A 144,179-nucleotide genomic window follows, 5' to 3' on the forward strand; every position below is an offset into this window, starting at 1 on the left:
TTACTTCAAACGCTACGTTGTTTATTGGCTGATTATTCTAGTGAATGGTTGGAAGCTTTCCCTGTAGCAGAGTTTGTTTATAATAATACTGAGCATTCAGCTCTACTTTGCTCACCATTCTATTTCTTGCAGGGGTATCATCCAAGAGCTATACCCATTTTGTTAGAAGATTCCCTGTTGCCTACAGTAACGGATAGACTAACGAGGTTAGGTGACATACAAGACAAAGCCAGGAAACATTTATTAAAGTACAAGGAAAGCATGAAAAGACAAGCAGACAAACACAGGTCTGAGGCCCCAATGTATAAAATTGGTGACAAGGTATGGCTCTCCACAAAGAACCTAAACATAGAGGGATCCCGAAAGCTGCAACCACGTTTCATTGGACCCTTCAGTATAACTGCCCTAGTAAACCCGGTAACAGTAAAATTAGATTTACCAAAAGAATATCCAGTACATACTACATTCCATGTGTCCTTGCTTAAGCCGTACAACTCAAAAACCCGACCTGAACCACCACCTCCACCCATACCAATTAAGGGAAATCTGGAATATGAAGTGAAAAGCATAAAAGACTCAAAAAGAATTAGTGGACGTCTGTTTTATTTAGTAGAATGGAAAGGATATGATGAATCTGAGAATTCATGGGAACCAGCATCATATTTACATGCCCCACAGCTGATTAGACGGTTTTATTTAAAAAATCCAGGAAAACCCCGTCCTGTAGGAGGGCCTTTGAGGGGGGCAACTGTTAGGGTTTGTACACAGCAAAGAGCATGTCCCCTCTCACTGCACTAGTGGGTTCTGTAATAGCTCCCTTTTAAACTTACTATTGAAAGCCTTTCTTGTTATCTCACCTTCCCCCCCCTAGGCTTCTGTGTATGTTGTTTAATATGCTGTTTTGTTTACACATTGGGCCTTGCTTTTACCAAGGCTTCTTTAAAATACTCCTCCCTAGGCCATGTGTTAATCCAACTCATTTGCATAATAACTGAAACTCTGCACACCTTTCAAGAACATGTGCAGCATGTGAGGACCACACCCAGCTCTTCAAACCACACCCAGCTCTGCACACCTTCCAAGAACATGTGCAGCATGTGAGGACCACACCCAGCCCTTCAAACCACACCCAGCCCTGTCTATAAAAGGCATCCCCCGAGCCTCACCCAGTGCTTGTGCTCGTCTACCTCCCGCTTACCTGAGAACAGATCCCTCGGCGCTGGCACTCCTGCTCTTTCATTGACTTCAATGGGCACAGCTTCTGGCTCTTCCTTCTTCCGGTTTCCGGTTCCTCCTTGCTTCAGCCTCTCTCCTATGAGTAACCTGCAAAAGAGAAAGAAGACAAGGTTAGACTGATCAGTATCTCTTGCCAGCAACAAGTAAGTGCAAAACCTTTTATTACCTGAAAGAACTTTGACAACAATTTCTGGATTCCTGTATAGACAATTTGAAACGAAATACCTTCCACGAACATTGTGATTCAAACTCTTTGTTACAAGACTATTTTGCAGAACTTTGTGAAGCAAACATTGTTTTTTCTCATGGAACTTTTAAGAATCGAACAGTGGAAACCATTAACAGCAAGGCAAACAGTAAATCAAGGACTTGCACAAATTACATGCTGTATTTTGATGTAAAAGTACAGTATTTGTTTTATAAAAGATTCTGGAAATATGGGAAAAGTGAGTCTGCTATTGGGAATTTAGGCTTTAGTTATATTATGATGTATGTTTGTTATTGGTAATTCTGATAACGGTATTTGTTTAATGTTTTAGAAGCTTTACAGTAATAGAAAACACATCCCATAGCAGTAACACATTCCAAACCTGGAAACTAGAGACCAGGATACAAGAGGTACTTTTAGAAGAGAATTTCTAATAAATAAAGGGATAGTCAGGAACCCATTTAGGAATAGGTTGCACTTATCTGTTCTTTGTTTATGTTTCATTAGGCACCAGTTTCTACAGAAGTCAGAAAGGGCCGCAGATTTGTGCAGCACTTCAACAGTGGAAACGCAAGAACGGTGTTGTCTCTTTTTTTTTATTTTATCCACTTCCCCCCTTCCCTTGAGCTTCTGTTCTTAGTGCACTGTTTTAAAAACTAGTGTGCTGGAACAAGCAGTTTCAGGGTGGGGTCGGATTGTCTTCAACCTCCATCAGAACTGAACAAGAACTCAGGTGAGCTGGGCTTTGACAATGTGCCAGTGGCGGGGGATGTTCAGGATGAGGCGTGCGGAGGCGTTCTGGAAGCGTTGCAGCCTCTTCTGGAGTTTGGCCGTGGTTCCTGCGTAGATGGCATTGCCGTAGTCCAGTTTGCTGCTTACGAGGTCTTGGGTGACTGTTCTTCTGGTTTCAGTGGGTATCCATTTGTAGATCTTTCGGAGCATGCAGAACGTGTTGAAGAAGGAGGAGTAGATGGTGTTGACTTGCTGGATCCTGGATAATGAGAAGTCAGTATCATCAGACCACTGGGTCCGGCAGATCGTCCAAAGGGGCTATTGCCACCCCTTTATTATTTCCGCCACCCACTTATTAATTGGCTAACAGAGGACCATCTCTTCCTGCTCCGTCAAGAAGTGCAGGTTCTCTTGGCCAATGAAGCCAAGAAGTAGGTTGTTGTATGTTATTTCCACAACTTTCTGGTGCCAAAGAAAGACAAGGGACTTCATCCTGTCCTAGTCCTGTGCCTTCTCAACCTCCTCTTGAAAAAGCAGACGTTCAAAATGCTCACACTCACCCAAGTTCTGTCTGCCCTGGACCTAGATGGTGGCGCTTTGGTTGCAGGACACATATTTCTACATTGCCTTCCTGTCTGCCTGCCCACACATGTTACCTGGAGTTCACGGTGGGCCAAGAGCACTTTGAGTTTGCCGTGCTCTCTTTTGGCCTTACCAGCCCCCTCAGGTGTTTGCAATAGTGATGGTGGTGATTGTAGCTCATCTGCAGAGGTCAGGTTCCAGTCTTTGTCTACCTCAACTATTGGCTGTTGAAGGCGGGCTCACTCAAGGCAGTCATCTCCCACCTTCAGACTAAAGTGAACCTCCTGCATTCGCTTGGGTTCTCTATCAACATGTTGAAGTCACATCTTCGTGGCTCCATGCTTCTGGCATGGAAAGTCACAAAAAGAAACTGATGTCAGTGTGCTGGGGTGGCATCTACATAGGCACTGTGTATATCACTTCTGGTGCCAAGGAACCAGATGACGCCACATGGAGCTGAACTACTCCTCCTACAGGGATGCAGGGGCACTGCTCATTAAAAAATTCCCAATCCAGTCCTTCGCCTCGGGAATATTCTAAGGTAAGGAACCTTCAAATAGATAGAGTCTTTACCAGATAAAGCGTTACCACAGTTAAGTAACTTGCTCATCAATTTTATTCCTGAGTCAACAGATGGAGGAGCTCCATGCTCATTCTGTATTTGTTTTACTCCCCAGAGTTATCACAGATGCACATGTAACATCCAAAATGCTCTGTTTTTGGGCAGTGTGGTTGAGCACTTAGGCATATCATAGAGTAGTGCTAAGCATGTAAGGCACATACTCATACAGTAAATGAGACACACACTCAATAAAGACATCTAACACCAATTAATGAAAAAATATATTTTTTATATAAATTTAGATACCAAGATCACCAGAATCAGGTGAGTACTTTTCGAGATAGGAATTTTTACAGTTTTTAAAAGTTGACAGTGCAGTTTTTGGACGTGGTGATGTTATCCTATGATGGAAAAAACATGTTCTGCATTTGGGCACTTCACAGCTGTAGGAAGCTGGCCTGGTGTGTGGTGGGTACCTAAGGTACTTACACCTTATACTAGGTCCAGGTATCCCCTATCAGTGTTGTGTAGGAAGTGTCTAGAAGCCAGGCTCTCCAGAGGTAGCTGTGAATGAGCAGCCAAGGCTTATCTAGGAGACATGTAAAGTTCATGCAATACCACTTGTAGTCACACAGTACTTACACACATGAAAGAAAACACACAGGCCCTCATTATGACATTGGTGGTAAATCCCGCTTACTGCTGCGGTGACAGCCACCAACATATTGCTGTGGAGATGAACATCCTTTCACCAAATTTTGACACACACACCGATCCGACAGAATACTGCCACATACACAAATCCGCCAGCCCAGAGGTTAGTGCTAAAGTGGCAGTACCAACACCCATACCATTACGCCAACAAAAGTACGCCCACCACATTATGACCCACGAATCACCACGGCGGATATTCAATGGTGGTAAACCATTGGCAGTAAACACCAGTGCGCTCAAAATGGACACCCATATACTAAACTACACAACATTGGCCAATACCAAAAATACACACCTGACACTCATACACACACTACACCCACCCACAGCACTATAAAACACCCACCCACATTACCCACAACCCTTTACGAATACAAATTATTGCCACCAGACTGACACCAAGACCACTGCGACACTAGACACATACACCCATACATTCCTCATGCACCCCACTTAACACACCCAACCACAGTACCCAACACCCACATACTTACTCACACCACACAACACCCATGTCCCCACAAAGGCACCCCCGCTTCACAGATGAGGAGTTGTGGATCATGGTGGAGGAAATAGTCAGGGTAGAGCCACAGCTGTTTGGAGCACAGGTACAGCAAATATCCATTGCCAGGAAGATGGAGCTATGGCAGAGAATCATGGACAGGGTGAACGCCATGGGACAGCATCCAAGAACAAGAGACGACATCAGGAAGAGGTGGAACGGCCTACAGTGGAAGGTACTTTCCGTGGCAGCAAGGCAGCAGCTCGCCATACAGAGGACTGGTGGTGGACCCCCCTTTCTCCCCCACAGCTCACAGCATGGGAGGAGCAAGTCTTGCCATTACTGCATCCTGAGGGGCTCACTGGAGTTGCCAGAGGACTGGACACTGGTGACTCAACATTTACTACATATCACCCCCCATACCTACATGCCATCTCACACCCTCAACCTCACTCCCATCATTCCACTCCATCCCACACACTGCACCTTCACATATGACGAACCCCAATGCCAAGCCCTGCATGCTATACCAATGCATGGACAGCCCTCCCAGCCCTGCATGGACACCCATCACAAAAGCATGCACATCATGGAGAACTAACAAGCACAACATATATCACCATTCACAAACAAAGGTGGTAGGGCAACAGCAACAATAGAGGGGAAGCTAGGAATGTACAATATGTCACAGACATGAAGCATAATACATCCCTTACATCCCCAGAGGAGCCCCAGCCAATCTCAGTGAGAAGGGGTGCCATGACAAACCAGTCGTCCAACAGAAGATGCCCCCAGTGATGACAGTAACTCTGGACTTCTGGATCTGGATGAACTACCTGGCCCATCAGGGACCACTGGAAAGTCGGTCACCCCAGCCCACTCCCAGTCAACCACAGAGCCTCCCCTTCAGTATCCAACACCACAGCACCCACCCAGCATTCCCACACCTCTGTCCCCAGGACACATCAATCAGTAGTGTGCCTACCTGTACAGGGTCCCCAGTCCACACCTCTCCCCCAAAACAATCAGGGACCTGGGGTCACTGGCAATGGGCACACCATTCAGGGGACAGAGGCACAGGGCAACAGGGACACTGGGAGGACCGCTGTGTGCCAGGGGGACAACAGGCCCAGGGAGCCGACTCTCCAGGAGGCACTCACCAAGATCCTAGGGCCCTACTAACAATCCCAGGACACGATGGGCCAGATCCTTCACAACATGCAGGAGAACAAGCGGCTGCAGGAGGAACACCATCAGGAGATCAGGGAGGACTTGCAGGCTCTCAACACCACAATGATCTCCATAGCAGGGGTGCTAGCAGACATGGCCAACATCATGAGAGAATCATGAGGGAATCGACAGCACACCAGCGGGCCCCTACCACTAGCCAGACTATTGACCAGCCCTCCACTTCTGCTGCATCTAGTGGGCAGGAGGCCTGCCACAGGACCCACAGGCCACCAGCACCCCTCCCCCTGCAGAAGGTGAACCACCCCATGAACATTCCCTGCGACCCAGACAGAAGCCAGAGACACTTGCCAAGACCAAGACCACCACCAGGAAATGAGACTCTCCTGATTGTCTCCCTTGTGTCCCACCCTGTCACCATGTCCTTTTTTAACTGCCTTTGCTCCCCTTCTGATGGCCTCTTGGACACTGGACCTGTGCAATAAACAGACTGGAACAATACCCTGGACTTTCCTCTACCATCACCACATTCCATTGCACTTTTCAGTCAATTATTTGCACTACAATAAACACCCTTGAACACAACTTGAGTGACACTGTTTTATGTGTTGAAAATGTGCATTTATTGGAACAGTCACATCTAGTGTAAATGATCTGAAGACTGTGATAGCATACACATAATGACTTGTAAATGTCTGCAGTAGACACATCAGGACACTGTTGTCATATCACCAAGGAACCTGGCCTTCAGGAGGCTAAAGGTCCTCTCAAATATTCTCCTGGTTCACCCATATGCATCATTATAACGGTTCTCAGCCCCTGTCCTGGCATTCCTCACAGGGGTCAGGAGCCACAATAGGTTTGGGTAGCCAGAGTCACCTGCAAGTATTGAGGGACAAACGTTAGCCTAACACAATGCTATGGGGATAACACTTTAAGACATACACTGACATACAGTGGATGGGGACTTTGGCTCACCTATTAGCCACACCCTGTGCCTCTGTAGTTGGGCCATCACATTTGAGATGCTTCTATTCCTCAGAACGAAGGCGTCATGCACTGTCCCAGGATACCTGGCATTAACGTGAGAGATGTACTGGTCCGCCAGGCACACCATTTGTACATTGAGTGAGTGGAAACTCTTCTGATTCCTAAACACCTGTTCATTCTAGCGGGGGGCAAATGCAATATGTGTACCATCAATTGTCCCAATAATATTGGGAATATGTACCATTGCATAGAATCCCAATTTCACAGTGGCCAAATCTTCCACCTGGGGGAAAGAAATGTAGCTGCACATATGTTTCACCAGGGCAGACAATAGCCTTAGCTGTGACATTCCTGCTGCCAAGCCCTCTGTCACATGGAAAGAACCAGTTGCCAGGAAATGGAGTACTGATAGAACCTGCACAATAGGGGGGAATCCCAGTGGGATGACAGATAGCTGAGAGCTCCAATTGGGCACACAGCTCTGTGATTGTGGCCTTGTCCAGTTTATAGGTGAGTATAATGTGCCTGTCCTCCAGTGTAGCCAAGTCCACAAGGGGTCTGTACACGGGGGGTTGTCTCCTCCTCCTATTCATCCACAGTGGTAGGTATCTAAGGGACATACGAGTGAGTAGGCTGTCACAAATTGTACAGTGGATTCACCACCTCAGTGTGCATACAACATTAATGTGATGGGACAGTGTCTGTGAAATTTCCAAAAATGGCGCAGTTATGGAAGATCTGTATGTAGTCCACAACCACAAAATGGCGACCGCCAGTCCTGTATCTAGGGACAGGTGGGAGTGAGGTAACTCCGCCGACTTTGGGCGTCGTGACGGAAGGCAGTCCTGCAACGCCGGGCAATTCCTCATTAGCTAATATGGGTCTCTATGGAGTACGGTGGCCAGTGGGGACCAGCGTGGGCAGTGACGGTGTACATCACTGCAGATGTGACTGCCATTTTCTGTCTATAACCTCAATTGATTCCTGACTTTCCACAGGACAACACCTAAACTGACCTGTGTCTGGAACCTACCATCGCCCGTGTGACATGGAGAAAGGGCCCCTGCCTTCACTTCAATGGAGTTGGAGCGCTTGGTGGATGGGGTCCTGCCCCAGTATGGACAGCTTTTTGGGCCTCCAGACCAACAGGTGAGTACACCTTAGCCACGTTGCATGTGGGAGAGCTGCATAGAGATGTGTGTGCAGGCATCGTGTCCTATGTGGGGTGGTATGTCTGGTGGTAGTGTACATGGTGTGCGCCGGGTGATGTGTGTGCCAATGGAGTTGGAAACAGGATTTGTGGGCCATATGTGTGACAGGCTGGATTGTATGTGTAATGCTGTCCTCCTGTCTGTATTCCCCCTGCAGGTCAGCGCCCATCAAAAGAAGGGATTGTGGCATGTCATCGCCAAGGACGTGTGGACCCTGGGGGTCTACAGCAGGCGGAGCACCCACTGCAGGAAACAGTGGGAGGACCTGAGACGCTGGGCATGGAAGACCACGGAGGCCATCTGGGGATGGCCTCCCAATGACGAAGGGATGCCTGTCAGAACCTGACCCCCCTGATGGCCCACATACTGGTGGTGGCCTCCCCAGAGTTGGATGGGCGCATTGAGGGCATCACAGCAGCCACAATGGGTGAGTACAATGGGCCTTACTACAATAATTGTTAGGTGGCATGGGATACGGGTGGTGGTTGTGAGTTAGTGGGTGCCCCTTAATGCCAGCCCAGACATTGCGGCGTGATCCAGCTCAAGGGTAATGGGTGTATGGCAAATGCAGGTAACCTAGTTCGTTTGCATTCCATGTCAGTCAGGGCTTTGTGGGTCCCAGGAGGTGTGCAGTTGGCAGTGTTGGTCCCTCATCTTGCTGTGGCATCTAGCCAATTCAATGCCAGTGCAATGCATAGTGTTCAATCCTGATCCCTGTGTGTGACGGTGCTGTGTATGCCAACTGTGGTCTTGGTGCTGGCATTGACCCAGTGCTCCCTTTCTCTCCCTCCACCCCTTTCTCCTTCTGTCATCCTGTCCATGTGTGCATTAGCATCATCTGGCGGAGGAGTAGGGGCACGGGCGACAGAGGGAGCTGCATCCCACAGGACCCAGGAGGCAGAGTCCACTGACGCCGAGGGAACCAGTGGGACAGAGGCCTAGGGGAGCACCACGGTGGAGACAGGAGGTGACAACACTGACTCAGATACCTCCTCTGATGGAAGCTTCCTGGTGGTGGTGGACACTTCTCTGACCACCCCAGCTGCAGGTACAGCTGCCACCGCCCTCCCAGTAGTCCCTCAGCAAGTTGCCTGTGCCCGCTCACCCAGGAGGGTGGACATCTCCTTCGCCCCAGGCACCTCAGTCCCTGCCCCAGTGAGCCCTGCTTCCCTGAGTGAGTAGGCTATTGACCTCCAGGGATCCATCTCTGTAGGGCAGTCAGCCATTGTGAATGCCATCCAGGGGCTGGCATCCCAGATGCATCAATGCAATGCATTCCTGGAGGGCGTTCACAGTGGATTGGCGGCCAAAAAGAGATCGATTCAGGCTCTGGCCTCCTCTCTGATGGCAGCTGTTGTCCCTGTTCCTACCATCCCCCCTCCAACTACCACTTCCCAGTCCCAGTCTCCTCAACCCCAACCCATCCCATGCACACATACAGATGAGCATGAACACAAGACATCACACAAGAGTGGCACAGTCAAACACAGGCACCACACTTCAGTCTACAAGCACTCACACATGCAACAGTCAGTTGCACACACATCCACATCCACTGCCTCCACTGTCTTCCCCTCCTCCACCTTCCTCACAGTCATGTCCATACTCACACCTGCATGCACTGCTTCAACAGCCAACACCAACATCACTACACCAAGCAGCACACACACCTCACTAGCAGACTGTAGGAAAGTACCATCTTGCCTGGCATGTTACCCCCATTCTTCACTGTACATATGTTGTTTTAGTGGTATGTGTCACTGGGACCCTGGTAACCCAGGGCCCCAGTGCTCATAAGTGTGCCTGAATGTGTTACCTGTGTAGTGACTAACTGTCTCACTGAGGCTCTGCTAATCAGAACCTCAGTGGTTATGCTCTCTTATTTCTTTCCAAATTGTCACTGACAGGCTAGTGACCATTTTTACCAATTTACATTGGCTTACTGGAACACCCTTATAATTCCCTAGTATATGGTACTGAGGTACCCAGGGTATTGGGGTTCCAGGAGATCCCTATGGGCTGCAGCATTTCTTTTGCCACCCATAGGGAGCTCTGACAATTCTTACACAGGCCTGCCACTGCAGCCTGAGTGAAATAACGTCCACGTTATTTCACAGCCATTTTACACTGCACTTAAGTAACTTATAAGTCACCTATATGTCTAACCTTTACCTGGTAAAGGTTAGGTGCAAAGTTACTTAGTGTGAGGGCACCCTGGCACTAGCCAAGGTGCCCCCACATTGTTCAGAGCCAATTCACTGAACTTTGTGAGTGCGGGGACACCATTACACGCGTGCACTACATATAGGTCACTACCTATATGTAGCTTCACCATGGTAACTCCGAATATGGCCATGTAACATGTCTATGATCATGGAATTGCCCCCTCTATGCCATCCTGGCATTGTTGGTACAATTCCATGATCCCAGTGGTCTGTAGCACAGACCCTGGTACTGCCAGACTGCCCTTCCTGGGGTTTCTCTGCAGCTGCTGCTGCTGCCAACCCCTCAGACAGGCAGCTGCCCTCCTGGGGTCCAGCCAGGCCTGGCCCAGGATGGCAGAACAAAGAACTTCCTCTGAGAGAGGGTGTGACACCCTCTCCCTTTGGAAAATGGTGTGAAGGCAGGGGAGGAGTAGCCTCCCCCAGCCTCTGGAAATGCTTTGTTGGGCACAGATGTGCCCAATTCTGCATAAGCCAGTCTACACCGGTTCAGGGACCCCTTAGCCCCTGCTCTGGCGCGAAACTGGACAAAGGAAAGGGGAGTGACCACTCCCCTGACCTGCACCTCCCCTGGGAGGTGTCCAGAGCTCCTCCAGTGTGCTCCAGACCTCTGCCATCTTGGAAACAGAGGTGCTGCTGGCACACTGGACTGCTCTGAGTGGCCAGTGCCACCAGGTGACGTCAGAGACTCCTTGTGATAGGCTCCTTCAGGTGTTAGTAGCCTTTCCTCTCTCCTAGGTAGCCAAACCCTCTTTTCTGGCTATTTAGGGTCTCTGTCTCTGGGGAAACTTTAGATAACGAATGCATGAGCTCAGCCGAGTTCCTCTGCATCTCCCTCTTCACCTTCTGATAAGGAATCGACCGCTGACCGCGCTGGAAGCCTGCAAACCTGCAACATAGTAGCAAAGACGACTACTGCAACTCTGTAACGCTGATCCTGCCGCCTTCTCGACTGTTTTCCTGCTTGTGCATGCTGTGGGGGTAGTCTGCCTCCTCTCTGCACCAGAAGCTCCGAAGAAATCTCCCGTGGGTCGACGGAATCTTCCCCCTGCAACCGCAGGCACCAAAAAGCTGCATTACCGGTCCCTTGGGTCTCCTCTCAGCACGACGAGCGAGGTCCCTCGAATCCAGCGACACCGTCCAAGTGACCCCCACAGTCCAGTGACTCTTCAGCCCAAGTTTGGTGGAGGTAAGTCCTTGCCTCACCTCGCTGGGCTGCATTGCTGGGAACCGCGACTTTGCAAGCTACTCCGGCCCCTGTGCACTTCCGGCGGAAATCCATCATGCACAGCCAAGCCTGGGTCCACGGCACTCTAACCTGCATTGCACGACTTTCTAAGTTGGTCTCCGGCGACGTGGGACTCCTTTGTGCAACTTCGGCGAGCACCGTTTCACGCATCCTCGTAGTGCCTGTTTCTGGCACTTCTCCGGGTGCTACCTGCTTCAGTGAGGGCTCTTTGTCTTGCTCGACGTCCCCTCTCTCTGCAGGTCCAATTTGCGACCTCCTGGTCCCTCCTGGGCCCCAGCAGCGTCCAAAAACGCCAAACGCACGATTTACGTGTAGCAAGGCTTGTTGGCGTCCATCCGGCGGGAAAACACTTTTGCACGACTCTCCAAGGCGTGGGGGATCCATCCTCCAAAGGGGAAGTCTCTAGCCCTTGTCGTTCCTGCAGTATTCACAGTTCTTCAGCCTAGTAAGAGCTTCTTTGCACCAACCGCTGGCATTTCTTGGGCATCTGCCCATCTCCGAGCTGCTTGTGACTTTTGGACTTGGTCCCCTTGTTCCACAGGTACCCTCAGTCAGGAATCCATCGTTGTTGCATTGCTGATTTGTGTTTTCCTTGCATTTTCCCTCTAACACGACTATTGTGTCCTTAGGGGAACTTTAGTGCACTTTGCACTCACTTTTCAGGGTCTTGGGGAGGGTTATTTTTCTAACTCTCACTATTTTCTAATAGTCCCAGCGATCCTCTACAAGGTCACATAGGTTTGGGGTCCATTCGTGGTTCGCATTCCACTTTTGGAGTATATGGTTTGTGTTGCCCCTATCCCTATGTTTCCCCATTGCATCCTATTGTAACTATACATTGTTTGCACTGTTTTCTAAGACTATACTGCATATTTTTGCTATTGTGTATATATATCTTGTGTATATTTCATATCCTCTCACTGAGGGTACACTCTAAGATACTTTGGCATATTGTCATAAAAATAAAGTACCTTTATTTTTAGTATAACTGTGTATTGTGTTTTCTTATGATATTGTGCATATGACACTAAGTGGTACTGTAGTAGCTTCACACGTCTCCTAGTTCAGCCTAAGCTGCTCTGCTAAGCTACCATTATCTATCAGCCTAAGCTGCTAGACACCCTATACACTAATAAGGGATAACTGGGCCTGGTGCAAGGTGCAAGTACCCCTTGGTACTCACTACAAGCCAGTCCAGCCTCCTACATTGGTTGTGCAGCGGTGGGATAAGTGCTTGAGACTACTTACCACTCTTGTCATTGTACTTTTCATAAGAGAAAAATATACAAAACAAGGTCAGTGTATATACACATAGCCAAAAAGTTTTGCATTTCCTCTTTTCACTCTTTTCTAAGTGCTGAAAAGTACTTCTAAACTTTCAAAAAGTTCTTAAAAGTTTAAAAAGTTTTTTTCTGTCTTTCCAAAAAGTTCTGAAAACTTTTTTCTCTTTTTCAATCACTTTAACTCTCTCTAAAAAATGTCTGGCACAGGAAAAAATGTTGAACTGTCCAAACTTGCATATGATCACCTTAGCTGGAAAGGAGCAAGGAGTCTCTGCATAGAGAGAGGTTTGAGTGTAGGGAAGAATCCTTCCTTAGAACTGTTAATTAATATGCTTAGAGTACAGGATAAGGCCATAAGTGCCCAATCTGTAGAAAAAGTAGCTAATGGTTCTCAATCTGATCCAGGGACTCCCCCAGGAAAAGGTTCAGGAAAGAAACTTCTCAGCCTGCCCATTACTAGACAGTCTAGCATAGTTGGTACAGAGGTTGAATCACACCATACTGAGGATGTGATCTCACATTATGCTGGTAGCCAAGCTGTTAGGGTGCCCTCTGTAAGGGACAGGTCTCCTTCTGTTCATTCCCATCATACCTCTGTATCTAGAAATGTCCCTCCCACCCACCCTGATGACAGATTGTTAGAAAGGGAGCTCAATAGATTGAGAGTGGAACAAACCAGACTGAAGCTCAAGAAGCAACAGCTGGATTTGGATAGACAATCTTTAGAAATAGAGAGGGAAAGACAGAAGTTGGGTTTAGATACCCATGGTGGCAGCAGCAGTATTCCCCATAGTCATCCTGCAAAAGAGCATGATTCCAGGAATCTGCACAAGATAGTTCCCCCTTATAAGGAGGGGGATGACATTAACAAGTGGTTTGCTGCACTTGAGAGGGCCTGTGCTGTACAGGATGTCCCTCAAAAGCAGTGGGCTGCTATCCTATGGCTATCATTTAGTGGAAAAGGTAGGGATAGGCTCCTTACAGTGAAAGAAAATGATGCCAATAATTTCCAAGTTCTTAAGAATGCACTCCTGGATGGTTATGGCTTAACCACTGAACAGTACAGGATAAAGTTCAGAGAGACCAAAAAGGAGTCTTCACAAGACTGGGTTGATTTCATTGACCAGGCAGTGAAGGCCTTGGAGGGGTGGTTACATGGCAGTAAAGTTACTGATTATGACAGCCTGTATAACTTAATCCTGAGAGAGCATATTCTTAATAATTGTGTGTCTGATTTGTTGCACCAGTACTTGGTGGACTCTGATCTGACCTCTCCCCAAGAATTGGGAAAGAAGGCAGACAAATGGGTCAGAACAAGAGTGAACAGAAAAGTTCATACAGGGGGTGACAAAGATGGCAACAAAAAGAAGGATGGTAAGTCTTCAGACAAGGGTGGGGACAAATCTAAAAATGAGTCTTCATCAGGCCCACAAAAACACTCTGGTGGGGGTGGTGGGCCCAAATCCTCCTTTAATCAGAACAAGGAAAAGAAACCATGGTGCTATTTATGTAAAATAAAAGGCCATTGGACAACAGATCCCAGTTGTCCAAAGAAAGGCACCACAGCTCCTACCACTACAACCCCTACTGCTACACCTAGTGTCCCTACTAATAGCAGTGGTGGTGGGAGCAAACCTACTAATAGCCAATCCAAGGGAGTAGCTGGGCTCACTTTTGGTAATTTAGTTGGGGTTGGTCTGATTAGGGAGACCACAGAGGCTACTTTAGTCTCTGAAGGGGCTATTGATTTAGCCACTTTGGTTGCTTGCCCCCATAACTTGGAGAAGTACAAGCAACTAACCCTAATAAATGGTGTTGAGGTCCAGGCCTACAGGGACACAGGTGCCAGTGTCACAATGGTGATTGAGAAACTGGTGCACCCTGAACAACACATACTTGGACACCAGTACCAAGTAACCGATGCTCACAACATAACACAAAGCCACCCCATGGCTGTTGTAAATCTCAACTGGGGGGGGGTAACTGGTCCAAAGAAAGTTGTGGTAGCTTCAGATTTACCTGTAGACTGTCTATTAGGGAATGATTTGGAGACATCAGCTTGGTCAGATGTGGAGTTGGAGGCCCATGCAGCAATGCTGGGCATCCCAGGGCATATTTTTGCTTTGGCAAGGGCTCAGGCCAAAAAGCAAAAAGGACAGGGAAGCTTGGATCCTGGAACAATGGACCAAGTGCTCCCTAAAGCTAGGGTTAGTAGAAGCAAACCACTTCCTACTATCCCTCCCTCTACAGTGGATTCAACTTCTGAGGAAGAAGAATTCCCTCCCTGTGCAGAACCTACACCAGAGGAGCTGGAAGCAGATACTGCTGAGCTTTTGGGTGAAGGGGGGCCTGCCAGAGAGGAGCTGAGTGTGGCACAGCAAACCTGTCCCACATTAGAGGGTCTCAGACAGCAAGCTGTCAAACAGGCTAATGGGGATGTCAGTGACTCTCACAGAGTTTACTGGGAGGACAACCTCTTGTACACTGAGCATAGGGATCCTAAACCTGGAGCTGCCAGGAGATTAGTGATTCCTCAGGAGTACAGAAAGTTCCTCCTAACACTGGCACATGACATTCCCTTAGCTGGGCACCTGGGTCAAATGAAAACTTGGGACAGATTGGTACCATTGTTTCATTGGCCTAGGATGTCTGAGGACACAAAAGAATTTTGTATGTCCTGTGAAACCTGTCAAGCCAGTGGCAAGACAGGTGGCACCCCAAAGGCACCCCTTATCCCACTGCCCGTGGTTGGGGTTCCCTTTGAAAGGGTAGGGGTTGACATAGTTGGCCCCCTTGACCCTCCTACTGCTTCAGGCAATAGGTTTATCTTGGTGGTAGTGGACCATGCCACAAGATATCCTGAAGCTATTCCTTTAAGGACCACTACAGCTCCTGCAGTGGCAAAGGCCCTCCTGGGAATATTTTCCAGGGTGGGCTTCCCAAAGGAAGTAGTATCAGACAGAGGAAGCAATTTCATGTCTGCATACTTAAAGGCCATGTGGAAGGAGTGTGGTGTAACTTACAAGTTCACAACACCCTATCATCCACAAACAAATGGACTGGTGGAGAGATTTAATAAAACTCTCAAAGGCATGATTATGGGACTCCCTGAAAAACTCCGCAGGAGATGGGATATCCTTCTACCATGCCTCCTTTTTGCCTACAGGGAGGTACCCCAGAAAGGAGTGGGCTTCAGCCCCTTTGAACTTCTTTTTGGACACCCTGTTAGGGGTCCACTCACACTTGTAAAGGAGGGTTGGGAACAACCTTTAAAAGCTCCTAAGCAGGATATTGTGGATTATGTACTTGGCCTCAGATCAAGGATGGCTGAGTACATGAAAAAGGCCAGTAAAAACCTTCAGGCCAGCCAAGAGCTCCAGAAGCAATGGCATGATCAGAAGGCTGTTTTGGTTCAGTACCAACCAGGGCAGAAAGTGTGGGTCTTGGAGCCTGTGGCCCCAAGAGCACTCCAAGATAAATGGAGTGGACCCCACACAATTGTTGAAAAGAAGGGTGAAGTCACCTACTTGGTTGACTTAGGCACTGCAAGGAGTCCCCTTAGGGTGCTCCATGTCAACCGCCTGAAACCCTACTATGACAGGGCTGATCTCACCCTGCTCATGGCAACAGATGAGGGACAGGAAGAAGACAGTGATCCTCTACCTGATCTCTTCTCTTCCACAGAACAAGATGCTCTTGTGGAAGGGGTAGTTTTGGCTGATTGTCTTACTGCTGAGCAGAAAGATAATTGCATAAATCTCCTAGGACAATTTTCAGAACTCTTCTCCATTGTGCCAGGCACCACTTCTTGGTGTGAGCACACTATAGATACTGGAGACAGTTTACCTGTCAAAAGTAAAATCTATAGGCAGCCTGACCATGTCAGGGACTGCATAAAGCAAGAAGTTCAGAAAATGTTGGAACTAGGAGTGGTTGAGCACTCTGACAGTCCATGGGCTTCTCCTGTGGTACTGGTACCAAAACCCAATTCTAAAGATGGAAAGAAGGAAATGAGGTTTTGTGTAGACTATAGAGGTCTCAACTTGGTAACCAAAACTGATGCTCACCCTATACCCAGGGCAGATGAGCTCATAGATACACTGGCATCTGCCAAGTATCTAAGCACTTTTGATTTGACTGCAGGGTATTGGCAGATCAAATTGTCAGAAGATGCTAAACCTAAGACTGCATTTTCGACCATTGGAGGACATTACCAGTTTACTGTAATGCCTTTTGGTTTGAAAAATGCACCTGCCACTTTTCAGAGGTTGGTGAACACAGTCCTGCAAGGGCTGGAAGCTTTCAGTGCAGCATATTTGGATGATATAGCTGTCTTTAGCTCCAGCTGGGATGATCACCTGGTCCACCTATGGAAAGTTTTGGAGGCTCTGCAAAAGGCAGGCCTCACTATCAAGGCTTCAAAGTGCCAGATAGGGCAGGGTAAGGTGGTTTATCTGGGACACCTTGTTGGTGGGGAACAGATTGCACCACTTCAGGGGAAAATCCAAACAATTATTGATTGGGTTCCCCCTACCACTCAGACTCAGGTGAGAGCCTTCCTAGGCCTCACTGGGTATTACAGGAGGTTCATTAAGAACTATGGCTCCATTGCAGCCCCTCTTAATGACCTCACATCCAAGAAAATGCCTAAAAAGGTATTATGGACAGCAAACTGTCAGAAAGCTTTTGAGGAGCTGAAGCAGGCCATGTGCTCTGCACCTGTCCTGAAAAGCCCTTGTTACTCTAAAAAATTCTATGTCCAAACTGATGCATCTGAATTAGGAGTAGGGGCAGTCCTATCACAACTTAATTCTGAGGGCCAGGATCAACCTGTTGCTTTTATTAGTAGGAGGTTGACCCCTAGAGAAAAGCGTTGGTCTGCCATTGAGAGGGAGGCCTTTGCTGTGGTCTGGGCTCTGAAGAAGTTGAGGCCATACCTGTTTGGCACTCACTTCATTGTTCAGACAGACCACAAACCTCTACTTTGGCTAAAACAAATGAAAGGTGAAAATCCTAAATTGTTGAGGTGGTCCATATCCCTACAGGGAATGGACTATACAGTGGAACATAGACCTGGGAGTAGCCACTCCAATGCAGATGGACTCTCCAGATATTTCCACTTAGACAATGAAGACTCATCAGGTCATGGCTAGTCTTATTGTCCTTCATTTAGGGGGGGGTTGTGTAGGAAAGTACCATCTTGCCTGGCATGTTACCCCCATTCTTCACTGTATATATGTTGTTTTAGTGGTATGTGTCACTGGGACCCTGGTAACCCAGGGCCCCAGTGCTCATAAGTGTGCCTGAATGTGTTACCTGTGTAGTGACTAACTGTCTCACTGAGGCTCTGCTAATCAGAACCTCAGTGGTTATGCTCTCTCATTTCTTTCCAAATTGTCACTGACAGGCTAGTGGCCATTTTTACCAATTTACATTGGCTTACTGGAACACCCTTATAATTCCCTAGTATATGGTACTGAGGTACCCAGGGTATTGGGGTTCCAGGAGACCCCTATGGGCTGCAGCATTTCTTTTGCCACCCATAGGGAGCTCTGACAATTCTTACACAGGCCTGCCACTGCAGCCTGAGTGAAATAACGTCCACGTTATTTCACAGCCATTTTACACTGCACTTAAGTAACTTATAAGTCACCTATATGTCTAACCTTTACCTGGTAAAGGTTAGGTGCAAAGTTACTTAGTGTGAGGGCACCCTGGCACTAGCCAAGGTGCCCCCACATTGTTCAGAGCCAATTCACTGAACTTTGTGAGTGCGGGGACACCATTACACGCGTGCACTACATATAGGTCACTACCTATATGTAGCTTCACCATGGTAACTCCGAATATGGCCATGTAACATGTCTATGATCATGGAATTGCCCCCTCTATGCCATCCTGGCATTGTTGGTACAATTCCATGATCCCAGTGGTCTGTAGCACAGACCCTGGTACTGCCAGACTGCCCTTCCTGGGGTTTCTCTGCAGCTGCTGCTGCTGCCAACCCCTCAGACAGGCAGCTGCCCTCCTGGGGTCCAGCCAGGCCTGGCCCAGGATGGCAGAACAAAGAACTTCCTCTGAGAGAGGGTGTGACACCCTCTCCCTTTGGAAAATGGTGTGAAGGCAGGGGAGGAGTTGCCTCCCCCAGCCTCTGGAAATGCTTTGTTGGGCACAGATGTGCCCAATTCTGCATAAGCCAGTCTACACCGGTTCAGGGACCCCTTAGCCCCTGCTCTGGCGCGAAACTGGACAAAGGAAAGGGGAGTGACCACTCCCCTGACCTGCACCTCCCCTGGGAGGTGTCCAGAGCTCCTCCAGTGTGCTCCAGACCTCTGCCATCTTGGAAACAGAGGTGCTGCTGGCACACTGGACTGCTCTGAGTGGCCAGTGCCACCAGGTGACGTCAGAGACTCCTTGTGATAGGCTCCTTCAGGTGTTAGTAGCCTTTCCTCTCTCCTAGGTAGCCAAACCCTCTTTTCTGGCTATTTAGGGTCTCTGTCTCTGGGGAAACTTTAGATAACGAATGCATGAGCTCAGCCGAGTTCCTCTGCATCTCCCTCTTCACCTTCTGATAAGGAATCGACCGCTGACCGCGCTGGAAGCCTGCAAACCTGCAACATAGTAGCAAAGACGACTACTGCAACTCTGTAACGCTGATCCTGCCGCCTTCTCGACTGTTTTCCTGCTTGTGCATGCTGTGGGGGTAGTCTGCCTCCTCTCTGCACCAGAAGCTCCGAAGAAATCTCCCGTGGGTCGACGGAATCTTCCCCCTGCAACCGCAGGCACCAAAAAGCTGCATTACCGGTCCCTTGGGTCTCCTCTCAGCACGACGAGCGAGGTCCCTCGAATCCAGCGACACCGTCCAAGTGACCCCCACAGTCCAGTGACTCTTGAGCCCAAGTTTGGTGGAGGTAAGTCCTTGCCTCACCTCGCTGGGCTGCATTGCTGGGAACCGCGACTTTGCAAGCTACTCCGGCCCCTGTGCACTTCCGGCGGAAATCCTTCGTGCACAGCCAAGCCTGGGTCCACGGCACTCTAACCTGCATTGCACGACTTTCTAAGTTGGTCTCCGGCGACGTGGGACTCCTTTGTGCAACTTCGGCGAGCACCGTTTCACGCATCCTCGTAGTGCCTGTTTCTGGCACTTCTCCGGGTGCTACCTGCTTCAGTGAGGGCTCTTTGTCTTGCTCGACGTCCCCTCTGTCTGCAGGTCCAATTTGCGACCTCCTGGTCCCTCCTGGGCCCCAGCAGCGTCCAAAAACGCCAAACGCACGATTTGCGTGTAGCAAGGCTTGTTGGCGTCCATCCGGCGGGAAAACACTTCTGCACGACTCTCCAAGGCGTGGGGGATCCATCCTCCAAAGGGGAAGTCTCTAGCCCTTGTCGTTCCTGCAGTATTCACAGTTCTTCAGCCTAGTAAGAGCTTCTTTGCACCAACCGCTGGCATTTCTTGGGCATCTGCCCATCTCCGAGCTGCTTGTGACTTTTGGACTTGGTCCCCTTGTTCCACAGGTACCCTCAGTCAGGAATCCATCGTTGTTGCATTGCTGATTTGTGTTTTCCTTGCATTTTCCCTCTAACACGACTATTGTGTCCTTAGGGGAACTTTAGTGCACTTTGCACTCACTTTTCAGGGTCTTGGGGAGGGTTATTTTTCTAACTCTCACTATTTTCTAATAGTCCCAGCGACCCTCTACAAGGTCACATAGGTTTGGGGTCCATTCGTGGTTCGCATTCCACTTTTGGAGTATATGGTTTGTGTTGCCCCTATCCCTATGTTTCCCCATTGCATCCTATTGTAACTATACATTGTTTGCACTGTTTTCTAATACTATACTGCATATTTTTGCTATTGTGTATATATATCTTGTGTATATTTCCTATCCTCTCACTGAGGGTACACTCTAAGATACTTTGGCATATTGTCATAAAAATAAAGTACCTTTATTTTTAGTATAACTGTGTATTGTGTTTTCTTATGATATTGTGCATATGACACTAAGTGGTACTGTAGTAGCTTCACACGTCTCCTAGTTCAGCCTAAGCTGCTCTGCTAAGCTACCATTATCTATCAGCCTAAGCTGCTAGACACCCTATACACTAATAAGGGATAACTGGGCCTGGTGCAAGGTGCAAGTACCCCTTGGTACTCACTACAAGCCAGTCCAGCCTCCTACACAGACACCTCCACAACATCCATCCACGCGTCCCCTGTGTCCTCTCCCACCCTGTCTGTCCCCCCTCATAAAGGACACAGACGCAGGCACTCAGACCCCCAGCAGCCATCCACCTCACATCAGCACACCGCCCATGCATCTGCACCCAAGTTCAGCAGACGTACTCCTCCAACAACCACTCCCTCAACCTCCACTCCCATCCTTCATCCCGCCTCACCTTCCCTAAGAAGCTTTTCCTTGCCCAACTTGACCTCTTCCATTCCCCTCACCCCCTCCTGCCCGTAAGAGCATGGTCCCAACGACCCAGCCCAGCACCTCAGCCAAACAGTCCACTGGGACAGTGGAGGCACCTCCTGGTCGTGGAGGCAAGGCAGTGAAGGTTCCCACTCCACCAACCAGTAAAGGGAAGAATCCCACTCCACCAGCCAGGAAAGGGAAGGATCCCACTCCACCAGCCAGGAAGGGGAAGAATCCCACTCAACCACCAATGTCAGAAGAGGTTCCCACTCAAACACCAATGTCAGAAAAGGTTCCCACTCAACCACCAACATCAGAAGAGGTTCCCATTCAACACCAATGTCAGAAGAGGTTCCCACTCAACCACCAATGTCAGAAAAGGTTCCCACTCAACCACCAATGAGAGGCGAGAGGCCCTCACCTCCAGCAGAGGCTGCCCAGGAGGCACCTCCCCCAGCAGAGACAATTCAGCCTTCACCTCCAGCAGAGCCTGCCCAAGGAAAAGAAAATGCAGGCCTCACCTGCAGCAGAGGCTGCCCAGGAGACACCACCTCCAGCATAGACAATGCAGCCCTTACCTCCAGCAAAGGGCATATAGGCCACTCTCCAGAGACTTTTGTACATTGAACCCTCTCCAGGAGCAGTGGACAAGTTCCCCACCTCAGAGACTGTGACCTTGCAATCCCGAGCATTGGGAAATGGGCATGGAGCCCCCTACGGAGGCAGTGGGCAAGTTCCCCACCTCAGAGACTGTGACCTTGCACTCCCCAGCATTGGGAAATGGGCATGGAGCCCCTTCCAGGAGCAGTGGGCAAGTTCCCAACCTCAGAGACTGTGATCTTGCACTTCCCAGCATTGGGAAATGGGCATGGAGCCCCCTCCAGGAGCAGTGGGCAAGTTCCCCACCCCAGACACTGTGACCTTGCACTCCCCAGCATTGGGAAATGGGCATGGAGCCCCCTCCTGGAGCAGTGAGTAAGTTCCCCACCTCAGAGACTGTGCCTTTGCCCTCCCCAGCATTGGGAAATGGGCATGGGAAAAGGCAGCCCCCACAGGAGACCCAGTGGAAGAGTACCCAAGAGTCGCAGAGGATCCCACACAGCACAACTGTAGAAGGGTCCCACGCCGCAGGAGAAGCACACAGAGGGCTGTGCGTCGCAGGGTAGAGTGCTGGTGGCTGAGGCTACACAGAGCCTGAAGATCCCTTGGAGTAGATGCCAACAAGTCTTGGTAGCTGCAGGAGACTCGGTGCATGGGCGTACTGTCCTGCGTGGGAAGGCAAGGGCTTACCTTCACCAAAGTTGAAAAGCTGGTAGAGAGGACCAAGGGGACACTCCAGACCACCACCTGTGATGCAGGATCCACACAGCCGGTCGTCGTTGCAGTTGGTGCCTGCGGATGCAGGGGAGTGACTCCTTCACTCCAAGGGAGATCCCAAGGGAGATTCCATCTTCCTTCTAGTGCTGGCTGAAAACTTGCCACCCTCAGAGGATGCACAGCCAGGGAAATGTTGCAGAAGCTGGAAGGAGCCATGGAAACAATGTTGCAAGCAGAGTTTTCATCGCGGATGCAGATTGTCGGTTCCTGGAGGGTCCAGTCGCAGTTCCAGTGGCCAGAAGTCAAAGTAGAGGTTGCAGAGGAGTCTACTGGAATCTTGCAAGACAAATCTGAGGACCCACCCAGGAGGAAGACCCTAAATAGCCCTGGAAGGGGGATTGGTCACCTAACCAGTGGACCAACTATTAGGAGGAGGCTCTTTCATCACCTGCCTGACCTGGCCACTCAGATGCTCCCACAGGCCTCTGCCCACCTTGGATTCAAGATGGCAGAATCAAGGGACCCTCTGGAGGAGCTCTAGACACCACTCCTGGGGTGGTAAAGAACAGTCTGTAGGCATGAATTAGGGGTCCAGTCTGACTAAGCCAATATGTGGGCTCAGGTCTCACAAGGCTGGGAGACATGGGGACACCCTTGGGTCTCTTCTCCTTGGTCCGGGGTGGATGGGTACAGAGGTCTCCTGGTCATTCATGGTTGAGGGGGGTCTGCAGAAACAGACTACAGATGGCATCTTGAAGTTCACAGTGGGTAAACTCTGTGGGCTTTGTGGAGGACCTGGGGGCCACGTTGACACCAATGGTCCACTTCAGCTCTGGCTAGGCACCTTCAGTGCAGTGGTGCTGTCTGCCATCAGGTTTCGGGTGGTCCCGGTCCTCATAGTTCTTTCTTGGGTTCTTTCAGTGGAGGAGCTCCTTTACTCCAAGCAAATTCTTCCTTGAGATTTGTAAAGCACTGGCAGCTCTCCCAGTTTCTTGGAGGCTGCAGCGGCAGGAGAGGTCAGTTGTGCCTTGAGGAGTGGGTGCAGTAGGCAGGCCCGCAGGGTTTTTGCCAAGTCATTCATGGTCCTTGGGTCATGGGTTCAGTAGGCTTCTTGTCCCCTCCTTCTTTTGTGTCCAGTAAAGATTTGTTTTCCTAGTATCAGGGGGTCCCCTAAATACTCAATTTAAGGGGCGTTAAGGGGAGTGAAGGGTAGTAGCCAATGGGTTACTTCCCTTGGGGATACTACACCCCTTAGATACCCACTTCCTGTGGGGGAGTGGGCATCACCCTGTCCAGGGATCCTAATTTCTACCACACAGGGGATGGTGGAATTTCCCAGGTGGTGTCCACTTACGGCTGACCACCCTAGTGGTGTGCCCAGCCTGGAAAAGTGGCATGCCTCATCCATAGCTAGTTTTCCCACATGTCCAGGTGCCAGGTAGGCCAGATCTGCATACCAAAGGCAGTGGACTTCTTTGAAGCTCCCTGCCTTGGAATGCAGGTCATTCTGTGGCCCAAATAGTCTTTTGTTTCTGACCTCCAGATAGTGAAGGCTCTCACCATAAGGGGCCAGATTCTTGTCTGTTGACGCCCGACTTGCCAGAACTGGTCAGTGAGCTCACCAGCAGTTGGTAGGTTCTATCCTCTGGGTGTATGTATTAATAAATCTGTCACTGGAATCAGTGAGGGTTTATTATTATGAGGTGTTTGATACCAAACGCCCCTATCTTCAGAGAAGCCATCATGTGGTGGGGGTACTCGTATTGACCAGTGTCCATCACACATATTTGAAATGGCTTCCCTGTTCACTTACTACATCTAAGACATCACAGGGGTATATCTGCTCTTGCAGGTATGCCCACACATAAAATATAATGCACCCTGCCTTAGGGCTGTAAGACCTGCTGTAGGGGTGACTTACAAATATTACAGGCAGTGTTTTAGGGGACGTGGCACACATAGTGTGCGCCTTGTCTTGTTTTCACTTTTTGGGAGCACCTTGTCACGCAGCCTGTAATGGCAGTCTGCATAAAGTTGATGCTGGGGGATACTGCAACCAGAACACAGCTTCCTACATCTACATTCAGGAAATGCTTGAAAACCTGGTTTTATGTACCTTAGTCTCTGCCGTGAAGGATGCCTCGATGAGCGTTGACTGTCAGCTGAGTTGTGGACAGTAGTGCTGGGATGCGTCTGGTAGCCATGCACTTTATAAATCCCAATAGAATAGAATAGAATACTAGCAATGATTATTACCCATCAAATACATTCCTCTTTGGGTGATGCCATACAAATTGGAACACACATAGTTAATATTCTATGTATATCTTTGAGTGTACTGTGAGGACAGACTGCTTCTAATTGATTGGTTTTGTGAGCAATCCAAAATGGAAACTCATCTTGCTTTGTGGGTGCTTTGCAGTATGTGCTTGTACAGCTGCAGGGCCACAACACCAGGCCCTATATTCTGTAGAACATACTGTTGAAGCTGCCTATAAATTATCACTAATTCTTTTATTAGATGTCTTAATTGTGAAGCATTCAGATTTCCTGCATCCTGCATGCAGAGTATAATCAGCCAACACTGGCCAGGTAGGTCCCAAATTCGCTAAGAGACCCATTCTGACATTAACCACTGGATGTGGTAAATGCACAGCAGCCACGTTTAGTGTTCTTGATATCCTATTGAGATTTCTAGGTTTTGATAAGGCTCATATTAAGAAGGTGTGGGATCAGTATGAAGGTGCCTAGTATTTGGATCTACAGAATCACTCCACCCATGAGCAAAATATTTCATACTGGTATACTTTTTCTGCATTTACGGCCAAAGTTACGTCAACCCTGCCTCAAGGAAACCTCTCCCTGTGAAGTGTTATGTTAATGGTGCTCTAAAGATTACCCTTGTCACAACAGGCTGGGCTGCCATTGTAAGATACATTCAGAATGAGATTCAAAAATAAAATCAACAGGGGAATACCTTTTAGTAGTTAAATACCTAACAAACCCTTCAGCCGAGAGACAGATGTTACAATGGGTATCTCCGCTATTGTAATTATTGGTAAAGTACTCCCAGGGATCTCAAATCTTCACCACATAAGGATTGCCATGATACTTTTCTGTAACACACAACCTTATTTTAGATCCTGTACACCCTCTGGCCAAGCACAGACTCAGAGCCAATTTAGCACCTTGGGATAGAGAACTTGGTGGTCTGTAAACCAAAAAATGCCTGTGCGTTACATGAGGATGGTGCATTATGGGCAATGATCAGTCCTGTGAGATTGTAAATTATTTGTTTGTTGGTGAGCTCTGAAACCTTTTCCACCATAGATGAACCCCAAAATCCACACTATATATTTTTAAGGCTTGAAGTTGTATCAACGTCCTAATCTAGTGCAGATAATGTGTAAAGAAGTAACTATTAAAACATTTGTTTATAGTGTTAATGAAAGCAATTAATAAACAACATATTAAAAAGAAATGCAACATTGTGGCTGTGTTTCAGATGTTCATTACATTGAATGATGAAACCAGTCTTTGTTAATCAACCCCTTTTTTCTGGCCCCTAGATACGCTATCTTAGCACCAAAAATGCCTGTCTGAATTTCTTGGAGCAGCCTCTTGTCTGCATACCTTAGTTGGAACAATAGGCCAGTTCTGTTTTTCAGGAAGGTTGCTGTTTGTCTTTGTCTTAGTTGTGACATCCCTGAGTGAGCTGATTAAGACAGTGATGGATCCAAGAAGCTGAAGGCCTTTGACAGGGATGTTTGCAGCTCAGTTCATGTGAACCATTCTATCACACCTTGTAGGAAGTTGGCTCTGTATATACTATCTCAAAGTAAGAGATAGTGTGCACAGAGTCCAAGGGTTCCCCTTAGAGGTAAAATAGTGGCAAAATTAGATACTTCTAATGCTCTATTTTGTGGTAGTGTGGTCGAACAGTAGGCTTATCAGAGGGTAGTCTTGTGCATTTTTTGTACACACACAGGCAATAAATGAGGAACACACATTCAAAGACTTAACTCCAGGCCTAGAGTTTTAATATAGAAAAATATATTTTCTTAATTTATTTTTAGAACCACAAGTTCAAGATTTGAAGTAAATACATAAAATGCAAGGTACTCCACACAGGTAAGTTAGGAACTTTGAATAAGAGCAATAGCATACACAGTTTTAGTAAAAATGGCAATAAGCTATTTTAAAAGTAGACACTGTGCAAAAATCGACAGTTCCTAGGTGAGGTAAGTAATGGTTAATTTGTCAGGTAAGTAAGACACTTACAAGTCTAAGTTCCTGGGCATAGGCAGCCCACTGTTGGGGGTTGAAGGCAACCCCAAAGTTACCACACCAGCAGCACAGTGCTGTTCAGGTGCAGAGGTCAAAGAGGAGCCAAAAACACATAGGCGCCTACAGTATGAAGAACACGGGTGCTCCGGTTCCAGTCTGCCAGCAGGTAAGTATCCGCATCCTCGGAGGGCAAACCAGGGGGGTTTTGTAGAGCACTTGGGGGGACACAAGTAGGCACAGAAAACACACCCTCAGCGGCACAGGGGCGGCTGGGTGCAGTGTGCAAAGCAGGCTTTGGGTTTTGTATTAGAATCAATGGAGGGACCAGGGGGTCACTCTAGCGGTGCAGGCAGGGCACAGGGGGGCTTCTCTGGCCAGCTACCGACTGGGCTAGGCAGAGGGTTGCCTGGTGGTCACTCCTGCACTGAGGTTCGGTTCCTTCTGGTCCTGGGGGCTGCGGGTGCAGTGCTTGGTCCAGGCGTCAGGTTCCTTGTTACAGGCAGTCGCGGTCAGGAGGCGCCTCTGGATTCTCTCTGCATGCGCCGCTGTAGGGGTCCAGGGGGGTCGTCTTGGGCTAGTCACGAGGTCACAGTCACCTGGGAGTCCTCCCTGTGGTGTTGGTTCTCTAGAGCTCGAGCCAGGGGGCGTCGAGTGCAGAGGGTGAAGTCTCACGCTTCCGGCAGGAAGAGTGAAGTCTTTGAAAGTTGCAAAGTTGTTGCTGTTGTTGTTAAGCAGAGCCGCTGCTCACTGGAGTTTCTTGGTCCTTTGGTTCAGGGCAGTCCTCTGAGGCTTCAGAGGTCACTAGTCCCTGTCGGATGCGTTGCAGGGCTTTCAGGTCAGCAGTCCTTCTTCTTGTTTCAGGTTGCAGGAATAGGATTTCCTGTGTTCTGGGGTGCCCCTAAATACTACATTTAGGCATGTGTTTAGGTCTTGGGGGCAGTTGCCAATGGCTACACCCTCTTTGTGCCTCCTCCCTGAGGGGAGAGGGGCACATCCCTAATCCTACTGGGGGAATCCTCCAAACTTAAGATGGAGGATTTCTAAAGGCAGGTGTCACCTCAGCTCATGACACCTTAGGGTCTGTCCTGACTGGTGGGTGACTCCTCCTTGTTTTTCTCATTATCTCCTCCTGCTTTGCCGCCAAAAGTGGGGGCAGTGGCCGGAGGGGCGGGCATCTCCTCTAGCTGGAATGCCCTGGGGCGCTGTAACAAAAGCGGTGAGCCTTTGAGACTCACCGCCAGGTGTTGCAGTTCCTGCAGGGGGAGGTGAGAAGCACCTCCACCCAGTACAGGCTTTGTTTCTGGCAATAGAGTGACAAAGGCTCTACCCATGTGGCCAGCAACTCGTCTGGTTGTGGCAGGCTGGCAGAAACTGGTCAGCGTAGCACTAGGAGCTCCAAGATGCCCTGTGGGTGCATCTTACAATAAATCCCACACTGGCATCAGTGTGCATTTATTGTGCTGAGAAGTTTGATACCAAACTTCCCAGATTTCAGTGTAGCCCTTATGGAACTGTGGTGTTCGTATTTGACAAACTCCCAGACCATATACTCTTTATGGCTACCCTGCACTTACAATGTCTAAGGTTTTGCTTAGACACTGTAGGGGTATAGTGCTCATGCACATATGCCCTCACCTGTGGTATAGTGCACCCTGCCTTAGGTCTGTAAGGCCTTCTAGAGGGATGACTTACCTATGCCACAGGCAGTGTGAGGTTGGCATGGCACTCTGAGGGGAGTGCCATGTTGACTTAGTCATTTTCTCCCCACCAGCATGCACAAGCTGTGAGGCAGTGTGCATGTGCTGAGTGAGGGATCCCCAGGGTGGCATAAGACATGCTGCAGCCCTTGGTGACCTTCCCTGGCATCAGGGCCCTTGGTACCAGGGGTACCATTTACAAGGGACTTATCTGAGTGCCAGGACTGTACCAATTGTGGAAGCAAAGGTACAATTTAGGGAAAGGACACTGGTGCTGGGGCCTGGTTAGCAGGGTCCCAGCACACTTTCAATCATAACTGGCATTAGGAAAAGGAAAAAAGTCAGGGGGTAACCATGCCAAGGTGGCATTTCCTTACACACCTTATAAATCACATGGATACATATATATATATATATATATATATATATATATATATATAAGTGATGTGCTATTAAAATAAAATAAAGCAAACACATGTTGTACACGTACAATCAATACTAAATGCAACACGTTTCTAAAAGGAAAATGTGCACTCTGTTACAAAAATATACAAATATATAAAATACAATGAGGGTACATAAACTATGAATGCAAAGATTATCTCATAAGTGCTTCTGGTTGAAGCACAGTTTATAAGAAAAGTGATGTGCTATTAAAATAAAATAAAGCAAACACATGTTGTACACGTACAATCAATACTAAATGCAACACGTTTCTAAAAGGAAAATGTGCACTCTGTTACAAAAATATACAAATATATAAAATACAATGAGGGTACATAAACTATGAATGCAAAGATTATCTCATAAGTGCTTCTGGTTGAAGCACAGTTTATAAGAAAAGTGTCTATCTTCAGCAGTCATCTGTTGAAGTAAGAACTGTACTCTTTCATGGCATTTAGGGCCTTTCTTCTGCTGGAGGTGATGTCCAGTCTTCTCCAGGTGAGCAGATGCAGAATGACTGGCACAGCAGTGGATTATGCTATAGGCCTCACACCTACATTTCATTGTTCTGCTGCCTCTGCACCAGTTTTAAAGTGGGACTGTACCAGTGTAATGAGTTGATGTCTTCAAACTTGTCTTCTGTGTGTGAGTGATCTCCTCCTGCAGATCGAGCAGCGACAAGGCGCAGTGCTATCTTTTTATGCGTTCATTTTGCAGCACGCATAGAGAAAAAAGCCTCCCAGGATTGTTTTAGTGCATGAAGGTGCCCCTTCCTACACAAACGCAATCCTGCCTATAACGCAGACTCCCTTGCACCATGGGGCAAGGGTGTATGCATTGGCACTAGGCTGCCAAAATGGCGCCAGGGCAATGGGAAGGGACAGGAATATGCTGTATGCCATAGATAGTACGCATTCCTGTCCATTATCTTTGAAGCAGGGCAGGGCAGCAAGGTGGCTTGCTGTGATACCGTGTGTCAAAAGCCCATAAATATGGGCTTAGGGGTCTCATTATAGACTATAAAGCACTTTTGAAAGGGCAGACTGGGCATCCAACATGTTTTTTGCGGAGTGTCTCCTCTGTCAAACTATAAATAAAGCCCATGTGTTCCGGATACCTCAGTGGATCCCCATCAGATGCTGCTGCTATGATACCCATACACCTTGTGCCCATGAGCAGATGTAAAGAACTGACAGAGTAAGACTTTATTTACATACTCATAAATATTCGGTATTAGTAAGACCTGTTATTTCCAGTGCTTAGGTATAGTGAGGAACTGAGCGATATATAAACACGTGGCACTATTATTTTATACACGTATTATTTTTGTAGTTTTATATAGAACGAACAGATTTGCCCATAATCACAGGATGTTGAGCCGAGGCCGTGACTTAAACCTGGTTCCTCAGCTCCAAGGTCGGCATTAATATTCTCAGTCATTTGTAAATCTCGCACTAGGCATACATACAGCATAGTGAACATTAAATATATTGCTGGTTGGGCAGATCAGGTGCGCAAGAAATACCCAGGCACAAAAAGGCCAGGAATGGTGAAGTAAGCAAAGAATGGAATGCTGCTCTTGGAATGTCACCAGTCAGGTACCAGGTGTTCGCGTCGTGCTCTCAGGGCTCATCGCGGAAGGAGGCCAGTATCGGGTAACAATGCAGGCATTCTATTAGCCACGGGCGTGCAGGCATGCACACCGAGGGCCTGCTCGGTAGAAGAGGCGAGGGGTCAGAGCCGGAGTGTCTGGGGGCCTTTATCACTTGGGTCATCGGTGTCCATACCACACTCGGACACTCGCCGTCTGGGCAGAGCCATAGTTTGCAGCGTGAAAACGGTCTGTCCTCAAGAGTACGAAACTAGCTGATCCTGTGTTTCTCCAGCCATGAAAATTCCTGAAATAACCCAAACACCTTCCGTGGGTTTCGGATGCTCAAACCCTTGCTGACAGCCTGCAGGGAGCACCAGTGACACAGGAGACGCAGCACCGGCGTTTCTCGGTGCACGGCAGGGGCCACGTGACGTTCCCTATGTGTTTGGATGGGAACTTGGGCGAAGTAAAAGGGCTCAGACCGCAGCGCTGATCACCAAAAAGTCAGAATGGGTCCAACAATAGGCCGTACTGTTTGATTAGTACAGGCGCTAATTCCGGAGTACATTTGTAGTACATGAATCAATTTACAGCATGTAGGGTCAGTAATATTGGTCAAGTCTGGAAACAACATCATTCCATCATCATTCCATTGCAGCTCATTGGTATCCTGCTGCTCATCTGCAGGTCTATGAATCTCCCTTAAACTTTGCCCACTGTCAGATCCCCGAGAACCCCTCTGCAGTAGGCCCTAAAGCTCCTGCTGTTTCACAGGGATTCTTTGTGTCCATTGGACAACAGGTCCTCACGTGGTCATGCTTATCCATGGGTCCAGCTCCTATTCACTCTCAATGAACAGGGTGCCCTGCTCATCCTAAGACAGTGAGGCTCTTGCCCATCACCAGTGGCACCATCCCACTATCCCTTAGGACTTTTCATTTCATTTACACTCTCAGGTCCCGTGAGCCTCCGGCAGAGACTCAAACCTCTGAGGCTTCTGCTCACATTGAGGTCCCCAGAGGCTGCTGTTCACTCTTAGGTGCCATTGGAATCCTGCTCACCCTCTGGTCTCCTCATATGCCTGTTCACCATTAGGTCCTGCATATCTTGCTCACTTTTATCCAGAGCCCAGCTCTTGCTCGGGTCAGTGAAGTCCATCTTCACCATGACATTTCCCTGAAGCTTCTGTTTTTAAGTCAGGTCCACTGGTGCTCCGCACACACTAAGGCTCTGAGATTCTTAGTCATCACCAGATCTCCAAAGTGCCCCCTCATCCCTGCGCCCTACAGTCTCCTTCTCACTCTTAGCAGTAACCCTGTTCGGTTTAGTCCTTCAAGGCTCCAGCTTACCCGAAATTCTACATGGCTTACTCAGTTCCTCGAAGCCCTGCTAACTCTCTGGGTCCCAAACCCCCCTATTTGTTTATTCTACATGGTCTCCAGATTTACCTTTGCTCACTTCCTAGGTCTTGGCTCTCACATGACCTCATTGAATGAGGATAACTTTTGATCATCCACAAATGCAGTAATGATTCACGTTCTTACACTTCCATTCCCTCCCGCGTTATAGGACCAGCAAGCTCCCTTCTGCATGGCAGACTTCTGTAGGATAGTTTCCAAAACAACGATCCAAGTCAGTGGCGCACTGACACTGGCTCTGACTTTCAGTGGCCATTTACCCACCCCAGACTTTCTTTCGCTCCATTACATAATGTGAAGCAAGTCTCTGGGTACATGGACTATGCTGCGCAGAAAAACACAGCATACAAGCAGGCATAGTTTACTTCAGACTTCAAGGCTTTCTTCCATCGGTAAAACTGGTGGCCAATACAGGTCGAATAAACTATTGAACTAGTCTACAAAATCACTGAGTGATGGAAGCGTTTATGTTCAAACGACTGGACTCTCGCAGGGCAAACTCAGCCTTTCATCCTTTCAAGACAGTTAAGTGGGTACCAATGTGCTGGATACTGAAAATAACCATCATTTTAAAGCCAAGAGGAATTTCAGTTCATGGTCTACTTTCTATAAAAAGTCACTGTTTTGTCATCTGCAGTAGGCCAGCAACCATAGCCGCAGCAACAGCAGGAAAGAAGTGAAGGTTTTGCTCCTTTGACCCCTGCTCTCCAGAAAAATGTGATTAGTACAACTGCGTTCCCAGCCATCCTTTCTTGAGTCCCCCTAAATTCTCTTCTAAATTATCCATTGAAATTGTACACTACACAGAAGGAGTTGAGTATGTGTGTTTCCTGTGTTTTCAACCTATATGGAGGGGTAAACTGGAGGATCGAGGGGGGTACTGTTAATCCCTGTAATTAAAGAGATAAAGAAAATAATGCGTGTGATTGAAGAGAAAGAGAGAAAAGATGGAAGCTAAACTCTTTGACACTGGCTGTGACTCTGTGTCACCCAGCTACTCTTCCCTCGTCTGTCCTTTTTCATTGTTCCTCAATAATTGGGAGCTTATACTTGAGGTGTAGCCTGCTGTGACAGCACACTGGACAAGGGGCCAAGGCGTGAGCTCGGAGGCCCCGGAGACAGGTGCAGGCCAGATCTGACCGCTCAAGGGCAGTGGCCATCGGTTTTGAATTTTGTAGTTTCTCAGGGTCAGCAGCCATTGGCAGCTCATTGTGATGTGTTTTTGTAATGGCGGATAGTGTATGCTCTGCTCCGTTTGTGTCATTTCTCGTTGCCTTTTTTCTCTGTTATTGCTTTTGGTTTGTGCCATCTCTCATGTGCATTGCCCTCTATTAGTGTTTTTTCTCATTGCCATTTTCCTTTTTCTTTTGAATTGCCCCTTGTGCCATTTGTGTTAGTCACTACCCTTTGTTTTTCCCGCTTTTTTCTTGTCCCCCTGTGCTTGTAACTTCTTCCCGATGTCCCCCTTCCAGCCCTCCCACTCGTGCTTCCTGCACCTGTCTCTCCACACGGACAAAAGTACACACACGTACACTCTCCCCTCGTCTCTGTTTTGAAGATGCATGGTGGTTATTTTATCAAATAAGGAGTTTTAAGTACCCCTAACAATCCCCATTCCTTTCCCTTTCCACTGCCCCTGAAGCCTCCCTCGTGCTGTGCTTCTCATATAGTTTATTTTACCATAATATGCCAGCATGATTTTTGTAAAATCTGAAGCTCACCCCCCCTAATCTTACTTAATCTTACTGACCAAGCTAAGCCCCTGCCTGACCACTGCAAGGGAGGTTTGATATGGTTCTCCCCACAATAAATGCTTGAAAAAAATGCTAATATGTTGTATTTTAGAACACATTTTTCATTACAGAACTTGTCCAATATTTGTATGGATGGATGGAGACAGGAGACAGAACTTCATGGCTCAATGAATAAAAAATGAATAGTAGAATTGTGAGGAGTCGTGGATGAATTAATTCAAGAGTGGATGAAAATGAATAAAGACTTTTAGCACCATGGAGCAAATTGTCTCAATGCACTGAACACCAGTGAATGATCTCGTTTTCACAGTAGTTCCTGCATTAAAACATCACCCTCCCCAAAACCTACTACCATCAATACGTATGAAAAATACACAGCATGAATTTGTGGAACACAGTGCGCTGATTTAGCACCTTAAAGAACCAAAACGCATTAAGCGTTGATCTAAAATGTGACCATAAGGGGGATAACCACACAATGGCTGAATTACACAGCATGGAACTATGAAACCTTGCACTAATCCAGGCGTCCACTGGACTCCAATGTGTGATCCTAGGCAATTCATTTTTCACAGTGTCTCCTGTACGTTCCTCATCACATCAGAACAGCATAAAATTCATCAGTTCCGCGTATGCCCTGCACAAAAGCAAAATACTATAATATTGCTTAATTTATAGTACTACAATCAACCATGTATAATGGGCCCAATACAGCTGACTTTCCTCTTGGTTTACTAATAGAATCATTGCCAGGGAAGTGGTAGAGGGAACATGAATGTTTTTAAGTTCATGAATAGAAGCTATATCATCTAATATTTGCGACTCCATGCAACAACAAAAATTTCATATACTAAACTGTAATGCGTTAGAAAGATCAAATTAAAAGGAAATGCACTATTTTGAATTTAAAGGAGTCTTTATCACTGTACTCTCTTTATCATATATGTAGGAAAGTATCCTCTTTTTGGCATGGTTACCCCCACTTTTTGCCTGATGTCAGTGTGTTTTGAATGTGTTCACTGGGATCCTGCTAACCAGGACCCCAGTGACTCTGCTCTCTTCCCCTAAATTTGGTTGCTGGACTGGACCCGCCACAAGCCGACAATCTGCAACTACAGCAACGATCCTGCTCTGCAACATTGTTTCTCCAGCTTCTTCCAGCAACTGCAACATTTCCCTGGCTGTGCATTCCCTGAGGGTGATGAGATTTCAGTCTGCACAAGGAGCAAGAAGGAGTCTCCCTTGGAGTGAGGGAGTCACTCCCCTGCATCCGCAGGCACCAACTGCAACAATGACCGGCTGCGTGGATATCCTCTCCCCCAGAGCTGTGTGGATCCTGCTTCATGGCTGGTGGTCTGGAGTGGTCCTCTTGGTCCTCTCTATCAGCTGTCTAACTTGGGAGACATTAAGCCCTTTCCTTTCCACGCAGGACAGTACCCCCATGCACCATGTCTCTTGCAGCTTGCAAGACTTGTTGGCATCTCCTCCAAGGGATCTTCAGGCTCCACGTAGCCCCGCCCCCCAACACTCTTTCCTGAGATGCACAGCCCTCTGCATGCTTCTCCAGCAATGTGGGACTCCTTTCTAGGTGCTGCATTGACCTCACAGCGGCTCCTGTGCTTGCTGCCTGTGGGTCGCCTGTGGGGGCTGTCTCCTCTTCCTGTGACTCCAAGGGCTAGTTGGCTGGCCTCCTGATCTGAAGCCTCATGGATACAAGAGCAACCTTGTACCAGTACCTGGACTCTGCCATCTGCGGATCTACCCTGCTAAGTGGTGCCACCCCAGTCCTGGATCCTTGGAAGTGGACTTCAATAGCCAGCCTCTGTGGATTCAGTCAAACTGATGCATCGTTTCTGCTGCACGTTGCAACCCAAGCAGAACCGACACATTGCCCCTGCAGTGTCGATTGGACCTGTTGCAAACACCCACATTGTATCGCAGCCTGTCAATGCCCCAACCAGGAAATGCATCCCTGGCACAAGCCCATGCATCTCTCAAAGACAGCCTCATCAACAATGACAGACTCCGCATTGCAGCCTCGCAGCTCTGCGGAACCGATGCATCACCATGACTGCGTGCTGCATCACAAGCCCCGTTAACAGGATCCTCGATGGTGATGCAGGCCCTCACATTGAAGCCTCGCTGTATCTTTTGAAACAATGCATGGCTTTGGCTTAATGATACATCTTCGACACAGATCCTCACAGTGCTCAACAAACCAGGATTTTAGGTACTTTGTTCAGCAGGCCTAACTGGGTCCCTGTAGCTGGTCTGCACTCCTCTAGGATTGACATGAACTTGTGTCTTTGTCTCAGTCTGGTATGACCAGATATCCACATTCAGGTGTCCACAGTTGGAGCTTTGTGCTTTTTACAGCTGCTTTCACTAAGATTATCTCTGATTCTTTTGATTGGATTTTTGTTGTTTTGGGCATGATTTATTTATTAAAATCAGTTCTATTTTTCTAACTTGGTGTGGTCTCCTTTTTGTGTGGTGTTTGCATTATATTACTGTTTGAAGTGTTGCACAAATACTTTGCACATTCACTCAAAGTTAAGCCTGAGTGCTTTGGGCCAAGCTACCAGAGGGTTGAGCACAGGGTTGGCTTGTGCCTCACCCTAACAAAGACTGTTGTAGATGCTTGACTAGGGCTCACACCACAATCAACCAACAACCCAATTCTCACACACAGTGTCGAAGAATCACTAAATTCACAACAAGGTATGCCACTAAGAAAACTGGGTAAAATAAGGATTGAAGACCAGTGGCCAAGGGAATGGAATCCTAGAAACGCTTGCACCACCAAAAATGTATAAGGGTCTTGGCTTGCCAATTACAGTTCTTTACTGATTGTTCATAAAACATTAGGTCTGAATAAAAAATTGACATCTTCTATTTAAACCACAATTGGCATTAGATCTCCCTTTTTCCATAAGTTAAAAATTTTGAAAATATTTTAACAATGATTCAACAGTGTAAGTGGTGTAAATGCCAGCTGATAACGCAATATTAGAAGCTGAATAGAAAAAGAAAGATCAGTTTTATAGATATTATCGACTAAGGCTGCATCTTCAAAAGATTATGCTGATTAGGAGGAGCCAGTAGCCAACAAAGAGACCAATTGAGTCACAGATGGGACCTTATTTTAGAATGCATCAAAATAATACACTTAGCCAAAAGCGAAGACAGGCTGGTCTTTCTCACGCTGTAGTTCCATTCCTTTTTCCAAAATGTTTCTAACTGCTACATAAACTAGTAAAGAATCAGAATTTCGTGAAAGAACTCTTGCAAAACAAATCCTCCTGATTATCCTGGTGGAAATGCGAGGTTATTTCTAATATGTACAAGGATACCTTTAATCTCTGTGAATTGCAGATACATGCCAATTAGGTTCTCTGCCTTTGTTTCGTTCTCATTACCATGCTCAGCGCACTCCGGAGCAGAATGTTCCTTCAATGCATAAGCCAAGGCTTCATCAATTACACTTTGCAACTCCCCAGTAAAGAAAGATATGGTGTCAGAAGTTGCCTCTTCTCAAGGCTCCTGAGTGTGTTTTTGTTTAGCAGCGCGCTTCCCCCTGTGCTCTATGCTGGGATCACTTAGGAACGCAGGATGCAGCGAGGATGCTGAATATATAAATCCCGAGCTTACAGTTCTCTCCCTCCTATCACAACAAAAATATATCTGCTATATATCGTGAATATGGTAGCGAGGCCTAACACCAATTATTGTATGCAACCACAAAATGCTGAATATGCCACCACTGCTAGTTACGGGCCACGAGGGAAGCTATCTGCCCTTTTTATTAATCCCGGTTCACGTCACCGGACATACCATTCTGTAACTAAATGACACGGGACATTAACAACACCTCCCTCCACTAGTGGGCGTCATGGGCTGGCCCATGACGAACATAACAGACATCCTGACCGGAACATGGTCACATCTGCTCTTCTCTTTTTTTTTTTTTTTTTTTTTTTTACATAAGAGGGTCAAGGCTTATTGTGAAATGCGCTGTAGTACTCCTAAAGCCGACAGAGGCAAATGTTTAGTCTTCCCTTTTCCCTTGTTATAGCTGAGCACAAGGTACGTACGAACTGTTAATGAAATAGCGCTAGAATATTAAAGCACTGCTGCACTTCTGTTCCCAGAAGTCAGCACCAGCATGGTGTCCAGTGTCGATAGAGCACAAAACGCAGGGGGCAGCGAAAAAATGATGCTTTAATTATAAACAATAACAATAACCTATTATTTTTTACCTTTACCTTACAATAAAGGCAATAAAGGTTCCGACCGCCAGGAACAGGATGGCGGTGAGGGGTGTCGTGGGGCCCCTGGGGGCCCCTGCAGTGCCCATGCCAATGGCATGGGCACTGCAAGGGCCCCCGTAAGAGGGCCCCACTTTGAATTCCAGTGTCTGCTTTGCAGACACTGGAATTCGCGACGGGTGCCACTGCACCCGTCGCACATCCTCCACTCCGCCGGCTCCATTCGGAGCCGGCTTCCTCGTGGGGAGGGGTTTCCCGCTGGGCTGGCGGGCGGCCTTCTGGCGGTCGCCCGCCAGCCCAGCGGGAAAGCCAGAATGGCCTCCGCGGTCTTTCGACCGCGGAGCGGCCATATGGCGGCTCCCTCCAGGCGGGCGGCTCCCGCCGCCCGCCGGGGTCAGAATGACCCCCTATCTCCGTTCCAGCAGTTTGATTCACTGCTCATTAAATGTAAAAGGGCGCCAACCTTTCCAACATTTAATTTAATTTAGTCTCTGACTATTTGGACTAACAAGGCCCGTCAGTCTTCATAGCAACCTTGCAAGCACTAGGGTCATGATTTGAATAGTGCAACAGGTGCAGTGGCACAGGGCCAAATGCTCAAACACCACACTGAACACCGATTAGTGATATATTTTGCTACTAAACAAGCAGTCAAAGTGCAGTTACATCGCAGGCACTATGGTCCTGATTTCAATGGTGCAGCAGGGGCAGTAGCACATGAGCCCAAAGATCTAGGAAGTAAGTAAATATTTTATTGGTTGATTACTTAAAATTATTACAATATAATCTAAAAATCATTTAAAATAACTACAATATTTTACAGTTACCACACAAATCACAGCTTTTCATGATTACAGCATAATAAAAGAACAAATCTGTCCTATTGTTGCTGATAATTTTTAAATGTCATGTCAAGTTAATGTTTCTACAACACTTGGAAAATATATACTGGATGACTGGTGTCATACAGAACAATCAAAAGTCACTCTAATTATGTGCTATTTTGAATAGGTATTAAAATCGAGTCTGACTCTATCTTTAGGCTGGATGCAGCAGGTTGTCAACCAAACACAAAAACTTCACTAACTGGCGCATTGCCAAGATTGACCTGTCAGACAGTCAAAAATTTACATCTTCCTGGCATGTTCTCACGTCTTCAGCTAAACATATGGTTTCAGCAAAGATCGTCACGCATGAAATAATTTCGGACAAGTACAAATTATGTGTAGCAGCGTTTCTCTTTTGTAGCCACATAGTCTGCAGCACATTGTTGTCAATTGCTGAGATCATCTTGGTAAACCATCCTTGGTAATGTACCTGCCTAGTCTCAGTCGTAAAAACGTATTCTTTATGTAAGTTAAGAAGTGAGCTCTCAATAGGGCTGAAGTTCAAGCTTTCATAACTGTTGACAACAGACCAACCACTCCTTTCGATTAGGAGGGCATTTTTATCCCTCTCAAATGATAACTGCTTCACTGATCGATTTATCAGGATTCTTAGACTTGCTTTGTTGGTACTCAGAGAAGTAAGCTCTCCAAGCAATCGTATACTGAGAATTAATAATTTTCTGCCAACACAGCTTAACTAATGTGTCTGATGGAGAAAGAAATAACATATAAAGACATTTTAAAAAGGCAATCTGTCTTACTAACTCGACAGGGGTCAAGGCACACGTGAAATAATGATATAAGATCAGTAGTCCATAAGTGCTACATTAACAAATCAATGATCGAATCTAAATAGATATGCAGGTTGGCAGAAATTCCAATTGAGTCCTTAGGGTGTAGAGTTCATCTTTTAATGGAACAGAAAAACAGCAAGAACATCCAACACGTGTTTTGTCATAGGAGAAAATGCTCCCCACGACTCCCTCAAGGCTCAATAAGGCATGGTGCAAAGTTCAAAGCAATAAGTGGCAAAGCAGTCTCTCGAGCGTTTAGAATCACTGAACAGGTCTTTTGGCTCTGTATGTAAAATCCGTAAAGAGTAATCACAGGTGGTGTATAATTAGACACCACCAGAGCTCGCTGTGAGAAAAAAACACACAAAATATTGTGTTACGGAGCCATAAGTCCAGAGCTGTGCGGGTGCTCATTTCTGCTGTCTATTATTAAGCTGTCTTACTAACGTTTGATTCTGTAGCCAAAACTCAGATTTCTGCGTGACCTATGTCCTTTGGCACTTTAAGAATCGATTTATAGGCCTTTATTTGTAGCTTATTCAACAATATAGCGTCTCGGCCGGAAAAAATGATGGCTGTATAAGCCAACACAGGTACCAGTTTTGCCACCATAACTTTAACCATACATACATAATTTGAGCATACTAACTTGCTTTTCAAGGTTCTTAAAGAATAGATATTGGTTGCATTTTTTACATGGCCTTTAAATGAAACTCTACTGTCAAAAATGACCCCCAGACATTTATATGATCTAAAATGCTCTATAGGTTCGCCACTAACAGCCCACGATTGAGATTTCACTTTTAAGTGGCCTATTGTGGTGATTTCTTTTTTTTATTTGTTCTATTTCTAACCAGTGACTGATACATAGTCATCAAATGATTTTATTATCTGCTGTAGTCCTGTTGGTGTATTGGTAAGTAGTACTGTATGTAGGAGGCTGGACTGGCTTGTAGTGAGTACCAAGGGATACTTGCACCTTGCACCAGGCCCAGTTATCCCTTATTAGTGTATAGGGTGTCTAGCAGCTTAGGCTGATAGATAATGGTAGCTTAGCAGAGCAGCTTAGGCTGAACTAGGAGACGTGTGAAGCTACTACAGTACCACTTAGTGTCATATGCACAATATCATAAGAAAACACAATACACAGTTATACTAAAAATAAAGGTACTTTATTTTTATGACAATATGTCAAAGTATCTTAGAGTGTACCCTCAGTGAGAGGATAGGAAATATACACAAGATATATATACACAATAGCAAAAATATGCAGTATAGTCTTAGAAAACAGTGCAAACAATGTATAGTTACAATAGGATGCAATGGGGAAACATAGGGATAGGGGCAACACAAACCATATACTCCAAAAGTGGAATGCGAACCACGAATGGACCCCAAACCTATGTGACCTTGTAGAGGGTCGCTGGGACTATTAGAAAATAGTGAGAGTTAGAAAAATAACCCTCCCCAAGACCCTGAAAAGTGAGTGCAAAGTGCACTAAAGTTCCCCTAAGGACAAAGTAGTCGTGTTAGAGGAATAATGCAGGAAAGACACAAACCAGCAATGCAACAACTGTGGATTTCCAATCTAGGGTACCTGTGGAACAAGGGGACCAAGTCCAAAAGTCACAAGCAAGTCGGAGATGGGCAGATGCCCAGGAAATGCCAGCTGCAGGTGCAAAGAAGCTTCGACTGGACAGAAGAAGCTGAGGTTTCTGCAGGAACGAAAAAGGCTAGAGACTTCCCCTTTGGTGGACGGATCCCTCTTGCCGTGGAGAGTCGTGCAGAAGTGTTTTCCTGCCAAAAGAACGCCAACAAGTCTTGCTAGCTGCAAATCGTGCAGTTAGCGTTTTCGGACGCTGCTGAGGCCCAGGAGGGACCAGGAGGTCGCAAATTGGACCAGCAGAGAGAGGGGACGTCGAGCAAGACAAGGAGCCCTCTCTGAAGCAGGTAGCACCCAGAGAAGTGCCAGAAACAGGCACTACGAGGATGCGTGAAACGGTGCTCGCCGAAGTTGCACAAAGGAGTCCCACGTCGCCTGAGACCAACTTAGAAAGTCGTGCAATGCAGGTTAGAGTGCCGTGGACCCAGGCTTGGCTGTGCACAAAGGATTTCCGCCGGAAGTGCACAGGGGCCGGAGTAGCTGCAAAGTCGCGGTTCCCAGCAATGCAGCCCAGCGAGGTGAGGCAAGGACTTACCTCCACCAAACTTGGACTGAAGAGTCACTGGACTGTGGGGGTCACTTGGACAGAGTCGCTGGATTCGAGGGACCTCGCTCGTCGTGCTGAGAGGAGACCCAAGGGACCGGTAATGCAGCTTTTTGGTGCCTGCGGTTGCAGGGGGAAGATTCCGTCGACCCACGGGAGATTTCTTCGGAGCTTCTGGTGCAGAGAGGAGGCAGACTACCCCCACAGCATGCACAAGCAGGAAAACAGTCGAGAAGGCGGCAGGATCAGCGTTACAGAGTTGCAGTAGTCGTCTTTGCTACTATGTTGCAGGTTTGCAGGCTTCCAGCGCGGTCAGCAGTCGATTCCTTATCAGAAGGTGAAGAGAGAGATGCAGAGGAACTCGGCTGAGCTCATGCATTCGTTATCTAAAGTTTCCCCAGAGACAGAGACCCTAAATAGCCAGAAAAGAGGATTTGGCTACCTAGGAGAGAGGATAGGCTACTAACACCTGAAGGAGCCTATCAGCAGGAGTCTCTGACGTCACCTGGTGGCACTGGCCACTCAGAGCAGTCCAGTGTGCCAGCAGCACCTCTGTTTCCAAGATGGCAGAGGTCTGGAGCACAGTGGAGGAGCTCTGGACACCTCCCAGGGGAGGTGCAGGTCAGGGGAGTGGTCACTCCCCTTTCCTTTGTCCAGTTTCGCGCCAGAGCAGGGCTAAGGGGTCCCCTGAACCGGTGTAGACTGGCTTATGCAGAATTGGGCACCTCTGTGCCCAACAAAGCATTTCCAGAGGCTGGGGGAGGCTACTCCCCCCCTGCCTTCACACCATTTTCCAAAGGGAGAGGGTGTCACACCCTCTCTCAGAGGAAGTTCTTTGTTCTGCCATCCTGGGCCAGGCCTGGCTGGACCCCAGGAGGGCAGCTGCCTGTCTGAGGGGTTGGCAGCAGCAGCAGCTGCAGTGAAACCCCAGGAAGGGCAGTTTGGCAGTACCAGGGTCTGTGCTACAGACCACTGGGATCATGGGATTGTGCCAACCATGTCAGGATGGCATAGAGGGGGCAATTCCATGATCATAGACATGTTACATGGCCATATTCGGAGTTACCATTGTGAAGCTACATATAGGTAGTGACCTATATGTAGTGCACGCGTGTAATGGTGTCCCCGCACTCACAAAGTTCAGGGAATTGGCTCTGAACAATGTGGGGGCACCTTGGCTAGTGCCAGGGTGCCCTCACACTAAGTAACTTTGCACCCTACCTTTACCAGGTAAATGTTAGACATATAGGTGACTTATAAGTTACTTAAGTGCAGTGTAAAATGGCTGTGAAATAACGTGGACGTTATTTCACTCAGGCTGCAGTGGCAGGCCTGTGTAAGAATTGTCAGAGCTCCCTATGGGTGGCAAAAGAAATGCTGCAGCCCATAGGGATCTCCTGGAACCCCAATACCCTGGGTACCTCAGTACCATATACTAGGGAATTATAAGGGTGTTCCAGTAAGCCAATGTAAATTGGTAAAAATGGTCACTAGCCTGTTAGTGACAATTTGGAAAGAAATGAGAGAGCATAACCACTGAGGTTCTGATTAGCAGAGCCTCAGTGAGACAGTTAGTCACTACACAGGTAACACATTCAGGCACACTTATGAGCACTGGGGCCCTGGGTTACCAGGGTCCCAGTGACACATACAACTAAAACAACATATATACAGTGAAAAATGGGGGTAACATGCCAGGCAAGATGGTACTTTCCTACAATGTATCATCAGCATAGTGTAAGTACTTAATGTTGTAGTCTGCAAAGCTGTTTCGGGAGATCAGCCATGAAGAGGTTGATCAAACATGGTGCAAGGACGAAGCCCTCCATCAGCCATGTGTGGTGTTACATTTCTGGGACAGACTACTGTGGTTCCCCTAGCTTCACCTGAACCCATGTATTGGTGTACAGCGAGATTATAAGGTCAAGAGGAGGATGAGGTACACCCCAAGCTGCATGTTTTGCCCATAACCGGTCTCTTGGAACAGTGTCAAATGCGGCCTTCAGGTCTACAAAGCAGATATATATTTTCTGTTTCTTTAGAATAGCTCTTTAGGCCATAAGAATGATGATCAGCAGGTTAGTGATTATCAAATATCCTTTTCTAACTTTTGTTTGATAAATAGGTATTATGTTATTAGAAGCAGCCCAATCTTCAATCTCCTCAAGAAGGTGAAATGCAAATATTTTTGCCTCAGCATCGGTCAAAGCAATAAGACGATGATTCACGGGACTGTCAACAGGACCATTCTTGTAGATGGGCTGAATTATACTCCCCTGCCAAGATTCTGGGATTCACTTAGTTATTAAAATCTCGTTAAGAGGGCATGGTCTGGCCGTGGAGAGAAATGGCCGCCTGAATCCGGAGCTCCGCGTGCCAGATTGTGCCAGGGGAAGACAGAGGGGCCGCCAACCACCAAGAGTGTTTCCCTCACCTCCCGCTACCCTCCCTGAATGGACGGCAGGAGTTCCCGGACCCGTTGGGCACCCACGAGGGGCGGGGGTGCTGACAGAGCACCACGGCCCTCAGCCACACGGGGAGCCGCAGCCTCAATTTCACCCTTGCTAGGAAGGAGAGTGATGTAGGAGGGCCCACTGGGGCAGATCACGCTCGGCCACGGACTAGTGGGCCAGACCTGCCCATACCCTCTGAGCTCCAAGGGGGCCTGCTCATACTCCCCCCAAGCTCCTAGGGGGCCCGCAGGAGACAGTGGCATGAGGTTGGGGTGGCGCGGACTGCCCACCTTCTCTACCACCCTGGGCAAGATCAAGGTTTTCGCCTGCGAACGGCCGCATTATACGACCCGCCGGAGGTTGGACTCAGCATGAAGAATCCCAATATCCACTAGTGGGGGCGGGCTTCTACAGCGCTCAACTTTTACCGCTTGGCCCCCCCCTTCTGCATAGCCCGCATAATCAACCTATATATCCCAGCCCGCCGCCTCTGGGGCCGCTGGGACAGGGAGAAGAGCCTTTCTCGGGAAGCTGATGGCAGAGCTTCCGTGGTGGTAACGAAGGGCTGGGTCAGGTCACGTAGATTCACTGGCCCTCTCCGCAGCAGCTATGGGTCCACGACCCCCTCTCCATAGTGGGGAATTCTTCTGGAGGTGAGGCCTGGCACCCGCATGAGGAGAGTACTGCCCGCCTGCACAAGCGGCTGGCAACTACTGCAGGACCATCTAGCCCCGATAAGACACGCTAAATACAGCACGCGACGGGGTCATATGCTATGGTTGGGCCCGATCAGGACAGGCTTTGGCGAGAGCTTTGGGGACGCCCAGGGGCCAACCCGTTTAATGGCACTACAGTGGGACACTTAGGCCCTCATTCCAACCCTGGCGGTCTCTGACCGCCAGGGCGGAGGGCAGCGGAAGCACCGCCAACAGGCTGGCGGTGCTTCCAGGGCTATTCTGACCGCGGCGGTAAAGCCGCGGTCAGAAAAGGGGAACCGGCGGTTTCCCGCCGGTTTTCCCCTGGCCCAGGGAATCCTCCATGGCGGCGCTGCTTGCAGCGCCACCATGGGGATTCCGACCCCCTTCCCGCCAGCCTGTTTCTGGCGGTTTTCACCGACAGAACCAGGATGGCGGGAACGGGTGTTGTGGGGCCCCTGGGGGCCCCTGCACTTCCCATGCCACTGGCATGGGCATGGGCAGGGCATGGGCATGGGCAGTGCAGGGGCCCCCTAACAGGGCCCCATACAGATCTTCACTGTCTGCTTTGCAGACAGTGAAAATCGAGACGGGTGCCACTGCACCCGTCGCACCCCTGCAACTCCGCCGGCTCCATTCGGAGCCGGCTTCCTCGTTGCAGGGGCTTTCCCGCTGGGCCGTCGGGCGATCTTCTGGCGATCGCCCGCCGGCCCAGCGGGAAAGTCAAAATGACCCCGCGGTCTTATGACCGCGGTGCGGTCTTTCGGCGGTTTCCGACCGGCAGGCGGTGCCCGCCGCCCGCCGAAGTCGGAATGAGGGCCTTAGTCTCATGCACCTCCTATACCCCACGAACAGGACAGGCTGTCTAAGCTGATTGCTGCTGGAATCACACACCCACCCAGCCCCCCAGGTGCACACAGAGGGGTCCTGGTAACGGATCTTTAGCACAGAGGAGATGCCTTCAGATCTCACGCTGTTGCATCGTCTCCTCGTTGACAAGGTGATACTCCGGAGTTCCTCAGAACCCTCCTTTCCAGTCGGCAATGCCCACCGGCAAATCATCAGGTAAACACTCCCGCCAACTGCTGTTTTCAGAAGCTATTGTGCAACCTAAGCCCATTGCGTCGCCGAAGATCCCCCCGCTCTGTGACCCCGACGGGCTGACCCTGGCTCGGCTGGTGCCACGGAGCACATACTCCAGGAAATCACTGCTGTGGGACGCCGCTTGGAAGCAATGGACTCGAAGATTTCAGACCTGTCCGCGGCTTCCACCTCCATAAGGGCTGACATAGCTTGCTTTCAAGTTAAGGTCACAGACTTGGACCATCACCTCACAACTGTTGAAGGCCAACTTGCAATGCTGCTGGAGCAGGACTCAGAGCTGCCGTTCCTCCGTGCAAAATCACAGACTTGGAAGATAGGAGTCGGAGGGACAACGTCCTTTTTTTTGGAATACCGGGGCATAAGGATGCTCAGATGTCAGGGCTTTTCTCAAAGACTTCCTACCTGAACTCACAGGCCTCGTCTTTTCCCCGCCGTTGGAGTTTCAAAGGGCCCACAGAATCGGTCCTCCGCATAAAGCTAACGCGAGAAAGCCACATCCCATCATCGCATGCTTTCTACGCCACGACCAGGCACGCCAAATCATACCTGCTGCCAGGACTCAGGGTCTGTATTCTCTAGAGGTTCATGAGATACGGGTGGCCACAGACTTCTCAAGAGAAACTAACGAGAAACGGAAAGTATTTTTGGCCCTCCGACTACAACTGAGGAACATGAACATCAAATTTGGCATCTTTGAGCCTGCTCGTATGTGGATCACACAGGATGGTAGATCCAGAGACTTCCTCGAACCTGCGAACCTCTGTTCCTTTTTGGAAGGCCTTCCCACCCAACCTATGGACCATGCTCCCGCTCACCTAAAGCCAGGCTCTCCTGACCTAGAAGACCCTCCCTCCAACTCTGATCCTAACAAACATGTTGCTTATGCTGCAATGCAGAAGAGCGGTAGGACCTATGATCGCTCACAGAAATCACAGGAAGGCCGAGAACACGCTCTCCAGGCTGTGATTGTTCTCACCCAGGATCAGGCAGAGACAAATCCCGCTCCCCCTTGAAACCAATGCCCCTTACAGATCGACCGCAATGAAGAACTTTTGAAGCAGTCAGGGTGTCTCACCTAGTAGCCCGGAGCGTGCACTCATCCACTTGATGGCTAAGTACCCTGTCCATCTCTTCCATATGTGCCTACTTTTGCCATAATTAGAGTTGATGACTCTGTTGTTGTTATTGTTGATATTGTTCTTACCTCTGTATACATGGCTGCCACAACAAATGATATTCTGGGCATACTCTGCCATTTTTTCGATACTGCCATTGTAATGGGCTCCATGGGTATTGCGTATATGGAGGAAGTTGGCTCTGTATATACTATCTCAAAGTAAGAGATAGCGTGCACAGAGTCCAAGGGTTCCCCTTAGAGGTAAGATAGTGTCAAAATTAGATAACTCTAATGCTCTATTTTGTGGTAGTTTGGTCGAGTGGTAGGCTTATCAGAGGGTAGTGTTAAGCATTTGTTGTACACACACAGGCAATAAATGAGGAACACACACTCAAAGACCTAACTACAGGCCAATAGTTTTATATAGAAAAATATATTTTCTTAATTTATTTTTAGAACCACAAGTTCAAGATTTGAAGTAAATACATAAAATACAAGGTACTCCACACAGGTAAGTTAGGAACTTTGAATTAGAGCAATAACATATACAGTTTTTGTTAAAATGGCAATAAGCTATTTTAAAAGCGGACACGTTGCAAATATCAACAGTTCCTGGGGGAGGTGAGTATTGGTTAGATTGTGAGGTAAGTTAGACACTTACAAGTCTCAGTTCCTGGGCATAGGCAGCCCACCATTGGGGGTTCAAGGCAACCCCAAAGTTACCACATCAGCAGCTCAGGGCCGGTCAGGTGCAGAGGTCACAGAGGTGCCCAAAACACATAGGCGCCTATGGCGAACAGGGGTGCTCTGGTTCCAATCTGCCAGCATGCAAGTACCCGCGTCCTCAGGGGGCAGACCAGGGGGGGTTTGTAGAGCACTGGGGGGGGACACAAGTAGACACACAAAACACACCCTCAGCGGCACAGGGGTGGCCGGGTGCAGTGTGCAAAGCAGGCGTCGGGTTTTGTATTGGTTTCAATGGAGGGACCCGGGGGTCACTCTAGCGGTGCAGGCAGGCACAGGAGGGGGGCTTTCGGGCCAGCCACCACCTGGGCTAGGCAGAGGGTCGCCTGGGGGGTCACTCCTGCACTGAGGTTCGGTTCCTTCTGGTCCTGGGGGCTGCGGGTGCACTGCTTGGTCCAGGCGTCGGGTCCCTTGTTGCAGGCAGTCGCAGTCAGGGGGAGCCTCTGGATTCTCTCTACAGGCGTCGCTGTGGGAGTCCAGGGGGGTCATCTCGGGCTACTCATGGGGTTGCAGTCGCCGGGGAGTCCTCCCTATGGTGTTGGTTCTCTGGATCTCGAGCCGGGGGCGGCGGGTGCAGGGTGTGAAGTCTTACGCTTCCAGTGGGAAGAGTGAGATCGTTAAAGGTTGTAGAAAAGTTGCAAGTTTGTTGCTGGTTATTGAGCAGAGCCGCTGCTCACAGGAGTTTCTTGGTCCTGGGGTTCAGGGCAGTCCTCTGAGGCATCACTGGTTGCAGGTTTTCTAGTCAGGAGACAGGCCGGTTGGGCTGAGACCAAAGCAGTTGCCGTCTTCCGTTGTCTCTGCAGGCTTGTAGGTCAGCAGTCCTTCTTTTTAGTTCAGGTTGCAGGAATCTTATTTCCTGGGTTCTTGGGTGCCCCTAAATACTACATTTAGGGGTGTGTTTAGGTCTGGGAGGGCAGTAGCCAATGGCTACAGTCCTGGAGGGTGGCTACACCCTCTTTGTGCCTCCTCCCTGAGGGAAGGGGGGCACATCCCTAATCCTATTGGGGGAATCCTCCAAAACTAAGATGGAGGTTTTCTAAAGGCAGGGGTCACCTCCGCTCATGGCACCTTAGGGGCTGTCCTGACTGTTGGGTGACTCTTCCTTGTTTTTCTAATTATCTCCTCCAGCCTTGCCGCCAAAAGTGGGGGCAGTGGCCGCAGGGGCGGGCATCTCCACTAGCTGGGATGCCCTGTGGCGCTGTAACAAAAGGGGTGAGCCTTTGAGGCTCACCGCCAGGTGTTACAGTTCCTGTAGGGGGAGGTGAGAAGCACCTCCACCCAGTACAGTCTCTGTTCCTGGCTACAGAGTGACAAAGGCACTCTCCCCATGTGGCAGGCAACTCGTATGGTTGTTGCAGGCTGGCAGAAACTGGTCAGCCCCACACTAGAAGTCGGGTTGGTATTCAGGGGGCATCTCTAAGATGCCCTCTGGGTGCATTTTACAATAAATTCCACACTGGCATCAGTGTGCATCTATTGTGCTGAGAAGTGTGATACCAAACTTCCCAGTTTTTAGCGTAGCCATTATGGTGCTGTGGAGTTCGTGTTTGACAGACTCCCAGACCATATACTCTAATGGCTACCCTGCACTTACAATGTCTAAGGTTTTGCTTAGACACTGTAAGGGCATAGTGCTCATGCACATATGTCCTCACCTGTGGTATAGTGCACCCTGCCTTAGGGTAAGGCCTGCTAGAGGGGTGACTTACCTATGAAACAGGCCGTGTGAGGTTGGCATGGAGTGCCATGTCGACTTAGTCATTTTCTCCCCACCAGCACACACAAGCTGTGAGGCAGTGTGCATGTGCTGAGTGAGGGGTCCCCTGGGTGGCATAAGACATGCTGCAGCCCTTAACCCCTTCTGTGCCGCGGACGTAGTGGTTACGTCCCGCGGCACAGTGCTGCTGTGCCGAGGACGTAACCACTACGTCCTCGGCACACAGCCCAGAGGGAGCGCTCTCGCTCCCTCTGTGTGCTTCCACCCCACCCCCCAAAGTCAGGGATGGAAGGGGAAGCCCTTCCCCTTCCACCCCCGACGCCCCCACCCCACCATAATGACGTCAGCGCGCGATCGCGCGCTGACTTCATTATGGGATCCTCGCCGCACAGGAAGCCATTTGCTTCCTGTGCGGCGACGAGTCAAGAGGTGAGTTCCTCTTCCCGGTGGGTGGGGGGTTGGGGCTAAAGAGGCACCGGGGAAAAGGAAAGGCTTTTCCTTTTCCCCGGTGTCTCTTTGAGCATTCCTGCTGCCCGATCGCATTGCGATCGGGCAGCAGGAATGCCCACTAGACACCAGGGATTTGTTTTTTTTTGTTGATCTTTCTGTTTCTGGCACGCGGGGAGCGGCCCCTTGGGCAAGGGTCGCTCCCCTTTAGGGGGCAATTACTTAGGCCATTTCTGCCCCCCTTGGGGGCAGATCTGGCTACTTTTTAGCCAGATCTGCCCCCAAGGGGGGCAGAAAACACTAGATCACCAGGGATTTATATTGTTATGTGTATTTACGTGTGGGGGGGTGCCCCCTTGGGCAAGGGGCACCCCTCCCAAGGGGGCAGAGAACTGTTGGCCTTTTCTGCCCCCCTTTGGGGGCAGATCGGCCTATTTTTGTTTAGGTCCATCTGCCCCCAAGGGGGGCAGAAGCCACTTAGGCACCAGGGATTGTTTGTGTAGTGGATGGGGAGGCGCCCCCTTGGGCAAGGGTCGCTCCCCTTTGGGGGGCATGTCTTTTAGGGCCATTTCTGCCCCCCTTGAGGGCAGATTGGCTACTTTTTAGGCACTTAGGCACTTTAGCCACTTAGGCACCAGGGATTGTGTGTGTAGTGGATGGGGGGGGCGCCCCCTTGGGCAAGGGTCGCTCCCCTTTGGGGGGGCATGTGTTTTAGGGCCATTTCTGCCCCCCTTGAGGGCAGATCAGCCTATTATTTTTAGGCTGATCTGCCCCAAGGGGGGCAGAAACCACTAGAACGGCAGGGATTTTTTTAATGTGTTTATTTTTGTGGGGGGGCGTCCCCTTGGGCACGGGGCGCCCCCCCAAGGGGGGCATTGACCTGTTGGCCATTTCTGCCCCCCCTGGGGGCAGATGGGCCTATTTTTGTAGGCCCACCTGCCCCCAAGGGGGTCTGAAGCCACTTAGACACCAGGGATAGTGTGTGTGTGTGTGTGTTAGTGGATGGGGAGGGGGGGCCTTGGGCAAGGGTCGCCCCCCACTTTGGGGGCACATGTACCCAGGCCATTTCTGCACCCCTTGGACACAGATCAGCCTATTATTTTTAGGCTGGTCTGCCCCCAAGGGGGGAAGAAACCACTAGAACGCCAGGGTTTTTTTTAAATGTGTTTATTTTTGTGGGGGGGCGTCCCCTTGGTCACGGGGCACCCCCCCAAGGGGGGCATTGACCTGTTGCCCATTTCTACACCCCCTGGGGGCAGATGGGCCTATTTTCTTAGGCCCACCTGCCCCCAAGGGGGGCAGAAGCCACTTAGACACCAGGGATAGTGTGTGTGTGTGTGTGTGTGTTAGTGGATGGGGGGGGCCTTGGGCAAGGGTCGCCCCCCACTTTGGGGGCACATGTACCCAGGCCATTTCTGCACCCCTTGGAGACAGATCAGCCTATTATTTTTAGGCTGGTCTGCCCCCAAGGGGGGCAGAAACTACTAGAACACCAGGGATTTTTTTTATTTGTTTATTTTTGTGGGGGGGTGTCCCCTTGGTCACGGGGCGCCCCCCCAAGGGGGGCATTGACCTGTTGCCCATTTCTACACCCCCTGGGGGCAGATGGGCCTATTTTCTTAGGCCCACCTGCCCCCAAGGGGGGCAGAAGCCACTTAGACACCAGGGATAGTGTGTGTGTGTTAGTGGATGGGGGGGGCCTTGGGCAAGGGTCGCCCCCCACTTTGGGGGCACATGTACCCAGGCCATTTCTGCACCCCTTGGAGACAGATCAGCCTATTATTTTTAGGCTGGTCTGCCCCAAAGGGGGGCAGAAACCACTAGGATGCCAGGGATTTATTTTATTTGTTTATTTTTGTGGGGGGGCGTCCCCTTGGTCACGGGGCGCCCCCCCCAAGGGGGGCATTGACCTGTTGCCCATTTCTACACCCCCTGGGGGCAGATGGGCCTATTTTGTTAGGCCCACCTGCCCCCAAGGGGGGTAGAAGCCACTTAGGCACCAGGGATAGTGTTGTGTGTGTTTTTTTTTTTTTTTTTAGGGCTGTCCCCTTTGGCAAGGGTCGCTCTCCATGGGGACACACTACTAAAGGTATTTTCTGGCTTCCTTGGGGTAGACAGGCCTATTTTATTAGTAGGCCCATCTGCCCCTATGGCAGAATCCACTTAGGCACCAATTTCTAAATGTTTGATGGTGGGGTGTTTGTCAACTGAAGAAGTCTTTGCATTTGTGATAAAAAATGTTTTCCTCCTTTTTGTTCTAGTTCAAAGCTTTTGCTTTATTTGCTGTGGCTCCTTGCGGTTTTGGCGGTGGTTGACCTGCAGTTTCCACAGTTGCATGTTTTAGGTAAGTAAAAACAATTTTCTCCAAAGGAGTATTGTTGCCATGCATGAATGACATGTTTGTAGGGGGTGTACTAAATGCAGGATTGTGTGTGAAATTGTCCTTAGGTTTGTGCACAATGATATTTGTTTTGTCTTATTTCTAATTTGCCTTTCTTTCTTTATTTTTAGTGGGATATCATTGGTGATTGCTGTGTAGTAGCTGGTGAATCAAGCTTTTTCAGGCAAGTGAGCGGTATCGTTTTTGAGTTTATAACTCTTACTAACAAAGCTACACTTTGTTACTTGTCTTACACAGTGCTGGTTGTTGGTGGTGAATTTGTCCAGTTAATTTTAGCAGGAGAGATCATGGCTAGCCGCAGGATGACCGCTCAGCAGGTGGTTGGTATGCTTTTTGAGTCACAGTCTGATCATGACTATGAGACGGACTCTGCATCTGAGGCAGAGGAGGAAGTCAGAGATTCTGGCAGTGATGTTTCTCTTGGAGGGGAATCTTCTGATGATGAAGCCACACTCAGTGCAGATGAAGGGCCTGTTTTAGAGGAGGACATTGATGTGCCAATAGTGCAGCAACCTGGGGCTGAAAGGTTTCCCGTTATAAGACCTGATGTCTGGGTTGCCCCAAACATGGAGCAGCCAGAGTTGCCTGCCTTTACTGGTCTCCCGGGGTGTAACGCCAATACAGAGAACTTTATGCCTATCAATTTCTTTGAGTTATTCATGGATGATGTGTTTTTGGAAGAGATTGTTGAGCAGACTAATTTGTATGCGGAGCAGCATTTGAGGGACAACGCTGCTAGACTTAGGCCACACTCTAGAGCTGCCCAGTGGATTCCCACAAATTTGGAGGAGTTAAAGTTTTTGGGTTTGACTTTTTTGATGGGGTTGATAAGGAAGCCGTCACTGGCTTCTTATTGGTCTACTAGTCCCTTGATGGCAACAGCTATATTTCCAGCGACCATGAGTCGTAATCGGTATTTGCTTCTTCTTAGGATGCTGCATTTTGTTGACAATGCTTTAGCCTTGCCACGAGATCACCCAGATTCTGACCGTCTTTTTAAGATTAGGCCTGTCCTTGATCATTTTGTAGATCGTTTTTCGGAGGTCTATGTTCCAGGCAAAGAGTTAAGTGTGGACGAGTCTTCGGTCCTCTTCAAGGGTCGTTTGGTTTTTAGGCAGTACATTCCTAGCAAAAGGGCACGATATGGAATTAAATTGTATATGCTGTCTGAAAGTAGGACAGGATATGTGTATAGTTTCCGTGTGTACAGTGGTAGGGATTCCAATATTGACACCCCTGGTTGTCCTCCCACTTTTGGAGTTACTGAGAAAATTGTGTGGGATCTTGGTAGACGACTGTTCAACAAAGGTCACCATTTGTATGTAGATAACTTCTACACTGGTGTGCAATTGTTCAAGGAATTGTTTAGAGTGGACACAGTTGCTTGTGGCACAATCCGTTCTAACCGGAAAGGCTATCCAAGGGAGCTTGTCTGTTAAAAACTTGAGAGAGGACAGTGCTGTGCCTTGCGGAACGAGGAGCTGCTAGCTTTGAAATTTTCAGACAAGAGGGATGTCTACATGCTAAGTACCATCCATGATGAGAGTACTTCCCCTGTGACTGTTTGGGGCCAGGTTGCTGAAGTGCGCAAACCTGTGTGCATTTTAGATTATAATAAGCACATGGGAGGTGTAGATAGAGTTGACCAGAGGTTGGAACCTTATACTGCTATTCGTAAGTCTTACGTTTGGTATAAGAAGTTAGCACTTCACCTCTTCCACTTAGCAACCTTCAATGCTTTTATTGTGTTTAGGGATAGGTCTCCAGAGTCAAAGATGACATTTGTGAAATTTCAGGAGTCAGTGATAGAGAGCCTTATTGTGGTGGAACAGGCCAGAGTTCCTAGAGGAGCAGTGGTGGAGGATGTGGCTAGATTGAAAGATCGCCACTTTGCTGAGCACATTCCTCCCACACCCAAAAAAGACTTTCCAGCTAAGAAATGTAGAGTGTGTTTTCAAAGAGGCATCCGGAGGGAGACTCGAATGTACTGCCCAGATTGTCCTTCAAAGCCTGGGCTGTGTGTCGGTGCTTGTTTTAAGAATTACCACACCCAGAAGAATTTCTGGGAACAACCATGAGTGTAAACTCATGTCTGTTTTGTATTTTCATGTGTTTAGTTTCATGGTTAGCATTTCTGTCATGTTCTTAGTTAGAGCTTTTGTGTTTGTAGTTTTGTAATTCTTTCTACTTAGTTAGGGGTTCCTCTGTTAAAAAAAAAAAAAAAAATGATGCCATTGTGGGTGGAGTGGGGCTTGGCTGAGAGTGTACATATTGACTTGCTGTTGGCTACTGCAACACACTGCCAGCCAAACACCAGTCCACACACTCCCATCAGCTGGTGTGATTGTTGTATCAGGCATGTGGGCGTATGTAAGTGATGGGCCCTTGAGTGGCGCTGTCTGTCGATGTGAGTGTTGTAATGTGCTGGGCCCGTGGCTGGCGGTGTGAATGGCCTTGTGTGTGTCATGTATGAAAGTTGTGTGAATAGACTGTAAAGCGGTTGGTGCCTTGTCGCGGCTTTACAGCTCACGAGCTGTGAGTCATTGGTTCAGTTTTTTGCCTTTCAGTTACTAACAGTGCATTTCATTTTTGTGAAAGCTCTTGTTAGTAAAATTTGATCCACTGAACCATCACTCACCCTCGTGCCAAATCCAACCAGTATGTGTGGTAAAAATTACAAAACCTGCTCCGCTGTAATCAGGCGTCGCAGCACACCTGTGACACGCTAGGTGCCTCAGGTGGGACCCCGATGATGAAGCATGCCACCAACTTGGTTGGTGGGTGAGGGGTCTTTTTCACATAACCTAACTGTGTTTCTTTTCAAACTTTTAGTGTTTGGCACATCACGGACGTATGTGGGCACATCAAAACGATATATTACAAAACGACCTGTGTTTAGGGGGGAGAGGGCACCTATGTTTTTGGTCCTGTGTGCGGCCTTCATCTAGGGAAACCTACCAAACCCAGACATTTTATAAAACTAGACACCCCAAGGAGTCCAGGGAGGTGTGGCTTGCGTGGATCCCCCAACATTTTCTTACCCAGACTCCTCTGTAAACCTCAAAATGTGCTTAAAAAAGCATATTTTCCTTATTTTTCTTCGTAGGATCACCACTCCAGCACAAAATTCCTACTCCCCAGTGTTCCCCTCAGCCTCCCAAGTAAAATGACACCTCACTTATGTGGGTCCCCAAAGCAGAGTCAGTCTAAAGATGTATAAAAGAATATGTCCTTATAAACTTGCTGTGCTATCCCCTCTATCTCTACAAGTTTTGGGCCTTATTCTGTTGCAGGCACCTGGCCCACCCACACAAGTGAGGTATCATTTTTATCGGGAGACTTGGGGGAACACTGGGTGGAAGGAAATTTGTGGCTCCACTCAGATTCCAGAACTTTCTGTCACCGAAATGTGTGGAAAATGTGTTTTTTTAGACAGAATTTGAGGTTTGCAAAGGATTCTGGGTAACAGAACCTGGTCCGAGCCACACAAGTCACCCCATCTTGGATTCCCCTAGGTCTCTAGTTTTCAGAAATGCACAGGTTTGGTAGGTTTCCCTAGGTGCCGGCTGAGCTAGAGGCCAAAATCTACAGGTAGGCACTGTTTTCAATGAAAAAATGTGATGTGTCCAGGTTGCGTTTTGGGGCATATCCTGTCACGGGCGCTAGGCCTACCCACACAAGTGAGGTATCATTTTTATTGGGAGACGTGGGGGAACGCTGGGTGGAAGGAAATTCGTGGCTCCTCTCAGATTCCAGAACTTTCTACCACAGAAATGTGAGGAACATGTGTTTTTTTAGCCAAATTTTGAGGTTTGCAAAGGATTCTGGGTAACAGAACCTGGTCCGAGCCACACAAGTCACCCCATCTTGGATTCCCCTAGGTCTCTAGTTTTCAGAAATGCACAGGTTTGGTAGGTTTCCCTAGGTGGCGGCTGAGCTACAGGCCAAAATCTACAGGTAGGCACTTTGCCAAAAATACGTCTGTTTTCCTTCACCAATTTGGCTGTGTCCACGTTGCGCTTTGGGGCATTTCCTGTCACGGGCGCTAGGCCTACCCACACAAGTGAGGTATCATTTTTATCGAGAGACGTGGGGGAACGCTGGGTGGAAGGAAATTCGTGGCTCCTCTCAGATTCCAGAACTTTCTGCCACAGAAATGTGAGGAACATGTGTTTTTTTAGCCAAATTTTGAGGTTTGCAAAGGATTCTGGGTAACAGAACCTGGTCCGAGCCACACAAGTCACCCCATCTTGGATTCCCCTAGGTCTCTAGTTTTCAGAAATGCACAGGTTTGGTAGGTTTCCCTAGGTGGCGGCTGAGCTACAAGCCAAAATCTACAGGTAGGCACTTTGCAAAAAAACACCTCTGTTTTCCTTCACAAATTTGGATGTGTCCACGTTGCGGTTTGGGGCATTTTCTGTCGCGGGCGCTAGGCCTACCCACACAAGTGAGGTATCATTTTTATCGGGAGACGTGGGGGAACGCTGGGTGGAAGGAAATTCGTGGCTCCTCTCAGATTCCAGAACTTTCTGCCACAGAAATGTGAGGAACATGTGTTTTTTTAGCCAAATTTTGAGGTTTGCAAAGGATTCTGGGTAACAGAACCTGGTCCGAGCCACACAAGTCACCCCATCTTGGATTCCCCTAGGTCTCTAGTTTTCATAAATGCACAGGTTTGGTAGGTTTCCCTAGGTGGCGGCTGAGCTACAAGCCAAAATCTACAGGTAGGCACTTTGCAAAAAACACCTCTGTTTTCCTTCACAAATTTGGATGTGTCCACGTTGCGGTTTGGGGCGTTTCCTGTCGCGGGCGCTAGGCCTACCCACACAAGTGAGGTATCATTTTTATCGGGAGACGTGGGGGAACGCTGGGTGGAAGGAAATTCATGGCTCCCCTCAGATTCCAGAACTTTCTGCCACAGAAATGTTAGGAACATGTGTTTTTTTAGCCAAATTTTGAGGTTTGCAAAGGATTCTGGGTAACAGAACCTGGTCCGAGCCACACAAGTCACCCCATCTTGGATTCCCCTAGGTCTCTAGTTTTCAGAAATGCACAGGTTTGGTAGGTTTCCCTAGGTGCCGGCTGAGCTAGAGGCCAAAATCTACAGGTAGGCACTGTTTTCAATGAAAAAATGTGATGTGTCCAGGTTGCGTTTTGGGGCATATCCTGTCACGGGCGCTAGGCCTACCCACACCAGTGAGGTATCATTTTTATTGGGAGACGTGGGGGAACGCTGGGTGGAATGAAATTCGTGGCTCCTCTCAGATTCCAGAACTTTCTACCACAGAAATGTGAGGAACATGTGTTTTCTTAGCCAAATATTGAGGTTTGCAAAGGATTCTGGGTAACAGAACCTGGTCCGAGCCACACAAGTCACCCCATCTTGGATTCCCCTAGGTCTCTAGTTTTCAGAAATGCACAGGTTTGGTAGGTTTCCCTAGGTGGCGGCTGAGCTACAGGCCAAAATCTACAGGTAGGCACTTTGCAAAAAACACCTCTGTTTTCCTTCACCAATTTGGCTGTGTCCACGTTGCGCTTTGGGGCATTTCCTGTCACGGGCGCTAGGCCTACCCACACAAGTGAGGTATCATTTTTATCGGGAGACGTGGGGGAACGCTGGGTGGAAGGAAATTCGTGGCTCCTCTCAGATTCCAGAACTTTCTGCCACAGAAATGTGAGGAACATGTGTTTTTTTAGCCAAATTTTGAGGTTTGCAAAGGATTCTGGGTAACAGAACCTGGTCCGAGCCACACAAGTCACCCCATCTTGGATTCCCCTAGGTCTCTAGTTTTCAGAAATGCACAGGTTTGGTAGGTTTCCCTAGGTAGCGGCTGAGCTACAAGCCAAAATCTACAGGTAGGCACTTTGCAAAAAAACACCTCTGTTTTCCTTCACAAATTTGGATGTGTCCACGTTGCGGTTTGGGGCATTTTCTGTCGCGGGCGCTAGGCCTACCCACACAAGTGAGGTATCATTTTTATCGGGAGACGTGGGGGAACGCTGGGTGGAAGGAAATTCGTGGCTCCTCTCAGATTCCAGAACTTTCTGCCACAGAAATGTGAGGAACATGTGTTTTTTTAGCCAAATTTTGAGGTTTGCAAAGGATTCTGGGTAACAGAACCTGGTCCGAGCCACACAAGTCACCCCATCTTGGATTCCCCTAGGTCTCTAGTTTTCATAAATGCACAGGTTTGGTAGGTTTCCCTAGGTGGCGGCTGAGCTACAAGCCAAAATCTACAGGTAGGCACTTTGCAAAAAACACCTCTGTTTTCCTTCACAAATTTGGATGTGTCCACGTTGCGGTTTGGGGCGTTTCCTGTCGCGGGCGCTAGGCCTACCCACACAAGTGAGGTATCATTTTTATCGGGAGACGTGGGGGAACGCTGGGTGGAAGGAAATTCATGGCTCCCCTCAGATTCCAGAACTTTCTGCCACAGAAATGTTAGGAACATGTGTTTTTTTAGCCAAATTTTGAGGTTTGCAAAGGATTCTGGGTAACAGAACCTGGTCCGAGCCACACAAGTCACCCCATCTTGGATTTCCCTAGGTCTCTAGTTTTCAGAAATGCACAGGTTTGGTAGGTTTCCCTAGGTGGCGGCTGAGCTACAGGCCAAAATCTATAGGTAGGCACTTTGCAAAAAACACCTCTGTTTTCCTTCACCAATTTGGCTGTGTCCACGTTGCGCTTTGGGGCATTTCCTGTCACGGGCGCTAGGCCTACCCACACAAGTGAGGTATCTTTTTTATCGGGAGACGTGGGGGAACGCTGGGTGGAAGGAAATTCGTGGCTCCTCTCAGATTCCAGAACTTTCTGCCACAGAAATGTGAGGAACATGTGTTTTTTTAGCCAAATTTTGAGGTTTGCAAAGGATTCTGGGTAACAGAACCTGGTCCGAGCCACACAAGTCACCCCATCTTGGATTCCCCTAGGTCTCTAGTTTTCAGAAATGCACAGGTTTGGTAGGTTTCCCTAGGTGGCGGCTGAGCTACAGGCCAAAATCTAAAGGTAGGCACTTTGCAAAAAAACACCTCTGTTTTCCTTCACAAATTTGGATGTGTCCACGTTGCGGTTTGGGGCATTTTCTGTCGCGGGTGCTAGGCCTACCCACACAAGTGAGGTATCATTTTTATCGGGAGACGTGGGGGAACGCTGGGTGGAAGGAAATTCGTGGCTCCTCTCAGATTCCAGAACTTTCTGCCACAGAAATGTGAGGAACATGTGTTTTTTTAGCCAAATTTTGAGGTTTGCAAAGGATTCTGGGTAACAGAACCTGGTCCGAGCCACACAAGTCACCCCATCTTGGATTCCCCTAGGTCTCTAGTTTTCAGAAATGCACAGGTTTGGTAGGTTTCCCTAGGTGGCGGCTGAGCTACAAGCCAAAATCTACAGGTAGGCACTTTGCAAAAAACACCTCTGTTTTCCTTCACAAATTTGGATGTGTCCACGTTGCGGTTTGGGGCGTTTCCTGTCGCGGGCGCTAGGCCTACCCACACAAGTGAGGTATCATTTTTATCGGGAGACGTGGGGGAACGCTGGGTGGAAGGAAATTCATGGCTCCCCTCAGATTCCAGAACTTTCTGCCACAGAAATGTTAGGAACATGTGTTTTTTTAGCCAAATTTTGAGGTTTGCAAAGGATTCTGGGTAACAGAACCTGGTCCGAGCCACACAAGTCACCCCATCTTGGATTCCCCTAGGTCTCTAGTTTTCAGAAATGCACAGGTTTGGTAGGTTTCCCTAGGTGGCGGCTGAGCTACAGGCCAAAATCTACAGGTAGGCACTTTGCAAAAAACACCTCTGTTTTCCTTCACCAATTTGGCTGTGTCCACGTTGCGCTTTGGGGCATTTCCTGTCACGGGCGCTAGGCCTACCCACACAAGTGAGGTATCATTTTTATCGGGAGACGTGGGGGAACGCTGGGTGGAAGGAAATTCGTGGCTCCTCTCAGATTCCAGAACTTTCTGCCACAGAAATGTGAGGAACATGTGTTTTTTTAGCCAAATTTTGAGGTTTGCAAAGGATTCTGGGTAACAGAACCTGGTCCGAGCCACACAAGTCACCCCATCTTGGATTCCCCTAGGTCTCTAGTTTTCAGAAATGCACAGGTTTGGTAGGTTTCCCTAGGTGGCGGCTGAGCTACAAGCCAAAATCTACAGGTAGGCACTTTGCAAAAAAACACCTCTGTTTTCCTTCACAAATTTGGATGTGTCCACGTTGCGGTTTGGGGCATTTTCTGTCGCGGGCGCTAGGCCTACCCACACAAGTGAGGTATCATTTTTATCGGGAGACGTGGGGGAACGCTGGGTGGAAGGAAATTCGTGGCTCCTCTCAGATTCCAGAACTTTCTGCCACAGAAATGTGAGGAACATGTGTTTTTTTAGCCAAATTTTGAGGTTTGCAAAGGATTCTGGGTAACAGAACCTAGTCCGAGCCACACAAGTCACCCCATCTTGGATTCCCCTAGGTCTCTAGTTTTCAGAAATGCACAGGTTTGGTAGGTTTCCCTAGGTGGCGGCTGAGCTACAGGCCAAAATCTACAGGTAGGCACTTTGCAAAAAACACCTCTGTTTTCCTTCACAAATTTGGATGTGTCCACGTTGTGGTTTGGGGCGTTTCCTGTCGCGGGCGCTAGGCCTACCCACACAAGTGAGGTATCATTTTTATCGGGAGACGTGGGGGAACGCTGGGTGGAAGGAAATTCATGGCTCCCCTCAGATTCCAGAACTTTCTGCCACAGAAATGTTAGGAACATGTGTTTTTTTAGCCAAATTTTGAGGTTTGCAAAGGATTCTGGGTAACAGAACCTGGTCCGAGCCACACAAGTCACCCCATCTTGGATTCCCCTAGGTCTCTAGTTTTCAGAAATGCACAGGTTTGGTAGGTTTCCCTAGGTGGCGGCTGAGCTACAGGCCAAAATCTACAGGTAGGCACTTTGCAAAAAACACCTCTGTTTTCCTTCACCAATTTGGCTGTGTCCACGTTGCGCTTTGGGGCATTTCCTGTCACGGGCGCTAGGCCTACCCACACAAGTGAGGTATCATTTTTATCGGGAGACGTGGGGGAACGCTGGGTGGAAGGAAATTCATGGCTCCTCTCAGATTCCAGAACTTTCTGCCACAGAAATGTGAGGAACATGTGTTTTTTTAGCCAAATTTTGAGGTTTGCAAAGGATTCTGGGTAACAGAACCTGGTCCGAGCCACACAAGTCACCCCATCTTGGATTCCCCTAGGTCTCTAGTTTTCAGAAATGCACAGGTTTGGTAGGTTTCCCTAGGTGGCGGCTGAGCTACAGGCCAAAATCTAAAGGTAGGCACTTTGCAAAAAACACCTCTGTTTTCCTTCACCAATTTGGCTGTGTCCACGTTGCGCTTTGGGGCATTTCCTGTCGCGGGCGCTAGGCCTACCCACACAAGTGAGGTATCATTTTTATCGGGAGACATGGGGGAACGCTGGGTGGAAGGAAATTCGTGGCTCCTCTCAGGCTCCAGAACTTTCTGCCACAGAAATGTGAGGAAAATGTGTTTTTTTAGCCAAATTTTGAGGTTTGCAAAGGATTCTGGGTAACAGAACCTGGTCCGAGCCACACAAGTCACCCCATCTTGGATTCCCCTAGGTCTCTAGTTTTCAGAAATGCACAGGTTTGGTAGGTTTCCCTAGGTGGCGGCTGAGCTACAAGCCAAAATCTACAGGTAGGCACTTTGCAAAAAAACACCTCTGTTTTCCTTCACAAATTTGGATGTGTCCACGTTGCGGTTTGGGGCGTTTTCTGTCGCGGGCGCTAGGCCTACCCACACAAGAGAGGTATCATTTTTATCGGGAGACGTGGGGGAACGCTGGGTGGAAGGAAATTCGTGGCTCCTCTCAGATTCCAGAACTTTCTGCCACACAAATGTGAGGAACATGTGTTTTTTTAGCCAAATTTTGAGGTTTGCAAAGGATTCTGGGTAACAGAACCTGGTCCGAGCCACACAAGTCACCCCATCTTGGATTCCCCTAGGTCTCTAGTTTTCATAAATGCACAGGTTTGGTAGGTTTCCCTAGGTGGCGGCTGAGCTACAAGCCAAAATCTACAGGTAGGCACTTTGCAAAAAACACCTCTGTTTTCCTTCACAAATTTGGATGTTTCCACGTTGCGGTTTGGGGCGTTTCCTGTCGCGGGAACTAGGCCTACCCACACATGTGAGGTATCATTTTTATCGTGAGACGTGGGGGAATGCTGGGTGGAAGGAAATTCGTGGCTCCTCTCAGATTCCAGAACTTTCTGCCACAGAAATGTGAGGAACATGTGTTTTTTTAGCCAAATGTTGAGGTTTGCAAAGGATTCTGGGTAACAGAACCTGGTCCGAGCCACACAAGTCACCCCATCATGGATTCCCCTAGGTCTCTAGTTTTCAGAAATGCACAGGTTTGGTAGGTTTCCCTAGGTGGCGGCTGAGCTACAGGCCAAAATCTACAGGTAGGCACTTTGCAAAAAACACCTCTGTTTTCCTTCACCAATTTGGCTGTGTCCACGTTGCGCTTTGGAGCATTTCCTGTCACGGGCGCTAGGCCTACCCACACAAGTGAGGTATCATTTTTATCGGGAGACATGGGGGAACGCTGGGTGGAAGGAAATTCGTGGCTCCTCTCAGATTCTAGAACTTTCTGCCACAGAAATGTGAGGAACGTGTTTTTTTAGCCAAATTTTGAGGTTTGCCAAGGATTCTGGGTAACAGAACCTGGTCCGAGCCACACAAGTCACCCCATCTTGGATTCCCCTAGGTCTCTAGTTTTCAGAAATGCACAGGTTTGGTAGGTTTACCTAGGTGGCGGCTGAGCTACAGGCCAAAATCTACAGGTAGGCACTTTGCTAAAAACAGGTCTGTTTTCTGTGATGTGTCCACGTTGCGCTTTGGGGCATTTCCTGTCGCGGGCGCTAGGCCTACCCACACAAGTCAGGTATCATTTGTATCGGGAGACTTGGGGGAACGCTGGGTGGAAGGAAATTTGTGGCTCCTCTCAGATTCCAGAACTTTCTGCCACAGAAATGTAAGGAACATGTGTTTTTTTAGCCAAATTTTGAGGTTTGCAAAGGATTCTGGATAACAGAACCTGGTCCGAGCCACACAAGTCACCCCATCTTGGATTCCCCTATGTCTCTAGTTTTCAGAAATGCACAGGTTTGGTAGGTTTCCCTAGGTGGCAGGTGAGCTACAGGCCAAAATCTACAGGTAGGCACTTTGCAAAAAACACCTCTGTTTTCCTTCACCAATTTGGCTGTGTCCACGTTGCGCTTTGGGGCATTTCCTGTCACGGGCGCTAGGCCTACCCACACAAGTGAGGTATCATTTTTATCGGAAGACATGGGGGAACGCTGGGTGGAAGGAAATTCGTGGCTCCTCTCAGATTCCAGAACTTTCTGCCACAGAAATGTGAGGAACATGTGTTTTTTTAGCCAAATTTTGAGGTTTGCAAAGGATTCTGGGTAACAGAACCTGGTCCGAGCCACACAAGTCACCCCATCTTGGATTCCCCTAGGTCTCTAGTTTTCAGAAATGCACAGGTTTGGTAGGTTTCCCTAGGTGGCGGCTGAGCTACAGGCCAAAATCTACAGGTAGGCACTTTGCAAAAAACACCTCTGTTTTCCTTCACCAATTTGGCTGTGTCCACGTTGCGCTTTGGGGCATTTCCTGTCACGTGCGCTAGGCCTACCCACACAAGTGAGGTATCATTTTTATCGGGAGACGTGGGGGAACGCTGGGTGGAAGGAAATTTGTGGCTCCTCTCAGATTCCAGAACTTTCTGCCACAGAAATGTGAGGAACATGTGTTTTTTTAGCCAAATTTTGAGGTTTGCAAAGGATTCTGGGTAACAGAACCTGGTCCGAGCCACACAAGTCACGCCATCTTGGATTCCCCTAGGTCTCTAGTTTTCAGAAAGGCACAGGTTTGGTAGGTTTCCCTAGGTGGCGGCTGAGCTACAGGCCAAAATCTACAGGTAGGCACTTTGCAAAAAACACCTCTGTTTTCCTTCACCAATTTGGCTGTGTCCACGTTGCGCTTTGGGGCATTTCCTGTCACGGGCGCTAGGCCTACCCACACAAGTGAGGTATCATTTTTATCGGGAGACGTGGGGGAACGCTGGGTGGAAGGAAATTCGTGGCTCCTCTCAGATTCCAGAACTTTCTGCCACAGAAATGTGAGGAACATGTGTTTTTTTAGCCAAATTTTGAGGTTTGCAAAGGATTCTGGGTAACAGAACCTGGTCCGAGCCACACAAGTCACCCCATCTTGGATTCCCCTAGGTCTCTAGTTTTCAGAAATGCACAGGTTTGGTAGGTTTCCCTAGGTGGCGGCTGAGCTACAGGCCAAAATCTAAAGGTAGGCACTTTGCAAAAAACACCTCTGTTTTCCTTCACCAATTTGGCTGTGTCCACGTTGCGCTTTGGGGCATTTCCTGTCTCGGGCGCTAGGCCTACCCACACAAGTGAGGTATCATTTTTATCGGGAGACATGGGGGAACGCTGGGTGGAAGAAATTCGTGGCTCCTCTCAGATTCCAGAACTTTCTGCCACAGAAATGTGAGGAAAATGTGTTTTTTTAGCCAAATTTTGAGGTTTGCAAAGGATTCTGGGTAACAGAACCTGGTCCGAGCCACACAAGTCACGCCATCTTGGATTCCCCTAGGTCTCTAGTTTTCAGAAATGCACAGGTTTGGTAGGTTTCCCTAGGTGGCGGCTGAGCTACAGGCCAAAATCTACAGGTAGGCACTTTGCAAAAAACACCTCTGTTTTCCTTCACAAATTTGGATGTGTCCACGTTGCGGTTTGGGGCGTTTTCTGTCGCGGGCGCTAGGCCTACCCACACAAGTGAGGTATCATTTTTATCGGGAGACGTGGGGGAACGCTGGGTGGAAGGAAATTCGTGGCTCCTCTCAGATTCCAGAACTTTCTGCCACAGAAATGTGAGGAACATGTGTTTTTTTAGCCAAATTTTGAGGTTTGCAAAGGATTCTGGGTAACAGAACCTGGTCCGAGCCACACAAGTCACCCCATCTTGGATTCCCCTAGGTCTCTAGTTTTCAGAAATGCACAGGTTTGGTAGGTTTCCCTAGGTGGCGGCTGAGCTACAGGCCAAAATCTAAAGGTAGGCACTTTGCAAAAAACACCTCTGTTTTCCTTCACCAATTTGGCTGTGTCCACGTTGCGCTTTGGGGCGTTTCCTGTCGCGGGCGCTAGGCCTACCCACACAAGTGAGGTATCATTTTTATCGGGAGACATGGGGGAACGCTGGGTGGAAGGAAATTTGTGGCTCCTCTCAGATTCCAGAACTTTCTGCCACAGAAATGTGAGGAAAATGTGTTTTTTTAGCCAAATTTTGAGGTTTGCAAAGGATTCTGGGTAACAGAACCTGGTCCGAGCCACACAAGTCACCCCATCTTGGATTCCCCTAGGTCTCTAGTTTTCAGAAATGCACAGGTTTGGTAGGTTTCCCTAGGTGGCGGCTGAGCTACAAGCCAAAATCTACAGGTAGGCACTTTGCAAAAAAACACCTCTGTTTTCCTTCACAAATTTGGATGTGTCCACGTTGCGGTTTGGGGCGTTTTCTGTCGCGGGCGCTAGGCCTACCCACACAAGTGAGGTATCATTTTTATCGGGAGACGTGGGGGAACGCTGGGTGGAAGGAAATTCGTGGCTCCTCTCAGATTCCAGAACTTTCTGCCACAGAAATGTGAGGAACATGTGTTTTTTTAGCCAAATTTTGAGGTTTGCAAAGGATTCTGGGTAACAGAACCTGGTCCGAGCCACACAAGTCACCCCATCTTGGATTCCCCTAGGTCTCTAGTTTTCAGAAATGCACAGGTTTGGTAGGTTTCCCTAGGTGGCGGCTGAGCTACAAGCCAAAATCTACAGGTAGGCACTTTGCAAAAAACACCTCTGTTTTCCTTCACAAATTTGGATGTTTCCACGTTGCGGTTTGGGGCGTTTCCTGTCGCGGGAACTAGGCCTACCCACACATGTGAGGTATCATTTTTATCGTGAGACGTGGGGGAATGCTGGGTGGAAGGAAATTCGTGGCTCCTCTCAGATTCCAGAACTTTCTGCCACAGAAATGTGAGGAACATGTGTTTTTTTAGCCAAATTTTGAGGTTTGCAAAGGATTCTGGGTAACAGAACCTGGTCCGAGCCACACAAGTCACCCCATCATGGATTCCCCTAGGTCTCTAGTTTTCAGAAATGCACAGGTTTGGTAGGTTTCCCTAGGTGGCGGCTGAGCTACAGGCCAAAATCTACAGGTAGGCACTTTGCAAAAAACACCTCTGTTTTCCTTCACCAATTTGGCTGTGTCCACGTTGCGCTTTGGAGCATTTCCTGTCACGGGCGCTAGGCCTACCCACACAAGTGAGGTATCATTTTTATCGGGAGACATGGGGGAACGCTGGGTGGAAGGAAATTCGTGGCTCCTCTCAGATTCTAGAACTTTCTGCCACAGAAATGTGAGGAACGTGTTTTTTTAGCCAAATTTTGAGGTTTGCAAAGGATTCTGGGTAACAGAACCTGGTCCGAGCCACACAAGTCACCCCATCTTGGATTCCCCTAGGTCTCTAGTTTTCAGAAATGCACAGGTTTGGTAGGTTTACCTAGGTGGCGGCTGAGCTACAGGCCAAAATCTACAGGTAGGCACTTTGCTAAAAACAGGTCTGTTTTCTGTGATGTGTCCACGTTGCGCTTTGGGGCATTTCCTGTCGCGGGCGCTAGGCCTACCCACACAAGTCAGGTATCATTTGTATAGGGAGACGTGGGGGAACGCTGGGTGGAAGGAAATTTGTGGCTCCTCTCAGATTCCAGAACTTTCTGCCACAGAAATGTAAGGAACATGTGTTTTTTTAGCCAAATTTTGAGGTTTGCAAAGGATTCTGGATAACAGAACCTGGTCCGAGCCACACAAGTCACCCCATCTTGGATTCCCCTATGTCTCTAGTTTTCAGAAATGCACAGGTTTGGTAGGTTTCCCTAGGTGGCGGCTGAGCTACAGGCCAAAATCTACAGGTAGGCACTTTGCAAAAAACACCTCTGTTTTCCTTCACCAATTTGGCTGTGTCCACGTTGCGCTTTGGGGCATTTCCTGTCACGGGCGCTAGGCCTACCCACACAAGTGAGGTATCATTTTTATCGGGAGACATGGGGGAACGCTGGGTGGAAGGAAATTCGTGGCTCCTCTCAGATTCCAGAACTTTCTGCCACAGAAATGTGAGGAACATGTGTTTTTTTAGCCAAATTTTGAGGTTTGCAAAGGATTCTGGGTAACAGAACCTGGTCCGAGCCACACAAGTCACCCCATCTTGGATTCCCCTAGGTCTCTAGTTTTCAGAAATGCACAGGTTTGGTAGGTTTCCCTAGGTGGCGGCTGAGCTACAGGCCAAAATCTACAGGTAGGCACTTTGCAAAAAACACCTCTGTTTTCCTTCACCAATTTGGCTGTGTCCACGTTGCGCTTTGGGGCATTTCCTGTCACGTGCGCTAGTCCTACCCACACAAGTGAGGTATCATTTTTATCGGGAGACGTGGGGGAACGCTGGGTGGAAGGAAATTTGTGGCTCCTCTCAGATTCCAGAACTTTCTGCCACAGAAATGTGAGGAACATGTGTTTTTTTAGCCAAATTTTGAGGTTTGCAAAGGATTCTGGGTAACAGAACCTGGTCCGAGCCACACAAGTCATGCCATCTTGGATTCCCCTAGGTCTCTAGTTTTCAGAAAGGCACAGGTTTGGTAGGTTTCCCTAGGTGGCGGCTGAGCTACAAGCCAAAATCTACAGGTAGGCACTTTGCAAAAAAACACCTCTGTTTTCCTTCACAAATTTGGATGTGTCCACGTTGCGGTTTGGGGCGTTTTCTGTCGCGGGCGCTAGGCCTACCCACACAAGTGAGGTATCATTTTTATCGGGAGACGTGGGGGAACGCTGGGTGGAAGGAAATTCGTGGCTCCTCTCAGATTCCAGAACTTTCTGCCACAGAAATGTGAGGAACATGTGTTTTTTTAGCCAAATTTTGAGGTTTGCAAAGGATTCTGGGTAACAGAACCTGGTCCGAGCCACACAAGTCACCCCATCTTGGATTCCCCTAGGTCTCTAGTTTTCAGAAATGCACAGGTTTGGTAGGTTTCCCTAGGTGGCGGCTGAGCTACAAGCCAAAATCTACAGGTAGGCACTTTGCAAAAAACACCTCTGTTTTCCTTCACAAATTTGGATGTGTCCACGTTGCGGTTTGGGGCGTTTCCTGTCGTGGGCGCTAGGCCTACCCACACAAGTGAGGTATAATTTTTATCGGGAGACGTGGGGGAACGCTGGGTGGAAGGAAATTCGTGGCTCCCCTCAGATTCCAGAACTTTCTGCCACAGAAATGTTAGGAACATGTGTTTTTTTAGCCAAATTTTGAGGTTTGCAAAGGATTCTGGGTAACAGAACCTGGTCCGAGCCACACAAGTCACCCCATCTTGGATTCCCTTAGGTCTCTAGTTTTCAGAAATGCACAGGTTTGGTAGGTTTCCCTAGGTGGCGGCTGAGCTACAGGCCAAAATCTACAGGTAGGCACTTTGCAAAAAACACCTCTGTTTTCCTTCACCAATTTGGCTGTGTCCACGTTGCGCTTTGGGGCATTTCCTGTCACGGGCGCTAGGCCTACCCACACAAGTGAGGTATCATTTTTATCGAGAGACGTGGGGGAACGCTGGGTGGAAGGAAATTCGTGGCTCCTCTCAGATTCCAGAACTTTCTGCCACAGAAATGTGAGGAACATGTGTTTTTTTAGCCAAATTTTGAGGTTTGCAAAGGATTCTGGGTAACAGAACCTGGTCCGAGCCACACAAGTCACCCCATCTTGGATTCCCCTAGGTCTCTAGTTTTCAGAAATGCACAGGTTTGGTAGGTTTCCCTAGGTGGCGGCTGAGCTACAGGCCAAAATCTACAGGTAGGCACTTTGCAAAAAACACCTCTGTTTTCCTTCACAAATTTGGATGTTTCCACGTTGCGCTTTGGGGCGTTTCCTGTCGCGGGCACTAGGCCTACCCACACATGTGAGGTATCATTTTTATCGTGAGACGTGGGGGAATGCTGGGTGGAAGGAAATTCGTGGCTGCTCTCAGATTCCAGAACTTTCTGCCACAGAAATGTGAGGAACATGTGTTTTTTCAGCCATATTTTGAGGTTTGCAAAGGATTCTGGGTAACAGAACCTGGTCCGAGCCACACAAGTCACCCCATCTTGGATTCCCCTAGGTCTCTAGTTTTCAGAAATGCACAGGTTTGGTAGGTTTCCCTAGGTGGCGGCTGAGCTTCAGGCCAAAATCTACAGGTAGGCACTTTGCAAAAAACACCTCTGTTTTCCTTCACCAATTTGGCTGTGTCCACGTTGCGCTTTGGGGCATTTCCTGTCACGGGCGCTAGGCCTACCCACACAAGTGAGGTATCATTTTTATCGGGAGACATGGGGGAACGCTGGGTGGAAGGAAATTCGTGGCTCCTCTCAGATTCCAGAACTTTCTGCCACAGAAATGTGAGGAACATGTGTTTTTTTAGCCAAATTTTGAGGTTTGCAAAGGATTCTGGGTAACAGAACCTGGTCCGAGCCACACAAGTCACCCCATCTTGGATTCCCCTAGGTCTCTAGTTTTCAGAAATGCACAGGTTTGGTAGGTTTCCCTAGGTGGCGGCTGAGCTACAGGCCAAAATCTACAGGTAGGCACTTTGCTAAAAACAGGTCTGTTTTCTGTGATGTGTCCACGTTGCGCTTTGGGGCATTTCCTGTCGCGGGCGCTAGGCCTACCCACACAAGTCAGGTATCATTTGTATCGGGAGACGTGGGGGAACGCTGGGTGGAAGGAAATTTGTGGCTCCTCTCAGATTCCAGAACTTTCTGCCACAGAAATGTAAGGAACATGTGTTTTTTTGCCAAATTTTGAGGTTTGCAAAGGATTCTGGATAACAGAACCTGGTCCGAGCCACACAAGTCACCCCATCTTGGATTCCCCTATGTCTCTAGTTTTCAGAAATGCACAGGTTTGGTAGGTTTCCCTAGGTGGCGGCTGAGCTACAGGCCAAAATCTACAGGTAGGCACTTTGCAAAAAACACCTCTGTTTTCCTTCACCAATTTGGCTGTGTCCACGTTGCGCTTTGGGGCATTTCCTGTCACGGGCGCTAGGCCTACCCACACAAGTGAGGTATCATTTTTATCGGGAGACATGGGGGAACGCTGGGTGGAAGGAAATTCGTGGCTCCTCTCAGATTCCAGAACTTTCTGCCACAGAAATGTGAGGAACATGTGTTTTTTTAGCCAAACTTTGAGGTTTGCAAAGGATTCTGGGTAACAGAACCTGGTCCGAGCCACACAAGTCACCCCATCTTGGATTCCCCTAGGTCTCTAGTTTTCAGAAATGCACAGGTTTGGTAGGTTTCCCTAGGTGGCGGCTGAGCTACAGGCCAAAATCTACAGGTAGGCACTTTGCTAAAAACAGGTCTGTTTTCTGTGATGTGTCCACGTTGCGCTTTGGGGCATTTCCTGTCGCGGGCGCTAGGCCTACCCACACAAGTCAGGTATCATTTGTATCGGGAGACGTGGGGGAACGCTGGGTGGAAGGAAATTTGTGGCTCCTCTCAGATTCCAGAACTTTCTGCCACAGAAATGTAAGGAACATGTGTTTTTTTGCCAAATTTTGAGGTTTGCAAAGGATTCTGGATAACAGAACCTGGTCCGAGCCACACAAGTCACCCCATCTTGGATTCCCCTATGTCTCTAGTTTTCAGAAATGCACAGGTTTGGTAGGTTTCCCTAGGTGGCGGCTGAGCTACAGGCCAAAATCTACAGGTAGGCACTTTGCAAAAAACACCTCTGTTTTCCTTCACCAATTTGGCTGTGTCCACGTTGCGCTTTGGGGCATTTCCTGTCACGGGCGCTAGGCCTACCCACACAAGTGAGGTATCATTTTTATCGGGAGACATGGGGGAACGCTGGGTGGAAGGAAATTCGTGGCTCCTCTCAGATTCCAGAACTTTCTGCCACAGAAATGTGTGGAACATGTGTTTTTTTAGCCAAATTTTGAGGTTTGCAAAGGATTCTGGGTAACAGAACCTGGTCCGAGCCACACAAGTCACCCCATCTTGGATTCCCCTAGGTCTCTAGTTTTCAGAAATGCACAGGTTTGGTAGGTTTCCCTAGGTGGCGGCTGAGCTACAAGCCAAAATCTACAGGTAGGCACTTTGCAAAAAAACACCTCTGTTTTCCTTCACAAATTTGGATGTGTCCACGTTGCGGTTTGGGGCATTTTCTGTCGCGGGCGCTAGGCCTACCCACACAAGTGAGGTATCATTTTTATCGGGAGACGTGGGGGAACGCTGGGTGGAAGGAAATTCGTGGCTCCTCTCAGATTCCAGAACTTTCTGCCACAGAAATGTGAGGAACATGTGTTTTTTTAGCCAAATTTTGAGGTTTGCAAAGGATTCTGGGTAACAGAACCTGGTCCGAGCCACACAAGTCACCCCATCTTGGATTCCCCTAGGTCTCTAGTTTTCATAAATGCACAGGTTTGGTAGGTTTCCCTAGGTGGCGGCTGAGCTACAAGCCAAAATCTACAGGTAGGCACTTTGCAAAAAACACCTCTGTTTTCCTTCACAAATTTGGATGTGTCCACGTTGCGGTTTGGGGCGTTTCCTGTCGCGGGCGCTAGGCCTACCCACACAAGTGAGGTATCATTTTTATCGGGAGACGTGGGGGAACGCTGGGTGGAAGGAAATTCATGGCTCCCCTCAGATTCCAGAACTTTCTGCCACAGAAATGTTAGGAACATGTGTTTTTTTAGCCAAATTTTGAGGTTTGCAAAGGATTCTGGGTAACAGAACCTGGTCCGAGCCACACAGGTCACCCCATCTTGGATTCCCCTAGGTCTCTAGTTTTCAGAAATGCACAGGTTTGGTAGGTTTCCCTAGGTGGCGGCTGAGCTACAAGCCAAAATCTACAGGTAGGCACTTTGCAAAAAAACACCTTTGTTTTCCTTCACAAATTTGGATGTGTCCACGTTGCGGTTTGGGGCATTTCCTGTCACGGGCGCTAGGCCTACCCACACAAGTGAGGTATCATTTATATCGGGAGACGTGGGGGAACGCTGGGTGGAAGGAAATTCGTGGCTCCTCTCAGATTCCAGAACTTTCTGCCACAGAAATGTGAGGAACATGTGTTTTTTTAGCCAAATTTTGAGGTTTGCAAAGGATTCTGGGTAACAGAACCTGGTCCGAGCCACACAAGTGACCCCATCTTGGATTCCCCGAGGTCTCTAGTTTTCAGAAATGCACAGGTTTGGTAGGTTTCCCTAGGTGGCGGCTGAGCTACAAGCCAAAATCTACAGGTAGGCACTTTGCAAAAAACACCTCTGTTTTCCTTCACAAATTTGGATGTGTCCACGTTGCGGTTTGGGGCGTTTCCTGTCGCGGGCGCTAGGCCTACCCACACAAGTGAGGTATCATTTTTATCGGGAGACGTGGGGGAACGCTGGGTGGAAGGAAATTCGTGGCTCCCCTCAGATTCCAGAACTTTCTGCCACAGAAATGTTAGGAACATGTGTTTTTTTAGCCAAATTTTGAGGTTTGCAAAGGATTCTGGGTAACAGAACCTGGTCCGAGCCACACAAGTCACCCCATCTTGGATTCCCTTAGGTCTCTAGTTTTCAGAAATGCACAGGTTTGGTAGGTTTCCCTAGGTGGCGGCTGAGCTACAGGCCAAAATCTACAGGTAGGCACTTTGCAAAAAACACCTCTGTTTTCCTTCACCAATTTGGCTGTGTCCACGTTGCGCTTTGGGGCATTTCCTGTCACGGGCGCTAGGCCTACCCACACAAGTGAGGTATCATTTTTATCGAGAGACGTGGGGGAACGCTGGGTGGAAGGAAATTCGTGGCTCCTCTCAGATTCCAGAACTTTCTGCCACAGAAATGTGAGGAACATGTGTTTTTTTAGCCAAATTTTGAGGTTTGCAAAGGATTCTGGGTAACAGAACCTGGTCCGAGCCACACAAGTCACCCCATCTTGGATTCCCCTAGGTCTCTAGTTTTCAGAAATGCACAGGTTTGGTAGGTTTCCCTAGGTGGCGGCTGAGCTACAGGCCAAAATCTACAGGTAGGCACTTTGCAAAAAACACCTCTGTTTTCCTTCACAAATTTGGATGTTTCCACGTTGCGCTTTGGGGCGTTTCCTGTCGCGGGCACTAGGCCTACCCACACATGTGAGGTATCATTTTTATCGTGAGACGTGGGGGAATGCTGGGTGGAAGGAAATTCGTGGCTGCTCTCAGATTCCAGAACTTTCTGCCACAGAAATGTGAGGAACATGTGTTTTTTCAGCCAAATTTTGAGGTTTGCAAAGGATTCTGGGTAACAGAACCTGGTCCGAGCCACACAAGTCACCCCATCTTGGATTCCCCTAGGTCTCTAGTTTTCAGAAATGCACAGGTTTGGTAGGTTTCCCTAGGTGGCGGCTGAGCTACAGGCCAAAATCTACAGGTAGGCACTTTGCAAAAAACACCTCTGTTTTCCTTCACCAATTTGGCTGTGTCCACGTTGCGCTTTGGGGCATTTCCTGTCACGGGCGCTAGGCCTACCCACACAAGTGAGGTATCATTTTTATCGGGAGACATGGGGGAACGCTGGGTGGAAGGAAATTCGTGGCTCCTCTCAGATTCCAGAACTTTCTGCCACAGAAATGTGAGGAACATGTGTTTTTTTAGCCAAATTTTGAGGTTTGCAAAGGATTCTGGGTAACAGAACCTGGTCCGAGCCACACAAGTCACCCCATCTTGGATTCCCCTAGGTCTCTAGTTTTCAGAAATGCACAGGTTTGGTAGGTTTCCCTAGGTGGCGGCTGAGCTACAGGCCAAAATCTACAGGTAGGCACTTTGCTAAAAACAGGTCTGTTTTCTGTGATGTGTCCACGTTGCGCTTTGGGGCATTTCCTGTCGCGGGCGCTAGGCCTACCCACACAAGTCAGGTATCATTTGTATCGGGAGACGTGGGGGAACGCTGGGTGGAAGGAAATTTGTGGCTCCTCTCAGATTCCAGAACTTTCTGCCACAGAAATGTAAGGAACATGTGTTTTTTAGCCAAATTTTGAGGTTTGCAAAGGATTCTGGATAACAGAACCTGGTCCGAGCCACACAAGTCACCCCATCTTGGATTCCCCTATGTCTCTAGTTTTCAGAAATGCACAGGTTTGGTAGGTTTCCCTAGGTGGCGGCTGAGCTACAGGCCAAAATCTACAGGTAGGCACTTTGCAAAAAACACCTCTGTTTTCCTTCACCAATTTGGCTGTGTCCACGTTGCGCTTTGGGGCATTTCCTGTCACGGGCGCTAGGCCTACCCACACAAGTGAGGTATCATTTTTATCGGGAGACATGGGGGAACGCTGGGTGGAAGGAAATTCGTGGCTCCTCTCAGATTCCAGAACTTTCTGCCACAGAAATGTGAGGACCATGTGTTTTTTTAGCCAAATTTTGAGGTTTGCAAAGGATTCTGGGTAACAGAACCTGGTCCGAGCCACACAAGTCACCCCATCTTGGATTCCCCTAGGTCTCTAGTTTTCAGAAATGCACAGGTTTGGTAGGTTTCCCTAGGTGGCGGCTGAGCTACAAGCCAAAATCTACAGGTAGGCACTTTGCAAAAAAACACCTCTGTTTTCCTTCACAAATTTGGATGTGTCCACGTTGCGGTTTGGGGCATTTTCTGTCGCGGGCGCTAGGCCTACCCACACAAGTGAGGTATCATTTTTATCGGGAGACGTGGGGGAACGCTGGGTGGAAGGAAATTCGTGGCTCCTCTCAGATTCCAGAACTTTCTGCCACAGAAATGTGAGGAACATGTGTTTTTTTAGCCAAATTTTGAGGTTTGCAAAGGATTCTGGGTAACAGAACCTGGTCCGAGCCACACAAGTCACCCCATCTTGGATTCCCCTAGGTCTCTAGTTTTCATAAATGCACAGGTTTGGTAGGTTTCCCTAGGTGGCGGCTGAGCTACAAGCCAAAATCTACAGGTAGGCACTTTGCAAAAAACACCTCTGTTTTCCTTCACAAATTTGGATGTGTCCACGTTGCGGTTTGGGGCGTTTCCTGTCGCGGGCGCTAGGCCTACCCACACAAGTGAGGTATCATTTTTATCGGGAGACGTGGGGGAACGCTGGGTGGAAGGAAATTCATGGCTCCCCTCAGATTCCAGAACTTTCTGCCACAGAAATGTTAGGAACATGTGTTTTTTTAGCCAAATTTTGAGGTTTGCAAAGGATTCTGGGTAACAGAACCTGGTCCGAGCCACACAGGTCACCCCATCTTGGATTCCCCTAGGTCTCTAGTTTTCAGAAATGCAGGTTTCCCTAGGTGGCGGCTGAGCTACAAGCCAAAATCTACAGGTAGGCACTTTGCAAAAAAACACCTTTGTTTTCCTTCACAAATTTGGATGTGTCCACGTTGCGGTTTGGGGCATTTCCTGTCACGGGCGCTAGGCCTACCCACACAAGTGAGGTATCATTTTTATCGGGAGACGTGGGGGAACGCTGGGTGGAAGGAAATTCGTGGCTCCTCTCAGATTCCAGAACTTTCTGCCACAGAAATGTGAGGAACATGTGTTTTTTTAGCCAAATTTTGAGGTTTGCAAAGGATTCTGGGTAACAGAACCTGGTCCGAGCCACACAAGTCACCCCATCTTGGATTCCCCGAGGTCTCTAGTTTTCAGAAATGCACAGGTTTGGTAGGTTTCCCTAGGTGGCGGCTGAGCTACAGGCCAAAATCTAAAGGTAGGCACTTTGCAAAAAACACCTCTGTTTTCCTTCACCAATTTGGCTGTGTCCACGTTGCGCTTTGGGGCATTTCCTGTCTCGGGCGCTAGGCCTACCCACACAAGTGAGGTATCATTTTTATCGGGAGACATGGGGGAACGCTGGGTGGAAGGAAATTCGTGGCTCCTCTCAGATTCCAGAACTTTCTGCCACAGAAATGTGAGGAAAATGTGTTTTTTTAGCCAAATTTTGAGGTTTGCAAAGGATTCGGGGTAACAGAACCTGGTCCGAGCCACACAAGTCACCCCATCTTGGATTCCCCTAGGTCTCTAGTTTTCAGAAATGCACAGGTTTGGTAGGTTTCCCTAGGTGGCGGCTGAGCTACAGGCCAAAATCTACAGGTAGGCACTTTGCAAAAAACACCTCTGTTTTCCTTCACAAATTTGGATGTGTCCACGTTGCGGTTTGGGGCGTTTTCTGTCGCGGGCGCTAGGCCTACCCACACAAGTGAGGTATCATTTTTATCGGGAGACGTGGGGGAACGCTGGGTGGAAGGAAATTCGTGGCTCCTCTCAGATTCCAGAACTTTCTGCCACAGAAATGTGAGGAACATGTGTTTTTTTAGCCAAATTTTGAGGTTTGCAAAGGATTCTGGGTAACAGAACCTGGTCCGAGCCACACAAGTCACCCCATCTTGGATTCCCCTAGGTCTCTAGTTTTCAGAAATGCACAGGTTTGGTAGGTTTCCCTAGGTGGCGGCTGAGCTACAGGCCAAAATCTAAAGGTAGGCACTTTGCAAAAAACACCTCTGTTTTCCTTCACCAATTTGGCTGTGTCCACGTTGCGCTTTGGGGCGTTTCCTGTCGCGGGCGCTAGGCCTACCCACACAAGTGAGGTATCATTTTTATCGGGAGACATGGGGGAACGCTGGGTGGAAGGAAATTCGTGGCTCCTCTCAGATTCCAGAACTTTCTGCCACAGAAATGTGAGGAAAATGTGTTTTTTTTTGCCAAATTTTGAGGTTTGCAAAGGATTCTGGGTAACAGAACCTGGTCCGAGCCACACAAGTCACCCCATCTTGGATTCCCCTAGGTCTCTAGTTTTCAGAAATGCACAGGTTTGGTAGGTTTCCCTAGGTGGCGGCTGAGCTACAAGCCAAAATCTATAGGTAGGCACTTTGCAAAAAAACACCTCTGTTTTCCTTCACAAATTTGGATGTGTCCACGTTGCGGTTTGGGGCGTTTTCTGTCGCGGGCGCTAGGCCTACCCACACAAGTGAGGTATCATTTTTATCGGGAGACGTGGGGGAACGCTGGGTGGAAGGAAATTCGTGGCTCCTCTCAGATTCCAGAACTTTCTGCCACAGAAATGTGAGGAACATGTGTTTTTTTAGCCAAATTTTGAGGTTTGCAAAGGATTCTGGGTAACAGAACCTGGTCCGAGCCACACAAGTCACCCCATCTTGGATTCCCCTAGGTCTCTAGTTTTCAGAAATGCACAGGTTTGGTAGGTTTCCCTAGGTGGCGGCTGAGCTACAAGCCAAAATCTACAGGTAGGCACTTTGCAAAAAACACCTCTGTTTTCCTTCACAAATTTGGATGTTTCCACGTTGCGGTTTGGGGCGTTTCCTGTCGCGGGCACTAGGCCTACCCACACATGTGAGGTATCATTTTTATCGTGAGACGTGGGGGAATGCTGGGTGGAAGGAAATTCGTGGCTCCTCTCAGATTCCAGAACTTTCTGCCACAGAAATGTGAGGAACATGTTTTTTTTAGCCAAATTTTGAGGTTTGCAAAGCATTCTGGGTAACAGAACCTGGTCCGAGCCACACAAGTCACCCCATCTTGGATTCCCCTAGGTCTCTAGTTTTCAGAAATGCACAGGTTTGGTAGGTTTCCCTAGGTGGCGGCTGAGCTACAGGCCAAAATCTACAGGTAGGCACTTTGCAAAAAACACCTCTGTTTTCCTTCACCAATTTGGCTGTGTCCACGTTGCGCTTTGGGGCATTTCCTGTCACGGGCGCTAGGCCTACCCACACAAGTGAGGTATCATTTTTATCGGGAGACATGGGGGAACGCTGGGTGGAAGGAAATTCGTGGCTCCTCTCAGATTCCAGAACTTTCTGCCACAGAAATGTGAGGAACATGTGTTTTTTTAGCCAAATTTTGAGGTTTGCAAAGGATTCTGGGTAACAGAACCTGGTCCGAGCCACACAAGTCACCCCATCTTGGATTCCCCTAGGTCTCTAGTTTTCAGAAATGCACAGGTTTGGTAGGTTTCCCTAGGTGGCGGCTGAGCTACAGGCCAAAATCTACAGGTAGGCACTTTGCTAAAAACAGGTCTGTTTTCTGTGATGTGTCCACGTTGCGCTTTGGGGCATTTCCTGTCGCGGGCGCTAGGCCTACCCACACAAGTCAGGTATCATTTGTATCGGGAGACGTGGGGGAACGCTGGGTGGAAGGAAATTTGTGGCTCCTCTCAGATTCCAGAACTTTCTGCCACAGAAATGTAAGGAACATGTGTTTTTTTAGCCAAATTTTGAGGTTTGCAAAGGATTCTGGATAACAGAACCTGGTCCGAGCCACACAAGTCACCCCATCTTGGATTCCCCTATGTCTCTAGTTTTCAGAAATGCACAGGTTTGGTAGGTTTCCCTAGGTGGCGGCTGAGCTACAGGCCAAAATCTACAGGTAGGCACTTTGCAAAAAACACCTCAGTTTTCCTTCACCAATTTGGCTGTGTCCACGTTGCGCTTTGGGGCATTTCCTGTCACGGGCGCTAGGCCTACCCACACAAGTGAGGTATCATTTTTATCGGGAGACATGGGGGAACGCTGGGTGGAAGAAAATTCGTGGCTCCTCTCAGATTCCAGAACTTTCTGCCACAGAAATGTGAGGAACATGTGTTTTTTTAGCCAAATTTTGAGGTTTGCAAAGGATTCTGGGTAACAGAACCTGGTCCGAGCCACACAAGTCACCCCATCTTGGATTCCCCTAGGTCTCTAGTTTTCAGAAATGCACAGGTTTGGTAGGTTTCCCTAGGTGGCGGCTGAGCTACAGGCCAAAATCTACAGGTAGGCACTTTGCAAAAAACACCTCTGTTTTCCTTCACCAATTTGGCTGTGTCCACGTTGCGCTTTGGGGCATTTCCTGTCACGTGCGCTAGGCCTACCCACACAAGTGAGGTATCATTTTTATCGGGAGACGTGGGGGAACGCTGGGTGGAAGGAAATTCGTGGCTCCTCTCAGATTCCAGAACTTTCTGCCACAGAAATGTGAGGAACATGTGTTTTTTTAGCCAAATTTTGAGGTTTGCAAAGGATTCTGGGTAACAGAACCTGGTCCGAGCCACACAAGTCACGCCATCTTGGATTCCCCTAGGTGTCACGACTCACGTGCTGCTTGCGCCTGGAATTTGCAGATCTGGTGGCGTGAATCTTCAATGTTCGGCTTTGGCCCAAAAAGGGGCGACTCTTTCTGGTAGCCACGGTGCTGTAGGCAATGGAGACACCAAGAACAGCCCGTGCCCTTCAGAAAGTAGCGCCAGAGGGAAAAAACCCCTTAAAAAGGGGAAAAAACCTCCAAACAGGAAGACTCCTGGAGAAAAACAAGAACAAACAAACAGGAATCCAAAAGGAGCAAAAATCAGAAAACACAGAATGCTGAATCCAAAACCAAAAGGCAAGGAAATCAGGAGCGAAGACACTAACTGAGCAGAAAGTGTTGCAGTGCAAAGAAAGAGGAAAAACACAGCCCTTATATACCAAAAAACAGGAAGTGACCCACAGGAAGTAAAAGGACACCATCTTAGATAGGGAAACAATACATAGAACAGAATAGTAGAGGAACCATAGAGAATAGGGAACAAGGAATGCTGGGAAAGCACAGGAATCTGGGAAGGAGGAAAAAACATAAAGAAAGGCACACAACAGACTGCAAAAAAGAAGAAAGGACAAAGAAACGAAGAAAAACAGGTAAGAAGGTTCAGAGACCCCTGGGACAGTGAAAGGCAGAAGGAAGAACGAGGCCCCAAGCAAATCTGGGGCCTCGAAACGCGCAGGAGAGGCTGGGGGCGCGCCGCGTCTTAATAACGCGGTGCGCGGCCCGAGCCGAACGCCCGGCAGAAGTCGAGCTCTCGGCTCGCGCCGCACCGCGCGGCGCGACAGTAGGTCCCCCTCCCGAAGGCCCAGGTTTAAGAGGGAATAAACGGTGAAAGCGTTGAATCAGGAGAGGAGCGTGAACGGAAGAGGCATCTTCCCATGAACATTCACTGAGAGGATAACCCTTCCAATGAATCAGATACTGAAGTCGTTTATGAAAAAGACGAGAGTCACAAATTTCCTGCACTTCATATTCGGGAGCATCATCCACAAGGACAGGAGGTGGACAAGGAAACTGACGTGAGTAAGGATCAGGCACATAAGGTTTAAGCTGAGAAACATGAAAAACCGGATGGATCTTCCATGTATGGGGTAAGTGAAGACGGACAGTGACAGGATTGACCAACTGGAGAATACGGAAAGGCCCATAGTAACGAGGTGTGAACTTGTTTTGAGAGAGACGTGAGGGCAAGAATTTGGAGGAGAGCCAGACTTTATCTTGCAGATGATAATTTGGATTGGTTGTACGTCTCTTGTCTGCAGCCTTCTTCATATACCTCTTGGTATGTAACAAATTAGATCGAATTAGTTTATGGAGTTGGAGAAGGCGTTTGGAGAAATAGTTAATAGCAGGTAGAGGAGAGTTGGATTGTGGAGAAGTAGGGAAAGAGGTAGGATGAAAACCATAGGATCAGAAAAAGGGAGTGACCTTGGAGGCACTATGGACTGAGTTATTGTAGGAAAACTCAGCTAAAGAGAGGTAAGTGCTCCAGTTACTTTGGGTAGAATTGCAAAAGCATCGAAGATACTGCTCTAGTCCTTGGTTCAGATGCTCAGTCTGTCCGTTGGTCTGAGGATGGAACCCTGAAGACAGGGCTCTATTTATATTCAGTGTTTTACAAAAATGCTTCCAAAATCGGGAGATGTACTGAGGTCCTCTATCAGATATTATGGTATGTGGAAGTCCATGGAGACGGAAGACATGATCTATGAATATTTGACTTAGTTCTTGAGAAGTAGGCAGCTTTTTTAGGCCAGTGAAATGAGCCATTTTTGTGAAAGAATCCACTGTGACCATGATAACCCGGTTTCCTGCTGATGGTGGGAGCGAACACATAAAATCAGTAGAGATAGTATGCCATGGGGCCGATGGAACAGGCAAAGGCTGTAGTAATCCTGCCGGTCTGGTGTGAGGTATTTTGACTTGGGCACATATGGGACAGGCCTGAACGTATTTTTCCACATCCAGTTTCCAGGTAGGCCACCAGAAAAATCGTGAAAGTAGTTCTTGTGTGGCTTTGATGCCTCTGTGACCAGCTACAGGGGAATCATGGCACATTTGTAATGCTTTCTTTTGCACCTTGTTTGTAGGGAGGAATATCAGGTCTTGGTAATAAAAATATCCTTGTTTCTTGTACAATAATGGTCTTAGTTCTTCTATGTCATGGTCCGATAGGTTGGCGTATTCTTGTTGTACTTCTTCCAGGAAAGACTGAGCCACTCCAATGATCTTACTGGGTTCTAGAAGATACTGGGATGAGGAAGGAGAACACTCTGGATATCGGCGAGACAGAGCATCAGCCAGAATGTTTTGAGATCCTGGAATATATGTAATATAAAAATCGTACTGACTGAAGAAAAAGGCCCAGCGGGCCTGACGACTATTCTGGCATACAAAATTTCTTAAACATTGTAAATTACGGTGGTCTGTCCTCACCTCAAATGGTTCCTTGGATCCCATCAGAAACTGTCTCCACTCAAGGCAGGCTGTTTTCAGAGCCAATAATTCCCTTTCAAGTACGGAATAATGTTGTTCAGCTGTGGAAAGGATATGAGACAAATAGAAAACAGGATGTTCAAGGCCATCATCCTCTTGTCGTTGGAGTAAGACAGCTCCGATGGCTCTCTCAGAAGCATCAGTTACTACTATAAATTGCTTGGTGGTATCTGGATGTCTTAAGATGGGGGCTTGGGTGAAGGCTCTCTTTAAGCTTTGAAAGGCTGCTTCAGCAGCCTCAGTCCAGACAAACCCCTTCTTTAAATTGTCCTTCTTTAAGGTGTGAGTTATGTGGCTAGTCTGACTGGCAAAGTCTAGAATGAATTGTCGATAGAAGTTTGCTAAACCTAGGAAACATTGTGTTTCTTTTATGGTAGAAGGAGAAGGCCACTCTAGGATAGCTTGTACCTTTTCTTGATCCATAGCTATGCCGGTGGGACTTAAATGATAGCCCAGATATTTGACTTCCGTCATGTCGAACTCACATTTCTCTGGTTTGCAAAATAGTTGATGATCACGAAGTCTTTGAAGAACTTGTTTCACATGGGAAGTATGGAGTTCAGGATTTCTAGAATAAATAAGAATGTCATCTAGGTAGATCACGACTGTCTGATTCAGTAGGTCTGAAAACACTGAGTCCATAAATCTCTGGAAGATTGCGGGGGCGTTAGTAAGACCAAACGGCATAACCCTATATTCAAAATGGCCAAATGGGGTCCTGAATGCTGTCTTCCATTCGTCGCCTTCTCTTATGCGTAAAAGGTGGTAGGCTCCTCGTAAATCCAATTTAGTAAAACGTTGGGCCCCTCTGATTGCTTCCAGTATGTCCCTGATGAGAGGCAAAGGATAACGATCTTTAATGGTAATTTTATTCAGACCTCGAAAATCCAGGCACGGACGAAGATCCTTAGTCTTCTTGGGCACAAAAAAGAGAGGGGCCCCAGCCGGAGACGACGATGGAACAATAAGACCACTCTGTATATTTTCGTCCAGATACTCCTTTAGAACTTCCTTTTCGGGTTCCGTGAGGGAGTACATCCTCCCAAAAGGAACAATTGTGCCGGGTTCCAATGGAATTGCACAATCATATTCTCGATGTGGAGGTAGCACAGGTTTTGACGGTTTTTGGAAAACATCCTGAAACTCCAAATAGTGGTCTGGGATCCCTTGGACCGTATTAATGGACATACCAGTGGCACCTTCAGTAGCTAAGGATCTTTTCGGAGACCAATACTTGTCGGAAGTAAAACAGTTCTCATGACAAAATTGCGAAGACAAAGAGACTGTCCGGGTAACCCAATTTATATATGGGTTATGTCTGATGAGCCACGGAATTCCAAGAATGATGGTATGGTTAGGGGACGTAATAAGATCGAAGGAGATGTGTTCTTGATGGTTTCCCACCTATAGACTTAACATCAGGGTAGTGGTGTCTACAGGACCAGAGGATATCAAAGATCCATCCACAGTGTGTACCTGTTCGGGTACTTCTTTTGCTTGAGTAGGAACTAGGTTAGCAGCAGCCCACGTCTTGTCCATGTATATACCACTAGCACCACAATCTAGTAATGCCATAGTCTTTTCTTGACGACCGTCAGGAAGTTGTAACAGGACAGGAAAGATGAACAAGGCCGTTGTATTGTCATTAAAGGAGCTGATGGAAGGTATAGCTGTAGATCCCGTCCCCTCCCTTCTTACAGAGGACGGGAGGTGGCGTTTCCCGAAGGCCTGGACGGACGTACTGGACAGGTACGGAGCATGTGACCAGCAGAACCACAATACAGGCACAACCCTCTCTTGCGTCTGTCTTCTCGTTCACTAGCAGAGAGCGGACCTCGGGTAGTATCCACCTGCATGGGTTCCCCTTCGATGTCTCTAGCAGGAGTGCGAGGTTCCTCGGAACGCTGCAGGTATGCACGTGAGCTACTTGGCTGGGCAAACCCTCTACTCCTCTTCTTTTCCGATCTCCGTTCCTGAAGACGATATTCGATGGACAGTGCTTGATCCATCAGGCCACGAAGATCTTCCGCTCTGGTAGAATGCACTAGTTCATCCTTTATTTCTTCTTTGAGTCCTCTGCGAAATAATGTTACCAGAGTACGTTCCACCCAAGTGGTCTCTGCCGCCAGCTGACGAAAACGGGTTATATATTGCAGGACGTCTTGGGAGCCTTGTTGGATGTCGCACAAGGCTTCTTCAGCGGAGGCTTCCAATCCAGGACGGCTAAACATCTGTTTGAAGCGACTCACAAAGGCGGAATAGTCTGACAATACAGGGTCGTTGGAGGACACCATCGGGGTTGCCCAGGCCAAGGCTGGACCGGATAAGGCACTGATAAGATAACCCACCTTGGTCCTGTCGTGGGAGAATTGAGTAGGTCGGAAGGCGAAATACACCGTTAAAGCATCCAAGAACTCGCGAAGCTTGGTTGGTTCACCAGAGAAAAAAGGGGTAGAAGCGGAGATTGTCGGAACATCACTGGTGCGGAGGGCCAAAGCCTGTCGTAACGCAGCATTTTCATTACGTAGTTGTTGCAATTCCTGGGCTTGTTGCTGAATCGTGGTCAACAGAGATTGCTCCGGATCTGCAGCAGCCGCCACTGTATTATCCATGGTGTTTGAGGGCGTCGGAATGGTTTGGCGCTGCAATCTGTCACGACTCACGTGCTGCTTGCGCCTGGAATTTGCAGATCTGGTGGCGTGAATCTTCAATGTTCGGCTTTGGCCCAAAAAGGGGCGACTCTTTCTGGTAGCCACGGTGCTGTAGGCAATGGAGACACCAAGAACAGCCCGTGCCCTTCAGAAAGTAGCGCCAGAGGGAAAAAACCCCTTAAAAAGGGGAAAAAACCTCCAAACAGGAAGACTCCTGGAGAAAAACAAGAACAAACAAACAGGAATCCAAAAGGAGCAAAAATCAGAAAACACAGAATGCTGAATCCAAAACCAAAAGGCAAGGAAATCAGGAGCGAAGACACTAACTGAGCAGAAAGTGTTGCAGCGCAAAGAAAGAGGAAAAACACAGCCCTTATATACCAAAAAACAGGAAGTGACCCACAGGAAGTAAAAGGACACCATCTTAGATAGGGAAACAATACATAGAACAGAATAGTAGAGGAACCATAGAGAATAGGGAACAAGGAATGCTGGGAAAGCACAGGAATCTGGGAAGGAGGAAAAAACATAAAGAAAGGCACACAACAGACTGCAAAAAAGAAGAAAGGACAAAGAAACGAAGAAAAACAGGTAAGAAGGTTCAGAGACCCCTGGGACAGTGAAAGGCAGAAGGAAGAACGAGGCCCCAAGCAAATCTGGGGCCTCGAAACGCGCAGGAGAGGCTGGGGGCGCGCCGCGTCTTAATAACGCGGTGCGCAGCCCGAGCCGAACGCCCGGCAGAAGTCGAGCTCTCGGCTCGCGCCGCACCGCGCGGCGCGACACTAGGTCTCTAGTTTTCAGAAATGCACAGGTTTGGTAGGTTTCCCTAGGTGGCGGCTGAGCTACAAGCCAAAATCTACAGGTAGGCACTTTGCAAAAAAACACCTCTGTTTTCCTTCACAAATTTGGATGTGTCCACGTTGCGGTTTGGGGCGTTATCTGTCGCGGGCGCTAGGCCTACCCACACAAGTGAGGTATCATTTTTATCGGGAGACATGGGGGAACGCTGGGTGGAAGGAAATTCGTGGCTCCTCTCAGATTCCAGAACTTTCTGCCACAGAAATGTGAGGAACATGTGTTTTTTTAGCCAAATTTTGAGGTTTGCAAAGGATTCTGGGTAACAGAACCTGGTCCGAGCCACACAAGTCACCCCATCTTGGATTCCCCTAGGTCTCTAGTTTTCAGAAATGCACAGGTTTGGTAGGTTTCCCTAGGTGGCGGCTGAGCTACAAGCCAAAATCTACAGGTAGGCACTTTGCAAAAAACACCTCTGTTTTCCTTCACAAATTTGGATGTGTCCACGTTGCGGTTTGGGGCGTTTCCTGTCGCGGGCGCTAGGCCTACCCACACAAGTGAGGTATCATTTTTATCGGGAGACGTGGGGGAACGCTGGGTGGAAGGAAATTCGTGGCTCCCCTCAGATTTCAGAACTTTCTGCCACAGAAATGTTAGGAACATGTGTTTTTTTAGCCAAATTTTGAGGTTTGCAAAGGATTCTGGGTAACAGAACCTGGTCCGAGCCACACAAGTCACCCCATCTTGGATTCCCTTAGGTCTCTAGTTTTCAGAAATGCACAGGTTTGGTAGGTTTCCCTAGGTGGCGGCTGAGCTACAGGCCAAAATCTACAGGTAGGCACTTTGCAAAAAACACCTCTGTTTTCCTTCACCAATTTGGCTGTGTCCACGTTGCGCTTTGGGGCATTTCCTGTCACGGGCGCTAGGCCTACCCACACAAGTGAGGTATCATTTTTATCGAGAGACGTGGGGGAACGCTGGGTGGAAGGAAATTCGTGGCTCCTCTCAGATTCCAGAACTTTCTGCCACAGAAATGTGAGGAACATGTGTTTTTTTAGCCAAATTTTGAGGTTTGCAAAGGATTCTGGGTAACAGAACCTGGTCCGAGCCACACAAGTCACCCCATCTTGGATTCCCCTAGGTCTCTAGTTTTCAGAAATGCACAGGTTTGGTAGGTTTCCCTAGGTGGCGGCTGAGCTACAGGCCAAAATCTACAGGTAGGCACTTTGCTAAAAACAGGTCTGTTTTCTGTGATGTGTCCACGTTGCGCTTTGGGGCATTTCCTGTCGCGGGCACTAGGCCTACCCACACAAGTCAGGTATCATTTGTATCGGGAGACGTGGGGGAACGCTGGGTGGAAGGAAATTTGTGGCTCCTCTCAGATTCCAGAACTTTCTGCCACAGAAATGTGAGGAACATGTGTTTTTTTGCCAAATTTTGAGGTTTGCAAAGGATTCTGGATAACAGAACCTGGTCCGAGCCACACAAGTCACCCCATCTTGGATTCCCCTATGTCTCTAGTTTTCAGAAATGCACAGGTTTGGTAGGTTTCCCTAGGTGGCGGCTGAGCTACAGGCCAAAATCTACAGGTAGGCACTTTGCAAAAAACACCTCTGTTTTCCTTCACCAATTTGGCTGTGTCCACGTTGCGCTTTGGGGCATTTCCTGTCACGGGCGCTAGGCCTACCCACACAAGTGAGGTATCATTTTTATCGGGAGACATGGGGGAACGCTGGGTGGAAGGAAATTCGTGGCTCCTCTCAGATTCCAGAACTTTCTGCCACAGAAATGTGAGGAACATGTGTTTTTTTAGCCAAATTTTGAGGTTTGCAAAGGATTCTGGGTAACAGAACCTGGTCCGAGCCACACAAGTCACCCCATCTTGGATTCCCCTAGGTCTCTAGTTTTCAGAAATGCACAGGTTTGGTAGGTTTCCCTAGGTGGCGGCTGAGCTACAAGCCAAAATCTACAGGTAGGCACTTTGCAAAAAAACACCTCTGTTTTCCTTCACAAATTTGGATGTGTCCACGTTGCGGTTTGGGGCATTTTCTGTCGCGGGCGCTAGGCCTACCCACACAAGTGAGGTATCATTTTTATCGGGAGACGTGGGGGAACGCTGGGTGGAAGGAAATTCGTGGCTCCTCTCAGATTCCAGAACTTTCTGCCACAGAAATGTGAGGAACATGTGTTTTTTTAGCCAAATTTTGAGGTTTGCAAAGGATTCTGGGTAACAGAACCTGGTCCGAGCCACACAAGTCACCCCATCTTGGATTCCCCTAGGTCTCTAGTTTTCATAAATGCACAGGTTTGGTAGGTTTCCCTAGGTGGCGGCTGAGCTACAAGCCAAAATCTACAGGTAGGCACTTTGCAAAAAACACCTCTGTTTTCCTTCACAAATTTGGATGTGTCCACGTTGCGGTTTGGGGCGTTTCCTGTCTCGGGCGCTAGGCCTACCCACACAAGTGAGGTATCATTTTTATCGGGAGACGTGGGGGAACGCTGGGTGGAAGGAAATTCATGGCTCCCCTCAGATTCCAGAACTTTCTGCCACAGAAATGTTAGGAACATGTGTTTTTTTAGCCAAATTTTGAGGTTTGCAAAGGATTCTGGGTAACAGAACCTGGTCCGAGCCACACAGGTCACCCCATCTTGGATTCCCCTAGGTCTCTAGTTTTCAGAAATGCACAGGTTTGGTAGGTTTCCCTAGGTGGCGGCTGAGCTACAAGCCAAAATCTAGAGGTAGGCACTTTGCAAAAAAACACCTTTGTTTTCCTTCACAAATTTGGATGTGTCCACGTTGCGGTTTGGGGCATTTCCTGTCACGGGCGCTAGGCCTACCCACACAAGTGAGGTATCATTTTTATCGGGAGACGTGGGGGAACGCTGGGTGGAAGGAAATTCGTGGCTCCTCTCAGATTCCAGAACTTTCTGCCACAGAAATGTGAGGAACATGTGCTTTTTTGGCCAAATTTTGAGGTTTGCAAAGGATTCTGGGTAACAGAACCTGGTCCGAGCCACACAAGTCACCCCATCTTGGATTCCCCGAGGTCTCTAGTTTTCAGAAATGCACAGGTTTGGTAGGTTTCCCTAGGTGGCGGCTGAGCTACAGGCCAAAATCTAAAGGTAGGCACTTTGCAAAAAACACCTCTGTTTTCCTTCACCAATTTGGCTGTGTCCACGTTGCGCTTTGGGGCATTTCCTGTCTCGGGCGCTAGGCCTACCCACACAAGTGAGGTATCATTTTTATCGGGAGACATGGGGGAACGCTGGGTGGAAGGAAATTCGTGGCTCCTCTCAGATTCCAGAACTTTCTGCCACAGAAATGTGAGGAAAATGTGTTTTTTTAGCCAAATTTTGAGGTTTGCAAAGGATTCGGGGTAACAGAACCTGGTCCGAGCCACACAAGTCACGCCATCTTGGATTCCCCTAGGTCTCTAGTTTTCAGAAATGCACAGGTTTGGTAGGTTTCCCTAGGTGGCGGCTGAGCTACAGGCCAAAATCTACAGGTAGGCACTTTGCAAAAAACACCTCTGTTTTCCTTCACAAATTTGGTTGTGTCCACGTTGCGGTTTGGGGCGTTTTCTGTCGCGGGCGCTAGGCCTACCCACACAAGTGAGGTATCATTTTTATCGGGAGACGTGGGGGAACTCTGGGTGGAAGGCAATTCGTGGCTCCTCTCAGATTCCAGAACTTTCTGCCACAGAAATGTGAGGAAAATGTGTTTCTTTAGCCAAATTTTGAGGTTTGCAAAGGATTCTGGGTAACAGAACCTGGTCCGAGCCACACAAGTCACCCCATCTTGGATTCCCCTAGGTCTCTAGTTTTCATAAATGCACAGGTTTGGTAGGTTTCCCTAGGTGGCGGCTGAGCTACAAGCCAAAATCTACAGGTAGGCACTTTGCAAAAAACACCTCTGTTTTCCTTCACAAATTTGGATGTGTCCACGTTGCGGTTTGGGGCGTTTCCTGTCGCGGGCGCTAGGCCTACCCACACAAGTGAGGTATCATTTTTATCGGGAGACGTGGGGGAACGCTGGGTGGAAGGAAATTCATGGCTCCCCTCAGATTCCAGAACTTTCTGCCACAGAAATGTTAGGAACATGTGTTTTTTTAGCCAAATTTTGAGGTTTGCAAAGGATTCTGGGTAACAGAACCTGGTCCGAGCCACACAAGTCTCCCCATCTTGGATTCCCCTAGGTCTCTAGTTTTCAGAAATGCACAGGTTTGGTAGGTTTCCCTAGGTGGCGGCTGAGCTACAAGCCAAAATCTACAGGTAGGCACTTTGCAAAAAAACACCTTTGTTTTCCTTCACAAATTTGGATGTGTCCACGTTGCGGTTTGGGGCATTTCCTGTCACGGGCGCTAGGCCTACCCACACAAGTGAGGTATCATTTTTATCGGGAGACGTGGGGGAACGCTGGGTGGAAGGAAATTCGTGGCTCCTCTCAGATTCCAGAACTTTCTGCCACAGAAATGTGAGGAACATGTGTTTTTTTAGCCAAATTTTGAGGTTTGCAAAGGATTCTGGGTAACAGAACCTGGTCCGAGCCACACAAGTCACCCCATCTTGGATTCCCCGAGGTCTCTAGTTTTCAGAAATGCACAGGTTTGGTAGGTTTCCCTAGGTGGCGGCTGAGCTACAGGCCAAAATCTAAATGTAGGCACTTTGCAAAAAACACCTCTGTTTTCCTTCACCAATTTGGCTGTGTCCACGTTGCGCTTTGGGGCATTTCCTGTCTCGGGCGCTAGGCCTACCCACACAAGTGAGGTATCATTTTTATCGGGAGACATGGGGGAACGCTGGGTGGAAGGAAATTCGTGGCTTCTCTCAGATTCCAGAACTTTCTGCCACAGAAATGTGAGGAAAATGTGTTTTTTTAGCCAAATTTTGAGGTTTGCAAAGGATTCGGGGTAACAGAACCTGGTCCGAGCCACACAAGTCACCCCATCTTGGATTCCCCTAGGTCTCTAGTTTTCAGAAATGCACAGGTTTGGTAGGTTTCCCTAGGTGGCGGCTGAGCTACAAGCCAAAATCTACAGGTAGGCACTTTGCAAAAAACACCTCTGTTTTCCTTCACAAATTTGGATGTGTCCACGTTGCGGTTTGGGGCGTTTCCTGTCGCGGGCGCTAGGCCTACCCACACAAGTGAGGTATCATTTTTATCGGGAGACGTGGGGGAACGCTGGGTGGAAGGAAATTCGTGGCTCCCCTCAGATTCCAGAACTTTCTGCCACAGAAATGTTAGGAACATGTGTTTTTTTAGCCAAATTTTGAGGTGTGCAAAGGATTCTGGGTAACAGAACCTGGTCCGAGCCACACAAGTCACCCCATCTTGGATTCCCTTAGGTCTCTAGTTTTCAGAAATGCACAGGTTTGGTAGGTTTCCCTAGGTGGCGGCTGAGCTACAGGCCAAAATCTACAGGTAGGCACATTGCAAAAAACACCTCTGTTTTCCTTCACCAATTTGGCTGTGTCCACGTTGCGCTTTGGGGCATTTCCTGTCACGGGCGCAAGGCCTACCCACACAAGTGAGGTATCATTTTTATCGAGAGACGTGGGGGAACGCTGGGTGGAAGGAAATTCGTGGCTCCTCTCAGATTCCAGAACTTTCTGCCACAGAAATGTGAGGAACATGTGTTTTTTTAGCCAAATTTTGAGGTTTGCAAAGGATTCTGGGTAACAGAACCTGGTCCGAGCCACACTAGTCACCCCATCTTGGATTCCCCTAGGTCTCTAGTTTTCAGAAATGAACAGGTTTGGTAGGTTTCCCTAGGTGGCGGCTGAGCTACAGGCCAAAATCTACAGGTAGGCACTTTGCAAAAAACACCTCTGTTTTCCTTCACAAATTTGGATGTTTCCATGTTGCGCTTTGGGGCGTTTCCTGTCGCGTGCGCTAGGCCTACCCACACAAGTGAGGTATCATTTTTATCGGGAGACGTGGGGGAACGCTGGGTGGAAGGAAATTCGTGGCTCCTCTCAGATTCCAGAACTTTCTGCCACAGAAATGTGAGGAACATGTGTTTTTTTAGCCAAATTTTGAGGTTTGCAAAGGATTCTGGGTAACAGAACCTGGTCCGAGCCACACAAGTCACGCCATCTTGGATTCCCCTAGGTCTCTAGTTTTCAGAAATGCACAGGTTTGGTAGGTTTCCCTAGGTGGCGGCTGAGCTACAAGCCAAAATCTACAGGTAGGCACTTTGCAAAAAACCACCTCTGTTTTCCTTCACAAATTTGGATGTGTCCACGTTGCGGTTTGGGGCGTTATCTGTCGCGGGCGCTAGGCCTACCCACACAAGTGAGGTATCATTTTTATCGGGAGACATGGGGGAACGCTGGGTGGAAGGAAATTCGTGGCTCCTCTCAGATTCCAGAACTTTCTGCCACAGAAATGTGAGGAACATGTGTTTTTTTAGCCAAATTTTGAGGTTTGCAAAGGATTCTGGGTAACAGAACCTGGTCCGAGCCACACAAGTCACCCCATCTTGGATTCCCCTAGGTCTCTAGTTTTCAGAAATGCACAGGTTTGGTAGGTTTCCCTAGGTGGCGGCTGAGCTACAAGCCAAAATCTACAGGTAGGCACTTTGCAAAAAACACCTCTGTTTTCCTTCACAAATTTGGATGTGTCCACGTTGCGGTTTGGGGCGTTTCCTGTCGCGGGCGCTAGGCCTACCCACACAAGTGAGGTATCATTTTTATCGGGAGACGTGGGGGAACGCTGGGTGGAAGGAAATTCGTGGCTCCCCTCAGATTCCAGAACTTTCTGCCACAGAAATGTTAGGAACATGTGTTTTTTTAGCCAAATTTTGAGGTTTGCAAAGGATTCTGGGTAACAGAACCTGGTCCGAGCCACACAAGTCACCCCATCTTGGATTCCCTTAGGTCTCTAGTTTTCAGAAATGCACAGGTTTGGTAGGTTTCCCTAGGTGGCGGCTGAGCTACAGGCCAAAATCTACAGGTAGGCACTTTGCAAAAAACACCTCTGTTTTCCTTCACCAATTTGGCTGTGTCCACGTTGCGCTTTGGGGCATTTCCTGTCACGGGCGCTAGGCCTACCCACACAAGTGAGGTATCATTTTTATCGAGAGACGTGGGGGAACGCTGGGTGGAAGGAAATTCGTGGCTCCTCTCAGATTCCAGAACTTTCTGCCACAGAAATGTGAGGAACATGTGTTTTTTTAGCCAAATTTTGAGGTTTGCAAAGGATTCTGGGTAACAGAACCTGGTCCGAGCCACACAAGTCACCCCATCTTGGATTCCCCTAGGTCTCTAGTTTTCAGAAATGCACAGGTTTGGTAGGTTTCCCTAGGTGGCGGCTGAGCTACAGGCCAAAATCTACAGGTAGGCACTTTGCAAAAAACACCTCTGTTTTCCTTCACCAATTTGGCTGTGTCCACGTTGCGCTTTGGGGCATTTCCTGTCACGGGCGCTAGGCCTACCCACACAAGTGAGGTATCATTTTTATCGGGAGACATGGGGGAACGCTGGGTGGAAGGAAATTCGTGGCTCCTCTCAGATTCCAGAACTTTCTGCCACAGAAATGTGAGGAACATGTGTTTTTTTAGCCAAATTTTGAGGTTTGCAAAGGATTCTGGGTAACAGAACCTGGTCCGAGCCACACAAGTCACCCCATCTTGGATTCCCCTAGGTCTCTAGTTTTTTGAGAAATGCACAGGTTTGGTAGGTTTCCCTAGGTGGCGGCTGAGCTACAGGCCAAAATCTACAGGTAGGCACTTTGCTAAAAACAGGTCTGTTTTCTGTGATGTGTCCACGTTGCGCTTTGGGGCATTTCCTGTCGCGGGCGCTAGGCCTACCCACACAAGTCAGGTATAATTTGTATCGGGAGACGTGGGGGAACGCTGGGTGGAAGGAAATTTGTGGCTCCTCTCAGATTCCAGAACTTTCTGCCACAGAAATGTAAGGAACATGTGTTTTTTTAGCCAAATTTTGAGGTTTGCAAAGGATTCTGGATAACAGAACCTGGTCCGAGCCACACAAGTCACCCCATCTTGGATTCCCCTATGTCTCTAGTTTTCAGAAATGCACAGGTTTGGTAGGTTTCCCTAGGTGGCGGCTGAGCTACAGGCCAAAATCTACAGGTAGGCACTTTGCAAAAAACACCTCTGTTTTCCTTCACCAATTTGGCTGTGTCCACGTTGCGCTTTGGGGCATTTCTTGTCACGGGCGCTAGGCCTACCCACACAAGTGAGGTATCATTCTTATCGGGAGACATGGGGGAACGCTGGGTGGAAGGAAATTCGTGGCTCCTCTCAGATTCCAGAACTTTCTGCCACAGAAATGTGAGGAACATGTGTTTTTTTAGCCAAATTTTGAGGTTTGCAAAGGATTCTGGGTAACAGAACCTGGTCCGAGCCACACAAGTCACCCCATCTTGGATTCCCCTAGGTCTCTAGTTTTCAGAAATGCACAGGTTTGGTAGGTTTCCCTAGGTGGCGGCTGAGCTACAAGCCAAAATCTACAGGTAGGCACATTGCAAAAAAACACCTCTGTTTTCCTTCACAAATTTGGATGTGTCCACGTTGCGGTTTGGGGCATTTTCTGTCGCGGGCGCTAGGCCTACCCACACAAGTGAGGTATCATTTTTATCGGGAGACGTGGGGGAACGCTGGGTGGAAGGAAATTCGTGGCTCCTCTCAGATTCCAGAACTTTCTGCCACAGAAATGTGAGGAACATGTGTTTTTTTAGCCAAATTTTGAGGTTTGCAAAGGATTCTGGGTAACAGAACCTGGTCCGAGCCACACAAGTCACCCCATCTTGGATTCCCCTAGGTCTCTAGTTTTCATAAATGCACAGGTTTGGTAGGTTTCACTAGGTGGCGGCTGAGCTACAAGCCAAAATCTACAGGTAGGCACTTTGCAAAAAACACCTCTGTTTTCCTTCACCAATTTGGCTGTGTCCACGTTGCGCTTTGGGGCATTTCCTGTCACGGGCGCTAGGCCTACCCACACAAGTGAGGTATCATTTTTATCGGGAGACATGGGGGAACGCTGGGTGGAAGGAAATTCGTGGCTCCTCTCAGATTCCAGAACTTTCTGCCACAGAAATGTGAGGAACATGTGTTTTTTTAGCCAAATTTTGAGGTTTGCAAAGGATTCTGGGTAACAGAACCTGGTCCGAGCCACACAAGTCACCCCATCTTGGATTCCCCTAGGTCTCTAGTTTTTTGAGAAATGCACAGGTTTGGTAGGTTTCCCTAGGTGGCGGCTGAGCTACAGGCCAAAATCTACAGGTAGGCACTTTGCTAAAAACAGGTCTGTTTTCTGTGATGTGTCCACGTTGCGCTTTGGGGCATTTCCTGTCGCGGGCGCTAGGCCTACCCACACAAGTCAGGTATAATTTGTATCGGGAGACGTGGGGGAACGCTGGGTGGAAGGAAATTTGTGGCTCCTCTCAGATTCCAGAACTTTCTGCCACAGAAATGTAAGGAACATGTGTTTTTTTAGCCAAATTTTGAGGTTTGCAAAGGATTCTGGATAACAGAACCTGGTCCGAGCCACACAAGTCACCCCATCTTGGATTCCCCTATGTCTCTAGTTTTCAGAAATGCACAGGTTTGGTAGGTTTCCCTAGGTGGCGGCTGAGCTACAGGCCAAAATCTACAGGTAGGCACTTTGCAAAAAACACCTCTGTTTTCCTTCACCAATTTGGCTGTGTCCACGTTGCGCTTTGGGGCATTTCTTGTCACGGGCGCTAGGCCTACCCACACAAGTGAGGTATCATTCTTATCGGGAGACATGGGGGAACGCTGGGTGGAAGGAAATTCGTGGCTCCTCTCAGATTCCAGAACTTTCTGCCACAGAAATGTGAGGAACATGTGTTTTTTTAGCCAAATTTTGAGGTTTGCAAAGGATTCTGGGTAACAGAACCTGGTCCGAGCCACACAAGTCACCCCATCTTGGATTCCCCTAGGTCTCTAGTTTTCAGAAATGCACAGGTTTGGTAGGTTTCCCTAGGTGGCGGCTGAGCTACAAGCCAAAATCTACAGGTAGGCACATTGCAAAAAAACACCTCTGTTTTCCTTCACAAATTTGGATGTGTCCACGTTGCGGTTTGGGGCATTTTCTGTCGCGGGCGCTAGGCCTACCCACACAAGTGAGGTATCATTTTTATCGGGAGACGTGGGGGAACGCTGGGTGGAAGGAAATTCGTGGCTCCTCTCAGATTCCAGAACTTTCTGCCACAGAAATGTGAGGAACATGTGTTTTTTTAGCCAAATTTTGAGGTTTGCAAAGGATTCTGGGTAACAGAACCTGGTCCGAGCCACACAAGTCACCCCATCTTGGATTCCCCTAGGTCTCTAGTTTTCATAAATGCACAGGTTTGGTAGGTTTCACTAGGTGGCGGCTGAGCTACAAGCCAAAATCTACAGGTAGGCACTTTGCAAAAAACACCTCTGTTTTCCTTCACAAATTTGGATGTGTCCACGTTGCGGTTTGGGGCGTTTCCTGTCTCGGGCGCTAGGCCTACCCACACAAGTGAGGTATCATTTTTATCGGGAGACGTGGGGGAACGCTGGGTGGAAGGAAATTCATGGCTCCCCTCAGATTCCAGAACTTTCTGCCACAGAAATGTTAGGAACATGTGTTTTTTTAGCCAAATTTTGAGGTTTGCAAAGGATTCTGGGTAACAGAACCTGGTCCGAGCCACACAAGTCACCCCATCTTGGATTCCCCTAGGTCTCTAGTTTTCAGAAATGCACAGGTTTGGTAGGTTTCCCTAGGTGGCGGCTGAGCTACAAGCCAAAATCTACAGGTAGGCACTTTGCAAAAAAACACCTTTGTTTTCCTTCACAAATTTGGATGTGTCCACGTTGCGGTTTGGGGCATTTCCTGTCACGGGCGCTAGGCCTACCCACACAAGTGAGGTATCATTTTTATCGGGAGACGTGGGGGAACGCTGGGTGGAAGGAAATTCGTGGCTCCTCTCAGATTCCAGAACTTTCTGCCACAGAAATGTGAGGAACATGTGTTTTTTTAGCCAAATTTTGAGGTTTGCAAAGGATTCTGGGTAACAGAACCTGGTCCGAGCCACACAAGTCACCCCATCTTGGATTCCCCGAGGTCTCTAGTTTTCAGAAATGCACAGGTTTGGTAGGTTTCCCTAGGTGGGGGCTGAGCTACAGGCCAAAATCTAAAGGTAGGCACTTTGCAAAAAACACCTCTGTTTTCCTTCACCAATTTGGCTGTGTCCACGTTGCGCTTTGGGGCATTTCCTGTCTCGGGCGCTAGGCCTACCCACACAAGTGAGGTATCATTTTTATCGGGAGACATGGGGGAACGCTGGGTGGAAGGAAATTCGTGGCTCCTCTCAGATTCCAGAACTTTCTGCCACAGAAATGTGAGGAAAATGTGTTTTTTTAGCCAAATTTTGAGGTTTGCAAAGGATTCGGGGTAACAGAACCTGGTCCGAGCCACACAAGTCACGCCATCTTGGATTCCCCTAGGTCTCTAGTTTTCAGAAATGCACAGGTTTGGTAGGTTTCCCTAGGTGGCGGCTGAGCTACAGGCCAAAATCTACAGGTAGGCACTTTGCAAAAAACACCTCTGTTTTCCTTCACAAATTTGGTTGTGTCCACGTTGCGGTTTGGGGCGTTTTCTGTCGCGGGCGCTAGGCCTACCCACACAAGTGAGGTATCATTTTTATCGGGAGACGTGGGGGAACTCTGGGTGGAAGGAAATTCGTGGCTCCTCTCAGATTCCAGAACTTTCTGCCACAGAAATGTGAGGAAAATGTGTTTTTTTAGCCAAATTTTGAGGTTTGCAAAGGATTCTGGGTAACAGAACCTGGTCCGAGCCACACAAGTCACCCCATCTTGGATTCCCCTAGGTCTCTAGTTTTCATAAATGCACAGGTTTGGTAGGTTTCCCTAGGTGGCGGCTGAGCTATAAGCCAAAATCTACAGGTAGGCACTTTGCAAAAAACACCTCTGTTTTCCTTCACAAATTTGGATGTGTCCACGTTGCGGTTTGGGGCGTTTCCTGTCGCGGGCGCTAAGCCTACCCACACAAGTGAGGTATCATTTTTATCGGGAGACGTGGGGGAACGCTGGGTGGAAGGAAATTCATGGCTCCCCTCAGATTCCAGAACTTTCTGCCACAGAAATGTTAGGAACATGTGTTTTTTTAGCCAAATTTTGAGGTTTGCAAAGGATTCTGGGTAACAGAACCTGGTCCGAGCCACACAAGTCACCCCATCTTGGATTCCCCTAGGTCTCTAGTTTTCAGAAATGCACAGGTTTGGTAGGTTTCCCTAGGTGGCGGCTGAGCTACAAGCCAAAATCTACAGGTAGGCACTTTGCAAAAAAACACCTTTGTTTTCCTTCACAAATTTGGATGTGTCCACGTTGCGGTTTGGGGCATTTCCTGTCACGGGCGCTAGGCCTACCCACACAAGTGAGGTATCATTTTTATCGGGAGACGTGGGGGAACGCTGGGTGGAAGGAAATTCGTGGCTCCTCTCAGATTCCAGAACTTTCTGCCACAGAAATGTGAGGAACATGTGTTTTTTTAGCCAAATTTTGAGGTTTGCAAAGGATTCTGGGTAACAGAACCTGGTCCGAGCCACACAAGTCACCCCATCTTGGATTCCCCGAGGTCTCTAGTTTTCAGAAATGCACAGGTTTGGTAGGTTTCCCTAGGTGGCGGCTGAGCTACAGGCCAAAATCTAAAGGTAGGCACTTTGCAAAAAACACCTCTGTTTTCCTTCACCAATTTGGCTGTGTCCACGTTGCGCTTTGGGGCATTTCCTGTCTCGGGCGCTAGGCCTACCCACACAAGTGAGGTATCATTTTTATCGGGAGACATGGGGGAACGCTGGGTGGAAGGAAATTCGTGGCTCCTCTCAGATTCCAGAACTTTCTGCCACAGAAATGTGAGGAAAATGTGTTTTTTTAGCCAAATTTTGAGGTTTGCAAAGGATTCGGGGTAACAGAACCTGGTCCGAGCCACACAAGTCACCCCATCTTGGATTCCCCTAGGTCTCTAGTTTTCAGAAATGCACAGGTTTTGTAGGTTTCCCTAGGTGGCGGCTGAGCTACAAGCCAAAATCTACAGGTAGGCACTTTGCAAAAAACACCTCTGTTTTCCTTCACAAATTTGGATGTGTCCACGTTGCGGTTTGGGGCGTTTCCTGTCGCGGGCGCTAGGCCTACCCACACAAGTGAGGTATCATTTTTATCGGGAGACGTGGGGGAACGCTGGGTGGAAGGAAATTCGTGGCTCCCCTCAGATTCCAGAACTTTCTGCCACAGAAATGTTAGGAACATGTGTTTTTTTAGCCAAATTTTGAGGTGTGCAAAGGATTCTGGGTAACAGAACCTGGTCCGAGCCACACAAGTCACCCCATCTTGGATTCCCTTAGGTCTCTAGTTTTCAGAAATGCACAGGTTTGGTAGGTTTCCCTAGGTGGCGGCTGAGCTACAGGCCAAAATCTACAGGTAGGCACTTTGCAAAAAACACCTCTGTTTTCCTTCACCAATTTGGCTGTGTCCACGTTGCGCTTTGGGGCATTTCCTGTCACGGGCGCTAGGCCTACCCACACAAGTGAGGTATCATTTTTATCGAGAGACGTGGGGGAACGCTGGGTGGAAGGAAATTCGTGGCTCCTCTCAGATTCCAGAACTTTCTGCCACAGAAATGTGAGGAACATGTGTTTTTTTTAGCCAAATTTTGAGGTTTGCAAAGGATTCTGGGTAACAGAACCTGGTCCGAGCCACACAAGTCACCCCATCTTGGATTCCCCTAGGTCTCTAGTTTTCAGAAATGCACAGGTTTGGTAGGTTTCCCTAGGTGGCGGCTGAGCTACAGGCCAAAATCTACAGGTAGGCACTTTGCAAAAAACACCTCTGTTTTCCTTCACAAATTTGGATGTTTCCACGTTGCGCTTTGGGGCGTTTCCTGTCGCGGGCACTAGGCCTACCCACACATGTGAGGTATCATTTTTATCGTGAGACGTGGGGGAATGCTGGGTGGAAGGAAATTCGTGGCTCCTCTCAGATTCCAGAACTTTCTGCCACAGAAATGTGAGGAACATGTGTTTTTTTAGCCAAATTTTGAGGTTTGCAAAGGATTCTGGGTAACAGAACCTGGTCCGAGCCACACAAGTCACCCCATCTTGGATTCCCCTAGGTCTCTAGTTTTCAGAAATGCACAGGTTTGGTAGGTTTCCCTAGGTGGTGGCTGAGCTACAGGCCAAAATCTACAGGTAGGCACTTTGCAAAAAACACCTCTGTTTTCCTTCACCAATTTGGCTGTGTCCACGTTGCGCTTTGGGGCATTTCCTGTCACGGGCGCTAGGCCTACCCACACAAGTGAGGTATCATTTTTATCGGGAGACATGGGGGAACGCTGGGTGGAAGGAAATTCGTGGCTCCTCTCAGATTCCAGAACTTTCTGCCACAGAAATGTGAGGAACATGTGTTTTTTTAGCCAAATTTTGAGGTTTGCAAAGGATTCTGGGTAACAGAACCTGGTCCGAGCCACACAAGTCACCCCATCTTGGATTCCCCTAGGTCTCTAGTTTTCAGAAATGCACAGTTTTGGTAGGTTTCCCTAGGTGGCGGCTGAGCTACAGGCCAAAATCTACAGGTAGGCACTTTGCTAAAAACAGGTCTGTTTTCTGTGATGTGTCCACGTTGCGCTTTGGGGCATTTCCTGTCGCGGGCGCTAGGCCTACCCACACAAGTCAGGTATCATTTGTATCGGGAGACGTGGGGGAACGCTGGGTGGAAGGAAATTTGTGGCTCCTCTCAGATTCCAGAACTTTCTGCCACAGAAATGTAAGGAACATGTGTTTTTGTAGCCAAATTTTGAGGTTTGCAAAGGATTCTGGATAACAGAACCTGGTCCGAGCCACACAAGTCACCCCATCTTGGATTCCCCTATGTCTCTAGTTTTCAGAAATGCACAGGTTTGGTAGGTTTCCCTAGGTGGCGGCTGAGCTACAGGCCAAAATCTACAGGTAGGCACTTTGCAAAAAACACCTCTGTTTTCCTTCACCAATTTGGCTGTGTCCACGTTGCGCTTTGGGGCATTTCCTGTCACGGGCGCTAGGCCTACCCACACAAGTGAGGTATCATTTTTATCGGGAGACATGGGGGAACGCTGGGTGGAAGGAAATTCGTGGCTCCTCTCAGATTCCAGAACTTTCTGCCACAGAAATGTGAGGAACATGTGTTTTTTTAGCCAAATTTTGAGGTTTGCAAAGGATTCTGGGTAACAGAACCTGGTCCGAGCCACACAAGTCACCCCATCTTGGATTCCCCTAGGTCTCTAGTTTTCAGAAATGCACAGGTTTGGTAGGTTTCCCTAGGTGGCGGCTGAGCTACAAGCCAAAATCTACAGGTAGGCACTTTGCAAAAAAACACCTCTGTTTTCCTTCACAAATTTGGATGTGTCCACGTTGCGGTTTGGGGCATTTTCTGTCGCGGGCGCTAGGCCTACCCACACAAGTGAGGTATCATTTTTATCGGGAGACGCGGGGGAACGCTGGGTGGAAGGAAATTCGTGGCTCCTCTCAGATTCCAGAACTTTCTGCCACAGAAATGTGAGGAACATGTGTTTTTTTAGCCAAATTTTGAGGTTTGCAAAGGATTCTGGGTAACAGAACCTGGTCCGAGCCACACAAGTCACCCCATCTTGGATTCCCCTAGGTCTCTAGTTTTAATAAATGCACAGGTTTGGTAGGTTTCCCTAGGTGGCGGCTGAGCTACAAGCCAAAATCTACAGGTAGGCACTTTGCAAAAAACACCTCTGTTTTCCTTCACAAATTTGGATGTGTCCACGTTGCGGTTTGGGGCGTTTCCTGTCGCGGGCGCTAGGCCTACCCACACAAGTGAGGTATCATTTTTATCGGGAGACGTGGGGGAACGATGGGTGGAAGGAAATTCATGGCTCCCCTCAGATTCCAGAACTTTCTGCCACAGAAATGTTAGGAACATGTGTTTTTTTAGCCAAATTTTGAGGTTTGCAAAGGATTCTGGGTAACAGAACCTGGTCCGAGCCACACAAGTCACCCCATCTTGGATTCCCCTAGGTCTCTAGTTTTCAGAAATGCACAGGTTTGGTAGGTTTCCCTAGGTGGCGGCTGAGCTACAAGCCAAAATCTACAGGTAGGCACTTTGCAAAAAAACACCTTTGTTTTCCTTCACAAATTTGGATGTGTCCACGTTGCGCTTTGGGGCATTTCCTGTCACGGGCGCTAGGCCTACCCACACAAGTGAGGTATCATTTTTATCGGGAGACGTGGGGGAACGCTGGGTGGAAGGAAATTCGTGGCTCCTCTCAGATTCCAGAACTTTCTGCCACAGAAATGTGAGGAACATGTGTTTTTTTAGCCAAATTTTGAGGTTTGCAAAGGATTCTGGGTAACAGAACCTGGTCCGAGCCACACAAGTCACCCCATCTTGGATTCCCCGAGGTCTCTAGTTTTCAGAAATGCACAGGTTTGGTAGGTTTCCCTAGGTGGCGGCTGAGCTACAGGCCAAAATCTAAAGGTAGGCACTTTGCAAAAAACACCTCTGTTTTCCTTCACCAATTTGGCTGTGTCCACGTTGCGCTTTGGGGCATTTCCTGTCTCGGGCGCTAGGCCTACCCACACAAGTGAGGTATCATTTTTATCGGGAGACATGGGGGAACGCTGGGTGGAAGGAAATTCGTGGCTCCTCTCAGATTCCAGAACTTTCTGCCACAGAAATGTGAGGAAAATGTGTTTTTTTAGCCAAATTTTGAGGTTTGCAAAGGATTCGGGGTAACAGAACCTGGTCCGAGCCACACAAGTCACCCCATCTTGGATTCCCCTAGGTCTCTAGTTTTCAGAAATGCACAGGTTTTGTAGGTTTCCCTAGGTGGCGGCTGAGCTACAAGCCAAAATCTACAGGTAGGCACTTTGCAAAAAACACCTCTGTTTTCCTTCACAAATTTGGATGTGTCCACGTTGCGGTTTGGGGCGTTTCCTGTCGCGGGCGCTAGGCCTACCCACACAAGTGAGGTATCATTTTTATCGGGAGACGTGGGGGAACGCTGGGTGGAAGGAAATTCGTGGCTCCCCTCAGATTCCAGAACTTTCTGCCACAGAAATGTTAGGAACATGTGTTTTTTTAGCCAAATTTTGAGGTGTGCAAAGGATTCTGGGTAACAGAACCTGGTCCGAGCCACACAAGTCACCCCATCTTGGATTCCCTTAGGTCTCTAGTTTTCAGAAATGCACAGGTTTGGTAGGTTTCCCTAGGTGGCGGCTGAGCTACAGGCCAAAATCTACAGGTAGGCACTTTGCAAAAAACACCTCTGTTTTCCTTCACCAATTTGGCTGTGTCCACGTTGCGCTTTGGGGCATTTCCTGTCACGGGCGCTAGGCCTACCCACACAAGTGAGGTATCATTTTTATCGAGAGACGTGGGGGAACGCTGGGTGGAAGGAAATTCGTGGCTCCTCTCAGATTCCAGAACTTTCTGCCACAGAAATGTGAGGAACATGTGTTTTTTTTAGCCAAATTTTGAGGTTTGCAAAGGATTCTGGGTAACAGAACCTGGTCCGAGCCACACAAGTCACCCCATCTTGGATTCCCCTAGGTCTCTAGTTTTCAGAAATGCACAGGTTTGGTAGGTTTCCCTAGGTGGCGGCTGAGCTACAGGCCAAAATCTACAGGTAGGCACTTTGCAAAAAACACCTCTGTTTTCCTTCACAAATTTGGATGTTTCCACGTTGCGCTTTGGGGCGTTTCCTGTCGCGGGCACTAGGCCTACCCACACATGTGAGGTATCATTTTTATCGTGAGACGTGGGGGAATGCTGGGTGGAAGGAAATTCGTGGCTCCTCTCAGATTCCAGAACTTTCTGCCACAGAAATGTGAGGAACATGTGTTTTTTTAGCCAAATTTTGAGGTTTGCAAAGGATTCTGGGTAACAGAACCTGGTCCGAGCCACACAAGTCACCCCATCTTGGATTCCCCTAGGTCTCTAGTTTTCAGAAATGCACAGGTTTGGTAGGTTTCCCTAGGTGGTGGCTGAGCTACAGGCCAAAATCTACAGGTAGGCACTTTGCAAAAAACACCTCTGTTTTCCTTCACCAATTTGGCTGTGTCCACGTTGCGCTTTGGGGCATTTCCTGTCACGGGCGCTAGGCCTACCCACACAAGTGAGGTATCATTTTTATCGGGAGACATGGGGGAACGCTGGGTGGAAGGAAATTCGTGGCTCCTCTCAGATTCCAGAACTTTCTGCCACAGAAATGTGAGGAACATGTGTTTTTTTAGCCAAATTTTGAGGTTTGCAAAGGATTCTGGGTAACAGAACCTGGTCCGAGCCACACAAGTCACCCCATCTTGGATTCCCCTAGGTCTCTAGTTTTCAGAAATGCACAGTTTTGGTAGGTTTCCCTAGGTGGCGGCTGAGCTACAGGCCAAAATCTACAGGTAGGCACTTTGCTAAAAACAGGTCTGTTTTCTGTGATGTGTCCACGTTGCGCTTTGGGGCATTTCCTGTCGCGGGCGCTAGGCCTACCCACACAAGTCAGGTATCATTTGTATCGGGAGACGTGGGGGAACGCTGGGTGGAAGGAAATTTGTGGCTCCTCTCAGATTCCAGAACTTTCTGCCACAGAAATGTAAGGAACATGTGTTTTTGTAGCCAAATTTTGAGGTTTGCAAAGGATTCTGGATAACAGAACCTGGTCCGAGCCACACAAGTCACCCCATCTTGGATTCCCCTATGTCTCTAGTTTTCAGAAATGCACAGGTTTGGTAGGTTTCCCTAGGTGGCGGCTGAGCTACAGGCCAAAATCTACAGGTAGGCACTTTGCAAAAAACACCTCTGTTTTCCTTCACCAATTTGGCTGTGTCCACGTTGCGCTTTGGGGCATTTCCTGTCACGGGCGCTAGGCCTACCCACACAAGTGAGGTATCATTTTTATCGGGAGACATGGGGGAACGCTGGGTGGAAGGAAATTCGTGGCTCCTCTCAGATTCCAGAACTTTCTGCCACAGAAATGTGAGGAACATGTGTTTTTTTAGCCAAATTTTGAGGTTTGCAAAGGATTCTGGGTAACAGAACCTGGTCCGAGCCACACAAGTCACCCCATCTTGGATTCCCCTAGGTCTCTAGTTTTCAGAAATGCACAGGTTTGGTAGGTTTCCCTAGGTGGCGGCTGAGCTACAAGCCAAAATCTACAGGTAGGCACTTTGCAAAAAAACACCTCTGTTTTCCTTCACAAATTTGGATGTGTCCACGTTGCGGTTTGGGGCATTTTCTGTCGCGGGCGCTAGGCCTACCCACACAAGTGAGGTATCATTTTTATCGGGAGACGCGGGGGAACGCTGGGTGGAAGGAAATTCGTGGCTCCTCTCAGATTCCAGAACTTTCTGCCACAGAAATGTGAGGAACATGTGTTTTTTTAGCCAAATTTTGAGGTTTGCAAAGGATTCTGGGTAACAGAACCTGGTCCGAGCCACACAAGTCACCCCATCTTGGATTCCCCTAGGTCTCTAGTTTTAATAAATGCACAGGTTTGGTAGGTTTCCCTAGGTGGCGGCTGAGCTACAAGCCAAAATCTACAGGTAGGCACTTTGCAAAAAACACCTCTGTTTTCCTTCACAAATTTGGATGTGTCCACGTTGCGGTTTGGGGCGTTTCCTGTCGCGGGCGCTAGGCCTACCCACACAAGTGAGGTATCATTTTTATCGGGAGACGTGGGGGAACGATGGGTGGAAGGAAATTCATGGCTCCCCTCAGATTCCAGAACTTTCTGCCACAGAAATGTTAGGAACATGTGTTTTTTTAGCCAAATTTTGAGGTTTGCAAAGGATTCTGGGTAACAGAACCTGGTCCGAGCCACACAAGTCACCCCATCTTGGATTCCCCTAGGTCTCTAGTTTTCAGAAATGCACAGGTTTGGTAGGTTTCCCTAGGTGGCGGCTGAGCTACAAGCCAAAATCTACAGGTAGGCACTTTGCAAAAAAACACCTTTGTTTTCCTTCACAAATTTGGATGTGTCCACGTTGCGCTTTGGGGCATTTCCTGTCACGGGCGCTAGGCCTACCCACACAAGTGAGGTATCATTTTTATCGGGAGACGTGGGGGAACGCTGGGTGGAAGGAAATTCGTGGCTCCTCTCAGATTCCAGAACTTTCTGCCACAGAAATGTGAGGAACATGTGTTTTTTTAGCCAAATTTTGAGGTTTGCAAAGGATTCTGGGTAACAGAACCTGGTCCGAGCCACACAAGTCACCCCATCTTGGATTCCCCTAGGTCTCTAGTTTTCAGAAATGCACAGGTTTGGTAGGTTTCCCTAGGTGGTGGCTGAGCTACAGGCCAAAATCTACAGGTAGGCCCTTTGCAAAAAACACCTCTGTTTTCCTTCACCAATTTGGCTGTGTCCACGTTGCGCTTTGGGGCATTTCCTGTCACGGGCGCTAGGCCTACCCACACAAGTGAGGTATCATTTTTATCGGGAGACATGGGGGAACGCTGGGTGGAAGGAAATTCGTGGCTCCTCTCAGATTCCAGAACTTTCTGCCACAGAAATGTGAGGAACATGTGTTTTTTTAGCCAAATTTTGAGGTTTGCAAAGGATTCTGGGTAACAGAACCTGGTCCGAGCCACACAAGTCACCCCATCTTGGATTCCCCTAGGTCTCTAGTTTTCAGAAATGCACAGTTTTGGTAGGTTTCCCTAGGTGGCGGCTGAGCTACAGGCCAAAATCTACAGGTAGGCACTTTGCTAAAAACAGGTCTGTTTTCTGTGATGTGTCCACGTTGCGCTTTGGGGCATTTCCTGTCGCGGGCGCTAGGCCTACCCACACAAGTCAGGTATCATTTGTATCGGGAGACGTGGGGGAACGCTGGGTGGAAGGAAATTTGTGGCTCCTCTCAGATTCCAGAACTTTCTGCCACAGAAATGTAAGGAACATGTGTTTTTGTAGCCAAATTTTGAGGTTTGCAAAGGATTCTGGATAACAGAACCTGGTCCGAGCCACACAAGTCACCCCATCTTGGATTCCCCTATGTCTCTAGTTTTCAGAAATGCACAGGTTTGGTAGGTTTCCCTAGGTGGCGGCTGAGCTACAGGCCAAAATCTACAGGTAGGCACTTTGCAAAAAACACCTCTGTTTTCCTTCACCAATTTGGCTGTGTCCACGTTGCGCTTTGGGGCATTTCCTGTCACGGGCGCTAGGCCTACCCACACAAGTGAGGTATCATTTTTATCGGGAGACATGGGGGAACGCTGGGTGGAAGGAAATTCGTGGCTCCTCTCAGATTCCAGAACTTTCTGCCACAGAAATGTGAGGAACATGTGTTTTTTTAGCCAAATTTTGAGGTTTGCAAAGGATTCTGGGTAACAGAACCTGGTCCGAGCCACACAAGTCACCCCATCTTGGATTCCCCTAGGTCTCTAGTTTTCAGAAATGCACAGGTTTGGTAGGTTTCCCTAGGTGGCGGCTGAGCTACAAGCCAAAATCTACAGGTAGGCACTTTGCAAAAAAACACCTCTGTTTTCCTTCACAAATTTGGATGTGTACACGTTGCGGTTTGGGGCATTTTCTGTCGCGTGCGCTAGGCCTACCCACACAAGTGAGGTATCATTTTTATCGGGAGACGCGGGGGAACGCTGGGTGGAAGGAAATTCGTGGCTCCTCTCAGATTCCAGAACTTTCTGCCACAGAAATGTGAGGAACATGTGTTTTTTTAGCCAAATTTTGAGGTTTGCAAAGGATTATGGGTAACAGAACCTGGTCCGAGCCACACAAGTCACCCCATCTTGGATTCCCCTAGGTCTCTAGTTTTCATAAATGCACAGGTTTGGTAGGTTTCCCTAGGTGGCGGCTGAGCTACAAGCCAAAATCTACAGGTAGGCACTTTGCAAAAAACACCTCTGTTTTCCTTCACAAATTTGGATGTGTCCACGTTGCGGTTTGGGGCGTTTCCTGTCGCGGGCGCTAGGCCTACCCACACAAGTGAGGTATCATTTTTATCGGGAGACGTGGGGGAACGATGGGTGGAAGGAAATTCATGGCTCCCCTCAGATTCCAGAACTTTCTGCCACAGAAATGTTAGGAACATGTGTTTTTTTAGCCAAATTTTGAGGTTTGCAAAGGATTCTGGGTAACAGAACCTGGTCCGAGCCACACAAGTCACCCCATCTTGGATTCCCCTAGGTCTCTAGTTTTCAGAAATGCACAGGTTTGGTAGGTTTCCCTAGGTGGCGGCTGAGCTACAAGCCAAAATCTACAGGTAGGCACTTTGCAAAAAAACACCTTTGTTTTCCTTCACAAATTTGGATGTGTCCACGTTGCGGTTTGGGGCATTTCCTGTCACGGGCGCTAGGCCTACCCACACAAGTGAGGTATAATTTTTATCGGGAGACGTGGGGGAACGCTGGGTGGAAGGAAATTCGTGGCTCCTCTCAGATTCCAGAACTTTCTGCCACAGAAATGTGAGGAACATGTGTTTTTTTAGCCAAATTTTGAGGTTTGCAAAGGATTCTGGGTAACAGAACCTGGTCCGAGCCACACAAGTCACCCCATCTTGGATTCCCCGAGGTCTCTAGTTTTCAGAAATGCACAGGTTTGGTAGGTTTCCCTAGGTGGCGGCTGAGCTACAGGCCAAAATCTAAAGGTAGGCACTTTGCAAAAAACTCCTCTGTTTTCCTTCACCAATTTGGCTGTGTCCACGTTGCGCTTTGGGGCATTTCCTGTCTCGGGCGCTAGGCCTACCCACACAAGTGAGGTATCATTTTTATCGGGAGACATGGAGGAACGCTGGGTGGAAGGAAATTCGTGGCTCCTCTCAGATTCCAGAACTTTCTGCCACAGAAATGTGAGGAAAATGTGTTTTTTTAGCCAAATTTTGAGGTTTGCAAAGGATTCGGGGTAACAGAACCTGGTCCGAGCCACACAAGTCACGCCATCTTGGATTCCCCTAGGTCTCTAGTTTTCAGAAATGCACAGGTTTGGTAGGTTTCCCTAGGTGGCGGCTGAGCTACAGGCCAAAATCTACAGGTAGGCACTTTGCAAAAAACACCTCTGTTTTCCTTCACAAATTTGGTTGTGTCCACGTTGCGGTTTGGGGCGTTTTCTGTCGCGGGCGCTAGGCCTACCCACACAAGTGAGGTATCATTTTTATCGGGAGACGTGGGGGAACGCTGGGTGGCAGGAAATTCGTGGCTCCTCTCAGATTCCAGAACTTTCTGCCACAGAAATGTGAGGAACATGTGTTTTTTTAGCCAAATTTTGAGGTTTGCAAAGGATTCTGGGTAACAGAACCTGGTCCGAGCCACACAAGTCACCCCATCTTGGATTCCCCTAGGTCTCTAGTTTTCAGAAATGCACAGGTTTGGTAGGTTTCCCTAGGTGGCGGCTGAGCTACAGGCCAAAATCTAAAGGTAGGCACTTTGCAAAAAACACCTCTGTTTTCCTTCACCAATTTGGCTGTGTCCACGTTGCGCTTTGGGGCGTTTCCTGTCGCGGGCGCTAGGCCTACCCACACAAGTGAGGTATCATTTTTATCGGGAGACATGGGGGAACGCTGGGTGGAAGGAAATTCGTGGCTCCTCTCAGATTCCAGAACTTTCTGCCACAGAAATGTGAGGAAAATGTGTTTTTTTAGCCAAATTTTGAGGTTTGCAAAGGATTCTGGGTAACAGAACCTGGTCCGAGCCACACAAGTCACCCCATCTTGGATTCCCCTAGGTCTCTAGTTTTCAGAAATGCACAGGTTTGGTAGGTTTCCCTAGGTGGCGGCTGAGCTACAAGCCAAAATCTACAGGTAGGCACTTTGCAAAAAAACACCTCTGTTTTCCTTCACAAATTTGGATGTGTCCACGTTGCGGTTTGGGGCGTTTTCTGTCGCGGGCGCTAGGCCTACCCACACAAGTGAGGTATCATTTTTATCGTGAGACGTGGGGGAACGCTGGGTGGAAGGAAATTCGTGGCTCCTCTCAGATTCCAGAACTTTCTGCCACAGAAATGTGAGGAACATGTGTTTTTTTAGCCAAATTTTGAGGTTTGCAAAGGATTCTGGGTAACAGAACCTGGTCCGAGCCACACAAGTCACCCCATCTTGGATTCCCCTAGGTCTCTAGTTTTCAGAAATGCACAGGTTTGGTAGGTTTCCCTAGGTGGCGGCTGAGCTACAGGCCAAAATCTACAGGTAGGCACTTTGCAAAAAACACCTCTGTTTTCCTTCACCAATTTGGCTGTGTCCACGTTGCGCTTTGGGGCATTTCCTGTCACGGGCGTTAGGCCTACCCACACAAGTGAGGTATCATTTTTATCGGGAGACATGGGGGAACGCTGGGTGGAAGGAAATTCGTGGCTCCTCTCAGATTCCAGAACTTTCTGCCACAGAAATGTGAGGAACATGTGTTTTTTTAGCCAAATTTTGAGGTTTGCAAAGGATTCTGGATAACAGAACCTGGTCCGAGCCACACAAGTCACCCCATCTTGGATTCCCCTATGTCTCTAGTTTTCAGAAATGCAGAGGTTTGGTAGGTTTCCCTAGGTGGCGGCTGAGCTACAGGCCAAAATCTACAGGTAGGCACTTTGCAAAAAACACCTCAGTTTTCCTTCACCAATTTGGCTGTGTCCACGTTGCGCTTTGGGGCATTTCCTGTCACGGGCGCTAGGCCCACCCACACAAGTGAGGTATCATTTTTATCGGGAGACATGGGGGAACGCTGGGTGGAAGGATATTCGTGGCTCCTCTCAGATTCCAGAACTTTCTGCCACAGAAATGTGAGGAACATGTGTTTTTTTAGCCAAATTTTGAGGTTTGCAAAGGATTCTGGGTAACAGAACCTGGTCCGAGCCACACAAGTCACCCCATCTTGGATTCCCCTAGGTCTCTAGTTTTCAGAAATGCACAGGTTTGGTAGGTTTCCCTAGGTGGCGGCTGAGCTACAGGCCAAAATCTACAGGTAGGCACTTTGCAAAAAACACCTCTGTTTTCCTTCACCAATTTGGCTGTGTCCACGTTGCGCTTTGGGGCATTTCCTGTCACGGGCGCTAGGCCTACCCACACAAGTGAGGTATCATTTTTATCGGGAGACGTGGGGGAACGCTGGGTGGAAGGAAATTCGTGGCTCCTCTCAGATTCCAGAACTTTCTGCCACAGAAATGTGAGGAACATGTGTTTTTTTAGCCAAATTTTGAGGTTTGCAAAGGATTCTGGGTAACAGAACCTGGTCCGAGCCACACAAGTCACGCCATCTTGGATTCCCCTAGGTCTCTAGTTTTCAGAAATGCACAGGTTTGGTAGGTTTCCCTAGGTGGCGGCTGAGCTACAAGCCAAAATCTACAGGTAGGCACTTTGCAAAAAAACACCTCTGTTTTCCTTCACAAATTTGGATGTGTCCACGTTGCGGTTTGGGGCGTTATCTGTCGCGGGCGCTAGGCCTACCCACACAAGTGAGGTATCATTTTTATCGGGAGACATGGGGGAACGCTGGGTGGAAGGAAATTCGTGGCTCCTCTCAGATTCCAGAACTTTCTGCCACAGAAATGTGAGGAACATGTGTTTTTTTAGCCAAATTTTGAGGTTTGCAAAGGATTCTGGGTAACAGAACCTGGTCCGAGCCACACAAGTCACCCCATCTTGGATTCCCCTGGGTCTCTAGTTTTCAGAAATGCACAGGTTTGGTAGGTTTCCCTAGGTGGCGGCTGAGCTACAGGCCAAAATCTACAGGTAGGCACTTTGCAAAAAACACCTCTGTTTTCCTTCACAAATTTGGATGTGTCCACGTTGCGGTTTGGGGTGTTTCCTGTCGCGGGCGCTAGGCCTACCCACACAAGTGAGGTATCATTTTTATCGAGAGACGTGGGGGAACGCTGGGTGGAAGGAAATTCGTGGCTCCTCTCAGATTCCAGAACTTTCTGCCACAGAAATGTGAGGAACATGTGTTTTTTTAGCCAAATTTTGAGGTTTGCAAAGGATTCTGGGTAACAGAACCTGGTCCGAGCCACACAAGTCACCCCATCTTGGATTCCCCTAGGTCTCTAGTTTTCAGAAATGCACAGGTTTGGTAGGTTTCCCTAGGTGGCGGCTGAGCTACAGGCCAAAATCTACAGGTAGGCACTTTGCAAAAAACACCTCTGTTTTCCTTCACAAATTTGGATGTTTCCACGTAGCGCTTTGGGGCGTTTCCTGTCGCGGGCACTAGGCCTACCCACACATGTGAGGTATCATTTTTATCGTGAGACGTGGGGAATGCTGGGTGGAAGGAAATTCGTGGCTCCTCTCAGATTCCAGAACTTTCTGCCACAGAAATGTGAGGAACATGTGTTTTTTTAGCCAAATTTTGAGGTTTGCAAAGGATTCTGGGTAACAGAACCTGGTCCGAGCCACACAAGTCACCCCATCTTGGATTCCCCTAGGTCTCTAGTTTTCAGAAATGCACAGGTTTGGTAGGTTTCCCTAGGTGGCGGCTGAGCTACAGGCCAAAATCTACAGGTAGGCACTTTGCAAAAAACACCTCTGTTTTCCTTCACCAATTTGGCTGTGTCTACGTTGCGCTTTGGGGCATTTCCTGTCACGGGCGCTAGGCCTACCCACACAAGTGAGGTATCATTTTTATCGGGAGACATGGGGGAACGCTGGGTGGAAGGAAATTCGTGGCTCCTCTCAGATTCCAGAACTTTCTGCCACAGAAATGTGAGGAACATGTGTTTTTTTAGCCAAATTTTGAGGTTTGCAAAGGATTCTGGGTAACAGAACCTGGTCCGAGCCACACAAGTCACCCCATCTTGGATTCCCCTAGGTCTCTAGTTTTCAGAAATGCACAGGTTTGGTAGGTTTCCCTAGGTGGCGGCTGAGCTACAGGCCAAAATCTACAGGTAGGCACTTTGCAAAAAACACCTCTGTTTTCCTTCACAAATTTGGATGTTTCCACGTAGCGCTTTGGGGCGTTTCCTGTCGCGGGCACTAGGCCTACCCACACATGTGAGGTATCATTTTTATCGTGAGACGTGGGGGAATGCTGGGTGGAAGGAAATTCGTGGCTCCTCTCAGATTCCAGAACTTTCTGCCACAGAAATGTGAGGAACATGTGTTTTTTTAGCCAAATTTTGAGGTTTGCAAAGGATTCTGGGTAACAGAACCTGGTCCGAGCCACACAAGTCACCCCATCTTGGATTCCCCTAGGTCTCTAGTTTTCAGAAATGCACAGGTTTGGTAGGTTACCCTAGGTGGCGGCTGAGCTACAGGCCAAAATCTACAGGTAGGCACTTTGCAAAAAACACCTCTGTTTTCCTTCACAAATTTGGATGTTTCCACGTTGCGCTTTGGGGCGTTTCCTGTCGCGGGCACTAGGCCTACCCACACATGTGAGGTATCATTTTTATCGTGAGACGTGGGGGAATGCTGGGTGGAAGGAAATTCGTGGCTCCTCTCAGATTCCAGAACTTTCTGCCACAGAAATGTGAGGAACATGTGTTTTTTTAGCCACATTTTGAGGTTTGCAAAGGATTCTGGGTAATAGAACCTGGTCCGAGCCACACAAGTCACCCCATCTTGGATTCCCCTAGGTCTCTAGTTTTCAGAAATGCACAGGTTTGGTAGGTTTCCCTAGGTGGTGGCTGAGCTACAGGCCAAAATCTACAGGTAGGCACTTTGCAAAAAACACCTCTGTTTTCCTTCACCAATTTGGCTGTGTCCACGTTGCGCTTTGGGGCATTTCCTGTCACGGGCGCTAGGCCTACCCACACAAGTGAGGTATCATTTTTATCGGGAGACATGGGGGAACGCTGGGTGGAAGGAAATTCGTGGCTCCTCTCAGATTCCAGAACTTTCTGCCACAGAAATGTGAGGAACATGTGTTTTTTTAGCCAAATTTTGAGGTTTGCAAAGGATTCTGGGTAACAGAACCTGGTCCGAGCCACACAAGTCACCCCATCTTGGATTCCCCTAGGTCTCTAGTTTTCAGAAATGCACAGTTTTGGTAGGTTTCCCTAGGTGGCGGCTGAGCTACAGGCCAAAATCTACAGGTAGGCACTTTGCTAAAAACAGGTCTGTTTTCTGTGATGTGTCCACGTTGCGCTTTGGGGCATTTCCTGTCGCGGGCGCTAGGCCTACCCACACAAGTCAGGTATCATTTGTATCGGGAGACGTGGGGGAACGCTGGGAGGAAGGAAATTTGTGGCTCCTCTCAGATTCCAGAACTTTCTGCCACAGAAATGTAAGGAACATGTGTTTTTGTAGCCAAATTTTGAGGTTTGCAAAGGATTCTGGATAACAGAACCTGGTCCGAGCCACACAAGTCACCCCATCTTGGATTCCCCTATGTCTCTAGTTTTCAGAAATGCACAGGTTTGGTAGGTTTCCCTAGGTGGCGGCTGAGCTACAGGCCAAAATCTACAGGTAGGCACTTTGCAAAAAACACCTCTGTTTTCCTTCACCAATTTGGCTGTGTCCACGTTGCGCTTTGGGGCATTTCCTGTCACGGGCGCTAGGCCTACCCACACAAGTGAGGTATCATTTTTATCGGGAGACATGGGGGAACGCTGGGTGGAAGGAAATTCGTGGCTCCTCTCAGATTCCAGAACTTTCTGCCACAGAAATGTGAGGAACATGTGTTTTTTTAGCCAAATTTTGAGGTTTGCAAAGGATTCTGGGTAACAGAACCTGGTCCGAGCCACACAAGTCACCCCATCTTGGATTCCCCTAGGTCTCTAGTTTTCAGAAATGCACAGGTTTGGTAGGTTTCCCTAGGTGGCGGCTGAGCTACAAGCCAAAATCTACAGGTAGGCACTTTGCAAAAAAACACCTCTGTTTTCCTTCACAAATTTGGATGTGTCCACGTTGCGGTTTGGGGCATTTTCTGTCGCGGGCGCTAGGCCTACCCACACAAGTGAGGTATCATTTTTATCGGGAGACGCGGGGGAACGCTGGGTGGAAGGAAATTCGTGGCTCCTCTCAGATTCCAGAACTTTCTGCCACAGAAATGTGAGGAACATGTGTTTTTTTAGCCAAATTTTGAGGTTTGCAAAGGATTCTGGGTAACAGAACCTGGTCCGAGCCACACAAGTCACCCCATCTTGGATTCCCCTAGGTCTCTAGTTTTCATAAATGCACAGGTTTGGTAGGTTTCCCTAGGTGGCGGCTGAGCTACAAGCCAAAATCTACAGGTAGGCACTTTGCAAAAAACACCTCTGTTTTCCTTCACAAATTTGGATGTGTCCACGTTGCGGTTTGGGGCGTTTCCTGTCGCGGGCGCTAGGCCTACCCACACAAGTGAGGTATCATTTTTATCGGGAGACGTGGGGGAACGATGGGTGGAAGGAAATTCATGGCTCCCCTCAGATTCCAGAACTTTCTGCCACAGAAATGTTAGGAACATGTGTTTTTTTAGCCAAATTTTGAGGTTTGCAAAGGATTCTGGGTAACAGAACCTGGTCCGAGCCACACAAGTCACCCCATCTTGGATTCCCCTAGGTCTCTAGTTTTCAGAAATGCACAGGTTTGGTAGGTTTCCCTAGGTGGCGGCTGAGCTACAAGCCAAAATCTACAGGTAGGCACTTTGCAAAAAAAACACCTTTGTTTTCCTTCACAAATTTGGATGTGTCCACGTTGCGGTTTGGGGCATTTCCTGTCACGGGCGCTAGGCCTACCCACACAAGTGAGGTATAATTTTTATCGGGAGACGTGGGGGAACGCTGGGTGGAAGGAAATTCGTGGCTCCTCTCAGATTCCAGAACTTTCTGCCACAGAAATGTGAGGAACATGTGTTTTTTTAGCCAAATTTTGAGGTTTGCAAAGGATTCTGGGTAACAGAACCTGGTCCGAGCCACACAAGTCACCCCATCTTGGATTCCCCGAGGTCTCTAGTTTTCAGAAATGCACAGGTTTGGTAGGTTTCCCTAGGTGGCGGCTGAGCTACAGGCCAAAATCTAAAGGTAGGCACTTTGCAAAAAACTCCTCTGTTTTCCTTCACCAATTTGGCTGTGTCCACGTTGCGCTTTGGGGCATTTCCTGTCTCGGGCGCTAGGCCTACCCACACAAGTGAGGTATCATTTTTATCGGGAGACATGGGGGAACGCTGGGTGGAAGGAAATTCGTGGCTCCTCTCAGATTCCAGAACTTTCTGCCACAGAAATGTGAGGAAAATGTGTTTTTTTAGCCAAATTTTGAGGTTTGCAAAGGATTCGGGGTAACAGAACCTGGTCCGAGCCACACAAGTCACGCCATCTTGGATTCCCCTAGGTCTCTAGTTTTCAGAAATGCACAGGTTTGGTAGGTTTCCCTAGGTGGCGGCTGAGCTACAGGCCAAAATCTACAGGTAGGCACTTTGCAAAAAACACCTCTGTTTTCCTTCACAAATTTGGTTGTGTCCACGTTGCGGTTTGGGGCGTTTTCTGTCGCGGGCGCTAGGCCTACCCACACAAGTGAGGTATCATTTTTATCGGGAGACGTGGGGGAACGCTGGGTGGCAGGAAATTCGTGGCTCCTCTCAGATTCCAGAACTTTCTGCCACAGAAATGTGAGGAACATGTGTTTTTTTAGCCAAATTTTGAGGTTTGCAAAGGATTCTGGGTAACAGAACCTGGTCCGAGCCACACAAGTCACCCCATCTTGGATTCCCCTAGGTCTCTAGTTTTCAGAAATGCACAGGTTTGGTAGGTTTCCCTAGGTGGCGGCTGAGCTACAAGCCAAAATCTACAGGTAGGCACTTTGCAAAAAAACACCTCTGTTTTCCTTCACAAATTTGGATGTGTCCACGTTGCGGTTTGGGGCGTTTTCTGTCGCGGGCGCTAGGCCTACCCACACAAGTGAGGTATCATTTTTATCGTGAGACGTGGGGGAACGCTGGGTGGAAGGAAATTCGTGGCTCCTCTCAGATTCCAGAACTTTCTGCCACAGAAATGTGAGGAACATGTGTTTTTTTAGCCAAATTTTGAGGTTTGCAAAGGATTCTGGGTAACAGAACCTGGTACGAGCCACACAAGTCACCCCATCTTGGATTCCCCTAGGTCTCTAGTTTTCAGAAATGCACAGGTTTGGTAGGTTTCCCTAGGTGGCGGCTGAGCTACAGGCCAAAATCTACAGGTAGGCACTTTGCAAAAAACACCTCTGTTTTCCTTCACCAATTTGGCTGTGTCCACGTTGCGCTTTGGGGCATTTCCTGTCACGGGCGTTAGGCCTACCCACACAAGTGAGGTATCATTTTTATCGGGAGACATGGGGGAACGCTGGGTGGAAGGAAATTCGTGGCTCCTCTCAGATTCCAGAACTTTCTGCCACAGAAATGTGAGGAACATGTGTTTTTTTAGCCAAATTTTGAGGTTTGCAAAGGATTCTGGGTAACAGAACCTGGTCCGAGCCACACAAGTCACCCCATCTTGGATTCCCCTAGGTCTCTAGTTTTTTGAGAAATGCACAGGTTTGGTAGGTTTCCCTAGGTGGCGGCTGAGCTACAGGCCAAAATCTACAGGTAGGCACTTTGCTAAAAACAGGTCTGTTTTCTGTGATGTGTCCACGTTGCGCTTTGGGGCATTTCCTGTCGCGGGCGCTAGGCCTACCCACACAAGTCAGGTATCATTTGTATCGGGAGACGTGGGGGAACGCTGGGTGGAAGGAAATTTGTGGCTCCTCTCAGATTCCAGAACTTTCTGCCACAGAAATGTAAGGAACATGTGTTTTTTTAGCCAAATTTTGAGGTTTGCAAAGGATTCTGGATAACAGAACCTGGTCCGAGCCACACAAGTCACCCCATCTTGGATTCCCCTATGTCTCTAGTTTTCAGAAATGCACAGGTTTGGTAGGTTTCCCTAGGTGGCGGCTGAGCTACAGGCCAAAATCTACAGGTAGGCACTTTGCAAAAAACACCTCAGTTTTCCTTCACCAATTTGGCTGTGTCCACGTTGCGCTTTGGGGCATTTCCTGTCACGGGCGCTAGGCCCACCCACACAAGTGAGGTATCATTTTTATCGGGAGACATGGGGGAACGCTGGGTGGAAGGATATTCGTGGCTCCTCTCAGATTCCAGAACTTTCTGCCACAGAAATGTGAGGAACATGTGTTTTTTTAGCCAAATTTTGAGGTTTGCAAAGGATTCTGGGTAACAGAACCTGGTCCGAGCCACACAAGTCACCCCATCTTGGATTCCCCTAGGTCTCTAGTTTTCAGAAATGCACAGGTTTGGTAGGTTTCCCTAGGTGGCGGCTGAGCTACAGGCCAAAATCTACAGGTAGGCACTTTGCAAAAAACACCTCTGTTTTCCTTCACCAATTTGGCTGTGTCCACGTTGCGCTTTGGGGCATTTCCTGTCACGTGCGCTAGGCCTACCCACACAAGTGAGGTATCATTTTTATCGGGAGACGTGGGGGAACGCTGGGTGGAAGGAAATTCGTGGCTCCTCTCAGATTCCAGAACTTTCTGCCACAGAAATGTGAGGAACATGTGTTTTTTTAGCCAAATTTTGAGGTTTGCAAAGGATTCTGGGTAACAGAACCTGGTCCGAGCCACACAAGTCACGCCATCTTGGATTCCCCTAGGTCTCTAGTTTTCAGAAATGCACAGGTTTGGTAGGTTTCCCTAGGTGGCGGCTGAGCTACAAGCCAAAATCTACAGGTAGGCACTTTGCAAAAAAACACCTCTGTTTTCCTTCACAAATTTGGATGTGTCCACGTTGCGGTTTGGGGCGTTATCTGTCGCGGGCGCTAGGCCTACCCACACAAGTGAGGTATCATTTTTATCGGGAGACATGGGGGAACGCTGGGTGGAAGGAAATTCGTGGCTCCTCTCAGATTCCAGAACTTTCTGCCACAGAAATGTGAGGAACATGTGTTTTTTTAGCCAAATTTTGAGGTTTGCAAAGGATTCTGGGTAACAGAACCTGGTCCGAGCCACACAAGTCACCCCATCTTGGATTCCCCTGGGTCTCTAGTTTTCAGAAATGCACAGGTTTGGTAGGTTTCCCTAGGTGGCGGCTGAGCTACAGGCCAAAATCTACAGGTAGGCACTTTGCAAAAAACACCTCTGTTTTCCTTCACAAATTTGGATGTGTCCACGTTGCGGTTTGGGGTGTTTCCTGTCGCGGGTGCTAGGCCTACCCACACAAGTGAGGTATCATTTTTATCGAGAGACGTGGGGGAACGCTGGGTGGAAGGAAATTCGTGGCTCCTCTCAGATTCCAGAACTTTCTGCCACAGAAATGTGAGGAACATGTGTTTTTTTAGCCAAATTTTGAGGTTTGCAAAGGATTCTGGGTAACAGAACCTGGTCCGAGCCACACAAGTCACCCCATCTTGGATTCCCCTAGGTCTCTAGTTTTCAGAAATGCACAGGTTTGGTAGGTTTCCCTAGGTGGCGGCTGAGCTACAGGCCAAAATCTACAGGTAGGCACTTTGCAAAAAACACCTCTGTTTTCCTTCACAAATTTGGATGTTTCCACGTAGCGCTTTGGGGCGTTTCCTGTCGCGGGCACTAGGCCTACCCACACATGTGAGGTATCATTTTTATCGTGAGACGTGGGGGAATGCTGGGTGGAAGGAAATTCGTGGCTCCTCTCAGATTCCAGAACTTTCTGCCACAGAAATGTGAGGAACATGTGTTTTTTTAGCCAAATTTTGAGGTTTGCAAAGGATTCTGGGTAACAGAACCTGGTCCGAGCCACACAAGTCACCCCATCTTGGATTCCCCTAGGTCTCTAGTTTTCAGAAATGCACAGGTTTGGTAGGTTTCCCTAGGTGGCGGCTGAGCTACAGGCCAAAATCTACAGGTAGGCACTTTGCAAAAAACACCTCTGTTTTCCTTCACCAATTTGGCTGTGTCCACGTTGCGCTTTGGGGCATTTCCTGTCACGGGCGCTAGGCCTACCCACACAAGTGAGGTATCATTTTTATCGGGAGACATGGGGGAACGCTGGGTGGCAGGAAATTCGTGGCTCCTCTCAGATTCCAGAACTTTCTGCCACAGAAATGTGAGGAACATGTGTTTTTTTAGCCAAATTTTGAGGTTTGCAAAGGATTCTGGGTAACAGAACCTGGTCCGAGCCACACAAGTCACCCCATCTTGGATTCCCCTAGGTCTCTAGTTTACAGAAATGCACAGGTTTGGTAGGTTTCCCTTGGTGGCGGCTGAGCTACAGGCCAAAATCTACAGGTAGGCACTTTGCAAAAAACACCTCTGTTTTCCTTCACCAATTTGGCTGTGTCCACGTTGCGCTTTGGGGCATTTCCTGTCACGTGCGCTAGGCCTACCCACACAAGTGAGGTATCATTTTTATCGGGAGACGTGGGGGAACGCTGGGTGGAAGTAAATTCGTGGCTCCTCTCAGATTCCAGAACTTTCTGCCACAGAAATGTGAGGAACATGTGTTTTTTTAGCCAAATTTTGAGGTTTGCAAAGGATTCTGGGTAACAGAACCAGGTCCGAGCCACACAAGTCAACCCATCTTGGATTCCCCTAGGTCTCTAGTTTTCAGAAATGCACAGGTTTGGTAGGTTTCCCTAGGTGGCGGCTGAGCTACAGGCCAAAATCTACAGGTAGTCACTTTGCTAAAAACAGCTCTGTTTTCTGTGATGTGCCCACGTTGTGTTTTGGGGCATATGCTGTCGCGGGCGCTAGGCCTACCCACACAAGTGAGGTATCATTTTTATCGGGAGACTTGGGGGAACATAGAATAGCAAAACAAGTGTTATTGCCCCTTGTCTTTTTCTACATTTTTTCCTTCCAAATGTAAGACAGTGTGTAAAAAAGACGTCTATTTGAGAAATGCCCTGTAATTCACATGCTAGTATGGGCACCCCAGAATTCAGAGATGTGCAAATAACCACTGCTTCTCAACACCTTATCTTGTGCCCATTTTGGAAATACAAAGGTTTTCTTGATAGCTATTTTTTACTCTTTATATTTCAGCAAATGAATTGCTGTATACCCGGCATAGATTGAAAACCCACTGCAGGGTGCAGGTCATTTATTGGCTCTGGGTACCTAGAGTTCTTGATGAACCTATAAGCCCTATATATCCCCGCAACCAGAAGAGTCCAGAAGACGTAACGGTATATTGCTTTCGAAAATCTGACATTGCTGGAAAAAGTTACAGAGTAAAACGTAGAGAAAAATTGATGTTTTTTTCACCTCAATTTCAAGATTTTTCTTTTTCAGTTGTTATTTTCTGTAGGAAACCCTTGTAGGATCTACACAAATTACCCCTTGCTGAATTCAGATTTTTGTCTACTTTTCAAAAATGTTGCGGTTTCTGGGATCCAGCGTTGGTTTCATGCCCATTTCTGTCACTGACTGGAAGGAGGCTGAAAGCACAAAAAATCATAAAAATGGGGTATGTCCCCGTAAAATGCCAAAATTGTGTTGAAAAATTGGGTTTTCTGATTCAAGTCTGCCTGTTCCTGAAAGCTGGGAAGCTGGTGATTTTATCACCGCAAACCTTTTGTTGATGCCCTTTTCAGGGAAAAAACCACAAGCCTTCTTCTGCAGCCCATTTTTCCAATTTGTTTGAAAAAAACGAAATTTTCACTATTTTTTGGCTAATTTCTTGGCCTCCTTCTGGGGAACCCACAAAGTCTGGGTACCTCTAGAATCCCTAGGATGTTGGAAAAAAAGGACGCAAATTTGTCGTGGGTAGCTTATGTGAACAAAAAGTTATGAGGGCCTAAGTGCGAACTGCTCCAAATAGCCAAAAAAAGGCTCGGCACAGGAGGGGGAAAAGGCCTGGCAGCGAAGGGGTTAAAGACCTTCCCTGGCATCAGGGCCTTTGGTACCAGGGGTACCAGTTACAAGGGACTTATCTGAGTGCCAGGGATGTGCTAATTGTGGGAACAAAGGTACAGGTTACGGAAAGAACACTGGTGCTGGTGCTAGGGCCTGGTTAGCAGGGTGCCAGCACACTTTGAATCATAACTTGGAATCAGCAAAGGCAAAAAGTCAGGGGGTAACCATGCCAAGAAGGCATTTCCTTACAGTATACATCATGTGTTTCTGTTTAAAAGTTGCCCCTGACAGGTTGTACATTACATTTTCCAAGATATTTTGGAACTGTAGTTAGGAATGTGACAGTGGGACTAGACACCATTATCGGTTACAATCTGAAAATGCTCACCCAACTGTTATACTTGTCCATCACCCTCACCCGGTCGCAGACAGCTGGAGAGTACCCCGCAGAGTTCAGACCTGGAGTCCTCTCGCTTCCACACTCCCATATACCCGTTCGCTGCTCTGAGGCGGGCTCCCTGGTGCCCCCCCCACCCTAGATCCCCAATCTGGTTAACCCCGCACCCCATACACCAACCTTGACTTGAGGTCATATCCATTCTCCCCCAGAAGGGGTGTTTCCAGTGTGGGATGTCCACATGGACACGGGGACCTCATAGGTCTCTTTTCAGAGATTTTAGCCCCGGCGCGATGGACGCCCTTTCCCTCCATACCTGCAACATACTGCGATCAGTCCATTCCAATCGCTTTCCTGGTTCTCTCCCCACCCCTCCTGCTCCCCACCACACCACCTCCCCCTGTACCTCCAGCAGTGCTTCGAACATCCAGCCTTACACTGACTACCACTGGCTGTTTGTCACCCCCCTCCCTTCTTGACCGGTACGCTTGCCCTACTCCTTTTCACTGACCGAGGGTCCCCGCCAAACCCCCGCTCCCTCCCTGAATTATTCTATTAATATTGTGCCTCCACTCTCTGAGGTACTGGAATAGCGGGGACCAAAAGTCCACAGGGACCAGACAGATCCGGCTTTAGTGTGGGGACGACTGTTCCGTTGACGGTCCTCTCATGGAATGTTCATGGCCTAAAGCACTACATCAAGAGACAGAAAGTTCTATCCTACCTAGGGTCCAAGAAAGCGGACATCGCTCTCTTACAAGAAACACAACTCTCCCCATCAGAATCGGAGAAATTGAGCAGAGATTGGGTAGGTAAGGTACTCTTCAGTGGGGCTCCGTTCGTACACTCTGGAGCACACGGGTCCGGGAGAAAATGTGGGGTGGCGATTTTCATCTGCCGATCCTTACATTTCAGACAATTCAAAACGTGTTCTAACCCAGAAGGGCGATACGTCCTCGCCAAGCTCAAAGTGGGCACTTATACAATCTGTGTCAGCTCTTTTTACGCCCCTACTCTCTCTAAATTGGTTGCTGACGGAGATCGGAGCCTCCCAGTACTTACTTGGCGGGGATTGGAACCTGGCGCATGATGTTATCCTGGATCGTACGGGCGGCCTTGATTTAGGCAATAATGCGGATAGGGCACTCCTTGGGGACGTCCTCTCGGATCATGGGCTGGTGGATCATTGGCGCCTCTCCCACCCACTAGACCGTGAATACACTTATGTCTCACCGGTCCATGGGACCCAATCCAGACTGGATTACTTCCTTACCACCCACCGACTGCTCCAAATGATCAGGGAGTCCCAGATCTTACCGGCTGCGTTGTCAGACCACTCCCGGTCATGCTGGCTTTTGAGCTGGGTTTGGTGTCCCCGGGGCACAAGCCATGGCGTTTTAACACAGCCAGATACCGAACACCACAGGGGAAGGAACAACTTCGTTCTAAAGTCGCTACCTCCCTGATCAATAACAAGGGCTCGGTTTCCTCCCCGCAACTATTATGGGCTGCGGCAAAGGCAACGATAAGGGGCCAACTCATGAGAGACGCTGCCATCGCCAATGCCCAGAGACGCGCCTGCCAGCAGGCTCTGGAAGACTGTATAGCCCAGACTACCCGCGAATATACTGCAGCTCCCTCCCTTCCCACTCGACGCCGCCTGGAACAGGCCAAACTGGAACTAAATGCTTTCTTCACCTCTCAAGCAGAATACGCATTGCAGTGGTTGAAGGGACGCCATTATGAGCATGGAGAAAAGGCAGGACGTTTATTGGCTGCCCAGCTCTGCCAAAGGGAAGTGGCATTAGCCATCCCGGCCCTACATAGCCCTGATGGTGCGACTCTCACACCCCCCCAGGTGATAGCAGATGAGTTGGATCAATTTTATCAGACCCTTTATACTCCAGAAACAGTGGAGGACCATGATAAACTTGCCACATTCTTTGAGAAGGCACATATACCTACCCTCTCGGAGGCAGGCAGGGCACTCTTAGAGGGAGAAATCAGCAGGGAAGAGATTACACAAGCAATTGCTAAACTCCCTTAACATAAGGCTCCTGGGGAAGAGGGGTTCTCGGCAGAGTTCTATAAATGGACGGGAGCAGAAACAGTGGATTCTCTATACGAAGCATTCCGCGGGCAGATCAAGCAGGCTCCTTGAACCCTCTTTCCAACAAAGCTTCTATAGCAGTCTTAGCCAAACCAGGGAAGGACCCTCTCCTTTGTGGCAGTTATCGTCCCATCTCCCTCCTTAACGGGGACATCAAAATACTGGCTGGAATCCTGGCGACGCTCCTCAAGAAGGTCATGTAATCTCTCATTCATCATATGCAAGTGGGTTTCGTTCCCGGCCGCTCCTCTAGGAACCATCTACGAACCCTGCTACACCCCCTTTGGTCTGCACGGGACTCCCGAGAAGAGGCCTTTGCCCTCTCCCTGGATGCCGAGAAGGCATTCGATAGAATAGAATGGTGGTATCTTTTCGAAACTCTAAAGCCGTTTGGGCTGGGGGCCAGTTTTATTAATAAGTTACGCCTGTTGTATGGCTCACCAACAGCACAGGTCAATTGCGGAGGTTTTCTGTCTGACGTCTTCTCCATCAGGCAAGGGACCCGACAAGGTTGCCTTCTATCGGCGTTACTATTTCTCCTAGCTGTGGAACCCTTAGTGGCAACAATTCGCAGGACACCCCTAATTACCGGAGTACCCATCCCTGGCGGTAGCTCCACCATCTACCTGTACGCTGCCGATATCCTGCTAACTCTTTCAGACCCAGCTAAGTCACTGCCGGCACTGAGATCAATTTTAGCTGACTTTGAAACACTCTCGTGTTACAAGATAAACTGGGGTAAAAGCGAAGCACTGCCTCTATCCCCGGTGACAGTAAGAGCAATCATACAGGACTTCCCGGTTAAGTGGAAGCAGTCACATCTTCAATATCTGGGCATCTATATTAATAGGGGCCTGGAACATATGGTGGTAGACAACTTAGACCCACTACTTGCCTGCACAAAAAAGGGACTTCGACAAATGGTTGCACCTAGGTCTCTCCATGTGGGGTAGAACGCAGGTGGTACGCATGGTGACCCTACCAAGGTTCTTGTATGTTCTTGGAATGTTGCTCCTATAGATCCCCCTGACTTTCAGAGAGGTGGACCGTCGCATACGAGCCTTTGTTTGGGGATCTATGCATCCTAGGTTACCCAGGGCCACACTACTAGTTCGGTGTAAATTCGGTGGGCTAGGTCTACCTTCGGTGGAACATTATGCCCTTGCGTTGCACCTATCGCAACGCGTTTTCCTGCTCCCGGGAGCTCAGGACCCGTCAATGTTGGTGGAGGCAGAACGATGCTCTTGCGCTCCCTACCTGGACTCAATGTGCTCTATAGCGCAAGAGATACCCTAACTTGGCCTATTAACCCCATGATCCAAGACATGCGGAATTCCAGGAGACGGGCGCATCGCCTGCTGGGAGTAGATCCCATGATCCATGAGCATGTTCAGGTTTGGGGTAATGCGGGATTCTCAATAGGGAGGAATGCAATTAACTGGGAGGAGTGGCGAATGGAAGGTCTCCTACGTATTAATTAACTCCTAGCCAAATTGAAACCGTTTACGGCTCTCTGGGAAGAATTTGACCTGCCCGCCCCTCACTTGTGGAGTTTCCTACAAATCCAGCAGTGCTTCTGACGCCGCATGGGGGTTTGTCCCTGGCAGCTCCACCGCTCCCCAGTTCTCAGCTACTTAGAAACATGGGGTCTCTTTCGGGGAGTCGTGTCTGGCATACATACCCTGCTGAACCGCCACCTGTTCTCCCTCCCCCTCTTGGTCTCCCTCAAAGCTAAATGGCAGGCACAACTATGGACAGAATACGAGCTGGAGGATTGGGCAGACCTGATTGAGGCGAGAGATCATGGGGCACGGGAAGCTCGCTTGAAATTCAGTCTTTTCAAGACCCTGCATGAATGGTACTGGACATCCCAGAAGCTGCGGTCTGCAGGATTACTGCCTCATGCCTCCTGCTGGCATTGTCACCACCCTCGCTGTGACTTACTTCATATGCTGCATGATTGTCCATCCATCCAACCTTACTGGCAGTCAGTGGGGAGCACCCTCGGAGAAGCTCTGCCTCTGCCACCCTCTCTTATCCCCTCCCTCCTCTTACTACATGATACAAGCGACATACAAGGTCTTATCTGCCCACAAACACGCCTACTGCACACAGCACTAGCAACGGCCAAACTATGTATCCTAAGACACTGGCGCACAGTCACATCCCCAACCCATGATGAATGGATCTCAGCAATGTACCAAGCTGCCTCCCATGAGCAGCTTATTTACAGTCTCCAAGACAAGACGGACACATTCCTCCGGACTTGGGCCCCTTTCTTCTCTATACCGGATGACTGAACGTTCATATTTCCCTGATAAAGGACACAATACAGCAGTCCTCATGACGGGTGGCCACACACACAGTACCTATGTCCTCTACTGTCCATAATTGCATCCATGACCATGATCAAGATCAATACCACATACTTATTGGAGGATCCTCCCTCAACCCCCCCATACTTTTGTCCTTCCACTCATATTGAAGCATTCCTACTCTCTCCCCCCTTTTTGTCCCCCCTTCGGTCATCTGCGTTCACGCTTGCATCTGCGCTTATGTTTCTGCTATCTTCTTTGCTCTTGGCTTTTCCCTCCTTCTCCTTCTGTCTCCCCTCCTCATCGCTCATTTCCTCCTCATAAGCATAAGTGTGGTTCTTAATTTTGTCACCATTGTCTTCGTCTTTATAGTTAGTATCTACCCTCCTTCTTGTTTCTTGGACTGATTTCAGTTTCCTATCATAGATGGCCCCCATTCCCCCCTTCTCTCTTTCCTTTCTTCTATTCTTATCCTTCCTCCTATTACTTCTCCTTCTCTCTTATTCACTTATCTACGTGTCTTTATCCTGTTCTGTTTATCATCACTCACCCCTGGTCTCGGATCTCACCCTTCGCAGATCCACAACCCCACATTATTCTCTTATATATACACGCTATGAATACATACCTTTGTAGTGTAGCCATTTTTAATATAGCTTTCTGCGCGTTTGCTTAAAATATTAGGCCTCTGTGCACTTTGTCCTAGATGCATTTTATTTAGCCTCGCACTGTTATTTTACAATAACCAGTTTCACGGTCTTGTTTTATTTCCTTCTATCACACTGTTTGGCTTACTTCAGCACTGAAGTTCTCAAACAATACATTCTTGCTCGCTTTGTGCTTCAGTCAAGGATACAGTCTGGTACATTGCCGATAGACGTGGTAGAAGTTTAGTCTTTAGGGTTCGTAGAAAGTACACATTCTTACGTAGGGACGTTTCTTAAAACACCGGCGTGTTAGTTATAAAAACACTTCCTAGTCCTGGTACACGTAAGAGGGAGATTCCGACCAGGAACCCACAACTAGACGCTGACTGCCCTGTTGCAGATGCTGATCCCGATCACAGGCCTTTGCTCAGGTATGAGGGTCAATGTCCTCCCGGGGAAACCTAAAAGGCAGGCTTAGAGCTTAACATGCTGTGCTCAAAATAGAATTTAGGAGAGAGAGCGTAATCTAGTTGCATTATGATAGCGTTATTCTTATGTTTCACTCTCCTTGTTACTATTTCAATCATACTGTGTTGTATGGTTCTGGTTATTGCGGCTCACGACTTGTTATCTAAATTGCAGTCATTTTATTAAACCAATCTCTAAAACTCAAACTGCCTTTGTCATTTATATATGAGCACACACTGTGTATAAGAGAACTGGTTGGGACCTGAGTGACCACGACTTCCCTGGGAAACACTAAGATGTCATGCGCTCGGCTGCCCAATTGTCTCTTCCCTTTGGGAGAGATGAGGCACTGCTAGTTAGCCGGAGCTCAACCCGGATTTAGGGTGACAAGGGTCCTTCGCCGTGGGTTGGACTTAGTCCCCCACACTGCGAACGATCTTGCCGCCCAAAAATCCAGTAGTCTCATTAGGATAATGAGAGCCTACGCGACATGGCGCCGCCAACGATTGGTCTGGCTCTAATTTTCGGGTCCACCAGTTTCTCTCAGTCTCATATATTATAATGATCCCTCAGTTCCTTTAACGGAGACGTCCGTGGCACTGAGGACTTCCACCACCGCGATATAGGTGATCCTAAATATAGCGGATGGTTGTTCAAGCTTGAACCTTAAAAGGAAAGACCCCATTTTGGTGTGCCTTCTCTGAACCAACGCTGTTTTTCTAATGGCGAATCCCCAGGTAATACAAATAGCTCTTAATATGAGACAGCCGCTCACGGCACATTTGCTTGCACATGGTCTTACGATCCAGGGTGGTCCAGTCACGTTTGTGGTGGCCGCCCATGCAGCCTATAGAACAGAACTTTTTAAATCTTGGGTCACATTTCCGGCAGTTGATGGGAATACAAATACATTTCACACATATATGGTTGCGAACGCGCCTGGCCAGTACAGAGCGTACGCATACCTAGAGATACCTCTATCTTATCAAGAACATAATAATTGGCTTGATGGCGCCCTACCCCATACAATATTGCCAGTAAGGTTAAGTCTACTGAGTAATGATGGTCTAACCTGGCCTTTATTGGCCACATATACACCACATCCTGCGGTTGCAAACATGCCAGTGGCTGAAGTTCGTCGTTTATATGCAGACTTAATGGCTACATATAGGCGCTTAGTACAATTTGTAATGCAGACATTAAATACAAACCCAGCGCGTGCTGCTCCAGCACAACCACATGCAGTAACACAAGGTATAAATCCAGTGACTGTGCACTCTATCATGGGTAAGGTTCCAGCGAAACGGGAGGAAACTCCATTTTGGCTGGCACAGAAAATTAATACGCTGGAAGCGGTATTTCCCCATACGAGACCTCAGGACAAACATAGAATATTAACTATGTGTTTACTATTTGGCATGGTTCCCACAGTAGAACATTGTGATACATGGGGCACGGTGTTTGCCGCGCTCTACACAACGGCACACGGTACACCGACATTAGCAAACCTACCGGAAGTGCTTAAACAGATTCAGGATGAATACGGTGCTGCCCCAGCCTAAGATTTGGGAATGCAACTGATGGGCAATTTTGCCACGGTTTCTTCAATAATATTAAGTAATCTTAAAGGGGAGGCAGTTGCACTAGCGGTGCGTATGCATCTTCGTGACATCCCGCAACTAGATCCGGAGCGGGAACTGCCTAAAATAATAGCGGAAAAATATTCCAGTATCGGTCGAGATAGCCTAGGGCCTAGACCACAGAAACCACAGTTTCAAGGGAAAATTATTAAAGACAATACTAAACAGCAACCTGAGGGTAATAAAAAGCACTGGGAGAAAAAACAACAGACACCTAAAAAGGAAAGGGGAGAATCTCCGTGCTCGGAGACCCCGCAGACTAGGTATAATCTCAGAAATAGGACAACTTGAAAACGCCTGATCGATATCAATATACTGATACACGCCAATCTCGTTCCTTTCAGGACTCGTCGGAAAAGAGAAATGAGAGAGGTGGGCGATCAGAGCGGAGAACAGAGTACGTGAAACCAAGACAGGAATCACAACGTTCTTCAGAGGTTTCTGTCAAGAAGGAAGAGAATCCGATACAACAAAAACAACAGTTTAAAAAGAAAAAAGTCGCGGCAGTCTCAGTTAGACATGCCACACAGGAAGAGAGTTCTCTTGAAGAACAAGACTTGGGCACTAGCACTGCTAGACAGCGTGGCAGAGGTCACAATAGTTCGCCAGAATCTTCTAGAGCATCTGGAGGTGAAAGCAACTGATGACTTCATACAAGTCGAAACAGCAGATATGCATGTCTCTGAACCCGATAGGGTGTATACAGTGACTTTACAATTGGAAGGAGACATTGAACGCACTATAAACGCAATCTTTTGGGATCGCGTAGTCAAGATATATGACATATTGCTGGCTGAACAGGATTGGCCACCTGACTTTGTTCGCACCTGCCCAGTTGGGGAGGAGGTTATTAAACCTTCGTTCTCACCACTTGTTCGAGGGGAACTCGCAGAGTCCTATTGCATCAAGTGGGCTCTGGCACAAGCACCTGCCTTATATAGAAATCACGTAGGGTGGGATAGGGATTCTCTGTATCATGTAATTCCGATTAAAGGTGAACCTCAACCACAACCGCAATATCCAATAAAACATGAAGCAAGGGCCCCAGTGAGAGAAATACTTACGCAATTAGACAACCAGGGAGTAATTGAACCCTGTGTCTCGCCGATGAATAATCCCTTATTCCCTGTAGCTAAGCCGGACCATTCATATAGAATAGTCTTACACTACAGACATTTGAAAGGACATACACGTACATATGCTGTACAAAATTCACATAGTGCCGCACTGATGAACAACATTGTGCGGAAAAAATACAAAACGACTTTAGACATCTCGAATGGTTTCTTCTGCCAGAATATAGCACCCGAAAGTAGGGACCTCACAAGCTTTAGTGCATTAGGCTCCCAGAAAAAATTCTGTCGTTTGCCTCAGTGGTATAAGAATAGCCCGGGACTATTTGCGGCTCATGTGACGGAAATTTTACACGGGTTGGACCCGAAGCATTGTCATATGTAGATGATATATATCTCACGGACGACAAGTTACTACAACATTTAAGACGGGTAGCCCGCATTGTTGTTGGGTTTGCCAAAATTGGCTACAAATGTAACTTCAAAAAATCAAAAATTGCCTTCCTCAGCGTCATATTCCTGGGCATACACGAGATCCCCAATAAAGTTGTAAGACCACAATTGATTAATGCAGCGCATGAGGGAGTGGCATCTGCACATGCTGGCGTGGCCGCCACAATTTCGCTATTACAGGCCCGTTACTGGTGGCCTGGTCTTTATAAAGAGACTAAGCAGTATTTCCTTTGTTGTGACATCTGTCAACAAATTAAAGTTTCAACAGCTAAGCGCCCGCCGCAGACACCCCTCTTAATATCGAACAGACTATTACAATGTGTGTACTTGGATCATTGCGGTCCACTCACACTGGATAGTGCATACAAATATATACTAGTGGTTGTAGATTCTTGCTCCAGATTTGTGTGGGTGTGGCCACAGTGCTCGGCTGACGCTCGAACTGTTATTAAAGATTTGCGTGTCTTTGTCGGTACATATGCAGTTGCGGCGTTCCATTCAGACCAGGGCCCTGCTTTTGCCTCAAGGGCATTCAGGGACACCATGGCTTCATTTGGGGTCCAGCTCCAGTCCTCGTCTCCATTTCATCCAGAGGGAAATTCTGTTGTGGAGCGATTAAACCGCGATTTAAAGCAATCCTTAACAGCAAGGGTCTTAGGTACGGGTCGTAGTTGGCTAACCCACCTGTATGGAGTTCAGAGAGCACTAAATAACTTGCCTAGAAGGTCCCTGGGGGGTCGTACTTCATATGAGTGCCTGTTTGGAACACAAATGTTTGTTCCGGATCTTGATGGTCCTGGTGTGGAGGCAGCGGAAACACCTTTTGACATAAATGATCGTGTCACTGTTTTGCAGGAATTACAACAGTTCCGTGAAGATAACTCTTCTAAAAGTGCTGCCTCCACAGAAATTAAGGATGTGCCAGTAACATCTACTGGTTGGATTCCCAGAGTTGTGGATCTTGTGCGTGAAAAGGTCACAGTAAAAAAAAGAATTTGGCCCTTCCTATCGAGCACCAGTCCCTGTGTTGGGGATACACGGAACGAGGACTGTTATTTTACCACCGTTGCCGGGTGCCAAAGAAAATCGCTTTGTTTCTATTGACAATGTCAAGTTACAACATGTGGCCGATTCTGCACAGCAGACCAAGAGGAACATCCAGTAGTTCCCGAATCCCTCTCACTACTGGGGAAGATGTTCCGCTCCAAGTTATCTATACCAACACTGTTGCCTCTCCGAGCTTGGGGAGGTTGGATGATGATCTCGCTTTAATTCCACTGACAATGAATAATTTAGAAACATTTGATTGAGTGACCATAACTACTGATGTGGCGGGTGGTGCTATATACAGTGTACCACCGCGAGAAACACCGACTCCTCCATTGAATACGGCGACACCTTTTGCACAAACTGCCTCTGGATACTTTGCCAACAACAACGATGGTCTATCGGACTCGCTTGCCTCTTCAACTACTGACCCAGGTCCACGTAAGCTGATGTATTGGCTTAAAGATACTGTTAGAAATGGGGTCTTTGGTTGACAGTCAGGTTACCACCTGTTCAAGCAAGGACCCTCACTCTAGTCAGGGTAAAAGAGAATCACCCTCAGCTAACCCCCGCTCACCCCCTTGGTAGCTTGGGAGAGCAGTAGGCTTAGCTTCAGAGTGCTAGGTGTAAAGTATTTGTACCAACACACACAGTAACTTAATGAAAACACTACAAAATGACACAACACCAGTTTAGAAAAACAGGAAATATTTATCTAAACAAAACAAGACCAAAACGACAAACATCCGACATACACAAGTCAAGTTATGAATTTTTAAAGATTAAACTCAGGAATAGCACTTAGAAACAAAAATGCTTCGATGAGATGTTAACACGGCGTCGTGACGGAGTCGTTCCCAACAAGCCGACACCAGCGGCGCCGGACACAGAGTCGTGTAGACCCCCAAGTACAGTACCTTTGGTGAAGAGTGAAAACAAGCCGATGCGCAAAGTCGGGGATCACGGCGTCTGTGCGAAACGTTGAATCCACGCACTTTGAGCGGCGTCGGTCACGAGTTGGTGCGGCGACTTCTACGGAGTCGCAGACTTCAGCGGGGCTGCAGCGGCATCGGGCCTGCGAAGAGCGTCGCGTTCCAGCGAGGGTCATGGCGTCGGGTGCAGGCGGCGTTACCGGATTCAGCAGCGGCGTTGGTCTGGAGTCGTCCGAAGTCGGTTTCCTTGGATTTCCACCAGCTTTTCTTTCAAGGGCCCAGGGACTGGATAGGGCACCACTTGTCAGAGCAGGAGTCTGTCCAGAGACTCCAGGTGCTGGCAGAGAGAAGTCTTTGCTGTCCCTGAGACTTCAAACAACGGGAGGCAAGCTCTAAATCAAGCCCTTGGAGATTTCTTCACAAGATGGAAGGCACACAAAGTCCAGTCTTTGCCCTCTTACTCTGGCAGAAGCAGCACTGCAGGAAAGCTCCACAAAGCACAGTCACAGGCAGGGCAGCACTTCTTCCTCTGCTATCAGCTCTTCTCCAGGCAGAGGTTCCTCTTGGTTCCAGAAGTGTTTCTAAAGTCTGTGGTTTTTGGTGCCCTTCTTATACCCAATTTCTCCTTTGAAGTAGGCCTACTTCAAAGTAAAGTCTCTTTTGAATGTGAAATCCTGCCTTACCCAGGCCAGGCCCCAGACACTCACCAGGGGGTCGGAGATGGCATTGTGTGAGGACAGGCACAGCCCTTTCAGGTGTAAGTGACTACTCCTCCCCTCCCTCCTAGCACAGATGGCTCATCAGGAAAAGCAGACTACACCCCAGCTCCCTTTGTGTCACTATCTAGTGTGAGGTGCAACCAGCCCAACTGTCAAACTGACCCAGACAGGGAATCCACAAACAGGCAGAGTCACAGAAATGGTATAAGCAAGAAAATGCTCACTTTCTAAAAGTGTCATTTTCAAACGCACAATCTTAAAATCAACTTTACTAAAAGATGTATTTTTAAATTGTGAGCTCAGAGACCCCAAACTCCACATGTCCATCCGCTCCCAAAGGGAATCTAAACTTTAATCAGATTTAAAGGTAGCCCCAAAGTTAACCTCTGAGAGGGACAGGCCTTGCAACAGTGAAAACCGAATTTAGCAATATTTCACTGTCAGGACATATAAACCACATTACTATGGGGGTCATTCTGACCCTGGCGGTAAATACCGCCAGGGCCGGGGTCGGCGGTAGCACCGCCAACAGGCTGGCGGTGCACCGCCGGGCATTCTGACCGCGGCGGTACAGCCGCGGCCAGAAGCGGAAAGCCGGCGGTGTACCGCCGACTTTCCGCTGCCCATGGGAATCCGCCATGGCGGCGCAGCTTGCTGCGTCGCCATGGGGATTCTGGCACCCCATACCGCCATCCAGTTCCTGGCGGTTCACCCGCCAGGAACAGGATGGCGGTATGGGGGGTCGCGGGGCCCCTGGGGGCCCCTGCAGTGCCCATGCCAATGGCATGGGCACTGCAGGGGCGCCCGTAAGAGGGCCCCACAAAGAATTTCAGTGTCTGCTTTGCAGACACTGAAATTCGCGACTGGTGCAACTGCACCCGTCGCACCTTCCCACTCCGCCGGCTCCATTCTGAGCCGGCTTCCTCGTGGGAAGGGTGTTTCCCGCTGGGCTGGCGGGCGGCCTTTTGGCGGTCGCCCGCCAGCCCAGTGGGAAACCTAGAATGACCGCCGCGGTCTTTTGACCGCGGTACGGTCTTCTGGCGGTTCCCGCTTGGCGGGCGGCTCCCGCCGCCCGCCAAGCTTAGAATCAGGGCCTATATGTCCTACCTTAACCATACACAGCACCCTGCCCTTGGGGCCACCTAGGGCCTACCTTAGGGGTGTCTGACATGTAAGAAAAGGGAAGGTTTAGGCCTGGCAAGTGGGTACACTTGCCAAGTCGAATTTACAGTTAAAACTGCACACACAGACACTGCAGTGGCAGGTCTGAGACATGATTACAGAGCTTCTTATGTGGGTGGCACAACCAGTGCTGCAGGCCCACTAGTAGCATTTGATTTACAGGCCCTGGCACCTCTAGTGCACTTTACTAGGGACTTACTAGTAAACCAAATATGCCAATCATGGATAAACCAATCAACAATACAATTTACAGACAGAGCATATGCACTTTAGCACTGGTTAGCAGTGGTAAAGTGCTCAGAGTTCAAAAGCCAACAGCAACAGGTCAGAAAAAATAGGAGGTAGGAGGCAAAAAGATTGAGGAGGACCCTGCATAAGCAGAAAAGTCCAACACGACCCCCTACCAGCGTAAAGCCAGGGGAGAACAATCAATACCTTGATGTACTTCCCTGATTGGGGTGATAGAACAAGGACCCAGGCCCACAACAGCAGGGGCATGTTCCAGTTCTATGCCTTCCTGACTCCAGTTGGATCCCTCTGTCCATACTCTCAGGGCCCACTAAGCTAACCCATGGGGAACCCTTCTCCACATCTGTAGATACCATCTGTGCAGCACCTAACTTTACTTTGCTCACAGATGTATCCCAATGGGCAGATAGCACCACCAGGGCCAACACAGTGGCGTTGCCCACTCCACCCCCGGGGTGTGACTTTCGTTCCCCCCCAGGGGCAACTCTCTCCACCAGGACAGCAAGCCACAGTGGCCCCGGACAACTGTCAGGGATGAGAGCCCGACCTCAGGCCTCTCCAACCACTGTGACTGTGGAGAGTGGAGGGCGGTAGCCCCAGGTGCCTGGCACCCTTTGAACACTCTCTCCTCCACCAGGTCAGGTCAGGGATGACAACCTGACTCTGGTCCTCCCCTCTGGGGCTCTGTACCCTCCCTGCAGGAGCGGCAGCCCCAAAATTCCAAAAATGTAAGGATGATTGTAGAAGCAGTCCTGCACAATTCTCCCACCAGTACAGGGATGTAAACCTGCAACTGGTCCTTTAACCTGGGGTCTGTACCTTCAGGTTGGACCAGGGGTGAGGCTTCCCTCCCCCTGCCCTCCTTTCTGGGGTCCTGCACCCCCCCAACTAGGAGTGGCCCCCCCAGAAGACAACATGGTAGGGGCACTGTTAGCAGTAGCCCCTTCCTCCAGGTCAGGGGGGACACCCTGAACCTGGCCTTCTAATCCAGGGTCTGTACCCTTAGATTGCACTGGGGTCAGGGGTGAGTCTCTCTCTTCCCTCACCCTACTTTCAGGGTTCTGCACCCCCCTCTCAGGGAGAGTACCCCTTGAAATCACACCGGAGGGGGGGGTGATTGGGCAAACCGCCCCCCCTTTACGGTCAGGGTTTACCCCCTGCACCTGATCCTCCAGTCCATGGTCTGTACTCTCAGACTGGACCACTACCTGCCAACCCAGGACTTCCTGGGGGGCATACCTACCCCCCACCAGGTCAGAGTTTACCCTCTGAACCTGGTCATCGAACCCAGAGTCACCACCCTGCGGTTGAACCACTGCCTGGCGCACCAGGACTTTCTTGGGAGCACTCCTAGCCCCCATCAGGTCAGAGGTTACCCCCTGAACCTGATCATTCAACCCAGAGTCACCACCCTGCGCATGAACCATTGCCTGGCACACCACGACTTCCAGGGGGGCACACTTACCCCCCTTAAGGGACACACCGTCCCCAAGGGCCACACAAGAGTCGGGCTGGCGCAGGTCTCCTGACCTCTGCCCATCTGACAGAGTCTGGATTCCCCCCAACCCAGAAATGGTCTCACCAAGGTCATTCCTGGGGAGCTCTGCTCTCAGAGCTGACCCTTGACCCTCAAGGTTCTCCACTGAGGTCCGCAACCCCCTTTCAACCCTCTGTCTGGACTTCTGCACCCCCTCACTAGGAGTGGTACTGCCAGACACCTGAACTGGTGGGACGCTGGCTACAGCCGCCCCCCCAAGTTCTCCTGACACTGTGGGGTCTCCCTCAACAGATGGCCCTATGGTACAGGCTAGGCTTCCCTCCTGGTGTTCCCTCATGGAACCCTCCAGGACCTGGGACCGGATCTCGGGCACCTTGGGCCTCAACCCATCCCCATTCCCTCTCCTCTGAGACTGGACATGGGGTCCCTCACCCATCCCACTACACTGGGACCTACCTGGGACACTACAATCCTTCCCTACCTCACCTGGTTGGGAACTACCTAGACCACTCCTCTCAGGAGCACCCCCAAATGCCTCTTCAGACTCTCTGGTACTCACCCAGAAGTCTGCCTCAATTGTAAGCTCGCTGGGGTCAGATAACTCACACTCCACCTGGTGTTGGCGTAGCTCTGGAAAATAAGGACTAGACATATGCTCTCCAGCAATTACATCACTCAGCCCCTCACATAAATTAACCAAAGTACCCTTCACCCAACCATCCAGTGACTCTGCTTTGAAAAAGCACCCCACATCACCCTCCTGAGACTGGTGAGACAGTACCTGACTGTCCCTGACACTCAACCCACACTCTTCTGGGATGTCTTCACAATCCATAACCAGGACTTCTACCTGGGGGGAACCCCTCTCCCTGTCACTCTCACCTAGAGTCAGTAGAGTGTCCCTCCCATCAGTAGGAATATGTCTCCCCATGCCAGTTCCCCAATCCACCTCAGGGACCCTGTGCATCACTGGAGCTACCTCATACCCCTGAACCTCCTGGCGTGTGTTAACTCCCTCCTTCAAGTAGGGCACCACATCTCTGGGCATGTGCACTTCTTCAGCAGCACTGGATATAAAATTGTTGCTGCCACCATTCCAGCTGGACTCAGCCCTTATGACTTCCAGCTCCTTCATTTTGAGCTCATAAGCCCAAATCCTCTTTTTGATCTCTAAGTCCCTCCTCCTTTCTTCCAACTCCTTCTCCCTTTGCATCCTCAACTACTTGAACTTCAACCGGCGAGCCCTCTCTGCCTGTCTGTCCTGTAACTCTTCAGGAGTCAGACCCTTGGGTGACACCCTGCTACCCCTCCTGGGGACCCTCCCCGCAGGCGTAACAGGTACCTCCACTACACCACTGTGTATCCTCTGCACTTCCCCACCCATATCCCCCTCCTCTGTGTGCCCTCCAACCTCCTTTATTGTCACCCAGGCCCTCTGTGCCTTTTGCAGCTCACCCTCCCTGGTGGAGCTCTCACTGGGACAGTCAAGATCTTTAAGGAACTGTTTCAATTGAGCAACTGAGTACTCCTTCAGTTTCTCTATTTCAAACACAGCTCCAGCTGTTGCATCTCCAGATTGAGACATGATGGTCACAAGTGCAAAGTTCCAAAGGCAGAAAATAAGTTCCCAATGAAGTAAAAAAAAAATCAGTCAAGAGATCAGCAAAATCATGGAAGTAGAACAAAAAGGAGTCCTTAAGAGAAAAAGCAAAAGATCACCAAACCAGTAGTATGTGGTCACGTAGTGGTCTGCACTCAAAATAGTAGTGTACACTTAATCACTGTATGTCAAGTACAAATACAAGTCCAAATCCCACCGCTGATCACCAATGTTAGAAATGGGGTCTTTGGTTGACAGTCAGGTTACCCCCTGTTCAAGCAAGGACCCTCACTCTAGTCAGGGTAAAAGAGAATCACCATCAGCTAACCCCTGCATACCCCCTTGGTAGCTTGGCAAAGCAGTAGGCTTAACTTCAGAGTGCTAGGTGTAAAGTATTTGTACCAACACACACAGTAACTTAATGAAAACACTACAAAATGACACAACACCAGTTTAGAAAAACAGGAAATATTTATCTAAACAAAACAAGACCAAAACGACAAACATCCGACATACACAAGTCAAGTTATGAATTTTTAAAGATTAAACTCAGGAATAGCGCTTAGAAACAAAAATGCTTCGATGCGATGTTAATACGGCGTCGTGACGGAGTCGTTCCGAACAAGCCGACACCAGTGGCGCCGGACACGGAGTCGTGTAGACCCCCAAGTATAGTACCTTTGGTGAACAAGCCGATGCGCGAAGTCGGGGATCGGGCGTCTGTGCGAAACGTTGAATCCACGCACTTCGAGCGGCGTCGGTCACGAGTTGGTGCGGCAACTTCTACGGAGTCGCGGACTTCAGCAGGGCTGCAGCGGCGTCGGGCCTGCGAAGAGCGTCGCGTTCCAGCGAGGGTCACGGCGTCGGGTGCAGGCGGCGTTACCGGATTCAGCAGCGGCGTCGGTCCAGAGTCGTCCGAAGTCGGTTTCCTTGGATATCCACCAGCTTTCCTTTCAAGGGCCCAGGGACTGGATAGGGCACCACTTGTCAGAGCAGGAGTCTCTCCAGAGACTCCAGGTGCTGGCAGAGAGAAGTCTTTGCTGTCCCTGAGAATTCAAACAACAGGAGGCAAGCTCTAAATCAAGCCCTTGGAGATTTCTTCAGAAGATGGAAGGCACACAAAGTCCAGTCTTTGCCCTCTTACTCTGGCAGAAGTAGCACTGCAGAAAAGCTCCACAAAGCACAGTCACAGGCAGGGCAGCACTTCTTCCTCAGCTATCAGCTCTTCTCCAGGCAGAGGTTCCTCTTGGTTCCAGAAGTGTTTCTAAAGTCTGTGGTTTTGGGTGCCCTTCTTATACCCAATTTCTCCTTTGAAGTAGGCCTACTTCAAAGTAAAGTCTCTTTTGAATGTGAAATCCTGCCTTGCCCAGGCCAGGCCCCAGACACTCACCAGGGGGTCGGAGACAGCATTGTGTGAGGACAGGCACAGCCCTTTCAGGTGTAACTGACCACTCCTCCCCTCCCTCCTAGCACAGATGGCTCATCAGGAAATGCAGACTACACCCCAGCTCCCTTTGTGTCACTATCTAGTGTGAGGTGCAACCAGCCCAACTGTCAAACTGACCCAGACAGGGAATCCACAAACAGGCAGAGTCACAGAAATGGTATAAGCAAGAAAATGCTCACTTTCTAAAAGTGGCATTTTCAAACGCACAATCTTAAAATCAACTTTACTAAAAGATGTATTTTTAAATTGTGAGCTCAGAGACCCCAAACTCCACATGTCCATCCGCTCCCAAAGGGAATCTAAACTTTAATCAGATTTAAAGGTAGCCCCAAAGTTAACCTATGAGAGGTACAGGCCTTGCAACAGTGAAAACCGAATTTAGCAATATTTCACTGTCAGGACATATAAACCACATTACTATAGGGCTCATTCCGACCCCGGCGGTCAAGGACCGCCGGGGCCGGAGATGCGGGAGCACCGCCAACAGGCTGGCGGCGCCCCGCAGGGCATTCTGACCGCGGCGATTTGGCCGCGGTCAGACCAGGAAAACCGGCGGTCTCCCGCCGGTTTTCCGCTGCCCTGGGAATCCCCCATGGCGGCGCAGCTTGCTGCGCCGCCATGGGGGATTCCGACCCCCTCACCGCCATCCTGTTCCTTGCGGTTCCGACCGCCAGGAACAGGATGGCGGTGAGGGGTGTCGTGGGGCCCCTGGGGGCCCCTGCAGTGCCCATGCCAATGGCATGGGCACTGCAGGGGCCCCTGTAAGAGGGCCCCACTTTGAATTCCAGTGTCTGCTCAGCAGACACTGGAATTCGCGACGGGTGCAACTGCACCCGTCGCACCTTCCCACTCCGCCGGCTCCATTCGGAGCCGGCTTCCTCGTGGGAAGGGGTTTCCCGCTGGGCTGGTGGGCGGCTTGCTGGCGGTCGCCCGCCAGCCCAGCGGGAAAGCCAGAATGGCCTCCGCGGTCTTTCGACCGCGGAGCGGCCATATGGAGGTTCCCTCCAGGCGGGCGGCTCCCGCCGCCCGCCGGGGTCTGAATGACCCCCTATATGTCCTACCTTAACCATACACTGCACCCTGCCCTTGGGGCCATCTAGGGCCTACCTTAGGGGTGTCTGACATGTAAGAAAAGGGAATGTTTAGGCCTGGCAAGTGGGTACACTTGCCAAGTCGAATTTACAGTTAAAACTGCACACACAGACACTGCAGTGGCAGGTCTGAGACATGATTACAGAGCTTCTTATGTGGGTGGCACAACCAGTGCTGCAGGCCCACTAGTAGCATTTGATTTACAGGCACTGGCACCTCTAGTGCACTTTACTAGGGACTTACTAGTAAACCAAATATGCCAATCATGGATAAACCAATCAACAATACAATTTACAGAGAGAGCATATGCACTTTAGCACTGGTTAGCAGTGGTAAAGTGCTCAGAGTTCAAAAGCCAACAGCAACAGGTCAGAAAAAATAGGAGGTAGGAGGCAAAAAGATTGAGGTGGACCCTGCATAAGCAAAAAAGTCCAACACAACCCCCTACCAGCCTAAAGCAAGGGGAAAACAATCAATACCTTGATGTACTTCCCTCATTGGGGTGATAGAACAAGGACCCAGGCCCACAAAAGCGGGGGCATGTTCCAGTTCTATGCCTTCCTGACTCCAGTTGGATCCCTCTGTCCATACTCTCAGGGCCCACTAAGCTAACCCATGGGGAACCCTTCTCCACATCTGTAGATACCATCTGTGCAGCACCTAACTTTACTTTGCTCACAGATGTATCCCAATGGGCAGATAGCACCACCAGGGCCAACACAGTGGCGTTGCCCACTCCACCCCCGGGGTGTGACTTTCGTCCCCCCCTTCAGGGGCAACTCTCTCCACCAGGACAGCAAGCCACAGTGGCCCCGGACAACTGTCAGGGATGAGAGCCCGACCTCAGGCCTCTCCAACCACTGTGACTGTGGAGAGTGGAGGGCGGTAGCCCCAGGTGCCTGGCACCCTTTGACCACTCTCTCTTCCACCAGGTCAGGGATGACAACTTGACCCTGGTCCTCCCCTCTGTGGCTCTGTACCCTCCCTGCAGGAGCGGCAGCCCCAGAGTCCAAAATTGTCAGGGTGCTTGTAGAAGCAGTCCTGCACAATTCTCCCACCAGTACAGGGATGTAAACCTGCAACTGGTCCTTTAACCTGGGGTCTGTACCTTCAGGTTGGACCAGGGCCAGGGGTGAGGCTTCCCTCCCCCTGCCCTCCTTTCTGGGGTCCTGCACCCCCCAACTAGGAGTGCCCCCCCCCAGAAGACAACATGGTAGGGACACTGTTAGCAGTAGCCCCTTCCTCCAGGTCAGGGGGGACACCCTGAACCTGGCCTTCTAATCCAGGGTCTGTACCCTTAGATTGCACTGGGGTCAGGGGTGAGTCTCTCTCTTCCCTTACCCTACTTTCAGGGTTCTGCACCCCCCTCTCAGTGAGAGTACCCCTTGAAATCACACCCGGGGGGGGTGATTGGGCAATCTGCCCCCCCTTTCAGGTCAGGGTTTACCCCCTGCACCTGATCCTCCAGTCCATGGTCTGTACTCTCAGACTGGACCACTACCTGCCAACCCAGGACTTCCTGGGGGGCATACCTACCCCCCACCAGGTCAGAGTTTACCCTCTGAACCTGGTCATCGAACCCAGAGTCACCACCCTGCGGTTGAACCACTGCCTGACGCACCATGACTTTCTTGGGAGCACTCCTAGCCCCCATCAGGTCAGAGTTTACCCCCTGAACCTGATCATTCAACCCAGAGTCACCACCCTGCGGTTGAACCATTGCCTGGCACACCAGGACTTCCAGGGGGGCACACTTACCCCCCTTAAGGAACACACCGTCCCCAAGTCCCACACAAGAGTCTGGCTGGCGCAGGTCTCCTGACCTCTGCCCATCTGACAGAGTCTGGATTCCCCCCAACCCAGAAATGGTCTCACCAAGGTCATTCCTGGGGGGCTCTGCTCTCATGGCTGACCCTTGACCCTCCAGGTTTTCCACTGGGGTCCGCAACCCCCTCTCAACCCTCTGTCTGGACTTCTGCACCCCCTCACTAGGAGTGGTACTGCCAGACACCTGAACTGGTGGGACGCTGGCTACAGCCGCCCCCCAAGTTCTCCTGACACTGTGGGGTCTCCCTCAACAGATGGCCCTATGGTACAGACTAGGCTTCCCTCCTGGTGTTCCCTCATGGAACCCTCCAGGACCTGGGACCGGATCTCAGGCACCTTGGGCCTCAACCCATCCCCATTCCCTCTCCTCTGAGACTGGACATGGCGTCCCTCACCCATCCCACTACACTGGGACCTACCTGGGACACTACAATCCTTCTCTACCTCACCTGGTTGGGAACTACCTAGACCACTCCTCTCAGGAGCACCCCCAAATGCCTCTTCAGACTCTCTGGTACTCACCCAGAAGTCTGCCTCAATTGTAAGCTCGCTGGGGTGAGAGAACTCACACTCCACCTGGTGTTGGCGTAGCTCTGGAAAATAAGGACTAGACATATGCTCTCCAGCAATTACATCACTCAGCCCCTCACATGAATTAACCAAAGTACCCTTCACCCAACCATCCAGTGACTCTGCTTTGAAAAAGCACCCCACATCACCCTCCTGAGACTGGTGAGACAGTACCTGACTGTCCCTGACACTCAACCCACACTCTTCTGGGATGTCTTCACACTCCATAACCAGGACTTCTACCTGGGGGGAACCCCTCTCCCTGTCACTCTCACCTAGAGTCAGTAGAGTGTCCCTCCCACCAGTGGGAATATGACTCCCCATGCCAGTTCCCCAGTCCACCTCAGGGACCCTGTGCATCACTGGAGCTACCTCATACCCCTGAACCTCCTGGCGTGTGTTAACTCCCTCCTTCAAGTAGGGCACCACATCTCTGGGCATGTGCACTTCTTCAGCAGCACTGGATATAAAATTGTTGCTGCCACCATTCCAGCTGGACTCAGCCCTTATGACTTCCAGCTCCTTCATTTTGAGCTCATAAGCCCAAATCCTCTTTTTGATCTCTAAGTCCCTCCTCCTTTCTTCCAACTCCTTCTCCCTTTGCATCGTCAACTCCTTGAACTTCAACCGGTGAGCCCTCTCTGCCTGTCTGTCCTGTAACTCTTCAGGAGTCAGACCCTTGGGTGACACCCTGCTACCCCTCCTGGGGACCCTCCCCCCAGGCGTAACAGGTACTTCCACTACACCACTGTGTATCTTCTGCACTTCCCCACCCATATCCTCCTCTTCTGTGTGCCCTCCAGCCTCCTTGATTGTCACCCAGGCCCTCTGTGCCTTTTGCAGCTCACCCTCCCTGGTGGAGCTCTCAGTGGGACAGTCAAGATCTTTAAGGAACTGTTTCAATTGAGCAACTGAGTACTCCTTCAGTTTCTCTATTTCAAACACAGCTCCAGCTGTTGCATCTCCAGATTGAGACATGATGGTCACAAGTGCAAAGTTCCAAAGGCAGAAAATAAGTTCCCAATGAAAAAGAAAATCAGTCAAGGGATCAGCAAAATCATGGAAGTAGAACAAAAAGGAGTCCTTAAGAGAAAAAGCAAAAGATCACCAAACCAGTAGTATGTGGTCACGTAGTGGTCTGCACTCAAAATAGTAGTGTACACTTAATCACTGTAATTCAAGTACAAATACAAGTCCAAATCCCAACCGCTGATCACCAATGTTAGAAATGGGGTCTTTGGTTGACAGTCAGGTTACCCCCTGTTCAAGCAAGGACCCTGTAGGAGGCTGGACTGGCTTGTAGTGAGTACCAAGGGGTACTTACACCTTGCACCAGGCCCAGGTATCCCTTATTAGTGTATAGGGTGTCTAGCAGCTTAGGCTGATAGATAATGGTAGCTTAGCAGAGCAGCTTAGGCTGAACTAGGAGACGAGTGAAACTCCTACAGTACCACTAGTGTCATATGCACAATATCATAAGAAAACACAATACACAGATATACTAAAAATAAAGGTACTTTATTTTTAGAACAATATGCCAAAAGAGATTCAGTGAGTACCCTCAGTATGAGGATAGCAAATATACACAAGATATATGTACACAATACCAAAAATATGCAGTATAGTATTAGAAAACAGTGCAAACAATGTATAGTTACAATAGGATGCAATGGGGACACATAGGGATAGGGGCAACATAAAC

This window comes from Pleurodeles waltl, chromosome 4_1 (genome assembly GCF_031143425.1).
Source record: "Pleurodeles waltl isolate 20211129_DDA chromosome 4_1, aPleWal1.hap1.20221129, whole genome shotgun sequence".
In the NCBI taxonomy this organism is placed as follows: Eukaryota; Metazoa; Chordata; class Amphibia; order Caudata; family Salamandridae; genus Pleurodeles; species Pleurodeles waltl.